Here is a 122479-nt window from a genome sequence, read left to right on the forward strand (position 1 = left end):
CAGCCACAGATATAGATACATGCAAGGCTGTAGATGCTGGAATCTGGAGCAACACACAGTCTGCTGGAGGGTCAAGCAGCAGCTGTGGGGGGAGAGGAAGTGTTGAAATTTTGGGTTGAAACCTTGCATCAGGACTGAAACATTGGGATATATATTCACAAACCTTGAAGGTAAAAGGGTAAGTTTGGAAGATCATTAAAAAAATATGTTGGGTGTGTAGTTCCATTAATAAAGAAATAGAATTCAAATCAATGGTTTATTTCTTGTGAAGCTTCAGCTTGAGTATTGCATGTAACACTGGCACCTCACTTTAATTGGTTTATATTTGTTGCAAATACTGAGATACAGTGAAAAACTTTTGTTTGCGTGGCGTCCAGACAGGTCATTCCATCTAGGTAGTACCAAAGGAAAATGGAATGCAGAATAAAATGTTACAGTTACAGAGAAAGTGCAGTGCAGGCAGACAATAAAGTGCAAGGGCCCCGATGAGGTAGATTGTGAGGTCAAGAGTCCATCTTTATCGTACAAGAGATCCATTCAAGTGTCTCATAACAGCAGGACAGAAGCTGTCCTTGAGCCTGGTGGTACGTGTTCTCAAGCTTTTGTATCTTCTGCCCATTGGAAGAGGGGGGAAGAGAGAGTGATCGGGGTGGGTGGGGTCTTTTATTATGCTGACTGCTTTACCAAGGCAGCGGGAAGTGTAAACAGAGTCCATGGATGGGAGGCTGGATAGATATACTTGGGTGGTGCCAGTGATGACGAGGTTCACGAAGACTGGAAAACCTGGAGCCGTCTTCCTCGGAGCAAGGAAGGTTCGTTGAATTGGATGTGCAAAATTCTGAGGAGTTTTGTCAAGGAGAAATAAGGAGAAACTGATGGGAAATTCAGGAATGACAGATTTAAGGTAATTTTCTGTTGAGATAATGGGTCTGTAATCGATGGAGTTCAGGATGAGGGGGATCTCATTGAAACCTACTGGATACTGAAGGGTCTGGATAGAATGGACATGGAGAGGATGTTTCCATTAGATAAGATAAGATCTTTATTAGTCACATGTACATCGAAACACAATGTGAAACACACAGAGGAAACCCATGCAGACACAGGGAGAATGTACAAACTCCTTACAGACAGCAGCGGAATTGAACCCGGGTCGCTGGCACTGGAAAGCGTTACGCTAACCGCTACACTACCATGCAGGCAGTCCCCTTTGACCTTCACCAATTCCTGCAGCTTGGTTTTTGCTCCAGGAGATGCTGGTATTTACCAGTGGATCAGGCTGCATCTGTGGAGAGGTAAACAGTTGACAATTTAGAACAAGCTATTTGGAGAGCCCCTTTGAAGAGCTAGCACTGATATGATGGGCCTAATACCCTCATTCTGTACTCTGTGCTTCCATGGTAGCACAGAAGGGACCTAGAGAATCGTCAGCAGACGGTGAGTAATAAATTAGGCTGAGGAAGAATGCAGGAATGAGCCACATGCTGTGCTGATGCAACAGGTCTCCAGCTTCGTCGTTCTGAGCTGAGGAATATTATGCACTGTGCAGGAGAATGTTAGACTGAAACCCAGTACCTCAGCACTGTATAATAAACTGATCTTGTAGCAGGAAGAACAGTGAGTCTCTCAGAACTCCCTGGTTACTTATGTAGAAACCTCCAGCAACTGGACTGGTTGCATCACGGTCTGGTATGGCACTTCGAATGCACAGGGATGTAAGAAGCTGCAGAGAGCAGTGGACTCAGCCCAATACATCACAGGGACATCCCTCCCCACCATCAGGAGGGCAACATACATCATCAAAGATCCCCACCATCCGGGCCGTGCCATCTTCTCACAGCTCCCATCGGGCAGGAGGTACAGAAGCCTGAAGTCCCACACCACCAGGTTCAGGAACAGCTACTTCCCTTCAACCATTCAGTTCTTGAACCAACCGGCACAATCCTAATCACTACCTCAGTACAGCAACACTGGGACCACTTTGATCACTTTGCACTACAATGGACTTTCTTGTTTTTGTTCTAATTGTGTTCTTTCCCGGATAATTTTTGTATAATTTATATTTAATTTATGTTTTTCTTGTGAACGCTGTGTGATGCTCTGTGCCTGTGATGCTGCTGCAGGTTTCTCATTGCACCTGTGCGTTTATGTGTTGGTATTGGTATTGGTATTGGTTTATTATTGTCACTTGTACCGAGGTACAGTGAAAAACCTGTCTTACAAACCGATTGTACAGATCAATTCATTCCACAGTGCATTGAGGTAGTACAGGGTACTTGTGCATATGACAATAAAATCAACTTGACTTGATTAATTGGTTACTGTAAATTCCTCCAAGAGAGTGATAGAATCTGGGGGAAATTGATGGAAATATGGTGAAAATAGTCTGCAGGGAAAATTATTTGGGGAATGGGATTGCTCTGTGAGCCAGCATAGACTCAATATGCTGAATGGCCTTCTTTTATATGTGAGAAATGTGGAGATATGGAGCTGGTAAGTTTCGGTTAATACTCAAATTCCAAACTTTTAACACTAAGGTACCACGCCAGTTACAACAGTGTGGCAAAATGTTTGTTACAATATTCAGGAAAACTTTGATAGTCGACTGTCCGACTGTTCGGAAATCCTGCTGAATCGGCATCAGGGTCACCAGGTAAGGTTTGTCTTGCTCTCTTTCCGTGTACTAGGACCCTGTTCCCCATGTTCTACTTACCCCAGCCACCGTTCCCACACTCCCTTTCAACTTGCCTGAATCACCAGAAAACTTATTATCATACCATGTAGCATTTAAAAAAAAGTGAATTAAAATAGTGATGTGGTGTTAATAGAAATAACGTTTAATATTCTGTTAAATTGACCAACCTGGCTCCACCAAGATCCAGATTATTATAGTTTTAATTAATTTTAATAAAGACAACTTAACGTTGAATTGCGGGAGATTGAATTTAGAAACCTGTCAATTACACAATGTTACAAAATGTTAGTGATAAATTGTTACAAAATATCACAAGTCCAAGATGTTAAATTGCCACATTCGTTACATCCTTCCATTACAAGTTTGTTACAAGATATAATGTGGAATGTTACAAGATGTCCATCTGTGGGATGGGATTCGCTCCCTGAAACATTCTCCCTGGGCACAACGTTGTGAGCCGAAGGGCCTGTATTGTGTTGTACTGTTCTATGAGACACTCCACCCCTCGAAGAACAGAGTGAGGAACGAGAATGAGGAGGGGCAGAGGGCGTGGACCATGGCCAGGGACGGTGTAAGTGCCATACCCTTGTGGTGAGGAGACGGTGGATATGATCTTTGTTGTTTGAGTGTCGTAGAGTCACACAGGACAGAAACAGGCCCTTCGGCCCAACTCGTCCATGCTGACCAAGTTGTCTACCTGAGCTGGTCTCATTTGCCTGCATTTGGCCCACATCCCTCTAAAGCTTTCCTGTCCGTGAAGCTTTTAAATGTTGTAGTTGTCCCTACCACTTACTCATTCCATATCCCCACCACCCTCTGTGTGAAAAACTTGCCCCTCAGGTCCCCTTCAAATCTTTCCCCTCTCAACTTAAACCTGTGCCCTCTAGTTTTTGATTCCCTTTCCCTGGGAAAAAGACTGTGTGCATTCACCTTATCTCTGCCTCTAGTGATTTTATACACCTCAATAAGGTCACCCCTCAGTCTCCTACACTCCAAGGATAAAGACCCAGCCTACCCAACCTCTCCCTGTAACTCAGGCCCTCGAGTCCCGGCAACATCCTCGTAGATCTTCTTTGCAATCTTTCTACCTTAGTGACATCTTTCTTACAACAGGGTAACCCAAAACACTACACAATACTCCACTGGATAAGGGCAGACAGTTATTGGTAGTTGAAGGATTTAGAGCAAGTGGTCACAGATGTGCTAAAAAATTGAACTGGTTGTTAGGTTAATTGGCCACTGTAAGTTTCCCCATTGTAGGTGGTTGGTAGGAGAAATTGGTTGAGTGCAGGGGTGTGTGTTATGCAAGAGAGAATAGATTGCAGGGAAATGAGAGGGAGAATGGGGCAGATGAGGTTGCTCTGACAGCTGGCCTAGGCTTGATGAGCTGAATGGTCTTCTTTGTTGTAAGGAGATATGAAAAGTAACTCCCATGAGCAGATTGTTATCTGGCTGTAAGATTGAGTGTACATTTCTGGAACAAAGTGTGTCTGTTCAAGATTAGATTGGCATGGAAGTCAGAGAGACTCAGAATCAGGTTTATTGTCACTGACAGATGTCATGTAATTTGTTGTTTTGCGGCAGCGGTACAGTGCAAGGCATAAACACATAAAAATTACTATAAGTTACAAAAATAAATAAATAGCGCAAAAGAGGAATAACGAGCTAGTGTTCATGGGTTCATGGACCGTTCAGAAATCTGATGGTGGAGGGGAAGAAGCTGTTCCTGAATCATTGAGTGTGGGTCTTCAGGCTCCTGTGCCTCCTCCCCGATGGTAGTAATGAGAAGAGGGCATGTCCCGGATGGTGAGGGTCCTTAGTGATGGATGCCGCCTTCTTGAGGCACCGCCTCTTGAAGATGTCCTCATTGGCAGGACATTGAAGGGATAGAGTAAATTGGTTAAGTTGGTTTATTATTGTCACATGTATTGAAGTACAGTGGAAAACTTTGTTTTGCATGCCATCCATACAGATCAATTCATTCCTACAGTGCATTGAGGTAGTACAAAGTAAAACAATAACAGAATGCAGAATAAAGTGTTACAGTTACAGAGAAAGTGCAGTGCAGGCAGACAATAAGGTGCAAGGCCATGACAAGGTAGATTGTAAGGACAAGAGTCCATCTTATTGTACTAGGGGACCATTCAATAGTCTTATAACAGCAGGTTAGAAGCTGTCCTTGAGCCTGGTGGTACGTGCTTTCAGGCTTTTGTATCTTCTGCCCGATGAGAGGGGGAAGAATAATGATTGGGACTACTTGTTTGAGTTGAGGATTAGACTAGATGGGCTGAGTTGCTTTTTGTGTGCTGTCAGCACTGTACACGATCTACCTTCTGTACTGTTATTGTTTTTACCTGTACTACCTCAATGCACTCTGTACTAACCCAATGTAACTGTACTGTGTAATGAATTAACCTGTACGATCGGTATGCAAGACAAGTTTTTCACTGTACCTCAGTACAAGTGACAATAATAAACCAATACCAATACCAATATAATCATACATAGTGTGTGCAGACATAATATATGTGTGTACGTCCCCCCTCCCTGTCTCTCTGACTCACCCCACCAGGTGTGCTGTGCTATTTCCTCCTTTACACGGGAGCGTGGGGGTGGAACAGTTTGCAGTGACTGATGTGTGGATCTCTAGGTGGGGGGCCACTGAGAGACCTGTGGATTCTTGCACTTCCATCACAAGTGAGAGATACAGAGCGGAGAGTGTCACAGCTCCCAGCTCGTTAGCAGAGAGGGAAAGTTTTAAAGGGTTTAAACTGAAAGCTATCACAGGACTAATGAGAGACATAACGTGGCTTTAACTGCTGGCTAATTTATGTGAAACAGAAACCTCCAGATTGCACTTCTGGGTATTGCAGAGACTGAGGGAATTTTAATATTTTCTCCCTTGGTAATTGAAGTGTCAACAGTCCATCAAGAAAATTAATTAGTGACTTTCCGAAGACAGTTAGCATCACATGAGCCAGACTGAAAAGTAAATTAGGCGTTGTAAAATGGACATAGGTTGTATGTAGACCATACACAATAAGCCAATTTCCTGATGCTTATCCTGTTTGGATGTTTATGTTGAATCTTAGAGCAGTAAAAATAATTGGTAAATTGGTTTATTATTGTCACATGTACCAAGATACTGTGAAAACCTTGTCTTGCATACCATTCATACAGATGGTTTCATCACATCAGTGCATTGAGGTAGCACAAGAGAAAACAATAACAGAATGCAGAATAAAGTGTTACAGTTACAGAGAAAGTGCAGTGCAGGCAGACAATAAGGTGCAAGGTCACAGTAGTGTAGTGGTTAGCATAACGCTTTACAGTGCCAGCGACCCGGGTTTAATTCTGGCCGCTGTCTGTAAGGAGTTTTTACGTTCTCCCCGTGTCTGCGTGGGTTTCCTCCAGGTGCTCCAGTTTCCTCCCACATTCCAAAGACGCACGGGTTAGGAAGTCGTGGGCATGCTATGTTGGCGCCGGAAGTGTGGTGACACTTGCGGGCTGCCCCCAGAACACTCTACGCAAAAGATGCATTTCACTGTGTGTTTTGATGTACATGTGACTAATAAAGATATCTTACCTCACCTTATAAATGGAGCAACAAACAATCTGTTGGAAGAACTCATGCATCGAGCAGCATCTGTAAAGGGGAAAGAAATTGTTGGTGTTTTCTGTGGAGGGTAAAGAATTGTCGATGTTTCGGGTCAGAACCCTGTATGATGTAGGATCTTGACCCAAAACGTCGACAATTCCATTCCCCCCACAGATTCTGCTCAACCTGCTGAGTTCTTCCAGTAGATTGTGTGTTGCTCCAGATTCCAGTGTCTGCAGTCTCTTGTGTCTCTGGTAAAAATCTGAATCTTGATTAAGAGTACAAACAGTCCTGACGTTCCAAAACAGCCACATATGTTAAATGTTGGAGCATTTACACAAACACTCGGAGTGGTCCTCCTAAGGTTGGGATACTAACGCTAAGTGTGGATATTTATCCTGTGAGAAATTATATCGATAGGATGGCAAGGTGGTAAATAAAGAGAGAGAAGCCCCAAATACCTGCTGTTGACTCTAAAAGAAGTGGGGATGTGAATTTTCCCCTCCCCAGGGAAAGATGAGTTTCTGGGGAGAGTAGGTGAGAGTGGGGGCTGGGGTGGGGAGTGTGGACAGCACTGGAGTTTTACTTCAATAAACGGAGAAAGGCAGTTGGTTTGCAGGTTATCCCCTCCGGCCTTTAAGCCCCTCACCTGAACAAATTACCGCCACTAATAGTGTGTTTGCCGTCACTTAATTAAAGAGAAAATGTAACACTGCTGTGCTGAGTGCTGGGTACAGGATGCAAAAGATTAGCAATTGTTAATGAAGGACTGGGTGACTGAAGGAATGTTCAAAGAATCATCAGGAAGCTGACAAAGCCCCACAAACTGATTCTGGGTGGGGGATGGGGTTCTGCTTGGTCACATTTCATCACTATTTTGAGCCTTACTTTCGTAGGAGGTTAAGGAGGTTCGGCTTGTCGCCGAACACTCTAACAAACCTCCACAGATGTACTGTTGAAAGCCTCCTGACTGGTTGCATCATGGTCTGGGATGGCAATTCTCTGCCCAGGGAAGCAGTAGAGGCTACCTCATTAAATATATTTAAGACACAGTTAGATAGATTTTTGCATAGTGGGGGAATTAAGGGTTATGGGGAAAAGGCAGATAGGTGGATCTGAGTCCACGGCCAGATCAGCCATGATATTACTGAATGGCGGAGCAGGCTCAACGGGCCGGATGGCCTCCTCCTGCTCCTATTTCTTGTGTTCTTATGGTTCCTACAGAAGTCCATGCCTCCAATATTCATTTCCCAGACTGACATCATGTCACCCCCCGTGTTGGACGTGTATTATTGCTACAAGTTTAGGAATATGGAGTAAGACAGAGACAGAGGTTGGGAGGAGGCGGCGAGAGAAAGGGAAGAGGGGGGAAGTTGAAAAGGATGGGATAATGTGGGATGTTACACTCCCTGTGAGATCACGGCGGTGCATGTGATGCTGAGCCCTGCCTCAGCTGTACAGACAAGCATTGCCTCCAGCAGTCTGACCTCAGCAACATCACAAATCGATGGGCTTTGGCGATAAGGGAGCGGTGTAAACACAGCAGACTAATCCTATCAGGGCCGGTCATGGGGAGCCCAGGGATTACCACTTCACATTGCCAGTCTCTCAGTACTGACAACTTCATCGGGATCAGGGTGAATTAAGTAGACAAAGGGCTCGAGAACAGACTCCAGTCTCCACCCTCCACCCCCCCCCCCCCACCTCCACCTTCCCCACCCCACCCCCAGCCACACTGCTCACCCGAATGAGCAAGATCTTCAGAGTTTCCAGGTGCCACTGTACGTGTATCCTCCCATTGCCCACTCCCTGCCTAAAGCATACAGAGAATATAAACAGTGGAATGTATTCCAGTCCCATCTGTGAGCAGCTTAAGGTTCTGTTCCATCTATCCATCTGTCTGTCGATCTACCTGTCTGTGTAAGTGCCTGTCTACCTGTTGACCTCTTTATCATCTTCCCCATCTCTCTCTCTCTGCTGATCTCTCCGTCTACCTGTGTGCTCATTGTCTTTCTCTATCAGTCTATCATTCAGTGCTCATTATGTGCATCTTCCCGTTTTCTCCCACTCTCCCAATGTTGTTGGTCGTCTGCCTGTTCTCCCTGTATCTTTCAATCTCGACCCCGTCTGTTTCTCCCCACCTCTCCCTCTCATTATCCCCTGCTCTCCTTCCCCTCTCTCCCTCTCTCCCTCTCTCCCTCCCCACCTCTTCCCTCTCCCCTTCTCCCTCTCGCCCCCTCTGTCCACTCTCCCCTCTCCCTCTCTCTCTCACACACTATCTCTCTCTCACACACACACACTATCTCTCTCATGCTATCTCTCTCTCACACACACACACACTGTCTCACACACACTGTCTCTCTCTCTCACATACTATCTCTCTCTCTCACACACACTATCTCTCTCTCACACACACACACACACACTATCTCTCTCATGCTATCTCTCTCTCACACACACACACTGTCTCACACACACTGTCTCTCTCTCTCTCACATACTATCTCTCTCTCTCACACACACTATCTCTCTCTCACACACACTGTCTCACACACACTGTCTCTCTCTCTCTCTCACATACTATCTCTCTCTCTCACACACACTATCTCTCTCTCACACACACACACCATCACGGTAGTGTAGCTTTACAGCACCAGAGATCCGGGTTCAATTCCGGCCACGGTCTGTAAGGAGTTTGTACGTTCTCCCCGTGTCTGCGTGGGGTTCCTCCAGGTGCTCCGATTTCCTCCCACATTCCAAAGACGTGCGGGTTAGGAAGTTGTGGGCGTGCTATGTTGGCGCCAGAAGCGTGGCGACACTTGCGGGCTGCCCCCAGAACACCCTACGCAAAAGATGCATTTCACGTGTGTTTCGATGTACATGTGGCTAATAAAGAAATCTGATCTTATCTCTCTCTCACACACACACACACACACACACACTCTCTCTCACACACACTCTCTCTGACACTCTCTCTCTCACACTATCTCTCTCACACTATCTCTCACACACTATCTCTCACACACTATCTCTCACACACTATCTCTCTCTCACACTATCTCTCACACACTATCTCTCTCTCTCACACACTATCTCTCTCACACACTATCTCTCTCTCACACACTATCTCTCTCTCACACACTATCTCTCACACACTATCTCTCTCTCACACACACTATCTCTCTCACACACTATCTCTCTCTCACACACTATCTCTCTCTCTCACACACTATCTCTCTCACACACTATCTCTCTCTCACACACTATCTCTCTCTCACACACTATCTCTCTCTCACACTATCTCTCACACACTATCTCTCTCTCACACACACTATCTCTCTCTCACACACCCTCTCTCTCTCTCTCACTCTCGCACACCTCCGCCCCACCCCCCCAGGGCTTGTAGCTCTGCCCTGCTGCCCTCTCTGGGGCAGATGAACCTGGATACGTGAGCTCACAGCCCAAGCCTGTTATGTGGATCTGTGCTTCTGACTGGAAGGTGCGAGTGGAGCTTGTATTAGAACAAAGCCTCGCTTCCTTTTCCTTTCCAAGGGAACACCGCAGATTTGAGGTTATAGGATCAGAAGGAGTCCTGGTGACTGACTCCAGTCTATTTCACAAGGTGCCGCCAGGACAGTCCGCTGGATCAGTGGATCTTCAGTCCATGGGTCCACGTAATCACATTAAAACCCAGCTCAATCCCAAAACATCCCCAGTCTGAGCAACTTCACAGCCCGTGAATTAGTTCATGGTTTGACTGAGGTCATTTTTGTTTGTATAATTTTAGCACTTTTTGTTCAAATAACCTCCCTTCCTTCCCATTGGAACATTTATCTAAGTTGTTGGTAACCGCAACGCGGAGTCACACAAAATGTAGTTGCTCAGCCAGCCTACCATTGTCTGATAGAGAAACCTGGGCAGCCCAGTGGCACAGCGGGTAGAGCCGCTGCCTCCCAGCTCCAGAGACCCGGGTTCGATCCCGACCTCCGGCGCTGTCTGTGTGGAGTTTGCACGTTCCTCCTGTGTGCTCCTGTTTCCACCCACATCCCAAACAAGTGCAGGTTGGTGGGTTAATTGGTCACCTACCTAGTGATTACCTACCTAGTGAGTAGGTAGAATTGGGGTGGGGGGAGTTAATGGAAATGTGAGGAAACTGAAATAGCATTAGTGTACATGGTCAGTGCAAACGTAATGGGCTGAAGGTCCTGTTTCAGTAATTCAGGAACATCACTTACACTATCCCATGGTTTTGGTGACGGCAAGAATCCCAATGGACCCCACCCCTTCCCATTCACTCCCACTGTACACACTCCCCGTGGCCTGCTCAATCTATTGAGCAGAATCCCAAAGGTGGATCTAATTGAATTATCTATAGTGACCAATGCAGACCAATTAGAGGGAATTTCTTATTCTGACATAGCACAGGTTCCCAATTAGCTGGATGTAAATCCTCAGCAAACTCCACCTAATCCTGTTTCTGGTGAGTGTGACGGTGTGTTGCGTTTGAGCTCGGCATTGGCTGGGAGAGAGAATGCGTCAGGATGAATAAAGAATTAATTGAACTGCTGCACCAGGGATTGCGAACTGTTGGCTTGAGTCAACCTGTCTTAAAGGGGAAGTCGGCAAGATGTTGGGCCAATACCTCTAATTCCAACATCCCTTGCCCATAGAGGAATGAAACCACCGTGTTCAGTAAAATTGTATTGCTGTTTTTTTTAAAAAATGTATTGCTGTTGTGTACGGAATTAGGCAAAAAAGGAGATGCAGTGTATCGGGAACCTCCCATGAGAAGCAGTGAAAAATATGAGCTGCTCGAGGCTTCAAGTCTGCCAATGGCATTGACCTGCCCTTTCCCCGTATCCCTCTGTCCTCTAATGTCCAACATCTAATGATTTTCCACAGAATCAGAATCGGAATCAGGTTTATTATCACTGACCTAGATGACATGAAAGCTGTTGTTTTGCGGCAGCAGTACAGTGCAAAGACATAAAGATCTATAAATTACAAAAATAAATAAATAGTGCAACAAAAAGGAATAATGAGGAAGTGTTCATGGGTTCATGGACTGTTCAGAAATCTGATGGTGGAGAAAATCTGATGGTGGAGGGGAAGAAGCTGTTCCTGAATCGCTCAGTGTGGGTCTTCAGGCCTCTGTACCTCCTCCCCGATGGTAGTAACGAGAAGAGGGCATGTCCCGGGTGGTGAGGGTCCTTAGTGATGGATGCCGCCTTCTTGAGGTACCGCCTCTTGAAGATGTCCTCGATGGCGGGGGAGGATTGGGCCCGTGATGGAGCTGGCTGAGTCTACAACCCTCTGCAGCTTCTTGCGATCCTGTGCATTGGAGCCTCCGTACCAGGTGGTGATGCAGCCAGTCAGGATGCTCTCCAACGTACATCTGTAGAAATTTGCAAGAATCTTTGGTGACATAGCAAATCTCTTCAAACTCCTAACAATGTAGACCCACTGGCGTGCCTTCTTCATGATTGCATCATAGAGTAAATCAGCATGGGTCCAGGCCCTTTGGCCCAACATGTCCATGCTGATCGAGATGTCTACCTGAGCTAGTCCCATTTCCTTGCATTTGGCCCGTATCCCTCTAAACCTTTCCTGTCCATGTACCTGTCCAAATGTCTTATAAACATTGTAATTGTACCTGCCTCCACCACTTCCTCTGGCAGCTCGTTCCATATCCCCACCACCCTCTGTGTGAGAACGTTACCCCTCAGGTCCCCTTTCAATCTTTCTTATCTCACCTTTAACCTAAGCCTACTTTAGTTTTGGTCTCCCCCTACCCTGGGGAAAAGACTGGGAGCATCCACCTTATCTGTGCCCCTCATGATTTTAAAAACCTCTATAAGGTCACCCCTCAGCCTCCTTCACTCCAGGGAAAACAGTCCCAGCCTGTCCAGCCTCTCCTTATAACTCAAGCCCTCCAGTACCATCCTTGTGAATTTTTTCTGCACCCTCTTTAGCTTAATCACATCCTTCCTGTAGTGTGGTGACCAGAGCTGCACACAGTGTTCAATATGGTGTTCTGGATGAACTCAATGACTGATCATCCACAGCCAATGAGGTAGAGATTTGCAAAGATTCACTTCCCTCACTCTCCTTATCTCAATCCCAAACAGTTTATTTCTGGTTTACCAAAAGCCGGAATGTTGGAAGAATTTAGAGGTTCAGGCAGCATCTGTGGAGGTAACAGCTGTAAGTCAAGGTTTTGGGCCAAGACCCTGCATCAGGACTGAGAGGGAAGAGGAAAGAGTGCCAGGGTACAGCAGTACGTCAGGTGGGGGGATGGAGACTGGTAGGTGATAGGTGGAACCAGGTGAGGCCGCACCTGGAGTACTGCGCGCAGTTCTGGTCTCCTTACTTGAGGAAAGATATACTGGCTTTGGAGGCGGTGCAGAGGAGGTTCACCAGGTTGATTCTGGAGATGAGGGGGTTAGCCTATGAGGAGAGATTGCATCGCCTGGGACTATACTCGCTGGAATTCAGAAGAAGGAGGGGAGATCTTATAGAAGCATATAAAATTATGAAAGGGAGAGATAAGATAGAGGCAGGAAAGATGTTTCCACTGGTAGGTGAGACTAGAACTAGGGGACATAGCCTCAAGATTCAGGGGAGTAGATTTAGGACGGAGATGAGGAGAAACTGCTTTTCCTAGAGAGTAGTGAATCTGTGGAATTCTCTGCCCAGGGAAGCAGTAGAGGCTACCTCATTAAATATATTTAAGAAACAGTGAGATAGATTTTTGCATAGTGGGGGAATTAAGGGTTATGGGGAAAAGGCAGATAGGTGGATCTGAGTCCACGGCCAGATCAGCCATGATCTTATTGAATGGTGGAGCAGGTTTGACGGGCCAGATGGCCTCCTCCTGCTCCTATTTCTTATCAAGAAGTCCCAAATTGTGCCCCACTCTCCAGGGTGGTCTCACTATTGGATGTTGTCTGGCACCGTTCCTCTTGCAGTAACAGCCAACACACCATCTGCCTTCCTAGTTTGCTTGCCATGCCTGCAGGCTGGCTTTCAGTGACCTGTGTACGAGACACGGACAGTCGTGGATGCAAGGAGTGTTACACCTGCCCCTATGCCTCCTCCCTCACCACCATCCAGGGCCCTAAACAGCCCTTCCAGGTGAAGAAGTCTTTCACATGTGAACGCCGCGGTGTCACTTATTGCATCCGGTGCTCCTCTTGCTGACTCCTCTACATTGATGAGACCAGACGCAGTTCGGGGGACCGCTTCAGTGATCATCTTCGCTCCATCTGCCGTACCAGCCAGGATCTCCTGGTGACCAGCCATTCTAATTCCACTCCCCATTCCCACACGGACATGTCTGTCCACAGCTTCCTCCACTGCCATGTCGAGGCTAAATGAAAACTAGAGGAACAGCACCTCATGTTCCCCCTGGGCAGTCTCATATATGATATGATATTATATTATACTCAGGGTATAAATGTCGTGAAAATTAGCATTTTGTAGCAGCTGCATAAAACATTACAGGACGTGACAAACATACGTTAACATCAACTTAGATGAACATAAATCAAAATGAGATAAGATATCTTTATTAGTCACATGTACATGGAAACACACAGTGAAATGCATCTTTTGCGTAGAGTGTTCTGGGGGCAGCCCGCAAGTGTCGCCACGCTTCCGGCGCCAACATAGCACGCCCACAACTTCCTAACCCGTACGTCTTTGGAATGTGGGAGGAAACTGGAGCACCCGGAGGAAACCCACGCAGACACACGGGTTGAATGTACAGACTCCTTACAGGCAGCGGCTGGAATTGAACCCGGGTCGCTGGTGTTGTAAAGTGTTATGCTAACCGCTACACTACCGAGCGCTATACATAACTTAAATGACACAATAAACAAAAATAAACGCAACGACACTAATGCAAGTTGAGGGAAATCTAGTCCGAGGCAGTGTTGGGGTTTTTCAGGTCAGTTCAAGACCCTGATGGCAGTGGGGAAGAAGCTGTTGTTGAACCTTGAGGTGTGGGTCTTCAGGGTCATGTACCTCCTGCCTGATGGCAGCATCGAGAAGATTGAGTCAGGATTGAAACTGCACCCATTGATGTAACACTATGTTCCCAACCCTGTCCACCTGTCCACCCTGAAGCCATGTCTCAGTAATGGCTGGTTTTCAGAACATAGTACAGCCCAGGAACAGGCCCTTTGGCCCACGATGTTGTGCTGAGCTGATTAAAATAATATTTAAACACCTAACTAAACTCATCCCTTCTGCCTACACTCCATATCCCTCTATTCTCTGCACATCCATGTGCCTATCTAAGAGCCTCTTAAATGCCTCTATTGTATCGGCCTCCACCACCACCCCTGGCAGCACATTCCAGGTGCCCACCACTCTCTGTGTAAAGAAACTTGCCCTGCACATCTCCTTCGAACTTACCTCCTCTCAATTTAAATGCATGTCTTCAGGTATTAGACATTTCGACCTTGGGAAAAAGATTCTGACTGTCTAGTCTATCTCTGCCTCTCATAGTCTTATAAACCTCTATCAGGTGTCCCCTCAGCCTCCGCTGCTCCAGAGAGAAAAACCCAAGTTTGTCCAACCTCTCCTTATAGCACATGTCCTCTAATCCAGGCAGCATTCTAGTGAAATTCTTCTGCACCCTCTCCTAAGTCTCCACATCCAGAATTGAATGCAATGCTCCAAATGTGGCCTAACCAGCATTTTATAAAGCTGCAACATAACATCCCGACTTTTGAACTCAATGCCTCGACTAATGAAGGCAAGCATGCCTTACACTTTTCTTACCACCCTGTCAACCTGTGCAGCCACTCTCAGGGAGAAGTGTTTTTGTGCTGTAAGTTCTGCTCAAGATCCAAAAATCAGCTTTTGTTTGAAAATCCTGATTATTTCTCAAATCCTCTCTGAGCTGGGTATACTTGAAAAGTAAAGTGTGTGAATGTGAGAGGAAGCCCTCAGAAACAAGAGAACTTGAAAAGTCCCAGGCTGCTTGCATTCCTGGCTAAATAATCCACTTTACACAGAGGAATCCTATCTCAATCACCGCGGAACAAGTCAGTGGGGTGAGAAACACAGCAAGGAGAAGGTCAGGACAAACTGGGTGGGTGTGCTTGTGTGTGTGTGTGTGTGTGTGTGTGTGTGTGTGTGTGTGTGTGTGTGTGTGTGTGTGTGTGTTTGTGTGTGCGTGTGTAAGTCTCTGTGTGTGTGTGCCTGTGTGTGTGTTTCTTTGTGTGTGTGTATATGTGTGTGTGAGTGTGTTTATGTGTGTGTGTATATGTGTGTGTGTGTGTGTGTGCGTGTATGTGTGTATGTGAATGTGTGCCTGTGTGTGTGGATATGTGTGTATGTGTGTATGTGTGTGTGCGTGCGTGCGTGCATGGGTGTGTGTGTGTGTGTGTGTGTGTGTGTGTGTGTGTGTGTGTGGGGGGGGGGGGGTGGTGGGTGGGTTCTGAGGTAGAAGACCGGCCATGAACTTGATGAATGGAGGAGTCGGCGTGAAGGGCCGTATGCCCGACTCCTGTTCCTACTTCTGGAGACACAGGTTCAGAGTGAAGGGCGGAAGATATGGCGAAGGGTGTGAGGGTTGATGATTATAAACCGCAGAATCACTGAATGGTTACAACATGGAAGGAGGCCATTCAGCCCATTGGGTCTGTATTGGCTCCATGCAAGAACAATCCAGTTGGTTCCGCCTCTCTTGATAAAACTGGGAAAACTAAAAGGCTCTCAGATAGGCACATGGATGTAAGAAAAATGGAGGGTTATGGGCTGTGTAGGACAGAAGGGCTAGATTGATCATGGAGTAGGAGTTGGCACAATATTGTGGGCCAAAGGGCCTGTACTGTGCTGTACTGATCTATGTTCTACCTTCTGCTCCTTGTTGTACAAATGCTTCACTTTCAGTTGAATGCTGCAATTGCATCTGGCTCCACTCCAGCCCCTGGCCGTACCTCCCACAACCCAGCCAATCACTGCTTAAACAAAAGACTTTCATCATGTCGCTGTTGGTTCTTTTGCCAATCACCTTCCTTCAATGACCCCTGGTTCTTGTGCCCACCCCTGGCTGGAGCAGTTTCTCCCTCTCTACTCTATATCCTTCAAGATGTTAAATAGATAAGATTTCTTTATTAGTCACATGTACATCGAAACACACAGTGAAATGCATCTTTTGCGTAGAGTGTTCTGGGGGCAGCCCACAAGTGTCGCCATGCTTCCGGCGCCAACATAACATGCCCACAACTTCCTAACCCATGCGTCTTTGGAATGTGGGGGGAAACCAGAGCACCCGGAGGAACCCCACGCAGACACGGGGAGAATGTACAAACTCCTTACAGACAGCGGCCGGAATTGAACCCAGGTCGCTGGCACTGCAATCGCGTTACACTAACCACTACACTACCGTGTCTGTTAGATCCCATCACAGCCTCCACTATTCCAAGGAGAACATCCCAGCTTCTTCAATCTATCCTTAAGAGTCCCCCAACTCTGGAATCATCAGCACCAGTTCACAAGTAACCCTCCCCACACAGTCATGAGTATATAGGGAGTAGAGTAGAGGGCTGAGGACGCAGCCTTGTGGGGCACCAGTGTTGAGAATAATCGTGCCGGAGGAATTGCTGCCTATCCTCACTGATTGCGGACTATTTGTTAGAAAGTCGATCCAGTTACAGAGGGAGGTGTTGAGTCCTATGTCTCGGAGTTTGGTGACAAGCTTGCTTGGGATTATTGTATTGAAGGCAGAGCTGTAGTCAATAAACAATAGTCTAACGTAGGTGTCTTTACTGTCCAGATGCTCCAGAGCTGAGTGTAGGGCCAGGGAGATGGCATCCGCTGTAGACCTGTTTCGGCAATAGGCCATTTGCAGTGGGTCAAGATTTTCTGGGAGGCTGGAGTTGAAGTTTTACCTGTACTACCTCAATGCACTGTGTACTAACTCAATGTAACTGCACTGTGTAATGAATTGACCTGTACGATCGGTATGCAAGACAAGTTTTTCACTGTACCTCGGTACAAGTGATGATAATAAACCAATACCAATACCGCTCCTCTCTGTTTCCCGTAGCTGAACCACTTTCCTATCCACGTTGCTACAGCTTCTTCCACTCCACGGCTTTCCGTAATGGTGACAACCCCACCATCTTATCAAATGTAAGTCCTTGTTTCCCCAGTGGCAGAGTCAGTAAATGGAGGTTTAAGGTGATGGAACCAAAAGATCCAAAGGAGGATGAGAAAACAATCTCACACAGAGTTGTCGTGGTCTGCATGGCTATGTCTGAGTGACCATTTCATCGAGTAGATGGGATCTGGTTAATATGGGAGCATCAGTAAGTGTCTGTAGTAACAGCCAGAGAGCCAATTCCATGGGTTCGGGCACGGACAGGATGGACAAATGGCCTCCCACAGAAGAAAGGGCTCAGCCCTTCCATTGTTCTCTGCAAACCACTGCGATCACCAAAGCAACGGGCCAGCTGCCGGTCTCCACGGAGATATTGGCTAATCAAGGTGTTTATTGCACCAACTATGTAAATATAAAGTGATCATGTGATGTAGGGGGTCAATTAATGGAGCCTGTCAGCGAGGGTCTGAGATGAATAGTTGCTACTGGAGTCTCTTCCACCCTCAATGGCTCCGAAATAAACCAAAACCTCACGGAAGTTCAAAATGCATTTGAATTCTCGTGTCTTCAGTGAAAAAAAGATCAGGAGATTCAGAGAGGGGACGTTGGCAGGAACGGATAGGCAGAGACCACCAGAGTCACAGAGCCAAAGAGCTATACAGCACGGAAACAGGCCCTTCGGACCAACTTACCATGCTGACTGGGTTGCCTGCCTGAGCTAGTCCCATTTGCTTGCGTTTTGGCCACTATCCCTCGTGCACCTGTCCAAATGCCCTTGAAATGTCATAATTGTACCCACCTCTACCACTTCCTCTGGCAGCTCGTTCCACACACCCACTGCCCTCCGTGTGGGGAAGTTGCCCCTCAGGTCCATTCAAACTTTCCCCCCCTCTCACTTTAAACCTTTGCCCTCTAGTTTTAGACTCCTCTATCCTGGGGAAAAGATTGTAACCTTTTGCCTTATTTGTGACCCTCATGATTTTATAAACCTCTATCAGGTCACCCCTGAGCCTCCTTCATTCCAGGGAAAACAGTCCCAGCCTCTCCTTATAACTCAAGCCCTCCAGTCCCAGTAATATCTTCGTGAATCTTTCCTGTGCCCTCTCCATCTTAATGCCATCCTTCCTATAGCAGGGCGACCAGAACTGTACGCAGTACTCCACATGTGGTCTTACCAATGTCTTGTACATCTGTAACATGACGTCCCAACTCCTGTGCTCAATATTCTGACCGATGAAGGCCAGCGTGCCAAATGCTGCCTTCACTGCCCTGTCTACCTGTGTCGCCACTTTCAGGGGAACCATGTACCTGTACCCCTGGGTCTCTCTGTTCTACAGGTGCACAGGAAGGTGCCTTTAGCTCAGCATCTCCCTGATACCAGAGGGCGACGATGAACTGTTGTCGACACCGCTGCAGCTTCAGTAGGAGTACTGGAATGGTTGTGGGTGAGGCACTTTGGGAGGGATGTGCTGGCCTTGGAGAGGGTGCAGGGGAGGTGTGAGAGGGCGGTGTGATGACGTGACAGGTGTCAGTCACATGGAGAGCCTGGCGGCGGCAAGCAAACAAAGTGAAGGTTTAAAGGATTAAAATGATGAGGAGTTTTGCTGATCCTTTCCAGCGGCAGAACAGCTGAGGACGGACGTGGCTGATAAACACTTTTCGTGGAGCGAGTGGTTGTGACCTGCTGATTCAACGGGGCAAAGTCTCAAATGTTGCAGAGAAGTTTGCAGTGTGTGCGGAGGGAGCAAGGACTGTCTGGGACAGTCTTTCACAGAACTATCAGACATGAAGGGCCAAATGGCCTGTGCTGTATCATTTCATAATCCTATACATCTCCCATCACAGTTGTGTGGGGATACACACACGCACACACACACACACACACACACACACTCACTCAAATTCACACTCACATTCACACGTACTCACTCGCATGCACACACACATCCACACAGACACTCACATTCACACACACTCATTCACATCCACACATTCACACACATACACACACTCACATTCACACACATACTCACACTCGCACTCACACACAAATACACACACACATTCACACTCATGTACACATATTTGCATAAACCAATACACACACAGAGGAATGAATGAATTCACAAACATTCACACAGATACACACAGACAGACACACAGAGACACACACACATAGACAGACACACACGGACACACAGATACACACACATAGACAGACACACACAGATACACAGATATACACAGACACACACACATAGACAGACACACACACAGATACACACAGACACACACACATAGACAGACACACACAGATACACAAACATACACACACACAGACACACACAAACACAGAGACACACACACAGATACACACAGACAGACACACAGAGACACACACACATAGACAGACACACACGGACACACAGATACACACACATAGACAGACACACACAGATACACAGATATACACAGACACACACACATAGACAGACACACACACAGATACACACAGACACACACACATAGACAGACACACACAGATACACAAACATACACACACACAGACACACACAAACACAGAGACACACACACAGATACACACAGACAGACACACAGAGACACACACACATAGACAGACACACACGGACACACAGATACACACACATAGACAGACACACACAGATACACAGATATACACAGACACACACACATAGACAGACACACACACAGATACACACAGACACACACACATAGACAGACACACACAGATACACAAACATACACACACACAGACACACACAAACACAGAGACACACACACAGATACACACAGACACACACACAAACACAGAGAGACACACAAACACAGATATACACAGACACAAGCAGAGACACACACAGAGACACACAGACAGACAGACACAGATACACACAGACAGACACACAAACAGAGAGACACACACACAGACACACACAGATACAGAGACACACAGACACAGAGACAGACACACAAACACAGAGACACACACAGACACACAGGCACACGCATGCACACACACACGCGCGCGCGCGCACACACACACGCACCATTGGTCAGGCTTTAAAACTCCATCGATATATTTGGTATATTTACACTAATATTACAGTACAGAATATGATATACACAGCGTCGGAGGGACCGGGATCTATGGATTTGACAGTGAACCGGTGGGTGAGGGAGGGAGCGTCAGCCGGCGCCCGATACCCCCGAGCCCTGGTGGGGTGAGACGGTGGGAGTCTGTGCGCTGACCCCGGGGGGACCGACCGTCGGCCTGCAGCGGAGTCCCAGAGCTCTCCTCACTGCTGGGGGAGTCGGGGCTGGGCTGCGCGTCCTCCATGCCCAGCCGAGCCAGCTTGGCTTGCTGCTGCTCCAAGCTCTGCTTCCTCCACTTGATCCTGCGGTTCTGGAACCAGACCTTCACCTGTTGATTGGGAGGGAGGGTAGGGAAAGGAAACAGGTCAGCATTTGAAAGCAGTTAAAGAAAAACACGAGAGTGTTTTTTTAATATCCCAATTACTTTAGAGGCTTCAAATCAAAGTTGATGATCAACATCAGAGTTTCCATCTACATCCGTTTCTCAGCTCGGGGGATGACTGGATCCAATCCCACCTCCCGCACACCAAGGCAGGTTTAAACCCGCATCTCCCCGCTGCGTGTGCCTCGTTGTCATGAAAGTGGTAACACAAGTAGATAGGGTGGTAAAGAAGGCGTGGGGCATGCTTGCCTTCATCAGTCGGGGCGTTCACTATAAGAGCCAGGACGTCACGTTGCAGCTGTATAAAACTTTGGTCAGGCCACACTTGGAGCACTGTGTGCAGTTCTGGTCGCCCCATTACAGGAAGGATGTGGGGGCTTTGGAGAGGGTGCAGAAGAGGTTCACCAGGATGTTGCCTGGATTAGAGGGTATGAGCTATAAGGAGAGGTTGGACAAACTTGGGATGTTTCCACTGGAGCATCGGAGGCTGAGGGGAGACCTGATAAGAGGTTTATAAAATTATAAGAGGCATAGATAGGGTAGACAGTCAGAGGGGTCAAAATGTCAAATACTAGAGGGAATGTATTTAAGGTTAGAAGGGGAAAGTTTAAAGGAGATGTGTGGGGCAAGTTTTTTTTTTACACAGGGAGTGGTGGGTGCCTGGGGAGGTGGTGGAGGCAGATACCATGACAACATTAAGAGGCATTTAGACAGGGATATGAGCAGGCAGGGACTGGAGGGATGTGGATCACCTGCAGGCAGGTGGGATCAGTTTAATTTGGTATGGTGGTCAGCATAGTCAGAGGCTTTTCTCCAGGGCTGAAATGGTGGCCACAAGAGGACACAGGTTTAAGGTGCTGGGGAGTAGATATAGAGGAGATGTCAGGGGTGTTTTTTACTCAGAGAGTGGTGAGTGTGTGGAATGGGCTGCCGGCAATGGTGGTGGAGGCGGATACGATAGGGTCTTTTAAGAGACTGTTAGATAGGTACATGGAGCTGAGTGAAATAGAGGGCTATGGGTGAGCCTAGTAATGTCTGAGGTAGGGACATGTTCCGCACGGTTTTGTGGGCTGAAGGGCCTGAATTGTGCTGTAGGGTTTCTATGTTTCTATGAAATGTCATGAAGCAAGTACCCCTCTCCCCACACTTCATCCTGCACTGTCTTAGCGCCGCATCGTGCGCTGGTATTTGCGCCTGTGGGAATCTTGCTGTGCATCAGTCGCCGCCATGTCTCCCTCTGTTGCGAGAGCGACTACAATCGAACCTTCCCCGACTTGCCCCGGGACGTCCCAGAGGCGGAGAGCCAATCCCGGAAGACCAGCTCCCCGCACCGCCCTCGGAGGGGTCAGCAGGTGCGGGACCCTACCTGGGACTCGTTGAGACGGAGAGCAGTTGCCAGCAGGAACCTCTCGGACCCCACCATGTACTGCTGCCGGGCAAACTCCTTCTCCAGACGGGCGAGCTGGTCATGGGTGAAGATGGTCCTTGCCCGCTTGACTTTGCCAGCTTTGGGTTTGAGGGGAAAGGGCGCCCTGGTCAGTGGATGCTCTGGGGGGGGGGGGGGGGGTGGAGGGGGAGAAAGGGGAGAAAGCGGTGAATCGGGGCCACAGAGGCAGCGGGACGCCGCAAGATACCCCCCCACCCCCGAGCCCTCCCCGTAACAGTGTCAACACATGGCATCAGTTCGGCAGTCGCCTGTACCGTACCTACAATGTCCACACCAGCAACAGGCAACAGGCAGACAGCAGGGAACAGGCCCTTCGGCACACTGAGTCCGTGCTAACCATCAACCACTCCCTTACAACGATCCCACCTTTTTGAAATTCTCCCCACATTGCCAACTCCTCCCAGCTTCCACCCTCAACTACACTCCGGCGGGTAATTAACCAACCATTCTGCACATGTTTGGGATGTGGGAGGAAATCAGAGCACCTGGGGGTGGGGGTGTGGTGGGGGTCCCACACAGGGAGAAGTCGGATCGGTACACGGAGAGCCGGGGCTTGGAGGGATACTGGCCGAAAGCAGGGAATTGGGACCGGATGAGTGGGCACCGTGGTCGGCATGGACTCGCTGGGCCGAATGGCCTGTATCGGGGCTGTATCGCTCGATGACTCTAACGTGCAAACTCCGCACGGTCGGGATGTGAGCGGGCGCTCCCTCGCTGGGATGTAGAACCAATAAAACCGCTGGAATCCCAGCCGGAGGAAGGCAGCCGGGTCAGGCTGCGGAGAGAAGCGTTTCGGGTCGGGAACCCTCCCTGGGAATTCCTGGATTCTCTTTCCCGGGTCTGGATAGACTGGTTGGAGACACAGGATGGGGAATGTGGAGCCGGAGGGGTTCGGTGGGAGAGGGAGCGCCTGACCCGCCGAGTTGCCCCAGCTTCTCGTTCGCCCTTTCTATTGCTGGATCTAAGAGTTGCCCCAATCCCTCAACACGTTAGCCCCGCTTAATGATACCCCCTCTTCTGCTGTCTGTCCAATTCCCTGCCCAAAGTTCCCGTCCCGTGGTCCTATTCCACAGCCTCCTCCTCCCCCGTTCATTCCAGGGAAAACTCCCCATTCACTTACCCCCCTCTTGGGTAACGCTTCTAACCCCGGGGGGAGGGAGAGACCCCCACACCCGCCCGGGGAAGGGGCTAGTCCAATGAAACACCCGCACACGTCCTACGTTGAGAGCCAACATTCACCGACTTACCGTGTGAGCACTCTCCCGTTCGGCAGCTGCCGGGCCGGTAGAGGAGAGAGGCTCCGTAGTAGATTGGATGGAGCGGGCGGGGGTACACCAGCGCCGGGTACAGAGACGGTGGGCTCCGGGTGACCCCGGGGACGGTGGAGCCCAGGATACAAGCCCCGGACGGGCAGCAGGGAGCGCCCTGCCTCTCCAGTGAAGGAGGGGAGGTCTCGGGGGTCGACAGGAGAGCATCGATGGTGAAAGTCTTGCTGTGGGGTGGTTTGCAGCTGTGGTCGGTGCAGAAAGGAGAGCAGGGGTAGGGCGGTGGGTACACAAGCCCACCCAGGCTCAGAGTCGGCGTCTGCATCTCAAACTCCAGCCCAAGTTAACGCTGCTCTGTCCAGGGCACTGTGTACAACACCCCATCCCTCTTGTCCTTATAGCTCCCCGCAAGCTGTGATATGTCAATGACCCCCCGGCGCGCTCTTGTCTTGTTAAGTACCAGCCGACAGAGAAATGAGAGAGTGGAACAAGGGGTCTCATTAATTGACAGGCTGATGACACGCTGGTGTGGCCGGCGCAATAATGACCGTGTCCATGTCAAGACATCTGTGAAATCACAGCGCTCGACCTGCAGTTTACCGAGACTTACAAACTCCCACGGAGCCGGAGCCTTGAAGTCGCTTCAATCATCTACAATTTATAAAGTCAAAAGCGACCAGGAAGTGGGTCTGCTGGTGTAAACCGATTATTACTGTTAATTGTAAATTCTAAATTGTAAATTGGTTTATTATTGTCACGTGTACCGAGGTACAGTGAAAAACTTTGTTTTGCATCCCGATCATACAGATCATTTCATCACATCAGTGCATTGAGGCAGTACAAGGGAAAACAATAACAGAATGCAGAATAAAGTGTTACAGTTACAGAGAAAGTGCAGTGCAGGCAGACAATAAGGTGCAAGGCCAAAACGAGGTAGATTGTGAGGTCAAGAGTCCATCTTATCGAACTAGGGAACCATTTAATAGTCTTATAACAGTGGGGTAGAAGCTGTCCTTGAGCCTGGTGGTACGTGCTTTCAGGCTTTTATATGGAAGGGAGGAAGAAGAGAGAATGTCCGGGGTCGGTGGAGTCTTTGATTATATTGGCTGCTTTACTGAGGCAGCGAGAAGTGTAGACAGAGTCCATGGAGGGGACGCTGGTTTCCATGATGTGCTGGGGCTGTGTCCACAACTCTCTGCAGTTTACAGAACATAGAACAGTGCAGCACAGAACAGGCCCTTCAGCCCACAATGTTGTGCTGACATAGCTAATCCCTGCCACCAACAGAATGCCCATAACCCTCCATTTTCCTCTCATTCATGTGCCCATCCAAGCCCTTAAAAGCCCCCAATGAATTTGCACAATGAATGAGTTTCTTGCGGTCCCGGGCACAGCAGTTGCCGTACCGAGCCGTAATGCATCCGGATAGGATCCTTCACTTATCAGGTGTAAAAAGAGTTATATTCTCCAATCCTAGGACAGAACAAGGATCGGGAACATGCACATCCTGGAGTTTGCAAGAATGAGAGGGGATCGACAGGCTGGACGGAGGGAGGACGTTTCCCCAGGCTGAGGAGTGGTCACAAGCTCAGAATAAGGGGTCAGCTGTCTAAGACTGACATGAGAAGTGTTTTTACTCAGAGGTGCTGAATCATAGAATAATACAGCACGGAAACAGTCCCTTCAGCCCAACTCATCCATGCCAACCAAAGTGATTACCTGAACCAGTCCCATGTGCCTGCATTTGGCCTATATCCCTCGAAACCTTTCCCCACCATGGACCTGTCCAAGTGTCTTTTAAACGTCATAATTGTACCACCTCCTGTGGCAGCTCGTTCCACACACCCACCACCCTCTGCCCCTCAGGTCCCTTTTAAGCCCTTCTCACCCTAAACCTATGGCCCCTAGTTTTGGGCTCCCCTCCCCTGGGGAAAAGACTGTTACCGTCCACCTTATCTACGCCCCCATGATTTTATAAACCTCCATGATGTTGTGCTGATCTTGATGCCAATTTATACTAAACATCCTTCTCCTGTGCATCATCCACATCCCTCCATTCCCTTCAGATTCCTGTGTCTATCTGAGGTATTCATTTGATGATTTTGATGACTCATTTGATTCATGAGTTGCATTTCTTTGTCTCTCCATCTAAAAGCCTCTGGAACTTCACCAAACTGCCTGCTTCCACTACTACCCCTGGTAACCCAGTCCAGGCACCTACCACTCTCTGTGTAAAAAATGCCCCCTCCCTCTAACCTTACAAGCATGTCCTCTGGTGTTAGACATTTCTACCCTGGGGAAAAGACTCTGGCTGTCTACCCGATCTATGCCTCTCATAAAACCCTCTATCAGGTCTCCCTTCAGCCACCGACACTCTGGGGAGAACAACCCAAGTGTGTCCAACCTTTCCTTACAGCTCATACCCTCTAATCCAGGCAGCATCCTGGTAAACCTCTTCTGCACCTTTTCCACAGCCTCATATCCTTCCTGTAATGGGGCGACCAGAACTGCACACAATGCTCCAAGTGTGGTCTGGCTAAAGTGTTATACAGCTGCAAGATGACTTCCTTACTCTTACACTCAACATGCCTACCAATGAAGGCAAGCATGCTGTATGCCACCTTTACCACCTTATCTACTTGCACAGCCACTTTCAATGAACAATGGACTTGGACCCCAAGATCCCTCTGTACTTCAATGCTACTAGGGTCTACCATTAACTGTATACTTTCTCCTTTCACTTGACCTCCCAAAGTGCAACACCTCACACTTGCCCAGATTAAACTCCATCTGCCACTTCACTGCCCATATCTGTAACTGATCGATATCCTGCTGTATTCTTTGATAGTCCTTTACACTATCCACAACAGTGGACATCTTGTAAGAATCTTCAATATTCTTGGAGGAGTTCAGTGGAGCTTCTGTCCCTGAGTTCAGTCGAATCAGAGAGTGATGGGTTTCTGGCGATTAAGGGAAATCAGGGGATATGGTGACAGAGCAGGGAAATGGTGCTGAGGGAGGAGCATAGACATGATATTTATGAATGGGGGACCTCTTGCTCCTATAGTTAGACTTCTGTAGTAGTGTTGGGAAGCACTGTAAGGTCACAAAGAACATCAAGGAGTATGAGGAGAGAGTTGGGAATATGCTGTTGAGATAGCAGGTCAAGTATGATATAAAATAAGATGATATCTTTATTAGTCACATGTACATTGAAACACACAGTGAAATGCATCTTTTGCATTGAGTGTTCTGGGGGCAGCCCTCAAGTGTCGCCACACTTCTGGCGCCAACATAGCATGCCCACAACTTCCTAACACATATGCTACACTACCATGCCTGCCATAATCATAATGAATGGACAGAGCAGACCCAAAGGGCTGAATGGCCTCCTTCTGCTCCTATTTTTCTATGCTTCTATGTCTATTTCTAGGTGAGGAACATCCTGGGTGAAAAACCGGCCGTGTGACTTGGTTGGGTTGGTGAAACACAGAAGGAGAAAGAATACCAGAGAATGTTGGAAACACTCAGCGGGTCAGGCAGCATCCTTGGAGAGAGAAGCAGGACCACGAGGAAGGTTCTTCGATCTGAAACGTTAACTCTGTTCCTCTCTCTCCACAGCTGCTGCCTGATCTGCTGAGTTCCACATTCCCAGCATCTATGCTGCTTTGCATCAAGGAAAAAGATTGAGATTGAAGGACAGCTTCTATCCCACTGTTATAAGACTATTAAATGGTTCCCTAGAGCGATAAAATGGACTCTTGACCTCACAATCTACCTCATTATGGCCTTGTACCTTATTGTCTGCCTGCACTGCACTTTCTCTGTAACTGTAACATTTCACTCTGCATTCTTGTACTATCTTGATGCACTAATGTGATAAAATGATCTGTATGAACGGTATGCAAAACAGAGTTTCTCACTGTACCTCGGTACTTGTGACAGTAAGAAACCAATTTACCAACTTACCAGTTTTGGTGTTTGTCGAGGACCTCATGTCACAGAGAAATTACATAGAACAGAGAACGGTGAAGCACAGGACCAGGCCCTTCAGCCAACCACGTGCCAACCGAATAAAACAAATAATTAAATGCCAAACTAAACGAATCCCTTCTGCCTAACAACGTCCCTTATCCCTCCATTCACGTGCCTATCCAAGAGCTTTTTACAATGCCAATAAAACAGACCATTCAGCCCCCTTGCTCTGTTCTGGAGTTTCTGTCCCACACAAGGCTCCTCTCACCCCACTCCATCTTTCCTGATCACTACATCCTTCCACTTCTTTCTTCCTCCTGCTTATATCTAGAAGTATCTCTGCTGTTTGCTTGACCTCTCACTGCGGGATTGGTTCCACACTTCCCCCAAATTCTCTTGAATTCCTCAATGAACTTTCTAGTGACTGTCTGATATCTATGGCAACATCTCCACATCAGCCTTTGTCTTAGCGACGGGGAGAACATTTTACACAAACACATTCTCAGAAGCACTCATGCGCTCACACTCTTAGAGAAACACACACACACACACACACACACACACACACACACACACACACACACACACACATATTAAGGGAGGCTCCTCCCAAAATGCAGTCTTGATGGCTTTCAAATGGTTATGACTCTTAAACGTTAGAATGTGACACCGGTCTCTAATGAGTTGGGAAAAGTCACACCTGGAAACAGACCTTGCAGGGAGTGTGAAGGGGGTTTGATCAGACCTCCTCTACATGAATGAACATTGAGCATCAAATTAAAATTCTCAGCAAGTGAACAGAAGTGAGACACCCAAACACGGACACTTAAACACACACACACATACACACACACACACACACACACACACACACACACAGAAAGAGAGACACACACACAAACACATATACACACAGATACACACAGAAACACACACACACAAACACACACACACTTACCCATAAACACACACACATACACTGATACAGACACAGACTGTACACATGCAGACACGCACATGCGCACACACTCAGACATAACACATAAACACACTGAATCACAAAGTAGGTACAGCTTGGAAGGAGGCTGTATGTTGTCGGGATTGCAAGTCGTGTAAGAATAATCCAGTTATTCCCACTCTCCTGTGCTCTCCCCAGAGACCTGCAAGTTCTTTTCTTTGAGGTACTTCTCCTGCCCTGTTTGAACACCACAACTGAATCTCCCTCCATTACCATCCCTGGCTGTGCATTCTAAACCCTAATCACCTGTAAACATGTAACCATAATATGCATACATACACACATGTGTGCATACACAGATGCATGCATGCACACACACACACATGAGTGCACATACATGCATACAAACACAAATACATACACACAAATACAAACATGCACAAACACACACAAACACACAAACACACTCACAAACGCACACAAACACACACACACACACACACACACACACACACGCAGACACACACAATGTCTGCACACATATGAGCTCTCACACAAAGACACACATTCATATTATACTGACAAACACACAGGCACACACAAGTATTCATGCAGGTGCCTAGGTGTAGATAGGCTGACACACATGGGCACATGAACAAGTTGACACATACATGTACAGTAAAAGCCATGCATCAGTCCCACATTCACATGCATGTACGTACAAGAAACTCTTGCCTCAGTGCACATGCGCTCAGGGGGACCCACACACGCAGCTGGGGAAACAAACCTTCCAGCAGATGAGTGCCGACACTGTCCCTCTCCAGGTTTGTGACTGATCTTCAAGGGAGGTTGAAGCTCTTCAATAAAAATGCAAAAACACCAGAGTATGTGAGCTAACAAAGTCATCATCAGCTCATTTAGTAAGAAAGTGCCTTCCTTTGATTGCTGCACTCTTGACACTTAGGTGGAAGGGACCCTCTCAACATCTGGGAGGTCAGTGCAAGAGGCTGTGTGGGGGCTGGGCTAGGACAGGGTGTTTACTTTCTTTAAAGGAACATCATGCAGGTGTAGAAATCCCATGTTTTGAAGGTCAGTGCCTGAACCTCGCCTGGAAAATGCCCCAATATCACACTGAGGTGAATGAACTGGTAAATTAGTAAATTGTAAATTAGTACAGTGAAAAAATTTGTTTTACATGTCATCCATACAGATCATTTCGTCACATCAGTGCATTGAGGTAGTACAAGGTAAAACAATAACAGAATGCAGAATAAAGTGTTACAGTTACAGAGAAAGTGCAGTGCAGGCAGACAATAAGGTGCAAGGCCATAACGAGGTAGATTGTGAGGTCAAGAGTCCATTTTATCGAACTAGGGAACCGTTTAATAGTCTTATAACAGCGGGATAGAAGCTGTCCTTGAGCCTGGTGGTACGTGCTTTCAGGCTTTTGTATCTTCTGCCCGATGAGAGGGGGGAGAAGAGAGAATATCCGGGGTGGGTGGGGTCTTTGATTATGTCGGTTGCTTTACCGAGGCAGCGAGAAGTGTAGACAGAGTCCATGGAGGGGAGGCTGGTTTCCGTGATGCGCTGAGCTGTGTCCACAACTCTCTGCAGTTTCTTGCGGTCCCGGGCAGAGCAGCTGCCGTACCAAGCCATGATGCATCCGGATAGGATCTGAATTTTCATCTGAGAAGAATTCCTAAAGATTGTCAACTGAGGACCTGGTTTGCGGTCACCTCCTAGGGGTGGGTTTCCCTGATCAGGTCTGGTCCTTTCGGTGCTGTATAGATGTGGTTCGGTGAGAAGTTGGGTCCAAGCTATGAACCCCACTCCCACCAGAAGTTAGCCAGCCCCAACTGTCCTCCTGCTCCCCCTGCCCCTTTCTCCAAGACCAGGAAGTTATGAGTAAATGTGGCCAGTCGTCCTACCCTCCATCTCACCCACTCCGATCCACCTTGCAGTCTCCCCCAGACAGTCAAGTTTATTGTCATGTGCACAAGTGTGGTGAGGTATGGGTACAATGAAAAACTTGCAACAGCATCGCAGACACGTTGGTACAGAGAGTTTAAATTATACATGAGTTATACAAGGCAGTGAAGAGAAAAAAAAAACTGCAAAACAAGACAATGCAAAAAGAAACAGTGCAGCGCAGGAGGTGGTCTGTTGTCTTCCGTTGCTGAGGTAGGGTTAGGGTTGCCTGAAGACCCTGCTGTTGGAGTTTGTATTGGTTCCTCTGTTATTTGAAGCCTCGGCAAGTACAATGACCCTCCGACCAGCCTCCCCACTTCTATTCTCTGCAGATATCACCATCTAAAACTCTACTCGCCAATGGACTACTGCCTCATGTACCTGTGTCCTGATGTTCGTTGGTCTACACCTGCTCCACGTTATACAATATTTTGATGTTAAGATTCTCATCCTTGTTTACAACTCACCCGTTACTTCTTACCCATACTACTCCCTATATCTCATGGCTGCGTGGCCAGATTCTGCTCTAACTCCATCTACAAGTTTGCAGATGATACCACTGTTGTAGGCCATATCTCAAACAGCGATGAGTCGGAGTACAGGAAGGAGATAGAGAACTTAGTGTCATGACAACAACCTTTCCCTCAATGTCAACAAAACAAAAGAGCTGGTCATTGACTTCAGGAAGGGGGGTGGTGTACATGCACCTGTCTACATCAATGGTGCTGAGGTCGAGAGGGTTGCCAGCTTCAAGTTCCTAGGAGTGAACGTCACCAACAGCCTGTCCTGGTCAATTCACATAGATGACATGGCCAAGAAAGCTCACCAGTGCCTCTACTTCCTCAGGAGGCTAAAGAAATTTGGTTTGTCCCCTTTGACTCTCACCAACTTTTACAGATGCACCATAGAAAGCATCCTATCTGGATGCATCACAGCTTGGTACAGCAGCTGTTCTGCCTTGGACCGCAAGAAACTGCAGGGAGTTGTGGACACAGCCCAGCACATCATGGTAACCAGCCTCCCCTCCATGGACTCTTTTTGCGTGTCTACAGTTCTCGCTGCCTTGGTGAAGCAGCCAACATAATCAAAGACCCCACCCACCTGGGTCATTCTCTCTTCTCTCCTCTCCCATCAGGCAGAAGATACAGGAGCCTGAGGGCACGTACCACCAGACTTAAGGACAGCTTCTACCCCACTGTGATAAGACTATTGAACGGTTCCCTTAAATGATGAGACGGACTCTGACCTCACGATCTACCTTGTGACCTTGCACCTTATTGCACTGCACTTTCTCTGTAGCTGTGACACTTTACTCTGTACTGTTATTGTTTTTACCTCAATGCACTCTGTACTAACCCAATGTAACTGCACTGTGTAATGAACTGACCTGTACGATCGGTTTGTAAGACAAGTTTTTCACTGGACCTCGGTACAAGTGGCAATAAGAAACCAATTCCAGTTCTAGTTTCCCCTTTCCCCAACTGCTGTCAACCAGTTTCATTCCCCTCCCCCATTTGGCTCCATCTTCCCCTCCCCCCTCCCTTATCTGGTTCCACCCATCACCATCTGCAGCCTCTTGTTTACACATCACCTTCCTATCTCTGTCTCTACCTCCACCTCTCCCCTCCCCTCCCTCATCTGGCTCCATCTGTCCCCTTTTCTCCTCTCTCATTATATATCTCCACCCATCACCCACCAGGCTCTGTCTCCCAAAGCCACCCCTCTCCCCCATCTGCCCATCAACCTCCACCTCACCTGGTTCTACCTGTCACCTGCCAGCTCCTCATACCGGCTATCTCCCCCCTACACTCTCCGTCCTGATGCAGGTCCTTGACCCACCCTCCCCGATCCTGACTGACCCTCAGAATTCCTCCGTCAGCTTGTTTTATGTTTGCTCCAGATTCCAGTATCTGCAGTCTCTTGTGTTGTCTCCAAGTCACATCATGATTTTAAACAAAAGCAAAAATGCTGACAGAATTTCTGGCCAAGCAGCATCTGTGGAAAAAGAATCCAGCCAATATTTCGACAGATTCTTCAACAGAACCACATAATAATTTTGAACGTCATCAAAGAATACAGTGGGATATAGATCTGGGCACATATGGGCAGAGAAGTGGCAGATGGAGTTTAATCCGGGCGGTTTTGCACTTTGGGAGGTCAAATGTAATATACAGTAAATGGCAGGACCCTTTGGAATATTGTACACGGAGACCTTGGGGACCAAGTCCATCACTTCTTGAAAGCGGCAACACGAGGTGGTAAAGAAGGCATAAGGCGTGCTTGCCTCCATTGGTCAGGGAGTTGAGTATAAGAGTCACAAAGTCATGCTGCGGCTGTATAAAACTTTGGTCAGGCCGTACGTGGAGTATTGCGTACAGTTCAGGTCGCCCCGTTACAGGAGGGGTGTGGTGGCATTGGAGAGGGTGCAGAAGCAGTTCACCAGGACTGGGTCCAGATGAAGGGTCTCGACCCAAAACATCGACTGTCCATTTCCCTCCATAGATACTGCCGGATCCGCTGAGTTCCTCCGGCGTCTTGTGTGTTGGTCCAGACTTTCCCAGCATCTGGTGTCCCACAAGGATGGAATCCTGCTGTAACCTGGGAGGACGTGTAATCCAGTGGAGGAAGCACAGCACTGGCGGGGTGCTGCCTCCCACGTAGAGTGTTGAATGGAGATCCTGCATGTCCTCTGTTGGGTAGAAGGTCTCAAACCACGTGGAGGAAGGGCAGGGTGGCTGCTCAGGAAACTGAGGGACAGGAGGAGGCTGTGGCCCTTTGGATGTGCACCAGCAGTAACTCAGCACATGGCCGACCCGCACTCTAGTTCCATTCACCTCGACTTGCTCCCAATATTTTACCCAAGGAAGGTTTTCAATCTTAGTTTTGGATTTTTTCAGCCTCTGCCCCAGCCTCAACAACAACCTGTGGGGAAGAATGCCTCCCCTCCTTGGGCTCTGTCTTTACCTCTCGTTGTCTTGGTGAAGCAGCCAGCATAATCAAAGACCCCACCCACCCGGGACATTCTCTCTTCTCTCCTCTTCCATCAGGTAGAAGATACAGGAGCCTGAGGGCACGAACCACCAGGCTTAAGGACAGCTTCTACCCCACTGTGATAAGACTATTGAACAGTTCCCTTATTCAATGAGATGGACTCTGACCTCACGATCTACCTTGTTGTGACCTTGCACCTTATTGCACTGCACTTTCTCTGTAGCTGTGACACTTTACTCTGTACTGTTATTGTTTTTACCTGTACTACATCAATGCTCTCTGTACTAACTCAATGTAACTGCACTGTGTAATGAATTGACCTGTATGATCGGTTTGTAAGACAAGTTTTTCACTGTACCTCGGTACAAGTGACAATAATAAACCATTACCAATACCAACACCTCTGGATAAAACAGGGACCTCATAGGTACCCTGGGAGCAGGGAGTATGGAACGGAAGGACTTTCAGGATTCAGACCCAGCGAAGATGAAGGACTGGCGAGATATTTCAAAGTTGGGGTGGTTTGTGACTTGAAGGGGAACCTGCAGGTGGTGTTGTTCCCCTGCCCCTGATGCCCCTGCTGGTAGAGGTGACAGGTCTGGGAGGTGCTGTCAGGGTTGCCTGGGTGAGTTACTGCAGTACGTTCTGTAGATGGCACATACTGGAGCCGGTGGTGGAGGGAGGGGACATTTACGGTGATGGATGGGGTGTCGAACAAACGGGCTGCTTTGTCCTGGATGGTGTTGAGCCTCTTGAGTGTTGAAGCTGCACTCAATCCAAGCAAGTGGAGGGTGTTCCGTCACACTCCTGACATGTCCCTTGTCGATGGATTCCCAGTTCAGAGCTGCCGTATCTGTTCCTAGTTTATCCCATTATGTTGGAAGTACCACAGACCAGCAGATTATCTGTCCATTTAACTCACTGTGGTTTTGTGTACAAATAGAAAACACATTTCCTACATTGCAATAGCGACTGCACTTCCAAAGTGCTCTATTGGGACATCCTGATAGAGACGTGAAGCATTATAAACACACAGAACTTTCCATATTAGAGCTTATTATTGGTTTATTAGTATTGGTTTATTATTGTCATGTGTACTGAGATACAGTGATAAAGGTCTGCATGTCATCCAGACAGATCATTCCATACATAAGTACGTTGAGGTAGTAAAAAGATAACAGAATGCTGCCTGGATTGGAGAGCATGTCTTATGAGGATAGGTTGAGTGAGCTAGTGCTTTTCTCTTTGGAAAGAAGGAGGGTGAGAGGTGACTTGATAGAGGTGTACAAGATGATAAGAGGCATTCATCAAGTGGACAGTCAGAGACTTTTTCCCAGGGTGACAATGGCTAACATGAGGGGATGTAATTTTAAGGCGATTGGAGTAAAGTATAAGGGGGATGTCAGAGGTAAGTTTTTTACACAGAGAGCGGTGGGTGTGTGGAACGCACTGCCGGCAGAGGTTGTGGTGGCAGATACATTAGGGACATTTAAGAGACTCTTAGATAGCCACATGAATGATAGAGAAATGGGAGGGAAGGGTTAACATTTGGGTGCTAAGGGTTAGATAGATCTTAGAGCAGCATAAAATGTCAGCACAACATCGTGGGCCAAAGGGCCTGTACTGTGCTGTAATGTTCTATGTTCTATGTTCTAGAATGCAGAATATAGTGTTACAGAGAAATTGCAGTGCAGGGAGATTTAAGAGAACACCGTGAGTAATTCGGACAGTCTTAGAACTGAGATTTAAAAGAGTAGAACGATTTTGATCAGTGGATTGAGAGGATCTGCTGGGCATGGCTCGCAAAAAGTCTCCACACTCCAACACCATCTTGGAAGTTTTAAGAGGGTGATTTTTAAGGGTTTATTGGCACAGATTATTTCATATAGTTATGTTGAACTTGTGCCAAGTCTTAGTTCAACAACACTTGTATCTGAGAACATTCCTGGTCCTCAACACTACAAGGATGCAGGGGCAGCGGAGAACGTTTTAGAAGGATATTTAAGGATACTCAAACTTTGTCTTTGAAAATATATTTATCCACAGATTGCAGATATCCCTGGAACAGCCACCCCTAATTGCCCTTGGACTGAGGGAGGCAGTTAAGAGGTAACCTCACTGGTGGGTGTGCAGTCACATAGAAGCCAGGCACGATAAGGACAGCACAACACTGAACCTAAGGGTTGCATGCATTAGGGAACAGGCTGGTCCACCTTCTGATGGGATAGTGATGTCGTCAAAGTCTTTCAGATGATGAAGTGGTTCAGTGGGATAGGTGTCATAGAGTCATGGAAACAGGCCCTTCGGCCCAACTGGTCCATGCTGACCACAACATCCTCCCTGCTAGTCCCAGTTGCTCGCGTTCGGCCCATAACCCTCCAAGCCCCTCTCCTCCGTGGACCTATCCAAATGCCTCTTAAATTCTGCAATTGTACCTGCCTCGACACTTCCTCTGGCAGCTCATTCCAGGTAGTCACCACCCTCTGCGTAGAGAAGTTACCTTTTAGCTCTCTTTTAAATCTCTTCCCTCTTATCTTGTATCTGTGCCCTCTAGTTATGGACTCCCCAACCCTGGGGAAAAGATTATGACCGTCTACCTTATCCATACCCCTCATGATTTTATAAACTTCTGTGAGGTCACCCCTCATTCTCCTACGCTCCAAGGAATAAAGATCCAGTGTGGCCAACCTCGCCCTATAACTCAGGCCCTCTAGTCCAGGCAGCATCCTCGGAAATCTCTTCTGCACCTCTCCAGCTTGACGATGTCTTTCCTATAACATGGCGACCAAAATTGTACAGAATACTCCAAGTGCGGCCTCACCAATGAACTGCAACATAATGTCCCTGCTCCTAAATTCGATGCCCTGACTGATGAAGGGCAGCATGCTAAACACCTTCTTCACCACCCTGCCTACTTGTGCGGCCACTTTCAGCGAACTATACACCTGTACTCCCAGATCCCTCTGTTCCACAACACTTGCCAGTGCCCTGCCATTCACTGTACAAGTCCTATCCTGGTTCGAGTGTCCAAAATGCACCACCTCACACTTGCTGTTGAAATCCATTTGCCATTCCTCAGCCCATCTCCCTAACTGATCAAGATCTCTTTACAATTCGTTGTAACCTGCTTCACTATCAACAAGATCCCCTAATTTAGTATCATCAGCAAACTTGCTAATCGTGCCATGAACATTCATATCCAAATAATTTACATACATAATGAATAACTGAGGTCCCCAACATTTTGATTCTGGGGCACCCCACTAGTCCCAGGCCTCCAGTCAGAGAATCGACCCTCAACAATCACCATCTGCTTCCAATCATCGAGCCAATGCTGAATCCACCTCTCTAGCTCCCCCTGAATCCCATGCGACCTAACCTTCCAGACCAGCCTGCCATGCAGGACCTTGTTAAAGGCCTTACTGAAGTCCATATTGACAACATCCACTGCTCTACCTTCATCTATCCCCTTAGTTTGAAAAACTCCAAAAGATTTGTCAGACATGACCTCCCACGCACAAAACCATGTTGACTATTCCTGATCAGGCCTTGACTATCCCAGTGATGGTAGATCTTGTCCCTCAGAATTCCCTCCAGTAACTTCCCTACAACTGACATCAAGCTCACCGGCCTGTAGTTCCCTGGCCTGTCCTTGCTACCCTTCCTGATCAATGGAACATTTGCCACTCTCCAGTCTTCTGGAACTTCACCAGTGGTTAACGACGAAGCAAACATCTCCACAAGGGCTTCTGCGATTTCTTCCCTGGCCTGCCATAAGGTCCAGGGGTGGGGATTTTCCCCATAAGGTCCCTCCCATAAGGTCAGGGCCTGGGGATTTTCCCACTTTAATGTGCTTCGAGGCTGTAAATTACTCTTTCTTCGTCATATGCATACGATCCAAGACCTCACTACTTATTACCCTCATTTCTCTGGCATCCATGATATTCTCCTTAGTAAACACTGGGACAAATAGACATCAAAAATCTCGGCCATCTCCTGTGGCTCCACACGTCGGTGACCTAGTCTCTCCCTTGTCCCCATTTTACTGTTAATATAACTGAAGAACCTCTTGGGATTATCTTTAACCCTGTTTGCCAAATCCATCTCATGCCCTCTTTTTGCCCTCCTGATTTCCCTCTTAAGCCAGGTCTTAAACTTTTTATATTCGTCGAGGGATTCACTTGTACCCAGCTGCCTAAACACGAGATATGCTTCCTTCTTTTTCTTGACCAGAGCCTCGATATCTCTCATCAGCCAGGGTTCCCTGAACTTAGCATGTCTACCCTTCACCCTAACAGAAACATGCCGCCCCTGGACTCTCGATATGACCACTTTAAAAGCCTCCCACCTGCCAACTGTTCCTTTGCCTTTAACTAGGGTCACCCAGTCGACCCCAGCTGGATCCTGCCCAACGCCCCCAGTGTTGGCCCTGCTCCAGTTCAGGTCTTTAACCTGTGGACCCGTTCTATCTTCTCCCGTAACTATTTAAACTATTTTAAAACTAACAAGAGTTGTGGCCTCTCTAGGAAAGATGTGGGTAAGACCAGAATGAGGGATTGTCACTGATGAATCCAACTGGGAGTTCAGGAATTCCTTCCCAGAGAGTAGAGGGAATAGGAAATTCCCTCCCACAATTGTTAGGGTGGGCACCAGTGATGCACTTAGGGGGACGCTGGATAAACCAGAGGAACGGGACGATATGGTGAAGGGGCGGTGGTGGGTGGGGAGGGGAGGGTGGGAAGAGGAGGAGTTCTGGGGGGAAGCTCATGTGGAGCAGAAACACACACACACACACACACACACACACACACACACACACACACACACACACACAGACACACAGACAAACAGACAGACACACACACGCACACACACACACAGACAGACACACACACACGCACACACACACACAGACACACACACACACGCACACACACACACAGGCACGCACACACACACACACACACACACATAGACACACACACACGCACACACACACGCACACACACACACAGACACACACACACACACACAGACACACACACAGACACACACACACACACTCATGCACACACAGACACACACACATAGACACACACACACGCACACACAGGCACACACACAGACACACACACACATGCACACACACACACAGACACACACACACACAGTCTCATGCACACACATTCTCACACACAGACACACCCTTTCACATGCAAATGTACACATACACACACTCACATGCACACACACACATATACGTACAGCCTCTCTCACACACACATTCTCATGCATACACACAGAGTCTCACACACAGACACTTACACACACACATAAACACAGATAAAATCTCACACAAGCACATATATTCTCTCTCTCTTTCTCTCTTAGACACACACACACACATGCATACACATGCACACAGATAGACACACACACACACACACACACACACACACACACAAAGTCAACGACACCAGCCTGTCGGTTGGTTTCTGCTGTCTTGCTGAGTGTGAGATTTCTCACTCCCCTGCCTTGTGTTTACACGTGGTTTTAATCTGTACTCTCCTCCCTGTTACGATTCACCAGCAGTACTGACGTCCCCTGTCCAGATGTCGGAAGAATTCTACGGCACGCCTGGATAATGAGCTTCAGCTTCCCAGTATTTTCCACCTTCTCTCACAGAGGTCTTGTCTTCACAGGTAGACAGGGCGGTGAAGGAGGCGTTTGACACGCTGGCCTTCATCAGTCAGGGCACTGAGTGTAGGAGTTGGGATGTTATGTTGCAGCTAGTGAGCTGAATTGTGTTCAGTTTTGGTCACCCTGTTATAGGAAAGATGTCATTAAGCTGGAAAGATTGCAGAGGAGATTTACAAGAATGTTGCCAATACTCGAGGGCCTGAATTATAGGGAGAGGGTTTTGGTGCAGGCTAGGACTTTATTCCTTGGAATATAGGAGACTGAGGGATGAACTTGTGGTGGGTTATAAAACCATGAGGGGCATAGACAGGTGAATGCACTCAGTCTTTTTCCCAGGGAAAGGGAGTCAGAAACTAGAGAGCATAGGTTTATGGTGAGAGGGGAAAGGTTCAAAAGGGATCTGAAGGGCAACTTCTTTATGTAGAGGGCGGTCAGTATACGGAACGAGCTGCCAGAGGAAACGGTTGAGGCAGGTACAGTTATGACATTTACAAGATATTTGGACAGGTACATGGATAGGAAAGGTTCAGAGTGATTTGGGTCAAGCAGGGGCAAATGGGACTGGCTCAATTAGGCAACTCGGTCAGCATGGATGAGTGGGGCCGAAGGGCCTGTTTATCATATTGTACAGCTCTCTGACTCCAGATGTTTGTGGTCTAACGGCATTACAGAGATGTACGTCCAAAGTGACCAAAGCCGGGAACTAAGTTTTTCGTGACAGTGAACTTTTAATAGAGATAGGCAAAAGAGGATTTGTTTATACTGTTTATACCCGCCATCCCCTTCTGCACTCTCAGTCCTGAGGCAGGGCTTTGACCCGAAACGTCGACAGTTCCTTCCCCCCCACAGATGCTGCTCGACCCGCTGAGTTCCTCCGGCAGATCGTGTGTTGCTGCAGATTCTGGCATCTGCAGTGTCTCCAAGTTTAAAGGGGGAACGGGAGCTGGGTCCCCACAGGGGAGCACAGTAACTGGGGACCCAGGGAGCTGAAGGGGAGGGCAGTGACTGGGGCCCCACAGAGGGGAGCACAGTGACTGGGGACCCAGTGAGTGGGAAGGAGGTACAGTATTAAGGTCCCAGTGAGCTGAAGGACACTGTGGGAAGTGGGGCCCTGCTGAGTTGAGAGGGAACCTTGCAGACATCTCCCATTGAGCCTGATGTCAAAACATCAGTATCACTGAATGGTCAGATAGCAAATTAACAGTGTTTTACCTCGGTGTTAGATCAAAGGAATATATTGTTGCCTAAAAAAGCAGGAAGTCTGAAGATTGGGAACATGTCAGGATTGAGCAAAGCACCAAGGCATTGATAAGGAGCAGGATGGAAAAAATGGTATTGATATTGGTTTATTATTGTCACTTGTACCGAGGTACAGTGAAAAACTTGTCTTACAAACCGATCGTACAGGTCAATTCATTACACAGTGCAGTCACATTGAGTTAGTACAGAGTGCATTGATGTAGTACAGGTAAAAACAGTAACAGTACAGAGTAAAGTGTCACAGCTACAGAGAAAGTGCAGTGCAATAAGGTGCAAGGTCACAACAAGGTAGATCGTGAGGTCAGTATCCATCTTATCATATAAGGCGATGAGAAACAGAACAGTTTGTAAGAGCTATTGCAGATATGTAAAGAGGAAAAGATTGACCAGTGTTAATCTGGCTTCCTTGCAGACTGAGGAAAGGGAAATTATATCAGAGAACGAGGAAATGGTGGAGAACTTAAACAAATAATTTGTGTCTGTGTTCGTGGTAAACCTCCCGGAGATAACGGAGGACAACAGGTCTGGAATAAATGAGTTTAAAGAATTGAGCAGGAGTGAGATACTGGTGAAGGAGATGGTGATGGTTCTGAAAGCTACAAACTTAGGGACGTGAAGGAGGTGGCTTTCGAGGTGGTGGATGCACTGGGATGGTTCCTTCCGAATGGAAAAGAGCAAATGTACCTGTTATTTAAGAGAGGAAGAAATCGGAAGGCACTCTGTCAGCTTCACATCAGTAGGGGAAATATTATTAAAGAAATGGTAACATCAAGAATAAAACTGAGCTAAATCAACATGGATTTATGAAGGGGAGATCATGTTTGACAAATGTGTTGGAATTTTTGAATAGCTAAGTGGGAGCCAGTTGATGTGGCATATTAGGCCTTTCAGAAGGTTGTTGATAAGGTGTCACAGAAGAGATTGATAAAGTACACATGCTCCTGCTCCAGCCTTGACTACTGTATTCGGTGCTCCTGATGTGGCCTCCTCTATGTAAGCGAGACCAAGTGCATACTGGGCGCCCGCTTTGCAGAACATCTACGCTTGGTCTACAATGGCCATCCCAAGCTCCCAGTGACAGGCCATTTCAACTCCCCTTCCCATTCCCACAATGACCTGTCCACCCTTGGCCTTCTCTACTGCCACGGTGAAGCCCAACACAGCCGAGAGGAACAACACCTCATGTCCTGCCTGGGTAGTCTACAGCCCAATGGCGTGAACACTGAGTTTTCCAAATTGAAGTAACCCTCCCTTCCTTTCGGCTGTTTCCCTCCTTCCACCCCCTCCCAGATCCTTGTGAGGTAAGAGGCCACCTTATCGGACTAGGAAAGTTCAATAGTCTTATAACAGCAGGAGAGAAGCTGTCCTTGAGCCTGGTGGTACGTGCTTTCAGGCTTTTGTATCTTCTGCCCAATGGGGTTGGGGGGGGGAGAAAAGAGAATGTCCGGGGTGGGAGGGGTCCTTGATTATGTTGGCTGCTTTACCGAGGCAGCGAGAGGTGTAGACAGAGTCCATGGAGGGGAGGCTGGTTTCCGTGATGTGCTGAGCTGTGTCCACAACTTTCTGCAATTTCTTGCGGTCCCGGGCAGAGCAGTTGCCGTACCAAGCCGTGATGCATCTGGATAGAATGCATTCTATGGTACATCTGTAAAAGTTGGTGAAGGTCAAAGGGGACTGCCTGCACAGTAGTGTAGTGGTTAACATGATGCTATTACAGCGCCAGCGACCCGGGTTCAATTCCCACCTCTGTCTGTAAGGAGTTTGTACGTTCTCCCCGTGTCTGTGTGGGTTTCCTCCGGGTGCTCCGGTTTCCTCCCACATTCCAAAGACGTACGGGTTAGGAAGTTGTGGACATGCTATGTTGGCGCCGGAAGTGTGGCGACACTTGCGGGCTGCCCCCAGAACACTCTACGCAAAAGATGCATTTCAGTGTGTTTCAATGTACATGTGACTAATAAATAAATATCTTCTCTTATCCTTCTTCCGAGAATACGTCCGTGCCCGGGTATTCCAGGAGAGAGGGTGCTCGGTGTCCACTGAATCTCCTGGGGCTCTGCAGGACTGGCAGACACCACGGGCTGGAGTGCACCCTACACAGTGAGGACACTGCACCAATTTCAACACAGTTGTTCCGAATGTCATTCTAAACCAAAAATGAATGCAAACAAAACTAAGGGCAAGGAAATAGAAAAACAGGGAAGTGCGGCTCTCTCTGGAGGTGGTGCGGATGAGGAAGAGGCAGGGACATCATGTGTGGTCCACCCTGTTGTAAACAGGCTCTTTGTGACACACTATTGTCACATTAATTTACTTTCTCGCCAGGGCCTCACTGTGGGCAGTGCCGGTGACTCAGGGGCTGTGTAGTTAACGTCCCCGCATCACCTTACTGCAGAGCGTTCTTGAGTTAGGCAGTGAGGGCTCACCCGGTCAGCTTTTCTCTGCTCCAGCCCTAGCCACGGGAACAACTCTCTGTGCTGGTTTATCTTTCCCGTTTTGGCAGGACTGCTCTCCCTCCTCCCACCTCCCGCGTCCCTCCGCGACCCTCTATCTCTCGGGCAGCTGAAGGCCCTGTCAGCGGGTGACAAGTAGGAAGCGGGACATCCCAGAGATGGGAATAGGGGTGCAGGCAGACTGGGCACAGGGAGCAGGTGGGGTCCCAGATTCCCGAATCTTCTCCAGAGGGACCTCGAGTGGCTGCCTCTCTGGGGGAGAGGGAGCAGCCCACTCTCGCCAGGGCATGTAGGAGAGACACCCAGGTGGTGTTCCTGCAGCAGATTTAGATATTGGTCTATTATGGTCCCAAGGTACAGTGAAAAACTTTGTTTTGCATGCCATCCATACAGATCAATTCATCACATCAGTGCATTGAGGTAGTACAAGGGAAAACAATAACAGAATGCAGAATAAAGTGTTACAGTTACAGAGAAAGTGCAGTGCAGGCAGACAATAAGATGCAAGGCCATGATGAGGTAGATTGTGAGGTCAAGAGTCCATCTTATCGAACTAGGGAACCGTTCAATAGTCTTATAACAGTGGGATAGAAGCTGTCCTTGAGCCTGGTGGTATGTGCTTTCAGGCTTTTGTATGGGAGGGGGGAGGCGAGAGAATGTCCAGGGTGAGTGGAACCTTTGATTATGTTGGCTGCTTCACCAAGGCGGCGAGATGTGTAGACAGAGTCCATGGAGGGGAGGCTGGTGTCTGTGATGTGCTAAGCTGTGTCCACAACTCTCTGCAGTTTCTTGCAGTCTCAGGCAGAGCAGTTGCCGTACCAAGCCGTGATGCATCCAGATAGGATGCTTTCTATGGTGCATCGGTAAAAGTTGGTGAGAGTCAAATAGGACTTGCCAAATTTCTTTAGCCTGCTGAGGAAGTAGAGGCGCTGGTGAGCTTTCTTGGCCGTGGCGTCTACATGGTTGGAACAGTACAGGCTATTGGTGATGTTTGCACCTAGGAACGTGAAACTCTCAACCCTCTTGACCTCAGTACCATTGATGTAGAGAGGAGTGTGTGCACTGCCCCCCTTCCTGAAGTCAATGACTAGCTCTTTTGTTTTGCTGATGTTGAGGGAAAGGTTTTTAACATGACATCATATCACTGGACTCTCTATCTCCTTCCTGTACTCCGACTCATTGTTACCTGAGATTCAACCCACTACGGTAGTGTCATTCACGAACTTGTAGATGGAGTTAGATAAGAAACTGGCGGATATATTTAAAGTGTCCTTAGCCACGGGTGCAGTGCCGGAGGACTGGAGGGTAGCTCATGTTGTAACGTTGTTTAAAAAAGGATCTAAAAGTAAACCAGGTAATTACAGGCTGGTGACCCTGACATCAGTAGTGAGTAAATTATTGGAAGGTGTTCTGAGAGATTGGATATACAAGTATTTGGATAGCCAAGGGCTGATTAGGGATAGTCAGCATGACTTTGTGCGTGGTAGATCATGTTTAACGAATCTTGTAGAGTTTTTCGAGGAGGTTACCAAGAAAGTAGATGAAGGAAAGGCTGTGGATGTTGTCTACATGGACTTTAGTAAGGCCTTTGACAAGGTCCCACATGGGAGGTTAGTTCAGAAGGTTCAGACACTAGGTATCCATGGAGAGGTTGTAAACTGGATTCGAAATTGGCTGTGTGGGAGAAGACAGAGAGTGGTAGTGGATGATTGTTTCTCAGACTGGAGGCCTGTGACTAGTGGTGTGCCTCAGGGATCTGTGCTGGGGCCATTGTTGTATGTTGTCTATATCAATGATCTAGGTGATAATGTGGTAAATTGGATCAGCAAGTTTGCTGATGGCACTAAGATTGGAGGCGTTGTGGACAGCGAGGAAGGCTTTCAAAGCTTGCAGAGGGATCTGAAACAAATGGAAGAATGGGCCAGAAAATGGCAGATGGAACTTAATGCAGACAAGTGTGAGGTGTTGCATTTTGGAAGGACAAATCAAGGTAGGACATACACAGTAAATGGTAGGGCACTGAGGAGTGCGGAGGAACAAAGGGATCTGGGAGTTCAGATACATAATTCCTTGAAAGTGACGTCGCAGGTAGACAGGGTTGTAAAAAAGGCTTTTGGCATCCTGGCATTCATAAATCAAAGTATTGAGTACAGGAGTTGGGATGTTATGGTGAGGTTGTATAAGACACTGGTGAGGCCAAGTTTGGAGTATTATGTGCAGTTCTGGTCACCTAACTATAGGAAGGATGTCAGTAAGATTGAAAGAGTGCAGAGGAGATTTACTAGAATGTTGCTGGGTCTTCAGGAGTTGAGTTACAGGGAAAGATTGAACAGGTTAGGACTTTATTCCTTGGAGCGCAGAAGAATGAGGGGAGATTTGATAGAGGTTTACAAAATTATGAGGGGTATAGACAGAGTTAATGCGAGTAGGCTCTTTCCACCTAGATTAGGAGAGATAAGTACGAGAGGACATGGCTTTAGGGTGAAAGGGGAAAAGCTTGGGGGAACATTAGGGGGAACTTCTTCACTCAGGGTGGTGGGAGTGTGGAACGGGCTGCCATGTGACGTGGTAAATGCGGGCTCACTCTTGAGTTTTAGGAATAAATTGGATAGATACATGGACGGGAGAGGTCTGGAGGGTTATGGACTAGGTGCAGGTAAATGGGACTAGCAGAATACTGTTTCGACACAGACTAGAAGGGCCAAATGGCCTGTTTTCTGTGCTGTAGTGTTCTATAGTTCTATGGTTCTATGGCTACACAGTCATGAGTGTATAGGGAGTAAAGAAGGGCCAGAGGATGTCGATGTTTTGGGTCCAAACTCTGCATCGGGACTGATCCTTTCCCCCCACAGATGCTGCTCGACCCGCTGAGTTCCGCCAGCGGACTGCGTGTTACTCCAGATTCCAGGATCAGCAGTCTCCTCGTCTCCTCAATAAACGACAGAACTTTCAGCAATGGATCAGCTGCAGTGACTGGTTACGCCAGGAGAGGGAGACATTGGACCACAAATTGGAGACCAGCAGAGCCAGTGAAGGAGCTGCCTTTCTCTAGCCCCTTTCTGGCACAAGAACGCAAGGAAACAGGAACAGGCCACTTGGCCCCTCGAGAAACAAAGGACTGCAGATGCTGGAATCGAGATGAAAAACCGGATGATGCTGGAGGAACTGCCCCTCGAGTCTGTCCTGTTGTTCGATGTGATCATAGCTGATCTATGCTGACCCCTTGTGTGCCAATAACATAGAACATAGAACAGTACAGCACAATACAGGCCCTTCGACCCACAATGTTGTGCCGACCTTTAAACCTTGCCTAAGACTATCTAACCCCTCCCTCCCACATATCCCTCTATTTTAAATTCCTCCATATGCCTATCTAGTAATCTCTTGAATTTGGCCAATGTACCTACCTCCACCACTACCCCAGGCAGCGCATTCCCTGCCCCAACCACTCTCTGGGTAAAAAACCTTCCTCTGATATCTCCCTTGAACTTCCCACCCATTACTTTAAAGCCATGCCCTCTTGTATTGAGCATTGGTGCCCTGGGAAAGAGGCGCTGGCTGTCCACTCTATCTATTCCTCTTAATATTTTGTAACCCCTAACTCTCAAATCTTTCAAATATTTAACTATCTCTGCCTGGAATATATTTAATAATGTGGGATCCACCATACTCAGGGGCAGAGAATGCCAGAGATTCTCAACACTCTGAGAGACCGGGGAGTATTACAGATCTCCTCACAGTCTGATGGGAGATAAGGTAAGTTGGCAGATAGCAGAGATATTAAAATAAATATTGTGAATTTTCTGAGGGATTTCAATTTCCCAAAGATTAACTGGGATTGCTTTAGCATAAAGGCTCAGGGGGGCAGATTTTTTGAGGAGTGTCCAGGAGAGTTTTTTTGGTGCAATCAGCAAGGGAAGGAAGATTTCTGGATCTTACCTTGGGGAATGTAACTGATCGGCGACGGAGTGTCAGTGGGATCAATTTGGAGATGGTGATCACAACTCTGTATATTTCAAAATTTTATGGAAAATGTTGGGGATGGACCAGGGATAAAGGTCTTAAATTGGGTAATGTCAGACAAAGGTGGAGTGGGAACATTGACTGCAACAAACAATGTGCTGGAGGAACTCAGTGGGTCAAGCAGCATCCGTGGGGGGGGGGGGGGGGGGGGGGGGGAGGAATTGTTGATGTTACGGGTCAAAACCCTGCCTCAGGAGAGGGGAGGTGGCCGGTTTAAAGAGGGGAAGGGGAGGGGTGAGACAGGAATCCGAGGGGTGTAAGATGACAGGCAGGTTGTTCCAAGTAGGGGAGGGGAGCAGGGCTGGATTTGGGAGACAGTGGCAGGTTGCTGACAGGTGGAGGCAGACAGAGAGACAGCAGCTACTTGTAGGTAACTCTACATCGGCACAGTGGGGAGCATTCGAAGCAGAATGAGCGAGAGTTCAAAACCAACATGTTCCTGTGAGAGTAAGGCCAAGGGTAACAGGTGCAGGGAACCCTGGACGTTGAGGGATGTTGAGAGTTGGATACAGAGAAAAAATCTGCAGCAATACACAAAAAGTGCTGGAGGAACTCAGCAGGTCAGGCAGCATCCATGGAGGGAAATAAACAGTCAACATTCTGGGCCGAGACCCTTCATCAGGACTGGAAAGGAAGAGGGCAGAAGCCAGAATAAGAAGGTGAAGGGAGGGGGAGGAGCACACGCAGGCAGGGGACAGGTGAGTCCAGGTGAGTCCAGGTGAGAGGGGAAGGTAGGTGGGTGGCGGAGGGGGGAAGATGTAATAAGCTGGGAGGTGATGGGTAGAAGAGGCGAAGGGCTGAAGAAGAAGGAATTCGGTAGGAGAGGGCAGTGGACCGTGGAGTAAAGGATGGGGGAGGGGAGGGGAGGAGATGGGCAGGTCAGCAAGGTGGGGGAAGGGAGCCACAGGAATAAGGGAAGGCAAAGGAGTGGAGGGGGGCAAAGGAAGGGCTGGGGTTACCGGAAGTTAGAGAAATCGGTGTTGAGGCCATCAGACTGGAGACTCCCAAGGCGGAATATGAGGTGTCCCTCCAATATGATGCATTAGATAAGATAAGATTTCTTTATCAGTCACATGTACATCAAAACACACAGTGAAATGCATCTTTTGTGCAAAGTGTTCTGGGGGGCAGCCCGCAAGTGTCGCCACGCTTCCGGCGCCAACATAGCACGCCCACAACTTCCTAACCCGTACGTCTTTGGGATGTGGGAGGAAACCGGAGCCCCCGGGGGAGGCCTGTCAAGCGTATAAAAAGTATAGGGAGGCACTTAAAAGTCATGAAATATCACCGAAAGACAGTAGTAAGGTAAAGCCAGAAGACATTTTATATTCGGGGCAAAAGAATAACCAGGGACAACAGGGCATCTGTAGTGCAGCCAGAGGTTTAGGTGAGGTCCTAAATGAATCCTTTTCACTGGGGTTGACAAGGGAAACGGACTTTGTAGTTGGGGATCCAGAGAAGGGGAAGGGAAACTCAGTGTAATTCTCCATAAATAAAGGGAAGGTCCTCAATGCCTTAGCGGGCTTGAAGGTGGATAAGTCACCAGGGCCAGATGGGATTTATCCCTGACTGCTGTGGGAGGCAAGGGAAGAGGTTGCTGGGCTCTGGCTGAGATCATTAGATCTTGTCTGGACACATGAGGTATCAGGTGACTGGACAGTAGCAAACATGGTCCCTGATTTCAAAAAGGGCTGCAGGGAAAAGCCTGGTGTTTACAGAGCTGTGAGCCTAACACCAGCAGTAGGGACGTTATCGGACAAAGTTCTGAGGGACGAGATTAATGATCCCTTGGGAAGGCAGGGCCTGATCAGAGACAGCCAAGCGCAGGTCCTGTCCGACCAATCTGATTGAATTTTTTGAAGAGGTAACAATGTGTCTTGATGAGGGCAGTGCAGCTTTGTTGCAAGATCTCACGTTGGAGACTGGTCGAAAGGTTTAGGGCCCAGTTGATCCAGGGCAAGTTAGTAAATTGGATCCAAAATTGGCTTAGCCGATACTGGCTGTGGAAAGGGTGCAATACACAAAAAGTGCTGGAGGAACTCAGCAGGCCAGGCAGCGTCCATGGACAGTTGACATTTCATGAAAAGGGTGAGCAGCTTCTAAGCGTCAGTATCTCTGAGGATCTATCCTGGGCCCAGCACATTGATGTAATCACGAAGAAGGCACACCAGCAGCTCTACGTTGTTAGGAGTTTGAGAAGATTTGTCTGACACCAAAGACTCTTACAAATTTCTACAGATGTACGGTGGAGAGCATTCTGACTGGTTGCATCACCGCCTGGTACAGAGGCTCCAACACACAGGATCGCAGGAGGCTGCAAAGGGTTGTAGACTCAGCCAGCTCCATCACGGGCACAACCCTCCCCACCATCGAGGACACCTTCAAGAGGCGGTGCCTCAAGAAGGCGGCATCCATCACTAAGGACCCTCACAACCCAGGACATGCCCTCTTCTCATTACTACCATCGGGGAGGAGGTACAGGAGCCTGAAGATCCACACTCAATGATTCAGAAACTGTCTTTCCCCTCCACCATCAGATTTATGAACGGTCCATGAACCCATGAACACTACCTCGTTATTCCTTATTTTTGCGCTGCTTGCTTATTTCGTAATTTATAGTAATTTTACATCTTTGCACCGTACTGCTGCCGCAAAGCAACACATTTCACGTCATATGTCAGTGATAATAAACCTGATTCTGATTCTGATTCGGACTGTGTAACACAACAGGAGACAATGGGTGATGGTAGAGGGTTGTTGTTGTGATTGGAGTCTGTGACTGGTGGTGTCCCACAGGGGTCAGTGCTGGGACCCTTGCTGTTTGTAATATACTTGAACAAGCACTTGAATCGCTCAGGCATTGATGGGCCAAGTGCTGGGAGGTGGCAGCAATACAGATGGGAGTCCACTGGTCAATATGAACGTGGTAGACTGGATGACCTCTTCCTGTGCTGCGTGACTCTCTGACTAGCTGAGAAGAAGTTCCTCTGCACCTCAGTTTTAAATGAACACAGAACACAGCACAATACAGGCCCTTCAGCCCACAATGTTGTGCCAACCTTTAAACCTCGTCTAAGACTATCTAACCCCTTCCTCCCACATATCCCTCTATTTTAAATTCATCCATATGCTTATCTAGCAATCTCTTGAATTTGTCCAATATATCTGCCTCCACCACCACCCCAGGCAGCGCATTCCATGCCCCAACCACTCTCTGGGTAAAAAACCTTCCTCTGATATCTCCCTTGAACTTCCCACCCATTACTTTAAAGCCATGCCCTCTTGTATTGAGCATTGGTACCCTGGGAAAGAGGTGCTGGCTGTCCACTCTATCTATTCCTCCAGTTGAAACATCTCAACAACTAAAGCAAACTGCTGGAGGAACTCAGCGGGTCAGGCAGCATCTGTGGAGGGAAAGGGATGGTCGACCCTACATCACAGACTAATTATGTTCAGCACAGACATTGTGGTTCGTAGGGCCTGTCCCTGGGCTGTACTATTTTATGCTAACCTGAGGGTCAACTTTTTCACGCAGAGGGTGGTGGGTGTATGGAACGAGCTGCCAGAGGAAGTGGGTGAGGCAGGTACAACAGTGTCATTTAAGAAGCACTTGGACAGGTACATGGAGGGACGGGGCTTGGAGGGATATGGGCCGAATGCAGGAACTTGGCATTAGCTGGGTGGGCACCGTGGTCAGCATGGACTGGTTGGGCCGAAGGGCCTGTATCCATGCTGTATTGCTCTGTGACTCAATGTTTGTTCTGTCTGTGGAAATAAAATGTGTAAGCTGATGTTTTGGGTCAAGATCCTGCATCAGGACTGAGAGGGAAGAGGATAGATCACCAACATCTATGTAGAAGTGGGAAACTTCTTCACAGTGGGCATGCTTTGAAGGGAAATCTCAGTGGATCGACGGGATGCAGAGGTGGGACATCGAGGTCTGAGATAAGGACGAATGTCCTCTCATATCTTTGGAGTCTGAGGATGGACATTCACTAAATATGTTCAAGTGGCAACTGTGAGACATTTAGAAGGTAAAGAATTTGAGGGATATGAGAAAGTACAGTTGAAGCAGAAGATCAGCCATGATCTTGAGTACAGATGAAGGGTCTCAACTGAAGCATTGACCATCCATTTCCCTCCACAGACGCTGCTCGACCCACTGAGTTCCTCCAGCAGTTTGTTCTTTGCTCCAGGTTCCAGCATCTGCAGTCTCTTACTTCTCCATCAGCCACGATCTTGTTGAAGAGCAGAGACATTGTTCTCCTGAATACCCTACTCCTGGTCCCATTGCTTACGTTCTAATATTCAGCAGAAATCCCTGGGGATACTTAAGGGACAGTGAGTGGGCTGATTACAGCAGGGGTTGGTCACACACTGAGCATGACAGCTGTATCGATCATTACAGCTCGGTCAATGATGGCAAAGGCTGGCTTTAGAACTTTTATAAGACTTGCATTTCACAACAGGACGTATCATTAAATACTTCTTGAGGCAGGGTCTCCATGGTAACTGCTGCAGCCAATTAACAGACAGGAAGACCCCACAAAGAGCTGGGTGATAGTGACCAGATCGTGTGATGTTTAACGATGTTGGTTGAAGGGTAAATACTATCCCAGGAGATCTCATCTGCTTTTCTTCAAAATAATGGCCATGGGATCTTCGACATCTGGGCAAGAAAGTCCTGTGCGTCTGACAATGGGCACTGTACAAGAGTTGGGAGGTACTTTGGGAGGTCCTAGGGTTGTGGGGGGTGCTACAGAAATGGAAGCAGCTCATCCCAAGTCTGTAGAGAGAGAAGATTAACCATGTACAAGATTCAAAAACAGAAAATGAGATACTTTAAGAATACATTCAACTTTCTTCCCCTGGAGTATGAGGCAAATGGTAATTGGTTAATTATTGTCTCATGTACCGAGGTACAGTGAAAAACTTTCTTTTGTATGCCATCCATACAGATCATTTCACCACATCAGTACATTGAAGGAAAATCACTAACAGAATGCAGAATAAAGTGTTACAGTTACAGAGAAAGTGCAGTGCAGGCAGACAATAAGGTGCAAGGCCATAACGAGGTAGACCGTGAGGCCAAGAGTCCATCTTATCGTATTAGGGGACCGTTCAATAGTCTTATAACAGCGGGAGAGAAGCTGTCCTTGAGCCTGGTGGTACGTGCTTTCAGGCTTTTGTATCTTCTGCCTGATGGGAGGGGGGAGAAGAGAGAATGTCCAGGGTTGGTGGGTCTTTGATTATGTTGGCTGCTTTACCGAGGCAGCGAGAAGTGTAGACAGAGTCCATGGAGGGGAGGCTGGTTTCTGTGATATGCTGAGCTGTGTCCACAACTCTCTGCAGTTTCTTGCAGTCTCCTGACTCTGGCCTTAATCCCTAACCTTAACCTGAAACCATTTTATCTTATTCTGGTCCTGAGTTTGAATCCAATCCAGATCTTCCTAATCCAGACCTCACTGGTCCGGAACACAATCCAGGTCCCACTTCTGACCCTACTGTGGAGCAGGGATGTTAGAGGGAGATCAGTGGGCACAGGGACAGGCTGATGCTTAGCCCAATGTACAGAGGGAGGGATGGAGGAAATGAGGAAAGGGTGGAGAAACTGCCTCGGGAAAGGGAGGGAGGAAGATAGGAAGGTGGAGATGTAGGGAGGGAGACAGAGGGAGGGAGAGGTGGAGAGGAGGGAGAGGGAGGGAGGGAGAGACGGAGGTGGTGGGGAATGACAGATAGAATAGTTTATCTCAGTCAATAATCGTTGAAAACTCTGTGGTTGGTGGAATGGATGGATTGAGCTCTGGGCTCTGATCTGTTGTAATGTTTAACTGGGTGTTTTACCAGTGCAACCAAACTGAGTAACTGATTAACTAGCTTAACTTCAGGTGAGCAGCAAGTGGCTGCAGCCTGCCCCCTGTTGTATTGGGTAAAGGTGTTCACGGATACAGCTTAGTGGAGTTAATACTGAGATCCACTTTGATTGGGATGGGATTGAGACACAGAGTAGCTCCTCCAGCTCCCTCAGAGTGAGATACAGGTTGCCTCCTGGAGGGAGCTGCTGTGTAGGCTGAGGGGAGGGAGGGGGTGAGGAATTTGGTGAGGCCACTGGGGTTGAAAGTTAAAGTTGAGTTTATCGGCATCTGCACAAGTCCATGTGTGCACAGGTGCAATGAAAAACTTACCTGCAGCAGCCTCACAGGCACAGAGCATCAGATAAGCAGCATTCACAAGGAAAACATAAATTAAACATAAATTATACAAAATTATACAAGGGAGAAAATAATTAGAACTTAAAAAAACAAAGTACATTGTAGTGCAAAGTGGTCCCAGTGTTGCTGTACTGAGGTAGCAATTAGGGTTGTGGCGGTCAGTTCAAGAACTGAATGGTTGAAGGGAAGTAGCTGTTCCTGAACCTGGTGGTGTGGGGACTTCAGGCTTCTGTACCTCCTGCCCGACGGTAGCTGCGAGAAGATGGCACGGCCCGGATGGTGGGGATCTTTGATGATGGAGGTTGCTTTCTGTCGATACTCCCGATGGTGGGGAGGGATGTGCCCGTGATGTATTAAGTTGAGTTCGTTACTCTCTGCAGCTTCTTACATTCCTAAGGTGCTGTGTAGACAAGAACTTCCAGTCAGAGTTAAGAAGATCCGCAGCTGTGGGTATGTGAAGCAAGACCCTAGCATAAAATCACTGGCAGACTGAGGATGTGCACAATACTCCCCCTCTGCCTCAGTGTACGGGTGTGCGCGTGGTGTCTGGATCTGGGTATGTCTGCCTCTGTCATTCTGTGAGGGTCAGTTTGTATCACGCTCTCTCTCCCTCTCTTCCCAAAGGAACCCTCAGTTGCACCGGAATAACGCGGAAAAACTTAATAGATGTTTTAAAAACTCAGACCAAAGGAGAAGCAGACTGTCCTGGCCTCTCTCCCCCTCTCTCTTTCAGATCACTCCTTCTCATTTCTCTCACATCACTTTATCCCTCTCATTGTTTTCTCTCTCTCTTTCCTTCTCTCTCCCTCTCTTTCTCCCCCTCGCTCTTTCTACTGATCTCCCCTCTTCCCCCTTTCTCCCTCCATTCCCATTCTCATTACCCTCTCTGTCTCCCCCCTCTCCTCCCTCTCCCTCCCCATCCCTCACCTCCCTCTCCCTCCCTCCCTCTCCCCCTCCCTCCCTCCCTCTCCCCCTCTCTCCCTCCCTCCCCCCCTCTCCCTCCCCTCTCCCCCTCCCTCCCTCTCCCTCCCTCGCTCTCCCCCTCTCCCCTCTCTCTCAGCTCCCTGCTCTGCCCCCCTCCTCCTTTTCCCAGGTACTCTTTAATACCCAGCAGGGTAGATTTTAATTGCCTCTCTGCAGATGGCCAATTAACATTCGTTGCTTTTGCCTTCAGCATTTAATGACGAGTTGGGAGAGGTGGCTGGGCAGGTGACTGAGGAGCAAGTGAAGGAACATACTCTCCCATCTCACAGGCTGGAGAGAGAGAGAGAAAGAGCGAGAGAGAGAAAGGGGGGAGGGAGGGAAGGGGGAGGAAGAGGGAGGGAGGGAGAGACAGGATAGAGGGGGAGAGAGGGAAAAAGGGGAGGGAGAGGGTAGAAGGGAGAGAGGGTAGAGGGGATAAGAGATGGGGAATGAGTGAGAGAGAAAGGCGAAGAGAGAGAGGGGGGACTGAGGGAAAGAGATGGGGAGAGAGAGAGGGGGGAGACAGAGAGAGGGTGAGAGAAGTGGGGGAGATATTGGGGGCAGGCAGATACAAAGAGAGAGAAGGGGAGGGAAAGAGAGAGGGGGTGAGAGAGAGAAGGGAGGGAGAGAGCGAGGGGGAGATGGGGGATAGAGAGACAGAATGGGGGAGAGACGGAGAAACAGGGAGAGGCAGGAGAGAGAGGATCCCAGAGAGAGGGAAGGTAGTGCTCGAGAGATTGAGTGGTTCGATTCATCAATCAGAGTTCAAACATATTTATCCCTTCCCTTCACAGATTTTCTCCTCAAACCAGGCTTTAGAACATAGAACATCGAACACTACAGCACAGTACAGGCCCTTCGGCCCACAATGTTGTGCCGACATGTTATCCTGCTCTAAGATCTATCTAAACCTTCCCTCCCACATAGCCACCCATTTCTCCATCATTCATGTGTCTGAGAGTCTCTTAAATGTCCTTTAGCAGAGCTAAACGTGCTTTAGCAGAGTTAAATGATGTCAGAACCTCCAAACATTATCTAAGTGACTGAGCATGAACCCAGACACAGAACGTCAGCAGGCAATTTGACTGCAGGGGCATCACAGCAGGCTGTGTCCCTGAATGCTCCCATTATTTCTACCACAGGATCTAGTTTCCTTTTTCTTAATTGTCCACAGGACGAGGTGTGGCTGGTGGTGCCGGTGTTTACTGCTCATCCCTAACTGAGTTGTCGTTTTGAACCACTGCAGGCCGCACCTGGAGTATCGCACACGGGTCTAGTCACCCTGATGTAGGAAAGATGTCACTAAGCTGGAAAGAGTGTAGAGAAGATTTACGAGGATGCTGCCAGGACTCGAGGGCCTGAAGTATGGGGAGAGGTTGAGCAAGCTAAGACTTTATTCATTGGAGCGTAGGAGAATGAGGGGTGACCTATAGAGGTGTATAAAACCATGAGGGGCACAGATAGGGTGAATGCACTCAGTTTTCCCAGGGACAGGGAATCAAAAACTAGAGGGGCATAGGTTTAAGGTGAGAGGGGAAAAATTTTAAAGGGAGCTGAGGGGAAACTATTACACACAGAGGGTGGTGGGTACATGGAACGAGCTGCCAGAGGAAGTGGGTGAGGCAGGTACATTAACATTTAAAAGACACTTGGACAGGGATATAGGTAGGAAAGGTTTAGAGGGGTATGTGCCAAACATAGGCAGATGGGACTAACAGATGGGCATCTTGGCTGGCATGGACAAGTTGGGCTGAAGGGCCTGTTTCCGTGCAGTATTACTCTGTAATTCTATGGCTCTATCAGCACATGGAAGATTCTCCTGCCCTGCCCCACTTAAAGCCGCTACCCAGGGTCACAGTAAGGACACTGAGAGAGAATGAGCCATCATTGTTTCCTTGATCAGTGACATTACAATGTAGAACAAAATTTAGGGAAATTTAATGTAGATTTGGTGCAAATTGTGTGTTGAATGTGCAATGATTAACAGGGATCATAAAATAAAGAGGGTCAGTATTCAAAGCCAGCACAAGGAAGGCTGGCGAGGTTTTACATTCCAATTGCATCAAGGGTGAGATTTCTATAGTTTTGCATTGCAGTTTAGACAATCATTTCTAAAAGAGTCCATGATGTTGTGTTCTGTCTGGATGCACTCAGATTCAAATCAAGTGTTTGGCACAACTTCTTGTTATGTCTGCCTCATCACCAATGCCAGCTTGGGATGATTTTCTCTTTGTTAGAGGTGCTATATAAACGTAAAGCAAAAATTCCTGCAGATGTTGGAAATCGGAAACAGAATGCTGGAAACACTCAGCAGGTCAGGCAGCGTCTGTGGAGAGCTTTTCAGCCTGAGACACTAACTCTGTTTCTCTCTCCACAGACGCTGCCTGACCTGCTGAGGGTTTCCAGCATTTTAGAACATAGAACCTAAAACAGTACAGCACAGGAACAGGCCCTTCAGTCCTGTGCGGAATGAATTAAACTAGTAATTAAATGCCTAACCGAACTAATCCCTTCTGCCTACACGATAGCCATATCCCTCCATCCTCCACACATTCCTGTGTCTAAGAGCCTCTTAAACACCTCTATCGTATCTGCCTCCGCCCCCACCCCTGACAGCCCACTCCAGGCACCCACCACTCTCTGTGTAAAAAAACATGCCCCACACATCTCCTTTGAACTTACCCCCTCTCACCTTAAATGCATGCCCTCTTGTACTCCTTCTGGAATTTTTAACTTTAGTTTATATTGCCTCTTTTCATTTTTCTGACCAAAATGTAAGGCTTCACATTTCTCAGCAGTAAACCTCATCTGCCACTCATCCACTAACCACCAGTTCCCTGAAAGTGACAACACAGGTAGACAGGGCGGTGAAGAAGGCATTTGGCACCCTGGCCTTCATCGGTTTGGGCATTGAGTACAGGAGTTGGGACACCATGTTGCAACTGTACAAGTCATTGTACAGGCAGGGTAGTGTAGCGGTTAGTGTAACACTTATTACAGCACCAGCAACCCGGGTTCAATTCCAGCCGCCATCTGTAAGGAGTTTGTACGTTCTCCCCGAGTATGCGTGGGTTTCCTCCGGGTGCTCCGGTTTCCTCCCACATTCCAAAAAGACGTACGGGTTAGGAAGTTGTGGGCATGCTATGTTGGCGCCGGAAGCGTGGCGACACTTGCGGGCTGCCCCCAGAACACTCTACGCAAAAGATGCATTTCACTGTGTTTTTCAATGTACATGTGACTAATAAAGCTATCTTATCATCAGAGAGACCATACCTGGAGTATTGTGTGCAGTTCTGGTCACCCAGATACAGGAAGGATGTGATTCAGCTGGGAAGGGCGCAGAAAAGATTTATGAGGATGTTGCCAGGACCGGAGGGCTTGAGTTATGAGGAGAAGTCGGATAGGCTATTTTCCCTGGAGTGTAGGAGGCTGGAGTAGATGACCTTATAGGAGACCTTGGTGTAGGTGACCTTATAGAGATTTATAAAATCATGAGGGGCATAGATATGGTGGATGGACAGTCTTTTCCCCAGAGTGGGGGAGTCTAAAACTAGAGGGCATTGGCTTAAGGTGAGAGGGGACCTGAGGAGCAACATTTTCACACAGAGGGTGGTGGGTATATGGAACGAGCTGCCAGAGGAAGAGGTAGAGGAAGGTACAATTACAGTGTTTAAAAGACATTTGGACGGGTACGTGGATAGGAAAGGATTAGAGGGATATGGGCCAAATGCTGGCAAATGGGACGAGCTTGAATAGACACCTTGGTCAGATGACTCCTTGAAGTCTATCAGTAACCTCCTCCAATTCTTTTGCAATCTGAACATTTGGAAATTGTGCCCTGTACACCCAAGTAATTCATTAATGTACATTAAGAAAAGCAGTGTCCTGGCACTGATCCTTGGCGAACTCGATTGCGCACTTCCCTCTTGTACAACTTCTCACCATTATCAACCATGTTTTGTTATTCAGTCAATTTTCTATCCATGCTGCCATGATCTCTTTTATTCATGGCCTTCAATCTTGATAACAACGCAACAATTTGGCATCTTGTCAAATTTGTTTTGGAATTTCATATATACCCCAGCAATTCCCTCCCATTTCTTCAAAAACCCTGACAAGTTAGTTTGTCACAAATTGCCTTCAACTTTTCTAATATTGGCTTTTTCTAATCAATCCTCATTTGTGTCCAAGTGATACTAGTTCTACCCATGGCTATTGTTTTTATAAGTTTCCCAGCACCCAGGTTCAACTGCCTGGTCTGTATTCACTGGGTTTATCCCCACACTCTGCTTTGAACAAAAGAGTAACATCTTATAATTTTCCAGTCCTCCATCACCACCCCTGAACTACAGACGTTTGGAAGGTTATGGCCAGAGTCTCTTCAATTTCTTGCCTTCCCTCAGTAACCTGGGATACACCCCATCTGGACCAGGTGACTTATCCACATTAAGTGATCTTCATAAAATTTTAGCCCATCGACATTCTCCACTACATTTTCCTTTATGGAGGTTCTTCTTCCTTGTGAAGATGATCTAAAGTATTTACTCAGTACCTCAGCCCTGCTCTTTGTCTCTGTGAGTAAATTGGTAAATTTAAATTGGTAAATTGGTTTATTATTGTCACATGTACAGTGAAAAACCTGTCTTGCACACCGTTCATACAGATCAATTCATTACACAGTGCATTGAGGTAGTACAAGGCAAAACAATGATAGAACACAGAATAAAGTGTTACAGTTACAGAGAAAGTGCAGTGCAGGCAGACAATAAGGTGCAAGGTCATAATGAGGTAGATTGTGAGGTCAAGAGTCCATTTTATCATACTAGGGCACCATTCAATAGTCTTATAACAGTGGGATAGAAGCTGTCCTTGAACCTGTGTGCTTTCAGGCTTTTGTATCTTCTGCCCGATGGGAGGGGGGAGAAGAGAGAATGTCTGGGGTGGATGGGGTCTTTGATTATGCTGGCTGCTTTACCGAGGCAGCGAGAAATGTAGACAGAATCCATGGAGGGGAGGCTGGTTCCACAACGTAGACGCCACAGCCAAGAAAGCTCACCAGCGCCTCTACTTCCTCAGGAGGCTAAAGAAAGTCGGTTTGTCCCCTTTGACACTCACCAACTTTTATCAATGCACCATAGAAAGCATCCTATCTGGATGCATCACGGCTTTGTATGGCAACTGCTCTGCCCAGGACCGCAAGAAACTGCGGAGAGTTGTGGACACAGCCCAGCACATTACGGAAACCAGATTCCCCTCCTTGGACTCTATCTACACTTCTCGCTGCCTTGGTAAAGCAGCCAACATAATCAAAGACCCCACCCACCCCGGACATTCTCTCTCCTCTCTCCTCCCATCGGGCAGAAGATACAGGAGCCTGAGGGCACATACCACCAGGTTCAAGGACAGCTTCTATCCCACGGTGATAAGACTATTGAATGGTTCCCTTAGACGATAAGATGGACCCTTGACCTCACAATCTACCTTGTTTGACCTTGCGCCTTATTGTCTGCCTGCACTGCACTCCCCTATACCTGTGACACTCTACTCTGCATTCTGTTATTGTTTTTACCCTGTACCACCTCAATGTACTGTGTAATGAATTGATCTGTATGATTGGTGTGCAAGACAAGTTTTTCACTGTACCTCAGTACACGCGACAATAATAAACCAATTCCAATACTGATACCCGTCCAAGTGTCCTTTAAGTGCTGTAATTGTACCCACCACTAACGTTTCCTCTGGCAGTTTGTTTGATATACTCACTACCTTCTGTTTGACAAAGTTGCCCCTCATGGTTTTCTAAATCTCCATAAGGTCACCCCTCAGCCTCGTTCACTTCAGGGACAACAGTCTCAGTGTCTCCTTTTAATTCAAGTCCTCTGGTCCAGGAACCATTCCTGTGAATCATTTCTGCAGCTTCTTTAGCAAAATCACATCCTTCCTATGGTGTGGTGACCAGAACTGCACACAGTACTCAAAGTGTGGCCTAACTATCGTTTAATACAACTGTAGCATAACGTCCAAACTCCTCTACTCGGTGCCTCGGCCTATAAAGGCCAGCATACCACACGCCTTCTTCATCACCCTATCTACCTGTGTTGCCACTTTCGGGGAATTCTCCAACAAGAAAGGGTCATGGCAATGCACTGGAAAACATGGACCACTTCCTATATCTCAAGAGCCACCTCCCAGAGAAGGCAGACGTCGATAATAAAATTATCCACCAAGGCACCAGCGCAGCCTTTGGTTGAATGAACAGAAGGGTGTTTGAGGATCAAGGATACACTAAACACGTGGTCAACCAGGCAGCAGTGATCCCTGCTCTCCACCCTGTCTCTGAGACCTGGACCATCACAAGGCAGTGGCAAAATATCACCAGCACAGTCTCTTGGTCAACTCTGTCAGCCTGACACCTGACTCCTGAAATAGACCCTCTGCACCGAGCTCTGTCCTGGGAAGAGATCACCAGGTGGACAGAAGAAAAGGTTCAAGGATGTTTTCAAAGCCTGATTGAAGAACATAGAACAGTCCAACACAGGAACAGGCCCTTCAGCCCACGATGTCTCTGCTGAACACGAGGCCAAACTAAACTAATATCTTCTGTCTGCACATGATTCATCTCCCTCCATTCCCTGCATATTTTTTGATTTCTTTATTAGTCACATGTACATCGAAACACACAGTGAAATGCATCTTTTGCGTAGAATGTTCTGGGGGCAGCCCGCAAGTGTCGCCGCACTTTCAGCGCCAATATAGCATGCCCACAACTTCCTAACCCGTACGTCTTTGGAATGTGGAAGGGAACCGGAGCACCCGGAGGAAACTCACGCAGACACGGGGGAGAACGTACAAACTCCTTACAGACGGCAGCCGGAATTGAACCCGGGTCGCTGGCGCTGTAAAGCGTTACACTAACCACTACATTACCGTGCCTGCCCTATTCGTGTGTCTGTCTAAATGCCTCTTAAACACCACTATCGTTCTGGTCACCTAACTATAGGAAGGATATCAGTAAGATTGAAAGAGTGCAGAGGAGATTTACTAGAATGTTGCCGGGTCTTCAGGAGTTGAGTTACAGGGAAAGATTGAACAGGTTAGGACTTCATTCCTTGGAGCGCAGAAGAATGAGGGGAGATTTGATAGAGGTTTACAAAATTATGAGGGGTATAGCCAGAGTTAATGTGAGTAGGCTCTTTCCACCTAGATTAGGAGAGATAAGTACGAGAGGACACGGCTTTAGGGTGAAAGGGGTAAGGTTTAGGGGGAACATTAGGGGGAACTTCTTCACTCAGAGAGTGGTGGGAGTGTGGAGCGAGCTGCCATCTGACGTGGTAAATGTGGGCTCACTCTTAAGTTTTAAGAATAATTTGGATAGATACATGGACGGAAGAGGTCTGGGGGGTTATGGACTGGGGTCAGGTCAATGGGACTAGCGGAATAAAATTTCGGCACAGACTAGAAGGGCCAGATGGCCTGTTTTCTGTGCTGCAGTGTTCTACGGTTCTCTATGGTATCTGCCTCCACCACCACCCTTGGCAGCCCGTTCCAGGCACACACCACTCTCTGTGTAAAAAACTTACCCCACACATTCCCTTTAAACTTTCCCCCTCTCACCTTAAAGCTATGTCCTCTAGTCTTTGACATTCCTATCCAAGGAGAAATATTCTAGCTGTCTACCCTATCTATGCCTCTCATAATTTAATCAGCTTCTATCAGGTCTCCCCTCAACCGTTGATGCTCCTGAGAAAACAATTCAAGTTTCTCCAGCCTCTCCTCATAGCTGATACTCTCTCATCCAGGCAGCATCCTGGTAAATCTCTTCTGCACCCTCTCCAAAGTCTCCACATCCTTCCTGTAATGGGGCGACCAGAACTGCACACAATACTCCAGATGCTGCCCAACCAAAGTTTTATACAGCTGCAACGTGACCTCCTGAATCTTGTACCCAATGTCCCTCATGATGAAGGCTTTCTTTACCACCCTATCAACCTGCGCAGCCACTTTCAGGGAGCTGTGGACTTGGACCCCAAGATCCCTCTGTACACCAATGCTGTTAAGGGTCCTGCCATTAACTGTATACTTTCCCCTTACATTTGACCTCCCAAAGTGTAACACCTCACACTTGCCCGGATTAAACTCCATCTGCCATTTCTCTGCATGTAACTGTAGCTGATCTACATCCTGCTGTATCCTTTGACTGCCTTCTTCACTGTCTGCTACTCCACCAATCAATGTGTCATCTGTAAACTTAATAATCAGAAATTCAACATCCCTCCTGACTCCTAGGAACCTCTGACCCATGACTGCTCAAAGTGGAGAAGGAACATTCAGTATGATATTGAGAGCTTCAAGTCCATGCATCAGGAAATGGCAGAAGGAGTGGACCACCTCACACTCTATTCATTTGCCCCATTACCCATCTCCTGCCCCATCTGTAGAAGAGTCTGTAGTTCCCACCTCAGAACCCATTGAACTGGGGTGGAAGCAACTCATTGAGGGACTCCCTGAGAAGAAGTAATTGTAATCTTTCTTAACTTTGAGCTAAACCTGTTCCTTGAAGTGGTTAACAGTGCAGAGCTGGTGTTGCTTCATTAACACAGCTGGAAGTGGTATCACCGCCAACAGTCAGGTCCCGGAACGGCTTGGTATCAAATAACTGAATCTGCCCCTCCAGAATGTTTACTGCCTACAATTGGTGCGCAGATTGTCAAATTATCACCAAATTAAAACCTTTATATCCTCACACTCAAAAGTCAATTTGACTTTATCTCCTATCAGTGACTCATGGATGGTCAGAATCAGTAGAAAGTTGCCATGGTGATTAATTTAATGTTGGGGGGGTGGGGTAGGTAACATGGCCACATTGTGGGCAGGGCTCATTTTATGTGGAAGTTTCTAAACCAGTGCCAAGGGAGGCAGAGACTTCATTGAACATAATCTGTGGTTAAAACTCACCAAGTTCAGGCAAGTTGTGCAGAAGTGACCATTACAGTTCCATAGAAACATTTTCAGTGATATCTGCTGAGCGAGAAATATTGGAGCCACAATGGTGCTGTGGGATTTTGTATGCCTGTGTGTGAGAAAGAGTAGTTGGTACCTCAGTTTAACATGAAGACACAAGAGACTGCAGATGCTGGAATCTGGATCAACACACAAAGTGCTGGAGGAAATCAGCGGGTCAGGCAGCATCTGTGTCAACCGAAACATTGACTATTTCCCTCCATAGATGCTGCCTGACCCACTAAATTCCTCCAGCACTTTGCGTGTTGCTTTGATTTAATAGCTCATCCAAATAAAACAACTTTGACAGTATTGGCACTCCCTCTGTTGTGTCCTGGAGAGTCAGCCTGGAACTTGTGATGAAGTCTCTGACTGGAAGGCTTGGCCCCATGACCTCCTGACTCAGAGGTGAGTATGAGACTGACTCAGGGCTGATGAAGCCATCACTATGGAGATCCCTGGGTTTATTAAAGAGGAAATCAAATTTCTCAATTAACTTTAAATGTGGGTATTAAAAGTTAAGCAATAATTTTACATTTTTAAATTAAGATAGGCTGATCCATTTAAATTTCCTGGAAACAATCCCACATGTGGACAAACACTTTCTTCCAGTTAACCCTTCATCCACACAGAGGCAATACCAGGTAAAGATTAAACAAGCAAAGCTTTGCACTTTATTGCTGGAAAACACTCTCCCCTGAGTTGTGAGACGGGGAAGTGCAACTGCGGCTGTATAAAAGTACTCAGATTAAATACAAAACAAAGTGCCGGTTAGACTCATACTGGGAGTGTACTTGTACCTGATCTCAAGATACAGCACACACACTTCTTCACTTACTGGTTTTTCGGGATCTGGGCACGGCTGGCAAGACCAGCATTTATCGCCTGTTCTTAATTTCCTTTGGGAAGGTGGGGGTGAGCCGTCTTATTGAACCACTGCAGTCCTGCTGGTGAAGGTGCTTTCAAATTGGTAAATTGGTTTATTATTGTCACATGTACCGAGGTACAGTGAAAAACTTGTCTTGCATACCGTTCATACAGATCATTTCATTACACAGTGCATTGAGGTAGTACAAGGGAAAACAATAACAGAATGCAGAATAAAGTGTTACAGTTACAGAGAAAGTGCAGTGCAGGCAGACAATAAGGTGCAAGGCCATGATAAGGTAGATTGTGAAGTCAAAAGTCCATCTTATCATACAAGAGGACCACTTGATAGTCTTATAACAGCGGGATAGAAGCTGTCCTTGAGCCTGGTGGTACGTGCTTTCAGGATTTTGTATCTTCTGCTCAATGGGAGGGGGGAGAAGAGAGAATGTCCGGGGTGGGTGGGGTCTTTGATTATGCTGGCTGCTTTACCAAGGCAGCGAGAAGTGTAGACAGAGTCCATGGAGGGGAAGCTACTTTCTGTGATAAGCTGAGCTGTGTCCAGTGCTGGTGAGCTTTCACAGTGCTTGTTGGGGAGGGAGTTCCAGGATGTAGACCCACTAACAATAAAGGAACAGAACGGTGTGTGACTTGGAAGGGAACCTGCAGTTGGTGGTGTTCCCCTGCACCCTCTGAGCTTATCGTTGTTGCTGCTTGCAGAGGTGGATTTGGGAGGTGCTGTCAGAATAGCCTGGGTTAAAACCTGTGGATGGTACACACTGCAGCCAATGCGTGCTAGTGGTGGAGGGACGGAGTGTTTTGGATGGTGGTTGAGGTGCCGATCAAATGGGTTGCTTTGTGCTGGATGGTCGTGAGGTTTCTGAGTGTTCCTGGAGCTGCAGTCATCCAGGCAGGTGCAGAATGTTCCATCACACTCGGAATCAGCATCAGAATTAGAATCAGGTTTATTATCACTGACTTATATGATGTGAAATTTGCTGTTTTGCGGCAGCAGTACAGTGTAAAGACATAAAAATCTGTAAATTACAAAAATAAATAAATAGTGCAAAAAATGAATCATGATATAATGTTCATGGGTTCATGGACCGTTCAGAAATCTGATGGAAAAGGGGACGAAGCTGTTCCTGAATCGTTGAGTGTGGGTCTTCAGGCTCCTGTACCTCCTCCCCGATGGTAGTAATGAGAAGAGGGCAGGTCCTGAATAGTGAGGGTCCTTAGTGATAGATGCCGCCTTCTTGAGGCACCACCTCTTGAAGATGTCCTCGATGGTGGGGAGGGTTGTGCCCGTGATGGAGCTGGCTGAGTCTACAGCCCTCTGCAGCCTCCTGCAATACTGTGCATTGGAGCCTCCAGACCAGGCGGTGATGCAACCAGTCAGAATGCTCTCCAGTGTACATTGATTGAAATTTGTAAGAGTCTTTGGTGACAGACCGAATCTCCTCAAACTCCTAACGAAGTAGAGCCACTGGTGTGCCTTCTTCATGATTGCATCAATGTGTTGGGCCCAGGATAGATCCTCTGAGATGTTGACGGCCAGGAACTTGAAGCTGCTCACCCTTTCCACCGCTGACCCCTCAATGAGGACTGGTGTGTGTTCTCCTGACTTCCCCTTCCTGAAGTCCACAATCAGTTCCTTGGTCTTGCTGATGTTGGGTGCGAGGTTACTCCTAACTTGAGTGTGGACAGTGGACAGAGCAAACTGTGAGTGTGGACAGTGAACAGAGTGAGCTGTGAGTGTGGACAGTGGACACAGTGAGCTGTGAGTGTGAAGAGTGGACAGAGTGAGCTGTGAGTATGGACAGTGGACAGAGCGGACTGTCACATGTGCTGAGAGCAGGCATGGTAGTGTAGCGGTTAGCGTAACACCATTACAGTGCCAATGACCCGGGTTCAATTCTGGCCGCTGTCTGTAAGGACTTTGTACGTTCTCCCCATGTCTGTGTGGGTTTCTGCCCACATTCCAAAGACGTACGGGCTAGGAAGTTGTGGGCATGCTATGTTGGCGCCAGAAGCGTGGCGACACTTCTGGGCTGCCCCCAGAACACTCTACGCAAAAGATGCATTTCACTGTGTGTTTCGATGTACATGTGACTAGTCAAGAAGTCTTATCTTATGAGTATGGACAGTGGATAGAGTGAGCTGTGAGTATGGACAGTGGATAGAGTGAGCTGTGAGTGTGGACAGTGGACACAGTGAGCTGTGAGCTGGGTCAGGAATGGAGACAGGTATCGGATGGTGGGTTGAGATACAGAGGACGCAACCTCAGTCAACTGGGGCTCAGTGAGTGGATAGGAAAAGGAACCTTATAATGAGATTTTATGATTAATGTAGATACGACAATGTGAATAATTATTTAATATTTTGTTCTCATAAACATTAATGGTTAATTTTATTTTTTCCCCATGAAGCCACTCAGAAATGCTGTCTTTGAGGAATTTTTCTCTCTCTGTCTCTACTTATTGCTAAATTCAACGCAGCAGTGTGCGGGCGGGAGTTAAAACCTGGCAAGAGTTTGGCGGGCAGGTACCCGGGGGAACCCCAGACCTGGAACAGGATGCTGTATTCCCAGTTTGAGGGAGGGGAATCCGGCACGCAGCCACCGACTGACCATGGGGTAGTCTCTCCACCTGTGCCTCGGCGTGAGCTCAGGGTTTGCCAAGCGATGGCTTGTCGAGGGGCAACTCCTGCTGTGCAGTGAATAAGTTGAACAAGGAGAGGTGAGATAATGCACAGTTATAAATAAAGGGTGAGGGAGGGGTGTGGGAGAGAGATGGGGGCAGGTGGAAGGTTCACAAGGGGGGGTCCAACCACAGAGGCTGACCCAGAGTGTGGGGGAGAGTCCAACATTAGTTTCCACCATTGGGGGAATCTTGAATGAGGGGACACAAGATTAGGGGCCGGTCATTTAAAACTGAGGTACGTAAGAACTCCTGGCAAGGGGTAGTGAATCCCTGGGATACCCTACCCCAGAGGGGTGTGGAGGCAGGATCTCTTGGGGAACTTAAAAGAAGAAGTAGGTACATTTTTGAAAAGGCTGGGAATTGAAGGCAAGACGGAACTGACACAGAGTAGGGGGCCTGGGTCAGATCAGCTATGATCATATAGAATGTGTTGGGGGTTGAGGGGAGGCCTGAGAGAGATTTATAAAATAATGAGAGGCATAGGTAGGGTGGACAGTCAGAATCTTTCTCCCCGGTTAGAGATGTCAAAATAGTAGAGGGTATAGCTTTAAGGTGAGAGGCAGAAAATTTTGGAATTGGAATTGGCTCACTATTGTCATTTGTACTGAGGTACAGTGAGAAACTTGTCTTGCATACCATTCATACAGATCAATTCATTACACAGTGCAATGTAAGGTAGTACAAGGTAAAACAATACAGGATGCAGAATAAGGTGTAACAGCTATAGGGAAAGTGCAGTGCAGGCAGACAATAAGGTGCAAAGTCATAACGAGGTAGATTGTGAGGTCAAGAGTCCATTTTATCGTACTAGGGAACCATTCAATAGTCTTATAACACTGGGATAGAAGCTGTCCTTGAGCCTGATGGTACGTGCATTCAGGCTTTTGTATCTTCTGCCCGATGGGAGGCGGGAGAAGAGAGAATGTCCGGGGTGGGTGGGGTCTTTGATTATGCTGGCTGCTTTACCGAGGCAGCGAGGTGTAGACAGAGTCCATGGAGGGGAGGCTGGTTTCCGTGATGTGCTGAGCTGTGTCCACAACTCTCTTCAGTTTATTGCAATTCCAGGCAGAGCAATTGCCATACCAATCTGTGATGCATCTGGATAGGATGCTTTCTATGGTGCATGGATAAAAGTTGGTGAGGGTTAAAGGGAACATGCCAAATTTCTTTAGCTTCCTGAGGAAGTAGAGGTGCTGGTGAGCTTTCTTGGCCATGGCGTCTACGTGGTTGGACCAGGACAGGCTGTTGGTGATGTTCACTCCCAGGAACTTGAAGCTCTCAAACCTCTCAACCTCAGCACCATTGATGTAGACAGGTGCATGTACACCACCCCCCTTCCTGAAGTCAATGACCAGCTCTTTTGTTTTGCTGACATTGAGGGAAAGGTTGTTGTCAATTTAAAGGAGATGTGCGAGCATGTTATTTTACACAGAGAGTGGTGGGTGCCTGGAATGGCCTGCCAGGGGTGGTGGTGGAGGCAGATACGATAGTGGCATTTAAGAGTCACTGAGACAGACACATGAACAGGCAGGGAATGGACGGACACGGATCATGTGCAGGCAGATGGGATTAATTTAATTTGGCATCATGATCGGCATAGACATGGTGGGCTGAAGGGCCTGTTCCTGTGCTGTACTGTTCTATGTTCAATGTTCTTTCTATGTTCTACATTCTATGTAATGATGGGGCAGGTTTGAGGGGCTGAGTGGTCTACTCCTATTTTCTGGTGTTCTTGCGACACAAGGGAGTTGGGGGAGGTACAGAGACCAAAGGACAGGGACGTCACTCCAACGGCGGTGCTACCTGCCCAGCTGGTGACCTGCAAAGGGGCAGATCTGGCTGTGGGCGCTCTTGGGTAGAGGATTGCACCAACCTCCCACCCCACCCACACTCCGTGAACCGATCTGAATGCGCGAACATTGTGAGAGAAACAGGAGATACTTCCACTTGGGAATTCAAAACTAGGGGCCGTCCCTAAAAAGTCCCGGAAAAACTGAGAAGACAATTAGCAAAGCACAGCTGGTAATACACGCGGAAATACACGTGGAAAATGCTGGCAGCACTCAGCGGACGAGGCAGCACCTAACACAGTAAAAGGCTCTTGAACAGTCCTCTCGTACGCTAAAGGATGTACTCTTGAGCTCCAAATCACCCAATCAGGTGTACACGCTCCTGTTAACTTCAATGGTGCTGAGGTCGAGAGGGTTGAGAGCTTCAAGTTCCTGGGAGTGAACATCACCAACAGCCTGTCCTGGTCAAATCACGTGGATGCCATGGCCAAGAAAGCTCACCAGCACCTCTACTTCCTCAGGAGGCTAAAGAAATTTGGTTTGTCCCCTTTGACTCTCACCAACTTTTACCGATGTACCATAGAAAGTATCCTATCTGGATGTATCATGGCTTGGTACGGCAACTGCTCTGCCCAAGACCTCAAGAAACTGCAGAGAGTTGTGGACACAGCCCAGCACATCACGGACACCAGCCTCCCCTCCTTGGACTCTGTCTTTACCTCTCATTGTCTTGGTGAAGCAGCCAGCATAATCAAAGACCCCACCCACCCGGGACATTCTCTCTTCTCTCCTCTTCCATCAGGTAGAAGATACAGGAGCCTGAGGGCACGTACCACCAGACTTAAGGACAGCTTCTACCCCACTGTGATAAGACTATTGAACGGTTCCCTTATACAATGAGATGGACTATGACTTCATGATCTACCTTGTTGTGACCTTGCACCTGATTGCACTGCACTTTCTCTGTAGCTGTGACACTTTACTCTGTACTGTTATTGTTTTTTACCTGTACTACATCAATGCACTCTGTACTAACTCAATGTAACTGCACTGTGTAATGAATTGACCTGTACGATCGGTTTGCAAGACAAGCTTTTCACTGTACCTCAGTACAAGTGACAATAATAAACCAATACCAATACCAATACGAGAAGAGGGCATGTCCCGGGTGGTGAGGGTCCTCAGTGATGGATGCTGCCTTCTTGAGGCACCACCTCTTGGAGATGTCCTCAATGGTGGGAGGGTTGTGCCCGTGGTGGAGCTGGCTGAGTCTATAACCCTCTGCAGCCTCTCGCGACCCTGTGCATTGGAGCCTCCGTACCAGGCTATCTTGGTACATGTGACAATAATAAACCAATACCAATACACTTCAAGCCTGTTCCACCATTCACAAGATGCTACTGACCTGCTCCCCCAACCCAAATCCCTTGGTCCCCATAATAATCAGAAATCTATTGATAGCTAAAATTAAGAAATCCTGCAGATGTGCAACATCTGGCAGAAAAAACACAAAATTGCTGGAAACACTCAGCTGGTCAGGCAGTGCCTGTGGTGGGAGTCACAGAGTTAACGTGTCAGGTCAGAGACCCTACATCAGATCTCTGGTTTGAATGCTGATTGGTTGAGTTTCCAGGACCCTCTGGGGTAGAGAACTCCAAAGGCCATCGACCTGAAACAATAGAGAAGGGACTGCAGAGTCCTTTGCCCCCACAGATGCTGCTCGACCCGTTGTTCCTCCAGCAGACCGTCTGTTGTTCTGAAACAATAACCTCATCTCTCTCCCCAACGATGTTACCTGCTCTGCTGTGTGTTTTAATTTCAATTCCTAGGGAAGCTGATTTATCAAACTGTGAGAGAATGTGAAACTTGCTCCCATGAGGAATGGTCCCGACTAACACAATGTATTTCAGAGGAAGCTGGGTGGCACCAATGACACAGCTGGTCGAACTTTTCCTCACAGCTCCACCGACCTGGGTTCGATTCAGACCTTAACTGCTGTCTGTGTGGAGTTTGTATGTTCTCCCTGTGTGGGTGAATGAGGGGCATAGACAGGGTGGATGCACACAGTCCTTTTTCCAGGGTTGGGGAATCAAGAACTAGAGGGCATGGGTTTAGGGTGAGAGGGGAGAGATTTAATAAGAACCCAAGGGGCAACTTCTTCACCCAGAGGGTGGCCAGTATATGGAATGAACTGCCAGAGGAAGTGGTTGAGGCAGGTACATTAACAACATTTAAAAAGTACTTGGACAGGTACATGGATGGGAAAGATTTAGAGGGATATGTGCCAAATGTGAGCAAATGGGACTTAGCTTAGATGGGAATCTTGGTCAGCATGGACCAGTTGGGCCGAAGGGCCTGTTTCCATTCTTTATGACTTATCACGTCATTTCCTCTCCATGCTCCAGTTTCCTCCCACATCTCAAAGATGTAGGGTTAGTAAGCTAATTGGTCACTATAAAGTGCCCTTAGTGTGTAGATGAGTGGTTGAAAGTGGGGGGGGGGAGTTGCTGGGGGGGAGGGGGGAAGGTTAGGGGAAAATTAGTGGGATTGCTCTGTGAGCCAGTATAGACAATGGGCCGAATTACTTCCTTCTGTGTTGTATGGAAAGCTGGATCACTTTTATTCAGGTGCCCGTCGCTATTTGCAGTTAACATAGAACATAGAACATAGAACAGTACAGCACAGGAACAGGCCCTTCAGCCCACAGTGTTGTGCTGAACTAATTAAGCTAATGACACCTAATCCCTTCTGCCTGCACATGGTCCATATATAAGGTTAGAGGGGGGAAGTTTAGAGGCGGGGTGAGGGGCAAGTTTTTTAAGCAGAGAGTGGTGGGTGCCTGGAATGGGTTACCAGGGGTAGTAGTGGAAACAGACAGTTTGGTGGAGTTTAAGAGGCTTTTAGATGGACACATGAATATGAAGGGAGTGGAGGGATGTGGATGATACACAGGAGGATATTTAGTATAAATCGGCATCGAGGTCAGCACAACATTGTGGACCGAATGGCCTCTCCAGTGCTGTGCTGTTCTACGTTCTACGTCTGCAGACCATCGCCATTTCGCAGGCACAATAACCACATTTAAAAGGCACTTGGACAGGTCCATGGATCCGAAAGGTTCAGAGGGATATGGGCCAAACACAAGCAAATGAGACTGGCTTAGATGGGGCACCTTAGTCAGCACGGACCAGTTGGGCCGAAGGGCCTGTTCCCGTGCTGTGTGACTCTGTGACTCTCCCGAGTTCCGTGGTGGAATTGGGACTGTTGCGAAAGTGCAGGGGGCCCTGACGTTAACACTCCGGGAGGGGCAGCCGAGGCGGCTGGTTACAGATTAACACCATAGCTTCACCTCTCGCTTGGAGTTTCCAGACCTCCTCAAGAGCTCAGCTCACAGGCCCCACTCCGTGCCCGGATCAGAGTTTGAACCAAATCAGCTCCACGGTCCAGCGGAGTGGAAAACAGACTTTAAACGCCACCGATCTGCGACTCAGCCCGGCTCAGACCCAGCTCTCAGCTGCAGGTCCAAGGGGTTGGCTCCGCCTGAGAGAAACCCCTCAGATGGAGCCTGCGGTGGATGGGAGGGCTGTGGACGCCAGGACACTGCGAGTTGGAGCCGGTTCATCGCAGATTAATTATTGAATACTTAAAGAAGAATTAATCAACTCATTTTCTCTCTCTCTGGTTAACGATTTAATCCCCCCTTCTTCCAATTGTACATAACTCCCCACTTACCAGCTGAGTGACACCTTTTACTTTGACTGGACTGTTTGAGTTGGGACGTTTGTAACAGCAGACAGGGCGAGATCACATCAGGACGAATCTCAGTGTTACCCTCTCCTAGTTCCCCGAAGGTACAGACTGGGTCAGAGAAACGTCGCTGGCGGCGAGTCAAACGCTGTCTCGCCGTCTTCTGCTGTCTGAAATGTGTTTTCTCCCCTCTGAATCTATCCCTTGTAAAGTTCAAAGCACTTTAGGTGATTAGCCACTCTGACCCGAAGGACATTCCGATACACAGCACACACTGATGTGCAACACACGCTCAGCGTGGCAAAAACGCAACGCGCACTCAAATATCCCATACACATTCCAAAGCGCACCGCGCACACGGACAGATGTAACACGCAGCTCCCGAGTGCCTTGGTAGATTGTGAAGACGTGCAAAGTTGTGCACATTCTTCCCACACGTATGTGTACGTGCGTCAGGATGGTGAATATGTGTGATTGTCAGTCTGTATGGGACAGGATGCTCGTGTGAGAATGCACCTCCGTGTGTGTGTGGGGGGGGGGGGGGGGGAGGGCAAGAGTGTCAGTGTGTGAAAATGTTTGAGAGAGGCGTGTGTGGCTGGCTGTGTCACTTCGTGTTATTGGTGGCTGTGTGAATGTGTGTGTGCGAGAGCGTGTTTCTGAGTGTGATGTGTGCGATAGTGTTGTGTCGGTGTGAGTGTGTCTGCGTGTGAGGTTTTGTGTGTGTGTGGGTGTGTGTGTGTGTGAGAGAGAGAGAGCGTATGTGGGGAATAACGTGAGGCTGTGTTTGTATTTGTGTGCGAGGGTGTGTGTGCGTGTGTGATGTCAGTGTGTGTCAGGCTGAATGTGTGTGACGATGCATGTGTGTGTGTGTGTATGTGTGTGGGGCTGTGTGTGTGTGAGGCTGTGCGTCTGTGAGTGTGTATGCGCGGTATGTATGTGAAGTTGTGTGTCTGAGGCTGTGTGTGCATGTGGGACTATGTATATGGGGTTGTGTGTGTGTTAGGGTATCTAAGTGGGGTTGTGTGTGTGAGGGTGTATGTGTGTGTGTGGGAGTTTGTATGTGGGTTGTGTGTGTTTGTGTACGTCAGTAGGTGTGAAGGCGTGTTTGTGCGTGTGGGATGTATGTGGGCCTGTGTGAAGGCCGGTGTGTGCATGTGAGGGTTTGTGTGTGTGAATGTGTGTGTGTCAGGGTGTGTGCGTCGCTGTGACTGAAGCGGGAACGGGCCGGGAGCCGCGTGGTGTCGACCCCGGACAGAGCCCGAGCAAGCGGCGCTCCGCGGGCACCGGACTCACTCAAAAATCAAAACATTTTGGTTTCACCTGAATTTGGCCGTCCCACCTTAAACATGAAACTCGAATTATGTCAGTTTACTTTGTACATTTGCAGAAGTAAATTAGAATTCAGATCCTCTTGTTCCGAATTCTCTATAATGCACACAGGTGCGTGTGTGTGGAGGGAGCCAAACTAGTGTCGTTCACCACTCACCGGGTGAGCAGTGTATTGGAGACCCCGAGGATGACGAAAAATAGCAAGAGGTTTAGTGAGGCGGGAGAATTCAGTCTCGGGAAGACGGGCCCTAACTCGCCGTCAAGCTCGGGGGCAGAGAGGGGTGTTATGAGGCGCGCCAGACCATGAGGTCCCATTGGGTGGATCAGTGAGAACGCACGGCGCTGGACACTGGGTTCTGGGCACTCTGACGAGACTGGAAGGATTTCACATTCCTTCACTGGATTTATCCTTATTAGGAGCCTATTTTAATAAAGCCCTATCTATCCATTGATGGTGGTACTTTAACAGTGGAACGGCGATAACGGGCATAACGTCTATTAAAGGTTCAGCGAGGTGGGATCATAGTCATCACGTCGTCTGGATGGGGTCTCCTTCCTCGGCCACCTCCAGGTCGTTCGTCACCCCCCTTCGTAACTCAACTTCTGGAGCCGGCAAGACTTCATACCTTGTCCTCAAGCAGGCCTCTCTGAACACAAATTCCCTGGGGTAGGAGACAAATTAGGCTTGTATAAATAAATGGCACCTTCAAATAATAACGCACAGCAAGCTCCCACAGACAGCAACATTGCGATGACCAGTGACTTTGTTTTAGTAAGATTGTTCGGGAGTGCGCGGAGAATTGTGGTGGACCCATTGCCCACAGACACGTGTGAAAATAACAACCTGCTTAATAAATTAGGAAACACATTTTCGTTTAAATTCAAATTTGGCTTGGAGAATGACGGTCTAGTAGAACTGCCTTTTTAATTTCACAAATGTATCGTTCTGTTTTAGTTTAATTTCAAATGTACTTTACACATCAGGGAAGTGTGACTTGTAGATAAACAGAGCGGAGTCACGGTTTCACCGAGCGCCTTACAGTCACTACATTTCCCTGTGCGCGGCCCGACAATCCGTGTTCTAAATGGGTACCGGGGTGTATTGCATTTTGGAATATAACATGTTCAGCTTCACTCTATAAAACTATTATAATTATTGTTGTAAAGCAGACACGGTTAACGTTCTCTCTGCGACGGAAAATTCGCTTTCTAGATCTCAAACACAACTGTTCGAACACTGAAATCCCAAACAATACAATTTCCACCGACAAATATTTTATTATAGTCACCAACATTATAGATATAACATTTCCATTCACACTATATCACATTCACAAAGGCAGTACATAATTTTCATACATTCTCATTCATATTCAGACGGCGTAAAGGTAACATTCACACACAATACAATATTCACACACTATAATAGTTACATAAACAAATATTATTCATACACAAACTCCGTGTAATTTGCACAATGTTAGGGCACTGCATATTTGCTGCAATACTATAACACACAGATAAGCATTGCATGGTCTTCACACTATGTACTGTTTTCAATGTACAATATTCACGCGCAAACAATGCACAATATTCACACGACATGCACGCACATCTAATAATATTCGTAGTCACATTACAATATCCAACAATGCAAAAAAAAATCAGACACAGCATATGGGCAGTAAAGTACAATCTTCACACTCACACACAGGATATTACAGTCCCCTCACCCTCCACTCTCACCTCAAGAACCCAATACTTATCTCATCCTCTGCTCGAACGCTCCCAGGACATCAGCCCGCGGAACTCTTCACCTCCCGGCGCTGCTTCCCTGCCCTTCAGCGCCACGGGACGTCGATGCTTGACTTTTCTTGGAGAAATTAATGACAATAAATTAATTGGGGCTGATAATCTATAAAATTTGCAAGTGTCTTTGACATAAACGCAGATTACAATATGCAGTATGATGTATGATTAATACTGCTTTACAAAAATCTCTGTGTCGCTCTCTCCGTCTCTCTCTTGCTCACTCTCACTTTCTCTCTCTCACACTCTCTCACTCTCCGTCTCTCTCTCACACACACACTCATACACACACCCATACACACACACGCACATTTACATGCATACACTCATACACACACAAACACATACACACACAAACACACATACACACACAAACACATACACATACACAAACACATACACACACAAACACATACACACACAAACACATACACATACACAAACACATACACACACACACTCATACACACACAGACACACACACTCACACACACTCACTCAAACACACACACGTACACGCACGTACACTAATTTCCAACATTCACAGGTGAGTACTGTTGAGATGCCAGGCTCCGGAATGCATTGATAGAACTGTCGCTAACCTCCCTTCGCTGCGGATTGACATGGTTAAGATTGCTGGCGGAAGTCCCCTTCCCCCGGTGAACACCAAGCTTCCCGCCCCTCTTCCCGCAGCCAGCCCGCTCCACCCGCCGTGTGGAGTTTGCTCCGCGTTTTGCGGCCACCGCCGGGTCCCGGGGGTCTCCGGCGAGCCCTCCAAGTGGGCAGGTGTGGGCCAATCCCACGGCCAGGTATCAACGGAGTTCCACCCGCCTCCCTCCCTCCCCTTCCCTCTCCCCACCTCCTCCCCCTTCTCAAAACACACACACATACACACACACACACACATACACACACACATACACACATACACACACACACCACACACACACACACACACACACATACACATATACCCAACAGCAAGCATTGGGTCTAATGAGGTCTGACATTGTCAGTACTTCTATCCAGGAGCTCCTCCGCCTATATCAATGACCGAGTGCGCTCGCCAACTATCCACTCCACTCAACAATTGAGCTTCTCCTCAAGCCGGCGGAGGAACGCGTCCTGCACACCAACTTCAGATGAACATGTTCCACACAGCCACCAAACGCTGTTTTACAATCGAGTCTCTGGTGGCGAAGGATAACAGCCCTCTGTCGCCGGAGGAACCTCTCCGACCCACCGCTCTCAGTTACCCGCCTTCCGCCGATGCGTTCCCCAACTTCCAGACAGCGGGTCGTTCTCTGTACTCGGGGCCGGACCTTATGTTCCAGGAAACGGTCAGTCACCCCACGCTGCCCGTCCACCCTCACCAGCTCGGGACTCATCACCTGCAAAGTCCTCACCCGTTCTTCTCGTCTCAACACAGAGACCCTCTCAATTTCTACCCCTGGGTCTTAAGGAACCGATTATTCGGACACAGGTTTCAAGGTAAGTGAAGATTAATTCAGCTTAAATTGTCACATCATGCTGGAAAATGATATGTAGACTTGGCCCATATATTCAAGAACAAATTAGTGCTTATGAATTGCAATATATAGACTAAAATATGTATGAATTTTATATTAATTATATTAGAAACCCTACATAGTGTATAGATGAACAGCGCACTCAAGATTGTAAATGTTTAAAAATTAACAAACCAACATAAGCTATTTAGATTTTAATTATAATTGAATTAATATAAATTAATTAATATAGATGCTACATAGAATTATACAATTACCTAGTTAGGAGCTGCATATACAGAATCTATAAATGTGTATAAATTGTATAACTGCGATATACGCTATGATATACGATAATTGTAACATTGGTAATTGGTTAATTATTGTCACATGTACCGAAATACAGTGAAAAGCTGAATGTATGAAATAGAACCTATATTAGAAAGATAATATTATATAGACGCCACGATATAGACGAGATAACAAACTGCAACACACACGGAATCTGTATTTAGAGAGTTCCAACGTAAAACTAATGCGCTCAAATAAATTACAGCTATTTTCTATGCATAAGTTTGCAATTAATTGTAACAATTGTACAAGGCGGTGAATACAAATTAAGTTTCTCTTTTATTTGATCAAAATCCATAGATATAACATTTTATGCCGCAATTTTATGAAAATAATTGCAATTTCTACACGATTGAGAGAAGCAAAACACACGTAAATACCTATTAAATCTATTCTTGATTAATGTATATTTCACTGAATTACAGATTTGATTATATCTGAGTTATGTTTAGTTGGAGATTAATTTAGGCAGCTGAGTCTGATCTGAGTGAGAAGGAACCTTGTTGGATTAGGAACAATGTCACATGAACCCGCTCTTCGACTAATAGTTTCAAAATCAAGCGTCTCCGTTTAGACATTCAAATTGTGCAGATCTTTTAAAGCTTCAATGTATTTTTTTTAAAAAAGAAGCCCCAGGCCGTTATAGAACCCACACCAGAAAAGGGCGGAACAAGGGCCATCGGAAACTAACACGGCAGCAGTACCAGCAAGTTTTAAGTTAATTTCATGTAACTAGTAAGCGCCGGGGAATAAAACGAATTTATCACATTCACACAGAGTATCCTGTAAAAGGCTCTTTGTAGTTTAAAAAAAGCCTCCTGGAGGAGAATTAAATGTGTGAAAGTTTATTACAACGATCACACCGGCAACATATTTGCACTGAATGGAGATTTTTCTCTCTCTATATAAACTTGATTGAGATGTGACAGTTAGGATGGAATTTACTGAGAATTCTTACCACTCCAGTCCAAAGGTTTCAACCCGCCCCGAACCAGATACTCAGCAAAGGCTGACAATTATAGCAAAAAATTTATAAATCAAACAGATACGGGGAAGAGTGAATCGTGAGACGGTCTGGCGGGTAATCACACACCCTGTTACTGCCGTTGAGTAAAACAATCACATCAGTTCCAATTACTGATCCAAGTGACGGACGATAAAGGCGTCGGTCAGGCGAGGTAGAGAAACTCTCTGTCTCGCGGGCGAGTCTGGGGCAAGGAGGCACAATCCCAGAGTCGGACCAGGCCTGTGACCCCAGGAAACTCTCCCTCACACCTGCAAACCCCAGAGCTCTCTGTCTGAGGGCCGTGAACCCTGGGGTTCAGCCGGACAATTCAAAACTGGCTACTTGTCGGTTCAGGATTCCGAACGAGGTGGGTCGTGGACACACGGGTCACACTGAGAGGTGAACAACTTCTCACCATCCCCATGATATTTTATCGCATATGCCATAGCTACGCGCTGGGGGTAAAATGAGTGAATGTAAAGCCGCCAGGCGGGTCTTATATTTCTGGATAAATTGCAAAACCTTCCGCTGTCGGGTGCGGAGAACCCGTAAATATGTAACCTGACTGGCGATTGAAATCGGCCTGTAGATTGGGTTCGGCCTGGAGACAGGGCTTGTACTGATGCGAGTAGCAAGGACATGCCTACACTAAATTCCTACCGGCAAAAAACCACTGCAAAAACTTGTCAGTCATCTCAAAAGGCTTTAAAAAAAGTGCAAAGTATTATTTCAAACCCCCGTTCTCTCCCATTTCCATTCACTCCGATGACATTTCCCTACTCCGGGATTTATTTGTTAAAATGTACACTTTCTAAATGTGCCGGATCCCCAATCTGATGAACACCGTTGATTGTTCAGTTTGTAAATATTACAAGTAGCCAAACGCATACAACAAATTCCCATTCAAGTGAAAGCTTCAGTTTTAGGTCGGGATGGATAGGGTTTAAAACTTCTAACGCTGGTTACCTGGATGATCAGGGCAGAGAGTAAGGGGCCGGGAGAGCGGTGTGAATCGTTTATTTGGTCACTATAAAGAAGCAAGTGCTTAGAAAAGAACGGATCTCTAAACCTTTGGATTTTTTTCACCCCGCTGGACATTGAAAATTTACCACGCTCTCCGATACCAAACGGGCGAGCGCGGGTCATTCTTAAAATGTTTTGAGACGACTGTCAGCGACACGAAGTGAGATTGAAGAGGAATTGGTACAATACTTGGATGACACAAAGCACGGAGGTGTAGTGAACAGCGAGGGCGTCAGTAATGGTCTTCAATGAAATATAGAGAGGAAAGGGCGAATAGGCGGCAGATGAAGTTTAACGCCGAGAAAAAAGCGAAGTGTTATATTTTGGTCCAAGAGTTGATTTAAACTAGAAGGCACAATTCTAAAGAGGCACAAGAGCAGAGAGATTTGGGGAATGTGTGTGTGGACATCATCACTGTGACAGCCAAGGTTGATTAACACGGCACATGGGATCCTAGACTCTGTAAACAGAAACACAAGAGTACAAGAGCGAGGGGGTCTTGATGAACAGTGGCAGGTCCGAAACATTCGCTTTGTGCCCAGTTCTGGGGCCACGGTTTCGGGAAGGTGTGAAGGCTTCGGAGAGGGTGAAGCAGTAAAAAAATTCCATAATGATTCCATTGAGGAGGGACTTTAGTTCTGGGGAAGCCGGGGCTGCTCTCCCACTGCAGAGGAGGTTGTGAGAGGTTCTGGTGGGGCCGTTTAATATCCTGAGGGTGTTGACAGAGTGGGGGGGGGAGAGAGAGAGAGAGATAAATAGTCAGAGAAATAGAGAGAGCAAGGGAGAGAGAGAGATGGAGAAAAAGAAAAAAGAGAAAGAGAGCGAGAGAGAGAGAGAAAAGATAGATAGAGAGATAGAGAAAGAGTTCTCATTGGAAGGGGGGCCAGGAACCAGGGTGTATGGAAGGAGAACAGTATAGGGAGGAATTGAGGGTTATGGGGAACAGGGACAGAGAGGAGGAGAGGCCTGGGGCAGATCAGCCACGATCAGATTGAATGGGGCTTGAGGGGCCGAGTGGCCGACTCCTGCTCCCATTTTCTGGTGTTCCAGAACCAAGGTGATGAGGAGAAGTGTTTCCCCACAGTCGGGTGGTTGGAGTCGGGGATGTATGGTCAGGGGTACAGGAGGCCGATTCAGTTGATCGCTTGAAATGAAAGGACGTTGCGGATCTGGCAGTAGGAATCGTTGGATCACCGAGATAGAACAGATTTAGTGGCCTGAGTGAACTCGTTCTGTGCTCTGACCCATCCACGACTCCGTGATTCCGAGAGATCGTGTGTGACAGAGAGTAACAGTGAACGAGAGAGGGAGGGAGTAGCGGGCAGGAGGGAGGGGGGAGGGTGAACGTGAGAGAGGGAGTAGCGGGCAGGAGGGTGAACGAGATAGAGAGGACGTAGAGGGGAGGTGATAGAGGGAAGGGGAGAGAGAGACTGAACGGGAGAGAGTAGCTGGGAGGTGAGGGGGGACTGGTTTGTTTTTCTGGGAACGGAGGAGACTGAGGAATATAACCTTATGAAGGACAGAGGGAGGGTAGATAGCGGGGAAACTTGACCCCACAACAGAAGTGACTGTGCCCAGAAGTCACGGGTGTAAGGTAAGACATAAGAAGTTTGCAGGCAATCTGAGGATAGATTGATTTCACCCAGAAGGTGGTATTGGACTTGGTTTATTACTGTCACTTGTACCGAGGTGCAGTGAAGAACTTGACTTGCAAACCGATCGTACAGATCAATTCATTACACAGTGCAGTTACAGAATGCAGAGTAAAGTGTCACAGCTACAGAGAGTGCAGTGCAGGTGGACATTAAGGTGCAAGGTCATAACAAGGTTGGACACTGCTCAAAGGGGACAGAGATTCTCACGTTTGGGAAGGATTTAGCGGAGTACCTGAAATGCCGAGGTATGGGAGGCTCCGGGTGCAGCGCTGGGAAACGGGCTGAACAGCCTGCTCCCTGCTGTCCGACCCTGTGACTCCAAGGGCAGCGGGAGAGCTGAGGGGAAGCTATCGGGAGTGAATGAAAGCGCAGAGACAACGAGTGAAGGGTTGGCAGATGGGAAAGGGGGAGTGTGGAGGGGGGGGGGGGTGTTAGAGAGTGTGAGTGAAACACGAACGAACGAGGGGAAAGAGAGAGAGAAGCAAATCGGGAACAAAGGGGAGAGGGGGGTGACCAAAGAGAGGGGGGTGGGGGAAAGAGGCAATAATGGTGCGGAGTGTCCGCAAGGACCTGCTCTGAGCAGGTTCCAGACTGCCCGTGATATTGACGGGAGAGAGCTGGCTGTTCCCCGCTCATTAAAGGATTTTGTTGTTGAGATTTGAAAACGTGGGCAGACTGAGTGTCGGGACCATCAAAGGTTCCCGCGGTGGAAGAGAGGGAGATTAAATTCTCAACCTGGGCTCGGGGCGATTTCTTTAAGTGGGAGAGCGGCGGGGATGGACTGGAATTTGCGTCGGGGCGGGTGACACTGGAGCCGGGGGACAGGCGGGGATTACGTTAGTCTCTCCACAAAGGGAGGTCTGAGGAGCAAGTCAGGCTCAGACGAGTCTCTATGAAAGTCAAGGTCGCCCCGTAGCCCAGAGGGCCCGCGGGTTGTGAACTGACGGTTTCCCTGACATCCCCCCAGGCTCACGCACGACGTGTCCCCACAGACCGTGCAAAGCAAGACCCCAAAAGCTGGAAATCTGAAATAAAACCAGAAAATGCTGGACACACTCAGCAGGTCAGGCAGCATCTGTGGAGGGAGAAACAGTTAATGTTTCCGGTCGAAGACCCTTCATCAGACATTGGAACCAAGTTAGTAATTTCGGGTGGACATCAGACATTGGAACCAAGTTGGTAACAGTTGAAGAACTTGTCAGGAAGACATAGAACATAGAACAGTACAGCACAGGAACAGGCCCTTCGGCCCACGATGTTATGTCAAACTAATTAATCTCCTCATTACAACAAGATGCTGGAGGAACTCATCAGACCAGGCAGCATCCGTGGAGAAAAGCAGGTGGTCAATGTTTCGGGTCAGGACCCTTCTTCAGGACTGAAGATAGGAAAAGGGGAAGCCCGATATATAGGAGGGAAAAGCAGAGCAGTGATAGATGGACAAAAGAGGGGAGGCGGGGTGGGCACAGGGTGGTGATAGCTAGATGCAGGTAGGAGATAGTGATAGGCAGGTGCGGGGGAGGAGGGGAGAGTAGATCCACCGGGGGAGGGGTCAAATGTGTGGGGGCAGGTACCCCACAGGGGGAGGGGAGGAGAGGAAAAATAGGTGAGGAGAAAAATGAGAGAGAGGCTGGGAAAGGGAAGGAAAGAGATGAGGTGAGGGCTTTTTTAGTGGCAGAGTTCAATGTTCATGCCGTCATGTCCCTCCCATCCCACTCCCACCCCGGGGACTTTCCACTGCCCCCACCATAGGTGAAACACCTGCCCCTACACCACCTCCATCACCTCCATCCAGGGACCCAAAGAGTCCTTTCGGGTGAGACAGAGGTTCACCTGCACCTCCCTTAATATCATCGACTGCATTCAGTGCTCTGAGTGTGGCCTCCTCTACATCGGTGAGACCAAACGCAGACTAGGTGACCGTTTCGCAGAACACCTGCGCTCTGTCCGTAACCACGATCTGCATCTCCCCGTTGCCGGTCACTTCAGCTCCCCCTCCCACACTATCACTGATGTCAGTCCTCAGTCTCCTCCACTGCCGAGAGAATTCCAAACAAAAAATGGAGGAACAGCACCTCATTTTTCCATCTTGGAACCTTGCAGCCTGACAGAATGAACATCGAATTCTCCCACTTTAAGTAAACCAAACCACCCCCCCCCCCACCACCGTGTCTCTTCTTTCCTTCCCTTTCCCAGCCTCTCTCTCATTTTTCTCCTCACCTATTTTTTTCCTCTCCTCCCCTCCCACCGTGGGGTACCTGCCTCCACACCTTTGACCCATCCCCTGGTGGATCTGCTCTCCCCTCCTCCCCCACACCTGCCCATCACTGTCTCTTACCTGCATCTACCTATCACCACCTTGTGCCCACCCCGCCTCCCCTCTTTTGTCCACCTATCACTGCTCTGCTTTTCTCTCCTATATATTGGGCATCCCCTTTTCCTATCTTCAGTCCTGAAGAAGGGTCCTGACCTGAAACGTTGACCGCCTGCTTTTCTCCACGGATGCTGCCTGGCCTGCTGAGTTCCTCCAGCATCTTGTTTTTTTTTTGTCTAGATTCCAGCATCTGCAGTCCTTTATTTCTCTGATCTAGTAATTAAACACCTAACTAAACTAATCCCTTCTGCTTGCACATGGTACATATCTCTCCATTCTCTGCATATTTATGTGCCTATCCAAGAGTCTCTTAAACATTTCTATCGTATCTGCCTCCACCACCACCCCTGGCAGCACATTCCAGGCACTCACCACTCTGTGTGTAAAAAACTTGCCCCGCACATCTCCTTAGAACATTTTGACCCTGGAAAAAAGATCCCGGCTGTCTCCTCTATCTATGCCTCTCATAATCTTATAAACCTCTATCAGGTCTCCCCTCAGCCTCTGCTGCTCCAGAGAAAACAACCCTTGTTTGCCCAACCTCTCCTTATACACATACCCTCTAATCCAGGCAGCATCCTGGTGAACCTCTTATGCACCCTATCCAAAGCCTCCACATCCTTCTTGTAATGGGGCGACCAGAATTGAATGCAATACTCCAAATGCAGCCTAACCAGAGTTTTATAAAGCTGCAACATAACTTCAGGACTCTTGAACTAAGTGCAAGCAAGCCATACGCCTTCTTTACCACCCCATCAACCTGTGCAGCCACTTTCAGGGAGCTATGGACTTGCACCCCAAGATCCCTCTGTACATCAACACTGTTAAGGATCCTGCCATTAACAGATGTACCGTCTCTTTACATTTGATCTCCCAAAGTGCAACACCTCAGATTTGGCTGGATTGAACTCCATCTGCCATTTCTCTGCCCATATCTGCAACTGATCTATATCCCACAGTATCCTTTGGCAATCTTCTACACTACCCACAGCACCACCAATCTTTGTGTTGTCTGCGAACTTACCAACCCACCCATCCACATTGTCATCCAGGTCATTTATATACATCACAAACAGCAGAGGTCCCAGTACAGATCCCTGCAGAACACCACTACTCACAGGCCTCCAGCCCAAATAAGTCCCATCGACCACTACTCTCCATCTTCTATGGGCAAGCCAGTTCTGAATCCAAATGGCCAGATGTCGCACATTCAAAGCCTCCTTTGGATAGGAATGGTTCAGAGGGATATGGGCCAAATGCAGGCAAATAGGACTAGCTTGGATGGGTACGATGGTCAGCATGGCCAAGTTGGGCCAAAGAGCCTTTTCTGTGCTGTATGACCCTATGACTCCCCTTCACCCCTCCCTCTGCCCCACACACCCACCCCACCCCATTTCAGCAGCTGGCTATGAGTCAGGTAATTGCTAACTTTTCCAGTTCTGATGAAAGTTCATAGACCTGAACATCAACGTACCTACCTCCGAGTAAGTGAACATAGAACTGTAGAAAATGGTAACTTGGTTTATTATGGTCACATGTACCGAGGTACAGTGAAAAACTTTGTTTTGCATCCCATCCAGATCATTTCATAACTGCATTGAGGTAGTACAAGGGAAAACAACAACAGAATGCAGAATAAAGTGTCACAGTTACAGGGAAAGTGCAGTGCAGGCAGACAATAAGGTGCAAGGTCATAACAAGGTAGGTTGTGAGGTCAAGAGCCCATTTTATGGTACTAGGGGACCGTTCAATAGTCTTATAACAGCGGAATAGAAGCTTCCTAAGAAAACTGGGAACTCTCAGCAGATCAGACAGTGTCCGTGCAGAGAACACAAACTATATACAGAATGATAGTCGCGGCTGGACATCAGTAATACACCGACTCTTACACACTCGCTGCGTTACTTCTAACACTGTGACAGTTCAGATTATTTACTTGGAAGAACTTCTCCGTCGTCGCGACACACCGGGGGCATCGCCGCCCTTTCTGCGGCCACGTCGGGCTTTAAGTGTCAGATGTCCAGGGGTGGGTGTGGGTGGGGGGGGGTAGTCTGTCCCTTGGTGGATGGGGAGTGGGGGGGGGGGGAGTCTGTCTGGGGGGGGCAGTGGGGGTGAGGGTGGTGGCGACTCTGTCCGGGGGTGGGTGAGGAGTGAGGGGGGTCTGTCCGGGTGGGGGTGGGGGGTCAGGGAAGAGCTCCTGCGAGTTCAGCAGCAGTTGGCTGGAGGGTGGTCGGTCGACAGGAGGGGGTAACGGGGATCTGGGTAACCAGGTACTGAGAGGCGGGGAGTGGGGGGGGGTGGAACGGTGGGGAGGACGGGGCAGGGGGTGAGGGGAGAGGCTAACACACTGACCGGTGCTCTGTCGGCAGGGGCGGACGGGGCCCAGGACACCATGTTACTGCACGGACCCTTCGCCAGGAAGCCCAAGCGGATCCGCACCGCCTTCTCGCCGTCGCAGCTGCTGCGCCTGGAGAGGGCCTTCGAGAAGAATCACTACGTGGTGGGAGCCGAGAGGAAGCAGCTCGCCAGCAGCCTGAGTCTGTCGGAAACCCAGGTAACTCGGGACCGGGCTGCCGGATCCGGGGAGACCCGCCCCGCACCCGGGGAATCCCTCCCACACCCGGGGAATCCCTCCCACACCCGGGGAGACCCGCCCCACACCCCGTGAGACTCGCCCACACCCAGGGAAATCCGGTCATACCCATGATACGCCCGGGCATACCCCCATATCCCGGGGATATCTCCATATCATGGGGACAGCCCCATCTCCCGGGGACACCCCTGTCTCCCGGGATACCCCACACCCTGGGAAATCTCCATAACCCAGGCACACCCACAGATCCACGGACACTCCCACGTCCGGGGACACTGCACGCCCCCAGCGATCCCCCCCCCCCCCCCCCCCCAGGATCTGGGCAGCCCCACTCACGCCCAGGGCACCCCCACAACCTGACTCCGTCACCTCCAGCAGCCTCATCTACCCGGGGAGACCCACCTACTCCTGCTGGGTGTGAAGACACAGGAGAGAGCAGATGCTGAAATGTGGAACACAGAACGGAACGCTGGAGCAACTCAGCGGGTCAGGCAGCCTCTGTGGAGGGAAGAGGCGCAGAGCTGTACGTAGGGGGTGGGATAGGGGCTGGTGGGTGATAGGTGGAAGCAGGTGTGGAGGGAGGTGGAAGCAGGTGGGGGAGAGGGATGGAGGAGGTGAACAAAGGGAGAAGTAAACCAGGTGGACAGGTGAGTGCGTGGGGAGCACAGGTGAGTGTGTGGGGGAGCACAGGTGAGTGTGGGGGAGCACAGGTGAGTGTGTGGGGAAGCACAGGTGAGTGTGGGGGAGCACAGGTGAGTGTGTGGGGAGCACAGGTGAGTGTGGGGGAGCACAGGTGAGTGTGTGGGGGAGCACAGGTGAGTGTGGGGGAGCACGTGAGTGTGTGGGGGAGCACAGGTGAGTGTGTGGGGAGCACAGGTGAGTGTGTGGGGGAGCACAGGTGAGTGTGGGGAGCACAGGTGAGTGTGTGGGGGAGCACAGGTGAGTGTGGGGGAGCACAGGTGAGTGTGTGGGGAAGCACAGGTGAGTGTGTGGGGGAGCACAGGTGAGTGTGGGGAAGCACAGGTGAGTGTGTGGGGGAGCACAGGTGAGTGTGGGGAGCACAGGTGAGTGTGTGGGGGAGCACAGGTGAGTGTGGGGAGCACAGGTGAGTGTGTGGGGGAGCACAGGTGAGTGTGGGGGAGCACAGGTGAGTGTGTGGGGGAGCACAGGTGAGTGTGGGGAAGCACAGGTGAGTGTGTGGGGGAGCACAGGTGAGTGTGTGGGGGAGCACAGGTGAGTGTGGGGGAGCACAGGTGAGTGTGTGGGGAAGCACAGGTGAGTGTGTGGGGGAGCACAGGTGAGTGTGGGGAAGCACAGGTGAGTGTGGGGGAGCACAGGTGAGTGTGTGGGGGTGCACAGCGCCTGGCTGGGGTTACCGGAAATTGGAAACTTCAATGTTCTGGGGGGATCGCTGGGTGGTGCAGTGCTCCTGGGTGTGGGGGTGTCCGTGGAGCTGAGGGTGTGCTTGAGTTGTGGGACGTCCCAGGGTTTGGGGGTATCCCGGGATATAGAGATGAACATGGGATATGGGGGTGTCCCCAGGATATGGGGGTATCCCCAGGATATGGGGGTGTCCCCAGGATATGGGGGTGTCCCTGGGTTTGTCATGGGTATGACTGGATTTTCCCCAGGTGTGGGCAGGTCTCCTGGGGTGTGGGCAGGTCTCCCTGAGTGTGAGGCAGGTCTCCTGGGGTGTGGGGCAGGTCTCCCTGAGGTGTGGGGCAGGTCTCCTGGCGTGTGGGCAGGATACCCCAAGATATGGATGGTTCTCCCTGGGGTGTGGGGCAGGTCTCCCCGGGTGTGGAGCAGGTCTCCACGGGTGTGGGGTAGGTCTCCTGGGGCGTGGGGTGGGTCTCCCAAGTGGGATATGAGATGTTGTTCTTCCAATCTGCATTTGGCTTCTCAGCAGCAATGCAGAACGCCAAGAACACACAGGTCAGTGTGTAAGTGGAAGGAGAGTTAAAGTTTCATGCAACCAGAAGCTCGAGGTGGCTGTTACACAGAGCGCAGGTTCTCTGCAAAACTGTCGCCTACTCTACATTGGTGAACACACTGGTGGACCAGGCGACTGTTTTGCAGAACACCTGCTCTCTGTTCACAATGGCCATCATGAACCTCCAGCTGCATGTAATTTTAACTGTCCTTCCCACTCCCACACTGACCTGTCCATCCCTAGCCGTCTCCTCTGCCACGGAGGCGCCAAACAGAAGTGAGAAGAACAACATCACGTGTTCTGCTTGGGTGGCTTACAACCCAGTGAAGTGAAGATTGAATTTTCCAGTCTCAGGTAACCCCCAGCCTGCGTGCTCTCCTCCCCCACACACTCCCTCCCACCTCTCCCATCTGGTACCACCTTTCCTTTATCTCCTCTCCATTTGGCTCCACCTATCATCTCCCAGCCTCTACCCCCCCCCTCACCTCGTTCGTTATTCCCATCATTCCAACCCATCTGGTTCCACCTGTCATCTACTGCCCTCTACCCCACCTCACCCTTGTAATACTATGCACTGGCAATCTTTTCTCTTAGTCCAGCTTCAAGGTCCAGCCTGGTACATCAACACTCATGTTTTGCCTTCCCAGACGCTGCCTGACCTGCTGAGTTCTTCGAGCATTCTGTTCTTCTTTCTTTCTGCACCCCTAAATGCACCACAGCACCCCCAACTCCTCTATTGCCACAACCCAGGTACACCTGCTTCAACCCGAGAATACCCCCTCACACCCAGGTGAACCACCTTCACAACTCAGCATCGACCAGGTATACCCCACCAATCAGGGATCACCGTCCCTCAACCCAGATGCACCGTCACATCTGGACACATAGCCCTCAACATCAGGTGTTCTGAGCCTGACGGAAATCTAGATAAATCCCAGGAACATCACCCTCATCCTAGAACACAGCCTTAGATCCAGGTAATTTTATCCTGGGATATAGATACATGTTTTACATAGTTATCACAGGGCCATGTGTACATTACTCAATAAGATCTGTATATAGCTATCAAGGTCAGCATCAGTGCCCTCCCAGACTGCCCTTGAGAAGCTGATGGTGGACATCAGTCATTAATCATGCACATGGTCTGGAGTCACATGTAGACCACACAGGTAAGGATGGAAGATTTCCTTTCCCAGAGAGTCAGATGGGTTTCGATAGCCATCGTTTTTTTGAATGATTCCATGATTTGTTGAATTAACTGAATTTAAGCACTGCTGCTATTGTCACCTGATGCCTTGGCGTTACTGGTCCAGAACACCATCACTATGTCATCCCCCCCCATAATAACTCTGAAGGCTTGCTGCCCTTCATCAGTCAGGGCACTATATGAGTGGGATGTTCTGTTGCAGTTGTACAAGATGTTGGATAGGGCACATTTGGAATATTGTGTTCAGTTTTAATTACCCTGCTATAGGAAAGATGCCATAGAGCTGGAAAAAGTGCAGAAAGATTTATGAGAATGTTGCTGAGACTCGAGGGACTGAGTTATGGAGAGAGGTTGAGCAGGTTGGGACTTTTTTCATTGGGGCATAGGAGAATGAGGGATGATCTTATACAGGTATATAAAGTCACGAGCGGCATAGATAGGGTGAATGCTCACAGTCTTCTTTCCCAGGATTGGGAAATCAGGAACTAGAGGGCATAAGTTTAAGCTGAGAGGGGAGAGATTCAATAGGAACCTGAGGGGTAACTTCTTCACCCAGAGGGTGGTCAGTATATGGAACGAGCTGCCAGAGGAAGTGGTTGAGGCAGGTCCATTAACAATATTTAAGACATTTGGGCAGGTTCATGGATAGGAAAGGTTTAGAGGGATATGGGCCAAACATGGGCAAATGGGACGGGCATAGATGGGAATCTTGGTCGGCATGGACCAGTTGGGCTGAAGGGCCTGGATGACTACTCCTGTACCAGTCCACACCTAGCTCCTGAAAGTCATGATGTACTTGCAAGTGTTTTCATCTGTAGTGATATTAAAATTATCTGATATTTGTGCATCAAATTACTGTTGAGTTTATTTTCTAATCTGACCATCACCTTAAGGTCAGCCGTAGTTCAGTATCTTATTGATCTAAATTCCCCATGACAGGCAAGAGCTTACATTTACAATCATCACAAATAAAAGAGACAGAACTTACATTTTATGCACTGGTATTGGTATTGGTTTATTATTGTCACGTACCGAGGTACAGTGCAAAACTTGTCTTGCATACTGCTTGTACAGGACAATTCATTACACAGTGCAGTTACATTGAGTTAGTACAGAGTGCATTGATGTAGTACAGGTAAAAACAATAACAGTACAAAGTAAAGTGTCACAGCTACAGAGAAAGTGCAGTGCAATAAGGTGCAAGGTCACAACAAGGTAGATCGTGAGGTCATAGTCCATCTCATCGTCCAAGGGAACCGTTTGATAGTCTTATCACAGTGGGGTAGAAGCTGTCCTTAGGTCTGGTGGTACGTGCCCTCAGGCTCCTGTATCTTCTACCCGATGGAGGAAGAGAGAAGAGAGAATGACCTGGGTGGGTGGGGTCTTTGATTATGCCGGCTGCTACACCAAGACAACGAGAGGTAAAAGAGGGGAGGCTGGTGTCTGTGATGCACTGGGTTGTGTCCACAGCTCTCTGCAGTTTCTTGCGGTCCTGGACAGAGCAGTTGCCGTACCAAGCCGTGATGCATCCACATAGGGTGCAACATCAGGTTCTCTCAAACTTTGTATCTGCTTCTCAAGTGCAATCTCTTTTGTAGACAGTGCTGAAGAATCCATGCATGTTGTGGGTATCACTGAGTCCTGCACTCTTCCCACCTTCCGTCCGTTCTTTAGCTTTAGGGTTTTCTGTGGGACCTTGGCCTTCAGGTGTCTGCAGAACTGATGCTTTTCTCTTGAGATGTGTTGGAATTTCCAACCTAGGAATCCTTGCATTTGTGATTTATTTGCTTCTGGATCTCCTGCTCATTCTCATCAACCCAGTCCTGGTGTTTTCTGGTAGAGTTGCTAATTATGGTGAACTTTGGGGCATTCCAGATGCTGTGGACTCTCTGCGGCTCCTGTTGGTTGGGAGGTCTGGAGGTTGCTTTGAGGTGCTGTCTGGGAATAACTTTCTTTGTAGGATTCTTGAGAGCTGCCACCTTGATTTTCCTATGGCAACATTAGTCTGACATGTTAAGGAGATAGCGTAATGGATAAGGGAGTGGTCAGTCCAACAGTCATGTGGGTAATGTGGGTGTTAATTGATCTAATGGGTGCCAGGCTTGTATTGGGAGATGTTGCCATGAGGTCTTGTGCTTGTCTCTCTTGCTCCATGCATCTTGTCAGGAGGAGGACTCCATTGGAGTTAGCTTTCACTACTTGCCAGTCACGTCTTTCCAGAGGATTGTATCCTTCCCAAACCAGGCAGTGGAGTTGCCCAGGGGGATCAGTGTGTCTCCTTTTGGGCAGTGCGCCAGCTCTTACATTGGAATAGAAGTCTTCCCTGGGCTTAAATGTAGATTCCGGGGTTGGGTTGTATGTGCCATTGACTGTAGCATGCTGAGTCTGCATTAAAGTGAGACAGGGAAGTATGTCCTCCATCTCCTTCTCCCTTTCTCCCTTCTCGTCCTCCCCCTTCTATAACTTCTTGTTCCTCTGTCTATACCACCTCTTCCTTCCTCCCCTCCTCCCTACTCCTCCCCCTCTCCCTTTCTCTGAAATGCCTCCTTCCCCCTCCTCCACGTCCTTCCCCCTCTCCTGCAAGGATTGGTGGTGTTGTCGACAGTGTAGAGGGCTGTCAAAGGATACAGCAGAATATAGATTGGTTACCATATGGGCAGAGAAATGGCAGATGGAGGCATGTGTGAGATGTTGCACTTTGGGAGGTCAAATGTAAGGGGAGTGTATATAGTCAATGGCAGGACCCTTAACAGCATTGATGTACAGAGGGATCTTGGGGTCCAAGTCCATAGTTCATTGAAAGTGGATAAGGTGGTAAATAAGGTGTACAGCATGCTTTCCTTCATTGGTTGGGACATTGAGTATAAGAGTCAAGAAATCATGTTGCAGCTATATAAAACTTTGGTTAGGCCACACTTGGAGTATTGTGTGCAGTTCTGGTCGCCCCCATTACAGAAAGGATGTGGAGGCTTTGGAGAGGGTGCAGAACAGGTTTACCAGGATTCTGCCCAGAATAGAGTGTTTTAGCTATAAGGAGACATTGGACAAATTTGTATTGTTTTCTTTGGAGCATCAGAGGTTGAGGGGAGACCCGATAGAAGTTTATAAAATTATGCGAGGCACAGGTAGGGTAGACAGTCAGACTCCTTTTCCCAGGGTTGAAATGTCAAATACTGGAGGGCATAGCTTTAAGGTGAGAGGGGTAAAGTTCAAAGGAGAAGTGCAGGGCATTTTTTACACAGAGAGCGGCAGATGCCTTGAATGTGCTGCCAGGGGTGGGGGTGGAGGCAGATATGATAGTGGTGTTTAAGAGGCTGTTAGACAGACACAGGAATATGCAGAGAGTGGATGGACATGGATCATGTGCAGGCAGTAGTTTAAATTGGCATTGTGTTCGGCACAGACATCATGGGCCAAAGGACCTGTTCATGTGCTGTTCTATGTTTTGTTCTATGTTGATTAACATGTGTGAACATCTGGCATGTGTGAATGATGCATGTTGTACCATGCCATCCAATTTGTTCAGCAGAGTGATTCAGGCTAAAAATGTGCACTTGAAATTCATGATCAAAATCGGAATTAAATTGGCAGCAGTGCCTCCAACAAAAGCCAGTGCTATGTGTCAACTTCCCTGGCTACAGTGTACTCTGGAAAGTCATAGAGCACACAGCAAGGACAGGCCCTTTGGCCCACTGAGTCTGTGTTGACCATCAGCCACCCATTTACATTAATCCAGCTTTTATCCTCCCTGCATTCCTTTGAACTTCCCGCCAGGTTCCCCCACTCACTACACACTATGGGCAACTTACAGCGGCTAATTAACCTCCCAACCCGCACGTCTTTGGGACGTGGGAGGGAACTGGAGCACCCGTGGGAAACCCATGTGGTCACAGGGAGAACGTTCAAACTCCACACACAGAGGCCGTCAGGGGTCAGGATTGAACCTGGGTCACTGTAGCTGTGCGCCAGCAGCTGTACTGGGTGCGCTACCGTGCCACCCTTTCTTCTGAGAGGGGAGGAAAGAGGAGATGATAGAGGACGAAGTAGAAGGAGGAGTGTTTGATGTCTCTGGACCTGTACTCGCGGGAGTTCAGAAGGATGGTGGGGGGGGGGGGGGGTCTCAATGAAACCTCCCGGGTACTGAAAGGCCTGGACAGAGTGGACATGGTGAGGACGTTTCCATTAGTAGGAGAGTCTAGGATCCAAGGGCACAGGCTCAGAATAAAAGGACGTTCCTTTCGAACTGATAGAGGAGTTTCTTCAGCCGGAGGGCGGTGAATCTGTGGAATTCGTTGCCACAGACGGCTGTGGAGGCCAAGTCATTGGGTGTGTTTAAGGCAGAGATCGATAGGTTCTTGATCGGTAAGGGGGGTTAAGGGTTATGGTGAGAAGGTGGGAGAACGGGGTTGAGAAAGATCAGCCATGATCGAATGGTGGAGCAGACCCGATGGGCCGAATGGCCTAATTCTGCTCCTATGTCTTATGGTCTTGAGTAGAAGTTGGTGGAAGTATAGGGGAAGGAAGGGAAGTGGGAAGGCGGAAGAGGGGAGGGAGGAGAGAGTGAGGGATTGAACGGAAGGAGGTGGGTGGGTTCGCAGTATCGATCAAAGGTGCTGTTACTGTCCTGAGATGGGATAATGTGCCTGAGAGTGCAAGGGCAAAATCTATCTCAAAGTTTGGCATGACTTTACATTAAAAGGTTTAGTTAACATTGAGCAGCACCATGACAAAGCACAGGAAGCCATTGTTATTAAGCTTGTAGATATATGTAATTGGCAAATGAACAGCAGAGATAACAGTAAAACAGAATCTTCACCCAGAAGAGAAAGGAGTGCACATCAAAGTACAGTGGTACAGTAATTCCGCTGTGAATGAATAACTTGGAGGCCTGAACTAACGATTTGAAGATATGAAATCAAATCCCACCACTTAGGAACTAACATGGAGGTTCAGTGGGGATAGGACCTTTGATGTGGTCTAGATGAATCTTAGTGGGGCATTTGGAAAGATCCTTACATGTAGATTAATTTGGGAAGTAAAAGCCCAGGTTTCCCAAGGGAAAGTGGCACGTTGAGTCCAAAATTGGCTTGGTAACAGAAATAAAATAGGAATGGTTGATGGAACGATGTTTGCAATGGCAGTAGCTGAGGACTCAGGACTGGGTCCTCACCATGTTTTAAAAGAGAAGGAGATAAGAACTGTTTAGCCAGAAACGTTTCTGTCAGTGTAACTGTAGGAGAGCTGGGGCTGGATCTGTGGAATGAAGAGGGTGAAGTAATTCAGTGGGGGTACAGTTTGGAAACTGGCCATTAGGATTGTGGTTGTTAAAGGAAAGAATTAAGAACCTTCAATAGTGCAAATGGTCAAATTCAGAAGGACCAATTTACGCAGTGTGAGAGGCAGTGAGCTTTAATCTGGAATGCTTTGCCTGAAGAGGCAGTGGAAGCATATTCTGTAGTAATTTTCAAAAGTAACTAAATTGGTAAATTGGTTTACTATTGTCACGTGTACCGAGGTACAGTGAAAAACTTTGTTTTGCATGCCTTCCATACAGATCATTTCATCACATCAGTGCACTGAGGTAGTACAGGGTAAAACAATAACAGAATGCAGAATAAAGTGTTACAGTTACAGAGAAAGTGCAGCGCAGGCAGACAATAAGATGCAAGGTCATAACGAGGTAGATTGTGAGGTCAAGAGTCCACCTTATCGTACTAGAGGACCATTCAATAGTCTTATAACAGTGGGATAGAAGCTGTCCTTGAGCCTGGTGGTACGTGCTTTCAGGCTTTTGTATCTTCTGCCCAATGGGAGAGGGGAGAAGAGAGAATGTCCGGGGTGGAAGGGGTCTTTGATTATGTTGGCTGCTTTACCGAGACAATGAGAAGTGTAGACAGAGCCCATGGAGGGGAGGCTGGTTCTTGTGGTCATGGGCAGAGCAGTTGCCATACCAAGCCGTGATGTATCTGGATAGGATACTTTCTATGCTGCATCAATAAAAATTGGTGAGGGTCAATGGGGACATGCCAAATTTCTTTAGCTAGGTAGATACTTGAATAGAAGATAAATTGGGTAATGGGGAAAGATCAGGAGGGAGGAGGACTAATTGGAGAGCCCTATTAGAGAAATGGTAGAGAAATGGCCTTGGCATAATGTGAGGAATGTTCTCTCTCTCTCTCTCTCTTTGCTGGGCAGTCCTGTAATTGTAAAGGTCTCCTGGCTAGGCAGGAGGTTCTGTGTTAATCACATGGCTTCTCTGCCTAGCCCCACTCTGCACACTGTGTTCTTTTGCATCTCATTACTGATGGAACCTCCTGGGGAGCGCGGAGGTCACACACACACACTCAGCGCCTGTCAGAGCACAGTGTGTTCCTGTCCAGGCTCCCCGCAGCTCTCCATCTGATCCTTGCGGAGACAGATCGGGCTCCGGCAACTGATCCCGCACCACCGAGAGTACCAACACCAACAACACTGCCTGCGAACGCTCACCGCACAAACTGCAGCGGTTCACGAAGGTGGTTCAACACCAACTTCTCAAGGGCAATGAGGGATAGGCAATAAATGCTGTCCTTGCCAGTGACACCCACATCCTACAAGTGGAAAACCCGAACACCTACATCAGTAAAGCCCAAAGCACCAGCTCTGTTGTTCCTTTTGGAATGAATGAGTGAGGTTGAAACGTTGCATATTAATTCATCTCATTACCTTCAGTTCCTTTTGAGATTTCACAAGGTTTTATTCATGCACCATCTTTTGATGGTTTTATCGTGACTAGATTGATGAGAGGTAGCTGGTCAGAGTGTTGGTTTTATAGGAGTGGTGTGGAGATGTTTAGGAAGGGAATTCTAGAGGCTGGGACCTGGGCAGTGAGAGGGACAGCTACAATGCTACAGCAATTGAACTTGAGAGGAGTAGGGACCGCAGAAGGTAAATGGCTGGAGGTGGACACAGTGATTGGTTCGAGGTTGTGGAGACAGTTATTAGTATTGGTTTATTACTGTCACATGTACCGAAATACAGTGAAAAGCTTTTGTGTGCACGTCATCCAGACAGATCATTCCATACATAAGCACATCGAGGTAGTAAAAAGAAAACAGAATGCAGAATATAGTGTTACAGTTACAGAGAAAGTGCAGTGCAGGCAGACAAATAAAGTGCAAGGGCCATAATGAGGTAGATTGGAAGATCAAGAGTTCATCTTTTAGTGTATGGGAGTTCTTTTCAAGAGTCTGATAACAACGGGATAGAAGCTGTTCTTGAGCCTGGTGGTATGTACTTCCAGGCTTTTGTATCTTCTGCCTGACAGGAGAGGGGAGAAAAGAGAATGTCTGAGGTGGGAGGGGTCCTTGATTATGTTGGCTGCTTTCCTGAGGCAGCGAGAAGTGTTGACAGAGTCCATGGAGGGGAGGCTGGTTCTCGTGATAGAAGAACAAGCAATGAGAACTTTAAGATGGGGCAGTTGTTTTAGGTGTAGCGAGCATGGGTCAATAAACATGGAGATGGTGGATGAACAGGGTTTGTTGTAGGTTAGGGTACAGGCAGCCGTGTTTGGGTAATATTGGGCTAATGGAGGGTAGACCATTGGACTAGTTGTTCAGAGGGAACCAAGGCATTGATTCATCAGCAGATAAGGTGAAGCAATGGTAGAAGGATTGGATAGCACTCAGATAGAAGCTGGCAATCTCCATCATGGCACAGATATGTGGTTGTAAGTTTGTCTAGAGGTCAGATCTGGCACCAGGATTGTCAACAGTTTCTGGGGGGTGGCATGGAAATGGTGGCCAGGAACACTACTCTGTGACAGTCCCAAAAAAAAAGCAATAAAAAAATTGCAGATGCTGGAAATCTGTATTAAAAACAGAAAATTTTGAAAACACTCAGCAGGTCAGGCAGCATCTGAAGAAAGCAGAACAGTTTATGTTTCAGGATTCTAAGAATAAGCCGGGGAATTATAGACCAGTGAGCCTGACGTCAGTCATGGGTAAATTATTGGAAGGCATTATGAGGGACAGGATATATAAGTATTTGGATAGACAGGGCCTGATTAGGGATAGTCAACGTGGATTTGTGCGTGGTAGGTCATGTCTAACCAATCTTATCACGCTCTTCGAGGAGGTTACTAAGAAGGTTGATGAGGGAAGGGTGGTGGACGTTGTCAACATGAACTTTAGCAGGGCCTTTGACACAGTTCCTCATGGGAGGCTGCTCCAGAAGGTTAAGTTGCTTGGCATTCAGGATGAAGTCGTCAATTGGATTCAACATTGGCTTAGCGGGAGAAGCCAGAGAGTGGTAGTAGATGGTTGTCTCTCTGACTGGAGGCCTGTGACTAGTGGTGTGCCGCAGGGATCGGTGCTGGGTCTGTTGTTGTTTATCATCTATATTAATGGTTTAGATGATAATGTGGTAAACTGGATCAGCAAATTTGCGGCTGACACCAAGATTGGGGGCGTATTGGATAGCGAGGAAGGTTATCAAAGCTTGCAGCATGATCTGGACCAGTGGGAAAATGGGCTGTAAAATGGCAGATGGCATTTAATGCAGACACGTGTGAGGTGATGCACTTTGGGAGGACAAACCAGGGTAAGACTTACACAGTGAATGGTAGGGCAGTGAGGTGTGTGGTAGAACAGAGGGACCTGGGAATACAGATCCATTGTTCCTTGAAAGTGGCGTCACAGGTGCGTGCAATTCTGGTCACCTCCCTATAGGAAGGATGTCGAGGCTTTAGAGAGGGTGCAGAGGAGGTTTACTAGGATGCTGCCTGGATTAGAGGGCATGTGCTATCAGGAGAGGCTGGACAAACTTGGGCTCTTTTCTCTGGAGCGGCGGAGGCTGAGGGGTGATCTGTTGGAAGTGTATAAAATGATGAGGGGCAGAGATAGGGTGGACAAGCAATATCTTTTTCCCATTATTGAGCGATCCAATACCAGAGGGCATGCATTTAAGGTGAGAGGCGGTAGGTTCAGAACAGACGTGAGGGGTACGTTTTTTACTGAGAGAGTGGTGGATGCCTGGAATGCGTTGCCTGATAGGGTGGTGGAGGCAAATTCATTGGGGGATTTTAAAAGGGGTTTGGATGGGCACATGAATGAGAGGAAAATGGAGGGATGTGGGCATTCTGTAGGTAGGAGGGGTTAACTATGTCGGTACAACATTGTGGGCCGAAGGGCCTGTACTGTGCTGTGCTGTTCTATGTTCTATGTTCTATGATAGGGTGGTAAAGGGAGCATTTGGCACTTTGACCTTCTTAAATCAGGGCATTGAGTACAGGAGTTGGGATGTTATGTTGAAGTTGTACAAGATGTTGGGGAGGCCAAATTTGGAGGATTGTGTGCGGTTCTGGTCACCTACCTACAGGAAAGATATCAATAAGCTTGAAAGAGTGCAGAGAAAATTTGCAAGGATGTTGCTGGGACTTGAGGACCTGAGTTACAGGGATGGGTTGAATAGGTTATGACTTTATTCCCTGGAGTGCAGGAGAATGAGAGAAGATCTTTTAGAGGTACACAAAATTATGAGGGGTATAGATAGGCTGAACGCATGCAGGCTTTTCCCCCTGAGGTTGGGTGAGACTAGAACTGGAGGTCATAGGTTCAGGGTGAAAGGTGAAATATTTAAGGGGAATCTGAGGGGGAACTACTTCATTCAGAGGGTGGTGTGAGTGTGGAATGCATTGCCAATGGCAGTGGTTGATTCAATTGTAACATTTAAGAGAAGTTTGGATAGGTACATGGATGGGAGGGGTGTGGAGGGATATAGAACATAGAACATTACAGCACAGTACAGACCCTTCAGCCCACAATGTTAGGCTGACATTTTATCCTGCTCTAAGATCTATCTAACCCTTCCCTCCCACATATCATTCATGTGGCTATCTAAGAGTCTCTTAAAAGTCCCTAATGTATCTGCCCCCACAACCTCTGCCGGCAGTGCGTTCCACACACCCACCACTCTCTGTGTAAAAAACTTACCCCTGACATCCCCCTTATACCTTCCTCCAATCACCTTAAAATTATGTCCCCTCGTGTTAGCCATTTTCACCCTGGGAAAAAGTCTCTGACTGTCCACTCGATCTATGCCTCTTATCATCATCATTTTGTACACCTCTATCAAGTCAACTCTCATCCTCCTCCACTCCAGAGAGAAGAGCCCTAACTCATTCAACCTATGCTCATAAGACGCTCTCCAATCCATCTGGTCCAGGTGCAGGTAGATGGGACTGGGCAGAAGATCAGGTCGGCATGGACGAGATGGGCTGAAGGGCCTTTTTCTGTGCTGTAGTGCTCTGTGACTCTTGAATATGTTCTGACAAAGAAAAACTGCTGAGTGTTTCCAGCATATCCTGATGTTATTCTAAAAAGGACTTTGTTCTTTGCAATATTAGTTGGAGGAAATTTCTGGTCATCTGGGTGTACAGGGTGTTGCAGACATACACTGACAACTTAGAAATACTGAGCGGTTAAGAATCTACAGCGGTCAATTATCGACAGTGCTGAAGCTGTAGGTAATTGTAACTCATGTTGACTTGCCCTTTGGGATGTTACCGACAGGAGATACGGTGCTGCAGATAAATATAACACTTCCTTTGTGATTCTCTTTGTCATGTGAGGGGAGAAAAGGGAACGTACCCTGATTCCCTTTGAGAAGCTACGAGAAGCATTAAGGTACTATTTATCTGTTGGAACTCTTTGACTGGTAGAATAAGGGGAGCAGATGAATGTGCAGAAACTTCTCTTACAGCGCAGTGAATGTTTGGAATTCTCTGCCTTTGAGGGAGGTGGAGGCCAGATTATTATTTAAGGTGGAGATAGATAAATAAATCGGTAAATTGGTTTATTAATGTCACATATACTGATGTATAAGATATCTTCATTAGTCACATGTACATCGAAACACACAGTGAAATGCATCCTTTAGTGTAGAGTGTTCTGGGGGCAGCCCACAAGTGTCACCACACTTCTGGTGCCAACAGAGCATGCCCACAACTTCCTAACCCGTACGTATTTGGAATGTGCGAGGAAACTAGAGCACCCGGAGGAAACCCATGCAGTCACGGGGAGAACGTACAAATGACTTACAGACAGCAGCTGGAATTGGTATTGGTACTGGTTTATTATTGTCACTTGTACTGACGTACAGTGAAAAACTTGTCTTGCATACCGTTCATACAGATCAATTCATTACGCAGTGCATTGAGGTAGTACAGGGTAAAAACAATAACATAATGCAGAATAAAGTGTTACAGCTACAGGGAACTGCATTGCAGGTAGACAATAAGGTGCAAGGTCATAGCGAGGTAGATTGTGAGGTCAAGAGTCCATCTTATCGTCTCAGGGAACCGTTCAATAGTCTTATCACCATGGGATAGAAGCTGTCCTTGAGCCTGGTGGTACGTGCCCTCAGGCTCCTGTATCTTCTGCCTGATGGGAGAGGGGAGAAGAGAGAATGACCCGGGTGGTTGGCGTCTTTGATTATGCTGGCTGCTTCACCAAGGCAATGAGAAGTGTAGACAGAGTCCATGGAGGGGAGGCTGGTTTCTGTGATGTGCTGGGATGTGTCCATAACTCTCTGCAGTTTCTTGCGGTCCTGAGTTGAATTGAACCCGGGTTGCTGGCACTGTAATAGTGTTACGCTAACCGTTACACTACTGTATAGCACAAAACTTAGTTTTGCATGCCATCCATGCAGATCATTTTATTCCAACAGTGCATTGAGGTAGTACAAGGGAAAACAATAACAGAATGCAGAGTAAAGTGTTACAGTTACAGAGAAAGTGCAGTGCAGGCAGACAATAAGGTGTAAGGCCATGATGAGATAGATTGTGAGGTCAAGAGTCCAGCTTATTGTACAAGAGGACTGTTTAATAGTTTTATAACAGCGGGATAGAAGCTGTCCTTGACCTGGTGGTACGTGCTTTCAGGCTTTTGTATCTTCTGCCCAATGGGAGGGGGGAGAAGAGAGAATGTCCCGTGTGGGTGGGGTCTTTGATTATGCTGGCTGCTTCACCAAGGCAATGAGAAGTGTAGACAGATGGAGGGGAGGCTGGTTTCTGTGATGTGCTGGGTTGTGTCCACAGCTCTCTGCAGTTTCCTGCAGTCCCGGGCAGAGCAGTTGCCGTACCAATTGTGATGCATGCAGATCCAGGCCACTGCCTGTAAGGAGTTTGTACGTTCTCCCTGTGTCTGCGTGGGTTTCCTCCGGATGCTCCGGTTTCCTCCCACATTCCAAAGACGTACGGGTTAGGAAGTTGTGGGCACACTATGTTGGCGCCGGAAGTGTGGCGACACTTGCGGGCTACCCCCAGAACACTCTACACAAAAGATGCATTTCACTGTGTGTTTCGATGTACATGTGACTAGTAAAAATATCTTATCTTATTTTATCTTAATACATAGAACATAGAACAGTACAGCACAGGAACAGGCCCTTCGGCCCACAATGTCTGTGCTGAACACGATGCTGAATTAAACTAAATCTCTTCTGCCTGCACATGATCCACATCCTTCCATCCCCTGTATATTCATCTAAAAGCCTCATAATTGCCACTATCATATCTGCTTCCACCACTTCCCCCGGCAGCCTGTTCCAGGCACCTGCTATTCTCTGTGTAAAAAAAATTGCCCCGCACATCTCCTTTAAACTTTCCCCCTCTCAGCTTAAATGTGTGTCCTCTGGTATTTGACATTTCTACCCTGGGGATAAAAGATTCTGACTGTCTACCCTATCTATGCCTCTTATAATCTTATAAACCTCTATCAGGTCTCCCCTCAGCCTCCTCCGCTCCAGAGAGAACAAGCCAAATTTGTCCAATCTCTTCTTGTAGCTAATGCCCTCTAATCCAGGCAGCATCCTGGTGAACCTCTTCTGCACCCTCTCCAAAGCCTCCCCAACCTTCCTGTAATGGGGTGACCAGAACTGCATGCAATACTCCAGATGTGACCTAACCAGAGTTTTATAAAGCTGCAACATACCCAGGGGGAAAGTTCTCAAAGGGCTTGGCAGACATGATGCAGAGAGGGTGTTTCCCTTCGCTGAGGAGTCTAGGACTGGACATAATGTGTTTAGGACTGAGATGAAGAGAAACTTCTTCACTCAGAGGGTGATGAACCTTTGGAATTCTCAATCCTGGAGAGCTGTGGAGGATCAGTCATTCAGTTCGTTCAAAGCAAAGATCGATAGATTTCTGGACATTAAGGGAATTAAGCAATATGGGAATAATGAAGGAAATTGGTTCTGAGATGCTGTGGTCACAATGAGCAACTGGAAAAGAAACAATTGCATTCCCATAGCACCTTTCGTGACGTCAAAAGGCACTTTACAGAAAGTTGTAGTTTGAAATGTAGCCACTGTTGTCGTGTATAGGATGAGGCAGCCAACTTGTGCATCGTAACCTCCCATAAGATGAGATAAGATATCTTTATTAGTCACATGTACATCGGAACACATCTGAAATACATCGTTGCGTAGAATGTTCTGGGGGCAGCCCGCTAGTGTCGCCACGCTTCCAGCGCCAACATAACTTCCTAACCCATACGTCTTTGGAATGTGGGAGGAAACCGGAGCACCCGGAGGAAACCCACGCAGACGCGGGGAGAACGTACAAACTCCTTACAGACAGCAGCCAGAATTGAACCTGGGTCCCTGGCGTTGTAAAGCGTTACGCTAACCGCTGCACTGTTCCAGTCCCCTGCTTTTACTCTCCTAGTATTTTTTGCAATATTTCAGAAATTTCCTTGCTTCTCCATCTCCCTCTGATTGTTTGGGTGTCCATATACATGTTCAGAAACCTTCCGCAGTTCAGCTTGTGTGACCTCGGTCACTGACCTTTCAGACATATCACCATTGAAATTGTTTTTTTGAAATAACATTGCCTTACCACCCTTGTACATCCCCCCACCTTCATTTATCCCATTCTGTGTTTCATTTGAGAGGCAGGAATGTTGAGCTACCCTTCTTTAACCAGCTTTCAGTAATATCAGTGATATTATATTTCTAAATATCTACTTGTCCCTCAGTTCATCAGCCTTACCACTGCACTCCTTACTGTTAAGCTCTGCCTATTTCTTCTGCCTTACAAACTTTCTTATTGTACCTAAATTCCTGAATCCATGCTCAGATTCCCATTTCTCTGCCAAGCTGCTCCAGCAACACTAGACCATAAGACACAGGAGGAGAATTAGGCCATTCAGCCCATCGAGTCTGCTCTGCCATTCAATCATGGCTGATTTATTTTTCCCTCTCAACCCCATTCTCCTGCCTTCTCCCCGTAACCTTTGACGCCCTTACTAATCAAGCACCTATCAACCTCCGTTTTAAATACATCCAATTACTTGGTCTCCACAGCCCCCTGTGGCGATGAATTCACAGATTCACCACCCTCTGGCTAAAGAAATTCCTCCTCATCTCTGTTCTAAAGGGACGTCCCTCTATTCTGAGGCTGTGCCCTCTGGTCCTAGACTCTCCCACTACTGGAAACATCCTCTCCACATCCACTCTATCCAGGCCTTTCAATATTCGGTAGGTTTCAATGAGATGCCCCCTCATCCTTCTAAACTCCAGTGAGTACAGGCCCAGAGCCATCAAACGCTCCTTATACATTAAGTCTTTCATCCCTGGGATCATTCTTGTAAACCTTCTCTGGACCCTTTCCAACACCAGCACATCCTTCCTTAGATATGGGGCCCAAAACTGCTCACAATACTCCAAATGTGGCCTTATAAAGCCTCAGCATTACACCCTTGCTTTTATATTCTAGTCCTCTCAAAATGAATGCTAACATTGCATTTGCCTTCCTTACTGCCGACTCAACTTGCAAACCTCTCCTCTACAATCTTGCTCCTGACTCTACCGAGGTGCAATAAGTCGCAGGGAGTTGCAGACACAGCCCAGTCTATCATGAAAACCAGCCTCCCCTCCAGTGACACCGTCTACACTTCCCGCTGCCTCGGGAAAGCAGCCAACATAATCAAGGACCCCTCGCACCCTGGTCATTCTCTCTTCTCCCCACTTCCTTCGGGCAGATGATACAAAAACGAGAACACGTACCACCAGGCTCAAGGACAGCTTCTATCCCGCTGTTATCAGACACTTGAACAGACCTCTTGCACAATAAAGATGACCTCTTGATCTCTCAATTTACCTCGCCATGGCCCTTATACTTTATTTGTTTACCTGCACTGTAACTATAACACTATATTCTGCATTCTGTGGTAATCCCCACCCCCCTTCCCCACAACCACCCCCCCCATGCGGCAGTGTAGCAGTTAGCGCGATGCTATTACAGCGCCAGTGATCGGGGTTCGATTCCCGTCGCTGTCCGTAAGTAGTTTGTACGTTCTCCCCGTGTCTGCGTGGGTTTCCTCCGGGAGCTCCGGTTTCCTCCTACATTCCAAAGACGTACGGGTAGGTTAATTTGAGTTTAAAAAATGGGCGGCGCGGACTCGTTGGGCCAGAAGGGCCTGTTACCACGCTGTAAATAAAATTTAAAATTTAAATTCTTCTCTTCTTCCCTTTCCCAACCTCTCTCTCTTGTTTCTACCCCCCCCCCTTCCCTCTCTCTCCTTACCTTTGACCCATCCCCCGGTGGATCTGCTCTGCCCTCCTCCCCCGCATCTGCCCATCACTATCTCTTACCTGCATCTACCTATCGCCACCCTGTGCCCACCCACCTCCCCTCTTTTGTCCACCTATCACTGCTCTGCTTTTCCCTCCTACGACCTCAATGTACTTATGTGTGGAATGATCTGTCTGCATGGCTTTTCACTGTACCTCAGAACATGTGACAATGGTAATTGCCAATGCCTGCCCTGTGTCAGTTCCAGTTCCCTCAGACCTCCAGATTCACAAGGATGTTACCAGGACTGGTGGGCTTGAGTTACAAAGAGAGGCTGGATAAACTGGGACTTCTTCCCCTGGAGCATAGGAGGCTGAGGGGTGACCTTATAGAGGTCTATAAGATCGTTAGGGGTATAAATAAGGTGGGTGGTCACAGGGTTTTTCCCAGGGTAGGGGAGTGTAAAACTAAAGGGCATAGTTCTAAAGTGAGAGGGGAAAGATTTAAAGGGGACCTGAGGGGCAGGTTTTCCACACAGAGGGTGGTGGGTGTGTGGAACGAGCTGCCGGTGGTAGAGGCAGGTACAGTTACCATGTTTAAAAGACATTTAGATGGGGACATAGAAAGGGAAGGCTTAGAGGGAAATGAGTCAAACGCAGGCAATTGGGACTGGTTTAGGCAGGCACCTTGGTCATCTGGACGAACGGCCTGTTCCTGTTCTGTATGACCCGATGACTCTAATGTTCCTGGCATTTTGTTGTCATTGTTGTGTGCATCTTTTAGTGGCCCTGTGATTTATGTGTGTTTCTGCAGAATGCTAATTTTCATATTTCTTGATAATCTAAATTTGTTGCGGCAGTGCCTGTATTTATTGTCAATCCCGAAATGCCCCTGAACTAGGACAACAGCGAGAGCCATCGGTGTTGCTGGGTCTGGAGTCGTAGAGAGCCCAGAGCAGCTGAGGACAGCAGACTTTCTTCTCTGAAGCACATCAGTGGACTAGTTGGGGTTTTCACAACAATCTGATCATTTCGTGGTTCCTGTCCAAGTATTTTTTTAATTCAGCAGTTATTGGAGTTTAAATTCCCCAGACACCATGGTGGGATTAGCCTCCTCCCCCTTATTTGTTCTCTGTGTCTTTACTCATTCCCAGCAGCATCCTCTCCTTGTTGTCGATGTACTCGTGTGTGATCTGTAGTTTCAGTTCTCGGCTTATTTCTTTGTTTATCTACTACTGGGTAGTTAATGGGATAGAGTTCCCCAGGACTTTGTTAACCACTGCTGCTTCATCTCTTTATTTGTCTGTAAGTATCTTCAATTCATATTCACTCCTTCCAATCTCTTCCCCTTAAAATCAACGTTTTACCTCCAGTGTTTTGCCTTGGTTTTTGTCTCACTTATACCCTACTTAATTTTCATCTCATATATTGTGGGCTGTTGCCGAGAGAGCATAAAATGCTTTATATAAATGTAGTTAGACAGCACCTTCAAAACCCACCACCTCTACCAGCTAGAAGGACAGGGCAGCAAAGCACGGGGGACACCACCCCCTGGGAGTTGCCCTCTGAGCCACACACCATCCTGACTGGGAAATATATCGCCGTTCCTTCACCGTCGCTGGGTCAAAGTCCTGGAACTCCCTCCCTAACAGCACTGGGGGACACCCACACCTCAAGGACTGCAGAGGTTCAAGAAGGCAGCTCACCATCACCTTCTCATGGGGAACTAGGGACAGGCAATTAAATGCTGGCTCAGCCTGCAAAGTCCACATCCCTTGAATGAATATTAAAAAAAATATTCAATGTCTTAGTTTTAACCTAGGTTTAATATTAGTTTCCTTGGGATATCATGAATGCTAATCATCTTCCTCTGATATAAATAGTCATACAAAGTTAGCATTCAATGTGCCAGTAATTTTATTAGTTTATAGTTTTATCATTACCCCTTTCCAAGGTTCTGATGTTTTTCCTGATACCCCTTTTTGGTGAGTTGGTTTATTATTGTCACATGTACCAGGGCACAATGAAACTATTCATACAGATCAATTCATTACACAGTGCATTGAGGTAGTACAGGGTAAAACAATAACAGGATGCAGAATAAAGTGTTACAGTTACAGAAAAAGTGCAGTGCAGGCAGACAATAAGATGCAAGATCATAACAAGGTAGATTGTGAGGTCGGTAGTGTAACGGTTAGCGTTACACTATTACAGCGCCAGCAACCTGGGTTCAATTCCGGTCACTGTCTGTAAGGAGTTTGTATGTTCTCCCCGTGTCTGCGTGGGTTTCCTCCGGGTGCTCCGGTTTCCTCCCACATTCCAAACGCATACGGGTTAGGAAGTTGCGGGCATGCTATGTTGGCGCCGGAAGTGTGGCGACACTTGTGGGCTGCCCCCAGAACACTCTCTGCAAAAGATGTATTTCACTGTGTGTTTTGATATACATGCGACTAATGAAGATATCTTAGATATCTTGTCTTAAGATCTATCTCATTGCACTAGGCAACCGTTCAATAGTCTTATAACAGCAGGGAAGAAGCTGTCCTTGAGCCTGGTGGTACCAGCTTTTGTATCTACCTTATCGTGTTACAGCTACAGAGGAAGTGCAGTGCAGGCAGACAATAAGATGGAAGGTCATAATGAGGTAGATTGTGAGATTTGCAGATTGTTTTTGTGATGATTTTGATATCCTCCTTAAGTTTCTTTCCATGCCCTCTTTTGAGGCACTGTTGATCTATTTTGTTGCCTTATCCTTAAAGAACATTTCCGTTAGGAACAGGAGTCAGCCATTTGGCCCTTGCAGCACTTATTCCCCATTTGCCCTAGTAGAATTAGACTCCTGTCCCATTCACCAAGATCACAGCTGAACTTTTACCTCAGCACCATTTTCCTGCACTAAAACCACATCACTTTATTTCCCTTACAGCCCAGAGAACTATCTATTGATCTTTGTTTTAAATGAACACAACTGAGGCCCCACAGTAGTCGAGAACTCCAAAGATTTGCCAACTTCTGAGTGAGGAAACTTCTGGGCCAGCTTCAGGGAGAGAGATGATTGGAATTTGTGGCAGAGTTCAGAAGCAGTGGCTTCAAAGTCAAAAATGTTGAGTTTATTGTCACATACACAAGTCCATGTGTGCACAGGTGCAATGAAAAACTTACTTGCAGCAGCATCACAGGCACAGAGCATCAGATAAGCAGCATTCACAAGAAAAACATAAATTAAACATAGATTGTAAACAATTTTTTTCAAGAAAGAACACAATTAGAACAAAAAAAAGTCCATTTTAGTGCAAAAAGATCAAAGTGGTCATAGTGTTGCTACACTGAGGTAGTGATTAGGGTTTTGGGTCTTGCCGGTTGGTTCAAGAACTGAATGGTTGAAGGAAAGTAACTGTTCCTGAACCTGGTGGTGTGGGACTTCAGGCTTCTGTACCTCCTGCCCGGTGGGAGCTGTGAGAAGATGGCATGGCCCGGATGGTGGGGATCTTTGATGACAGATGTTGCCTTCTTGAGGCAGCACCTCCTGTAGATACTCCCGATGGTGGGGAAGGATGTGCCCGTTATGTATTGGGCAGAGTCCACTACTCTCTGCAACTTCTTACATTCCCGTGCATTCGAACTGCCGTACCAGACCACGATGCAACCAGTCAGGATACTTTCAACAGTACATCTGTAGAAGTTTGTTAGAGTGTTCGGTGACAAGCCAAACCTCCTTAACCTTCTAAGAAAGTAAGGATGCTGGCATGCTTTCCTGATGATTGCATCTATGTGCTGGGCCCAGGACAGCTCATCTCCATATAAATATCCTTCCTCTTATTCTAAAACTAAGTCCTCTGGTCCCAAACCCCTTAACCCAGTGGATCTGTAATTGGCCTAGTGAAGCCTGCTTGATTGGCACCCCATTCACCACCCTAAACATTAATTGTCTCCAACACTGGCACACAGTGAGTACCATCTACAGAATATATTCCACTTACTTGGCTAGGCTACTCTGAAAGCACCTCCCAAACTGTCACCTCAGCCCAGAAGGATAATTGCAATGTGCGGGGGAACATCCCCCAAGTCATTCACCATCCTACCTTGGAAATATATCACCGGTCCTTCACCATCAGCCCTGGAACTCCCTCCCCAACAGCACTGTGGGAGCACCTTCACCAAAAGGACTGCAGCAGATCAAGATTTACGGGGATGTTGCTGGGGCTTCAGAGGCTGAGTTATGGAGAGAGGTTGAGCAAGTTGGGACCTTATTCATTGGAGTGTAGGAGGATGAGGGGTGATCTTATAGAGGTGTATAAAATCATGAGGGGCATAGACAGGGTGAATGCACTCAGTCTGTTTCCCAGGGTTGGGGAATCGAGAACCTCTAGTGTAGGTTTAAGGTGAGTGGGGAGAAATTTAATAGGAACCTGAGGGGCAAAATTTTCACCCAGAAGGTGGTCAATATATGGAACGAGCTGCCAGAGGAACGGTTGAGGCATTAACTACATTTAAAAGACACTTGGAAAGATACATGGATAGGAAAGGTTTAGAGGGATATGGGCCAAACACGGGCAAATGGGACTAGCTTCGATGGGAATCTTGGTGGACCAGTTGGACCGAAGGGTCTGTTTCCATGCTGTATGACTCTATGGCTCTAAGGTAGCTCACCCTCTCCTTCTGTAGTGCAGTTAGGGACAGGCAACAAATGATGGCTTTGCCAGCGACACCCAAATCCTGAAAAATTACCGTTAAAAAAATCTATATGAAAATTAAAATATGCTCTCTTCTATTGCTATATACTTATCCAAACTGCATTTATACAGTCCATCCCACCACAGGAGCTGCCCGAGGCCGTATATACAAGTAATTGACAGCCTCAATTCCACCCATTCAGTGTCTGCTCCCTGTTTATCCTCATTATGTACCTTGCCATCGTTGAAATGTTTGCCTCAATCACTGAGGATCTGCTCCCTTTCGGAGTCATTGCTGTGGTTCTTGTAACCCTATACAGATCATTCACTGGCTTATGCTGTTGTGCCTCTGCTGATTTAACTTGTCTTTGCTTTACTTTTAGTGCCTTGACCATTTCCTCTCCAACCTTTACTCTTTCATTCTCCACTCCCACCTCCCTGATCATCAAACTTCAGCTCCCTGCTAATATTCATTAATTTCCCTTCTTATGCTTTCTACGTGCAGTGTGTACCACCCCCAGGATGTACTGCAGTTACTTGTCCAGGTGCTGAAAGCGCCTCCCAAACTTGTCACCACCAGCCCAGGGCCATAGGTCTAAGGAGCGAGTGGAAAGATTTAATAGGAACTTCAGGGGCAACTTCTTTACACAAAGGGCGGTATGTATGTGGAACGAGCTGCCAGAGGAAGTGGTTGAGGCAGGTACATTAACAACTTTTAAAAGACAGTTGGACAGGTACATGAATCGGAAAGGTTTAGAAGGTTATGCGCCAAATGCAGGCAAATGGGACTAGCTTGGATGGGGCATCTTGGTCGCCATGGACCAGTTGGGCCGAAGGGCCTGTTTCCGTGCTGTATAACTCTATGACTCTATGACCTGGCTGGGTTAGGTGCACCCCACCCCAACCCAGACCCAGTTGCTTTGGAGATGGAAGTCCTCTTTTCCCATTCACCTCCTTAAGTTTCTTATCCCTATATGTGGCTCAGGTCCCATTCAAACAATCCCCAGGATCTTGATCAGTTCAGCTTCTGACCTGGTTAGCTCCAAAAGGATCCTCTTGTCAATTCTTCCTGTGTTGATGGTCCCAGCTAAGGCTATATCACTTGGATCAACTGCTCCTCCATATAAAGACAGATCAAGATGTCCCTCACCCTGCCATTTATCATGTGGGTCTCCTGAGATTGCCTATCCCCTCCTCCCCCACACCTGCCTATCACTATCTCTTACCTGCATCTACCTATCACCACTATAACACTAGAACATAGAACAATTACAGCACAATTCAGGCCCTTCAGCCCACCAAGCTGTGCCGAACATGTCCCTACCCTAAATATTACTAGGCTTACCCATAGCCCTCTATTTTATTCAGCTCCATGTACCTATCTAACAGTCTCTTAAAAGACTCTATCGTATCTGCCTCCACCACCGTTGCCGGCAGCCCATTCCACACACTCGCCACTCTCTGAGTAAAAAACTTACCCCTGACATCTCCTTTATATCTACTCCACAGCACCTTAAACCTATGTCCTCTTGTGCCTGGGGAAAAGCCTCTGACTATCTACCCGATCAATACCTCTCATCATCTTATACACCTCTCTCAGGTACCCCCTCATCCTCCGTCGCTCTAAGGAGAAAAGGCCGAGTTCCCTCAACCTGCTTTCATAAGGCATGCTCCGCATTCCAGGCTGCATCCTTGTAAATCTCCTCTGCACCCTCTCTATGGCTTCCACATCCTTCCTGTAGTGAGGCGACCAGAACTGAGCACAATACTCCAAGTGGGGTCTGACCAGGGACCTATATAGCTGCAACAATGCCTCATGGCTCCTAAATTCAATTCCCTGATTGATGAAGGACAATACACCATATGCCTTCTTAACCACAGAGTCAACCTGCGCAGCCGCTTTGAGCGTCCTATGGACTCGGACCCCAAGATCCCTCTGATCCTCCACACTGCCAAGAGTCCTACCATTAACACTATATTCTGCCATCATATTTGACCTACCAAAATGAACCACTTCACACTAATCTGGGTTGAACTGCATCTGCCACTTCTCAGCCCAACTTTGCATCCTATCTATGTCCCTCTGTAACCTCTGACGGCCCTCCAGACTATTCACAACACCCTCAACCTCGTGTCATCCGCAAACTTACTAACCCACCCCTCCACTTCCTCATCCAGGTCGTTTATAAAAGTCACAAAGAGCAAGGGTCCCAGTACAGATTCCTGAGGTACACCACTGGTCACCGACCTCCACTAGATCTGCATTCTGTAGCAATCCCCAACCCCCTTCCCCACAACCTCCCTCCCCCACCCACCAGGCTTCTTCTCTCTTCCCTTTCCCAGCCTATCTCTTTTTTCTACCCCCACCAATTCCCTCTCCTTCCCCACCTGTGACCCCTCCCCCGGTGGATCTGCTCTCCCCTCCTCCCCCGCACCTGCCCATCACTATCTCTTACCTGCATCTACCTATCACCACCCTGTGCCCACCCCACCTCCCCTCTGTTGTCCACCTATCACTGCTCTGCTTTTCCCTCCTATATATCGGGCTTCCCCTTTTCCTATCTTCAGTCCTGAAGAAGGGTCCTGACCCGAAACGTTGACCGCCTGCTTTTCTCCACGGATGCTGCCTGGCCTGCTGAGTTCCTCCAGCATCATCGTGTTTTTCACCTTATAGAGGTGTATAAAATCATGAGGGGCATAGATAGGGTGAATGCACTCAGTCTTTTTCCCAGGGTTGGGGAATCAAGAACTAGAGGGCACAGGTTTAAGGTGAGAGGGGAGAGATTTAATAGGAACCTGAGGGGCAACTTTTTCACCCAGAGGGTGGTCAGTATATGAAACGAGCTTCCAAGAGGAAGTGGTTGAGGCAGGTACAATAACAACATTTAAGAAACATTTGGACAGGCACATGGATGGGAAAGGTTTAGAGGGATACAGAAGCATCTTGGTTGGCATGGACAAGTTGGGCTGAAGGGCTTGTTTCCGTGCTCTATGAAACTATGGCATCTACTGTAAAAATCTTCACATGCGAGGGTGTAGTCCAGACACACAACCCGATAAGTCCCTAAGATATAGGAGCAGAATTAGGCCATTCGGCCCATCGAGTCTGCTCCGCCATTCAGTCATGGCTGACCTTTCTCACCCCATTCTTCGGCCTTCTCCATGTAACCTTTAACCCCCTGACCAATCAAGAACCTATCAATCTCTGCCTTAAACACACCAAATGACTTGGCCTCCACAGCCGTCTGTGGCAACGAATTCCACAGATTCACCGCCCTCTGGCTGAAGAAATTCCTCCTCATCTCTGTTCTGCAGGGACGTTCCTTCATTCTGAGGCTGTGCCCTCGGATCCTGGACTCTCCCACTGACGGAAACATCCTCTCCAAATATAGCGTGGCCTGTTATATTTTAACACTATTATGAATGTTTGCATTTAAATTCATTATATTTTTTAACCCATTGGCTTGAATTAAGCATTAAAAAGCTGGGCAGAGTATAAAATACTGCCTTAACTTTATAAACTGCATGTGGTTGATAAACACCTATGAGGTGCCTTCCTTACCTGGTATGGTCAATGTGTGACTGCACAATCACCAGTGTGTGTCGCTTAACTTTCTGCTCATCTCAAGGGAAATTCAGGGATGGGATTCCATGAAAACGATCCTTCTGTCTCTGTGTCAGACTCCCACCCTCATGATGCATTTTGGGAGTACTGTTGAGGTTAGGACATAAACCTGGAAATTGGTAAATTGGTTTATTATTGTCACATGTACCGAGGTACAGTGAAAAACTTTGTTTTGCATGCCGTCCATAGAGATCATTTCATCACATCAGTGCATTGAGGTAGTACAGGGGAAACAATAACAGAATGCAGAATAGAGTGTTACAGTTACAGAGAAAGTGCGGTGCAGGCAGACAATAAGGTGCAAGGCCACAGTGAGGTAGATTGTGAGGTCAGGAGTTCACCTTATTAGAATCAGAATAAGAATTAGATCTATTATCACTAACCGATACAATTTGTTGCTTTGCGATGGTGCAAAGACGTAAAGTTACTATAAATTACAAAAACAAATAGTGCAGGAAAAAGGAATAACGAGGTAGTGTTCATGGGTTCATGGACCGTTCAGAAATCTGATGGCAGAGGGGAAGAAGCTGTTCCTGAATCGTTGAGTGTGGGTCTTCAGGCTCCTGTAACTCCTCCCCGATGGTGGTAACGAGAAGAGGGCTGGAGAATTTTTCAATAGTCTTATAACAGCGGGATAGAAGCTGTCCTTGAGCCTGGTGGTACATGCTTTCAGGCTTTTGCATCTTCTGCCCGATGGGAGGGGGGAGGAGAGAGAATGTCCGGGGTGGGTGGGGTCTTTGATTATGTCGGCTGCTTTACAATGGGACTAATACAGAGGGTGGTCAGCATGGATGAGTTGGGCTGAATGGCCTGTTCCGTGCTGTACAATTCTACGATTCTGTGATAATTTCCCAACTTTATACTTACCCGTGCTTCTGCAGTAACTATTTACTTTTATACGTTTCTCAAGCCAGACCCAAATAACAATTCCTGACTGAATTAGATCACAATAGTTATACCCTTATTAAGAAAATTCTTGCAGGTAGTTTCTGTAATCTGCTGTTTCTTTCAAAACTTTAAAGTATTTGGTTAAATATTAAATGTTAATCCAAATGTCAGTTTGAACTACTCTCCCATTTCTTCTGACTTTAATTAGAAACTGTCAAAACTCTTGCCCTGGAGCTGGAGAGAAACGTGATTAAAAAGTAAGATTAGAATGAACACAGGAATAACCTGGGCGTGATGATGAAACCTCACCATTGGGACACCAGAGGGGAATGACTAATCGGGGGAGAGCAGAACCTAAAAACTCAGCAGTTAATGGTGAAGCTGCTGGAACCTACAACCAGGGGCAGAATGACTTAGTACCTGGAAAAATACAAACTAGTGAGAATCAGAATGTTCTCATAAAGAGTAGGTTATGCCTGACTGATTTGGTTGAAATCCATGGGGAGATTAACAACTTGGTACGAAGAACAAAAAAATGCTTGTCACCCCATTATAGGAAGGATGTGGAGGCTTTGGAGAGGGTGCAGAAGAGGTTCACCAGAATGCTGCCTGGATTAGAACGTACAACACAGAACATAGAACAGCACACCACAGAACAGGCCCTTCAGCCCACAATGTTGTGCTGACATAGCTATTCCCTCCTACCTACAGAATGCCCATATCCCTCTATTCTCCTCTCATTCATGTGCCCATCCAAGCCCCCCTTTAAAAGCCCCCAGAGAATTTGCCTCCACCACCCGATCAGGCAACGCATTCCAGGCATCCACCACTCTCTCAGTAAAAACGTACCCCTCACGTCTGTTCTGAACCTACCCCTTCTCAGATTAAGAGGGCATGAGCTCGAAGGAGAGGTTGGACAAACTTGGGTTGTTTTCTCTGGAACGGCAGAGGCTGACAGGAGATCTGATTGAGGTTTATAAGATTATGAGAGGCAGAGATAGAGTAGACAGCCGGGATCTTTTTCCCAGGGTCGAAATGTCTAATACTGGAGGGCATTCATTTAAGGTGAGAGGGGGTAAGTTCAAAGGAGATATGCGGGGCAAGTTTTTTACACAGAGAGCAGTGGGTGCCTGGAATGTGCTGCCAGGGGTGGTGGTGGAGGCAGATACAATAGATGTGTTAAAGGGGCTCTTGGATAGGCACATGAATATGCAGGGAATGGAGAGATATGGACATAGTTTGAGCAGAAGGGATTAGATTAGTTAGGCATTTAATTACTAGTTTAATTAGTTTGGCACAACATCGTGGGCCGAAGGGCCTGTTCCTGTGCTGCACTGTTCGATGTTCTATACACTCGGATCAGACAGCATCTGTGGAGAGAGAAACAAAATTAAGTTTCAGTCAGTGATTTTTCATTGGACAGCAAGCAGAGGTCAACCATACAGCACAAAACAGTTAAGTTGCAGAGAAGTCAGGGAAGGGCGTGGAGAATGGATGTGATAGGGTGGAGACCAGGAGAAGATGGATGACTGACTGGTGTCGACTGAGAGGGGCTGAAGAAAGTTTGGTCTTTGGCCGCTAACCTGTCGAGAGAAAGAGTAAAGTAGAGGAGGAACTGAGGAAGGAGAAAACAAGAGAAGCAAAGGACTGCGGATGCTGGAATCTAGATGTAAAAACAGACCAGGCAGCATCCGTGGAGAAAAGCAGATGGTCAACGTTTTGGGTCAGGACCCTTCTTCAGGACTGGAATGAAAACAAGAGTTGTTTGCTTTTTGGTTAGTAAATTGGTGGGAATATCTGTGGACTTCTAGAAGATGTTTGACAAAGCTCCAATCAACACATGGTGAGAGAGGAGATGTTATGGTGTCCAGCATCTTTGAAAGAAGATAAATCTTTGAAAGAATAAAATGTGCACCATACCACAGAGGAAAGAGTGGATTATTTAGTAGAATTCTCCCTGTGCATGGGCAGGGTCAGGAGATCCAAAAGACTACATACGTGTTACTATGACAGTCGGTCTGGGTGATAAAGAGAGATTGCATTCAAAAGCCCACCTCTGGGTCAGGTAAAACAATCAGGTTGCAGCCTCACTGATGAGACCACCTCACCATTTATCTGCTGTGCTTTGGCCTTGTTTCGAAGCTGGCTGCTGGGCTTGCCCACAACACAGCTGGTAATTGGTTTATTATTGTCACATACAGTGAAAAGCTTTTGTTTGCGTGCCCTCCAGACAGATCATTCCACACGTAAGTACATCAAGGTAGTACAGAAGGGAAAAAAAAACAGAATATAGTGTTACAGTTACAGAGAAAGTGCAGTGCAGGGTAGACAAATAAAGTGCAAGGGCCACAATGAGGTAGATTGGGAGATCAAGAGTTCGTCTTTATCGTAGAAGAGTCTATTCAACAGTCTTGCCACACAAGTTGACAGGATTCTTAAGAAGGTGTATGGTGTGCTGGCCTTCATTAGTTGGGGATTGAGTTCAAGAGCTGTGAGATGATGTTGCAGCTCTATAGAACTCTGGTCAGACCACACTTTGAGTATTGTGTTCAGTTCTGGTCGCCTCATTATAGGAAGGATGTGGAAGCTTTAGAGAGGGTGCAGAGGAGATTTACCAGGATGCTGCCTGGATTGGAGAGCATGTCTTATGAGGATAGGTTGAGCGAGCTAGGACTTTCCCTTTGGAGTGATGCAGGATGAGAGGTGACTTGATAGAGATTATAAGGGACATAGATAGAGATTATAAGGGACATAGATAGAGTGGACAGCCAGCACCCTTTCCCCAGGGCAGCAATGGCCAATACCAGAGGACGTCAGTTTAAGGTGAGCAGAATAAAGTTCAGCGGAGATGTCAGAGGTATGTTCTTTACAGAGAGAGTGGTGGGTGCCTGGAACACACTGCTGGGGGTGGTGGTAGAGGCTGATACAACAAGGACATTTAAGAGACCCTTAGATAGACACATGGATGTAAGAAAAATGGAGGGTTATGGGCTGTGTAGGAGGGAAGGGTTAGATTGATCATAGATTAGGTTTATATCGTTCAGCACAACATTGTGGGCCGAAGGGCCTGTACTGTGCTGTACTGTTCTATGTTCTATGATAACAGCAGGATAGAAGCTGTCCTTGAGCCTGGTGGTATGTGTTTTCAAACTTTTGTATCTTCTGCCCGATGGGAGGGGGGAGAAGGGAGAATGTCCGGGGTGGGTGGGGTCTTTGATTATGCTGGTTGCTTCACCGAGGCAGTGAGAAGTGTAGACAGAGTCCATGGAGGGGAGGCTGGTTTCCATGATGTGCTGGGCTGTGCCCACAACTCTCTGCAGTTCCTCCTGGTCTCAGGCAGAGCAGTTGCCGTACCAAGCTGGGATGCATCCGGATAGGATGCTTTCTATGATGCATCTGCAAAATTTGGTGAGGGTCATCAGAGCTGTATTTCCCCTCCGAAGTTTGTTAAATGTAAAGTATTTCAGAGGATGCCAGAGCATTCCAGATACCTCTCCATCTGAGGTCTTAATGCTGACATTGCAGGCAATGCATTGCTCTTCAGACTGTACCGGAGTGTCAGCATATATCGTGGTTCCTTTACTTAGAAACATAGAAACATAGAACACCTACAGCACAATTCAGGCCCTTCGGCCCACCAAGTTGTGCTGAACATGTCCCTACCTTAGAAATTACTAGGCTTACCCATAGCCCTCTATTTTTCTCAGCTCCATGTACCTATACAAAAGTCTCTTAAACGACCCTATCGTATCCGCCTCCACCACTGTTGTCTGAATGGAGGTCACACTGACAAGATGAGGACTTAAATTTTATGGTCAGCTGCTCATCATGCTCACTGCTGACCCATGTACTAAGTCTGAATTTCAGCAGGATCTTCTGACAAAGCTGTTCTGATTCTCATCAGTGTGGTCTTGGGCCAGAGCAAGGCGTTCATGGTGTAGATCTGTCATGTGTGTGATGGGAGAACAGAACAAGGCCTGTGCACTAACAGGCTCAAAAATGTTAAGCCACATCCCTGGAGGAGTCTGATAGAACTTCATAGAACACCACAGCACAGTACAGGCGCTTCGGCCCACCATGTTGTGCTGACATTTTGTCCTGCTCTAAGATCTATCTAACCCTTCCCTCCCACATAGCTCCCTATTTCTCTATCATTCATGTGTCTATCTAAGAGTCTCTTAAATGTCCCTAATGTATCTGCCCCCACAACCTCTGCCAGCAGTGCGTTCCATGCACCCACCACTCTGTGTAAAAACCTTACCACTGACATCCCCCTTATACCTTCCTCCAATCACCTTAAAATTATGTCCCCTCGTGTTAGCCATTGTTGCCTCGGAAAAAGTCTCTGACTGTCCACTCGATCTATGCCTCTTATCATCTTGTACACCTCTATCAAGTCACCTCTCATCCTCCTTCTCTTCAAAGAGAAAAGCCCTAGCTCACTCAACCTATTCTCATGAGACATGCTCTCCAATCCAGGCGACATCCTGGTAAATCTCCTCTGCACCATCTCTAAAGCTTCCACATCCTTCCTATAATGAGGCGACCAGAACTGAATATAGTACTCCAGTTGTGGTCTGGCCAGAGTTCTATAGAGCTGCAACATCACCTCGCGGCTCTTGAACTCAATATCCCAACTAATGAAGGCCAACACTCCATACGCCTTCTTAACAACCATATCGACCTGCATGGCAACCTTGAGGGATCGATGGACATGGACCCCAAGATCCCTCTGTTCCTCCACATTGCTCTGATGCCAGACTGTAGCTGGTTAGGAAGTGCAGGACATTCACATTCCTAGAAATCCTGAAGCTGCTGGATTGTTGTGGGGAAAGGCTGGACATTTTGCATAGGGCTGCTGACCCTTCATCACAAAATCGGGGCTGATTCTTCTTGCTTATCTGGAGGGAAGTGCATGAAACAGTGCCCTGGGATTGGAGTCACGTGTAGATCTGGATCGGGTGAGGAGGCACCACAGGTGAGCAGGTAGCAGAGCCACTGCCTCACAGCTCCAGTGACGCAGGTTCAATCCTGACCTCGGGTGCTTTTTGTGTGGAGTTTGCACGTTCTCCTTCTGACCGTGTGGGTTTCCTCTGGGTCCTCCAGTTTCCTCCCACAATCCAAAGATGTGCGGGTTGGTAGGTTAATTGGCTGCTGTGAATTGCCACTGGTGTGTAGGCGAGTTGGAGGGAGTTGATGGGAATGTGGGGAGAATAAAATGGGATGTATAGAAATGGTCAGCACAGACTTGGTGGGCTGAAGGGCCTGTTTCAGTGCTGCTTGGTGCCCTTTCATAATAGTGAATTGGTAAAGCATGGTAGTGTAGCGGTTAGCATAACGCTTTGTAGCACCAGCGACCTGGGTTCAATTCCGGCCGCTGTCTGTAAGGAGTTTGTATGTTCTCCCCGTGTCTGCGTGGGTTTCCTCCGGGTGCTCCGGTTTCCTCCCACATTCCAAAGACGTACGGGTTAGGAAGTTGTGGGCATGCTATGTTGGCGCCAGAAGTGCGGCGACGCTTGCGAGCTGCCCCCGGAACACTCGACGCAAAAGATGCATTTCACTGTGTGTTTCGATGTACATGTGACTGATAAAGATACCTTATCTTATTGTCACAGGTACCGAGGTACAGTGAAAAACTTGTCTTGCGTACCATTCATACAGACAATTTCACTACACAGTGCACTGAGGTAGTGCAGGGATAGTACAACAATTTATCACACCAAGTTCAGCTCCTTTTAAAAAAAAATATTACACTGAATTCAAATTTGTGATTGGTTCTGGTAAGTCTAAACTCCAACTTGGTGTTTATTGGTCCAAGCCAGTGGATGAAGTTAATGACCATCACACCACTCTGCTCTGTGACAATGCTTTGTTTGAATTTAAACCTGATACCTCAGCTCTGAGCCTGGCTTGCTCCTCATTGCAGGTGAAGGTGTGGTTCCAAAACAGAAGAACAAAATATAAGCGGCAGAAGTTGGAGGAGGAGGGTCCCGACTCGCAGCAGAAGAAGAAAGGCTCCCATCACGTCAACCGCTGGAGGTTGGCCACCAAACAGTCCAGTCCCGAGGACATAGATGTCACCTCAGAAGACTAGCCAGGGAGATGTGGGCAGAGAGGAGCGAGCACTAAGGAGATTACACAAAAGCATGGACATTTCCAACAGCATAAGGAGAAGGGGGAAGCAATTTGCAGACCAACGCATTGACGATGCCCTGTGCAAAATGTTATGGGTGGCCGGATCTGAAAATGCACTTCGGGATGTGGATGGGAGAGTGTGACTCTTTTCCAGTGACATTTAACCATCCACTGTATATATATAAATATATATTATATTAAAAGTTATCCGAAAAAAATAAACTTTTTTTTATTTATTTGATGTTCCTCTTTGCAATGTGGCTCTTCAACTTGTAAGCAGAAAGGAGGCTATGAAGATTTGAATTGTTGGTCCTCTCAGCTATGATGGTGCGGGGGGAGCAGGTGGAGAAAAGGACATGTTCTGGTTTTGCGGGGAGGAGTTGTTGATGTTTTCAGGTGGAAAGTTTGCCACTGCACTCTAACGGAGACTTATCGTGCAAAAAATGTTTGCAGAGTTTTCCCACTGAAGCCCCGATGTTCGTGCTATTAGCAACATCTTTTGTGCATTATGACGGTGTCACACATGTCACACGTGTCAATGCAAGGTAGATGTGGTCAGTGCTTTACCCATGACATCTCTACACTTTCACCCCTGCCCTTGTGAATCACCGACTTTCACTGGGACGTGTCCGTAGCCCCCACCATCCCCTACATCCAGGACCTTATTCACAGGGGTGCTCTACCTGTCTGAGAAGCGGTCTGATCTATCCCCAACTCTGAGACAGGCAGACAAAAAACAGGCGAACGGACAAACACACTCGGACACAGACCAACAGACACACTGAGAAAGGCAGACTGAAAAACACGCTCAAGAACATAAACACAGGCAGATAGACACACACAGGCACACAGACTGATGCATGCACGCACACACAGATGCACACAGACATGCATGCGCACACACACAGACACGCAGATGCGCGTACACGTGCGCGCGCGCACGCACACACACACACACACACACACACACACACACTCACACACACACACAGAGTCAGGCAGACAGATGCACAGAGAAATGGACACAGATATAGACACTTGTCCATGGACAGGTACACAGGAAGTCACAGGCATTCATAGACACGCACACCCAAAACACATGTGAAACATGCACAAACACAGACACACAATCACACAGACACAGACACACACACTCATTAGTGGGGATACCTGCTGAGACACTTCCTGTGGAGAATCCTCTGTCAACTCTCCATGTAAAGGTGATGGTCCAACACACCCCTGTTGAGCCTGGTTAACGTAGCTTCCTCACAGTCAACCCAGGCTTCTTCCCACTTCCCCATAAGCAGACTGTAAATAGCTGTGATGTAGTTCATGATTGAGAAGTGGTGTGTGCGTCAGAAAGTTAACTATCATTATTTTGCTCCCCCCCCCTGCATTCTCTGAAACCTCAGTACATGAATAAAGGCTTGCAATATTTCCTATACCGCTGTTGAGTGATTTGTTGTTACTGTATCAAGCTCTCCCAGCCCTCTCATCCTCCGTGGAGGGTTCTGTCTCTTGCTTCAATGGGCAGACCTTTTACTTCAGTACAACATTCCAAAGACATACAGGTTAGGAAGTTGTGGGCATGCTATGTTGGCGCCGGAAGCGTGGTGACACTTGCAGCCTGCCCCCAGAGCACTCTACACAAAAGATGCATTTCACTGTGTGTTTCGATGTACATGTGACTAATAAAGAAATCTTATCTCATCGTACCTCTTACATCTGTTAGTATAGCACAGTACTGTATTATTCACGGGAGCATCGTCAAAAACAAAGTTTGATGGAACTATGAGCAGATATTAGGGCAGGTGACCAAATATTGGCTGCCTGGATAGGTTTAGGAAAGAAACATTTCAGTGGAGGAGGAGACAGTTTAGGGTGGGAATTAAAAACAGAAAATACTCGGAAGGTCAGGCAGCATCTGTGGGAAAAGGAACAGAGTTGGTGATTGGTTTAGTATTGTCACATGTACCGAGAAACAGTGAAAGGCTTTTGACTCCATGCCATCCAGACAGATCATTCCATGCAGGTACTAAAGGAAAAACAATAACAGAATGCAGAATAAAGTGTTACAGTTACAGAGAAAGTGCAGTGCAGGCAGACAATAAGGTGCAAGGGCCACAATGAGGTTGATTGAGAGATCAGGAGTTCATCTTATCGTACTAATCATACAAGGAGACCGTTCAATCGTCTTATAACAGAGGGATAGAAGCTGTCCTTGAGCCTGGTGGTATGTGCTTTCAGGCTTTTGCATCTTCTGCCTGACGGGGGGGGGGGGAAGAAGAGAGTATGTCTGGGGTGGGTGGGATCTTTGATTATGTTGGCTGCTTTACTGAGGCAGCGGGAAGTGTAGACAGAGTCCATGGAGGGGAGGCTGGTTTCTGTGGTGGACTGAGTTAATGTTTCTGTTTGAAGACCCTTCGTCAGAACTAAAGAGATTTAATTGAGAGGGTGGTGGGAGGAATGGATAGGACAAAGGAAATATCTGTGATAGGGTGAGACCTGGGTTAATGGGGAAATTCCAGAGCTTAGGGGCTTGGCAGCTGAAGGCATGGCTGTCTATGATGGAGAG

General features: G+C 47.8%; 2 protein-coding genes and 2 long non-coding RNA genes across 4 annotated transcripts; 1 reads left to right on the plus strand and 3 right to left on the minus strand.

The window, feature by feature from the left end:
- Nucleotides 1-20595: 20595 nt before the first annotated feature.
- LOC127580010 (homeobox protein not2-like) lies at nt 20596-23962 on the minus strand. The gene is made up of 3 exons (XM_052033137.1): nt 23620-23962; nt 22292-22431; nt 20596-20871 (listed from the first exon to the last, which is right to left on the minus strand). Exons 1-3 carry the CDS (start codon nt 23960-23962, stop codon nt 20596-20598), a joined length of 759 nt encoding a protein of 252 aa, XP_051889097.1.
- Nucleotides 23963-52905: 28943 nt separating this feature from the next.
- On the minus strand, nt 52906-72708 carry LOC127583179 (uncharacterized). Its single transcript, XR_007958225.1, has 3 exons — nt 72229-72708; nt 63093-63207; nt 52906-53618 (listed from the first exon to the last, which is right to left on the minus strand). It is a non-coding gene; the product is annotated as an uncharacterized LOC127583179 (long non-coding RNA).
- A 1263-nt stretch (nt 72709-73971) lies between these two features.
- On the minus strand, nt 73972-76002 carry LOC127583157 (uncharacterized). Its single transcript, XR_007958223.1, has 3 exons — nt 75984-76002; nt 75319-75445; nt 73972-74234 (listed from the first exon to the last, which is right to left on the minus strand). It is a non-coding gene; the product is annotated as an uncharacterized LOC127583157 (long non-coding RNA).
- Nucleotides 76003-76294: 292 nt separating this feature from the next.
- Nucleotides 76295-121346, plus strand: emx1 (empty spiracles homeobox 1). The gene is made up of 3 exons (XM_052038915.1): nt 76295-76872; nt 85668-85852; nt 119696-121346. The coding sequence occupies exons 1-3, from the start codon at nt 76524-76526 to the stop codon at nt 119861-119863; spliced, it is 702 nt and encodes a 233-aa protein (XP_051894875.1). The 5' UTR covers nt 76295-76523; the 3' UTR covers nt 119864-121346.
- Nucleotides 121347-122479: the final 1133 nt, after the last annotated feature.

Source organism: Pristis pectinata, chromosome 2 (assembly GCF_009764475.1).
Source record: "Pristis pectinata isolate sPriPec2 chromosome 2, sPriPec2.1.pri, whole genome shotgun sequence".
Classification (NCBI taxonomy): Eukaryota; Metazoa; Chordata; class Chondrichthyes; order Rhinopristiformes; family Pristidae; genus Pristis; species Pristis pectinata.

Excerpts from the sequence above, each read along its gene's own strand:
- LOC127580010 (XM_052033137.1), bottom strand. The coding sequence starts at position 23,962 with ATGCAGACGCCGACTCTGAGCCTGGGTGGGCTTGTGTACCCACCGCCC. Across the intron at positions 22,432-23,619 it reads AACGGGAGAGTGCTCACACG|CTGGCAAAGTCAAGCGGGCA; the intron begins GTAAGTCGGTGA and ends TCAAACCCAAAG. Across the intron at positions 20,872-22,291 it reads TCCGTCTCAACGAGTCCCAG|GTGAAGGTCTGGTTCCAGAA; the intron begins GTAGGGTCCCGC and ends CCCAATCAACAG.
- emx1 (XM_052038915.1), top strand. The coding sequence starts at position 76,524 with ATGAACATGTTCCACACAGCCACCAAACGCTGTTTTACAATCGAGTCT. Across the intron at positions 76,873-85,667 it reads ATTCGGACACAGGTTTCAAG|GGGCGGACGGGGCCCAGGAC; the intron begins GTAAGTGAAGAT and ends CTCTGTCGGCAG. Across the intron at positions 85,853-119,695 it reads TGAGTCTGTCGGAAACCCAG|GTGAAGGTGTGGTTCCAAAA; the intron begins GTAACTCGGGAC and ends TCCTCATTGCAG.